General features: G+C 49.1%; 3 protein-coding genes across 3 annotated transcripts; 2 read left to right on the top strand and 1 right to left on the bottom strand.

The window, feature by feature from the left end:
• Positions 1 to 42,738: 42,738 nt before the first annotated feature.
• LOC144146251 (uncharacterized) lies at positions 42,739 to 71,293 on the bottom strand. The gene is made up of 15 exons (XM_077678214.1): positions 71,224 to 71,293; positions 70,492 to 70,622; positions 67,019 to 67,168; positions 63,213 to 63,752; positions 61,736 to 62,341; positions 57,454 to 58,015; positions 52,502 to 52,544; positions 52,308 to 52,427; positions 50,719 to 50,835; positions 49,875 to 49,955; positions 49,717 to 49,797; positions 49,337 to 49,514; positions 47,454 to 47,621; positions 45,710 to 45,844; positions 42,739 to 43,464 (listed from the first exon to the last, which is right to left on the bottom strand). The coding sequence occupies exons 1-15, from the start codon at positions 71,291 to 71,293 to the stop codon at positions 43,306 to 43,308; spliced, it is 3,141 nt and encodes a 1,046-aa protein (XP_077534340.1). The 3' UTR covers positions 42,739 to 43,305.
• A 12,674-nt stretch (positions 71,294 to 83,967) lies between these two features.
• Positions 83,968 to 112,212, top strand: LOC144147400 (neprilysin-1-like). The gene is made up of 20 exons (XM_077679525.1): positions 83,968 to 84,091; positions 85,349 to 85,414; positions 85,931 to 86,092; positions 87,125 to 87,214; positions 90,754 to 91,139; positions 92,702 to 92,791; positions 92,878 to 92,916; positions 96,625 to 96,755; positions 97,503 to 97,725; positions 98,098 to 98,208; positions 98,675 to 98,737; positions 100,054 to 100,157; positions 103,122 to 103,180; positions 104,600 to 104,666; positions 104,752 to 104,819; positions 105,020 to 105,150; positions 105,880 to 105,963; positions 107,817 to 107,921; positions 108,596 to 108,672; positions 111,915 to 112,212. Exons 1-20 carry the CDS (start codon positions 83,992 to 83,994, stop codon positions 112,012 to 112,014), a joined length of 2,256 nt encoding a protein of 751 aa, XP_077535651.1. The 5' UTR covers positions 83,968 to 83,991; the 3' UTR covers positions 112,015 to 112,212.
• A 2,711-nt stretch (positions 112,213 to 114,923) lies between these two features.
• LOC144145186 (chymotrypsin-C-like) lies at positions 114,924 to 138,628 on the top strand. Its single transcript, XM_077676707.1, has 9 exons — positions 114,924 to 115,100; positions 119,366 to 119,541; positions 121,167 to 121,407; positions 123,388 to 123,510; positions 125,084 to 125,309; positions 128,388 to 128,487; positions 130,582 to 130,738; positions 134,938 to 135,086; positions 138,404 to 138,628. The coding sequence occupies exons 1-9, from the start codon at positions 115,034 to 115,036 to the stop codon at positions 138,584 to 138,586; spliced, it is 1,422 nt and encodes a 473-aa protein (XP_077532833.1). The 5' UTR covers positions 114,924 to 115,033; the 3' UTR covers positions 138,587 to 138,628.
• Positions 138,629 to 144,179: the final 5,551 nt, after the last annotated feature.

The following is a 144,179-nucleotide window of genomic DNA, read 5'->3' as shown; positions in this document are numbered from 1 at the left end:
ATGCCACCACTTCATTGCATTTGCAGCGCACTCTCACATTTTGCGCTCCCTCACTGCAACTCATTGTTTCCTCCGGCGTTCGCATGGGCGAGTTCTTTCCGCTGTGTCGCACTAGCACCTCAATCCTCCTGGGATAAGGGATGCCGACTCGCGTACATTTATCAAGCCATGGAAAGGAAAGGCACCCGTGGAAGTAAAAAAGAATCCGTGGCACCTCTGGGTACGTAATGTTTTCCCCAATGTGCTAACATCTCATTCACTCATTCGCGAGAAGTCATACATAGAGTACAAAACAACCTCTTCAAGCTACATCTTGTTTCCGACATGTTGCAGTGCCATGGTTGTGTCAAGAGAACATATTGATCCATGAACAATATATACACAGGTTGTTGCATCAGAACAAATTTATTCCCGAAAGCAGACTTCGATCAAGCAGCGATGCAATATTAGACGTACGTAGAAATTAGGCAGTGCTTATAATGTAAAAAACAGTTACAATATACTTTTTCGTGTGTGGTACACACCTTGCGTGAACGAGCTTCCCGTTTACGTACACAATGTCCGTCGATTTCAGGAAACTAAAAAGTTCAACACAACCGACGAAGATCCTGCCGACAAGGTGCGACCTCGATCACAAAGTCCGCACCACGCCATTGGTCCCCTTCCCCACAAGGCACACTTCGGAGCACGTAGCCTTAAGGGAACACGAATCGTCGCGTTAACGCAAAATGGGGGCTTTAAAAATATTCACAATACTAAGTACGCAATCGATAATTGCTGAAGTCGTCAAACGTTGAGCTGCAGTGAATGTACGGCAAAAAAAAAAAAACACTGGCGCAGCACCACTATCTAAATACATAATGCGCAGAAAACGCTTAAAAATGAAAATAGAAAAAAAAAAACGGGGACACAGCAATGGATCAAGGAGCCGCGCTATGAGCGCGAGTCACGTTGCCGAAGTGAAACATGGCAGAAGGATGAGGGGTTGAGGCGTCGCGGAAGACCATGATTCCTATGGTGTTCATAGAGATGAACACGACGGTGACGGTGATGGATTTGAGCAGCAGGCCGTAGGCTACCTGCAAGGCAAGGAAGAAACGAAACCTAAAAAAGACGGTTTAAACGCGAAGCTTTCTCCGATACAAAGGCAAAGTCCACAATCCAACCACCCAAAGTCCAAATAAACGCCAACACTGAGCTCACCCAATGTGACGTAATGATTTTGTATCTACTAGTTTCTGATTGGGTCATCTGAATGTGGTGATTCGGTCAGCTCAGCGATGGCGTTGATTTGGGCTTCCAATTTGGTTGAGCGTGTGGCGCGATCAACGTGCCATCTGTGCGATTGTTAGAAAATGCGTTCATCATCATCGTCATCATTATCATCTTCATCATCACCACCACCATCATCGTCATCGCTGAGCTGTATGACGCTAAACTGCACTCGTCTACCAGAATAGAACCCGCTGTGCATGTAAAGACATGGCCCTGTTCATACGGTGTGGGATTAGTGGGTAAAATTCGCTTTTGTGCAGTGCGCTTGCGCGTAAAAGAGTGAGGCATGGAAAACTGTGACTTAAAGACACCCTGCAACACTTTTCTCGACTTTTTCTTTAAGTTTTTAAGGCTTGAAGACCATAGTCAACCAACGCACCCAATACTTAGTTTAGAGGGTCGCAAAGTATACCTCAGCCAAAAATTACTGCTCTGTGTCCATCAGAGAACTTGTAAACTCGCCCAAAAGATTTTTCTCCTTCCCGGTCTTGAGCTTCTTGGACGGCTCGAATTACGTCACTAAGACCATGTAGCGGCTGTTGGCCGGTTTTCCTTCAGTTGTAGCAATGAACGCTTTTCGATAGCAACTTAAAAATAAGCCACAAAAACAGAGCCCAAATGGAAGGCGCATCTAGTACGACGAGCAAATCACGCAGTGCCGCTAGGTTCTGGAGATCACTATAGCATTCGCAGTGGTTCCAGACGCGAAGGAAAAATTGAAAGCGCTCATGGAAAGTGTTGTCGGGTCCCTTTTATCTCGGACTGCCGCGACATACCGGTATAGATGCCCTCGAAAAGGCGGCTCCTCTGCCTCCTGTGGAAGCCCTGATTACTGAAGCTGCCCTCCAACACGAACAACGTCGATCTCTTACGGGTCAGGGAGCGGCGCTCGCTGCGTGGGATGCTCGAACCATGTTTGCACCACCACTGAGTCCGGCACCGCCTGCCCCCTGGAAAAGGCCACTTCTGACATCGCCACATCAGCGACCTTGCATTCCCAAAGCAAGGATGTGTCCACGCCAAAAAGCGTTTTGTCGCATCCTAGGGGCGAAGCTCCCAGATGAAACTAACATCTTTACTGATGCCGGCCTGGACCACCACCGAATGGGCCTCGCGTGGCATTGTCCACCACGACCCGAATTTGATGGTTCCTGTACGAAACATATACTTTATCCGTTTCCCACTGAAGCCGAACTGCGTGGTATTCTCCATTCACTGGACCATCTTGCCTACAACGTCTCTGCTCCACTACCTGCCCGCATTCGTATTCTCACTGACTCTAAAAATGCTATTGACGAGTTCAACAAGGCTTTCTCTGACCATCCTACTGTCCACCAGATTCAAGCGATGGTCAACATACTCGCTCAGAATGGCACTAAAACTCGCCTGGCATGGATACCAGGACACATGATACAGGGACATGGCAACCAGACCGCGCACTTTGCGGCTAGGGAGAGCCTTCTCGTAACCCCTCCGCTGGATGACCAATCCCCTGGTGCTGTCTCGCCCACCTCCTTTCGCCTGCAGCTGGACCACGCTCGCCACGCGCGCCGATGCCGCCTAGCATCAAGCACTCCGCTTGGCTACCTACACAGCGTCCCTTCCCTACCACGCCCAGCCGAAAGTTTCATTAATAAGACTCTTGCGAACGCTGCTGTCACTCCTCACATAATACAATTGGATTCACCCTGGGAAGTCACTACCCCCACGATGTCCGCACTGTTCAGCGACTTCTATCGCGGACCTAAACCATTTAATCTGGCACTGCACTGCTTTCTCAGACCATCGATATATTATCGAAAATTCACTCCCAAATGGTTGTTCACCAGCTAATCCCCCATACCATGACCCCCAATTCCTTGCCGCGCTAGGCACTTTTTCCCTTGAGAGCGGTTTGGCTCGAGTAGTGTGAGCCGGGGCCTACAACCCACTCGGTCCCTCAAATTGGACAATTAGATCCTCAATAGACAATTAGATCCTATACGGCCCTTGAAGATTCAAGAAGTGTTAATCCTCCCTCCCTGCTATTCCCATTTCTCCCCTCTGGCCAACCGGCAGTCCCTTCCCAATAAAGGACTTTACTACTACTACTCTCTCTCTCCTCACACACACACGCATGCACGCACGCACGCACGCACGCACGCGCAGAAAACGGCTCGTTCCCAAATGAAGCCAGCGGCTTGTCGACCGAACTAACGCTCGACAAACTTGGTTTAACCGCGTTCGACCACGACAGCTTTGTACCTAAATTCTGCGTCACCTCCCTGTCGTGTGTTAAAAAATTGGTCGCTCATATTCGCTGGCGTCGCTGGAAATGTCGAAAGACGAGAGTCTCCTGCTGTACTTGCCACGTAACTGCCTCGCCTGTCTCATCCGCCCCCTTCTCACACTCTTCCACTCCTCTCCCGGTCCGCCCAACACGTTTTATTTATTTGCTGCAGCAAAACCAAGCGCAGATCTACTTTTAATTAAAAGAACACTGCAAACTCGAGTTGTATATTGAGAAGGGGGAGGAAAAACTTTAATTGCAGAGCACGTCAGCGCTAAACGGGCTGGATGAGAGTGGATCCTTCTTCACAGGATTCCATATGCTGCCATCGCCACCTGGCCCCTGGTAACCAGCCGTAGCTGATCCTCCAAGGTGCGGCTGGACAGCAAGATTTCCCATCGCTCGATAGGGGTAAGGGTGGGGTTATTAGTGGAGGAGTTACGGATGGGGGGTGGGTGTTTTGGGCTGACGTCACACTCTCCTATCATGTGTCGAAGAGTACCGAGCTGCTTGCATAACGGGCAGATCTTGTCGTACTGATTTGGGAACATGCTATTCAGTAACCGAGGGTGAGGGAAAGATCCTGACTGAATCTGTCGATACAGTACTTGCTGCTCCCGCGTGAGTTCTGGGTGCGGAGCAGGAAGTTTCTGACTATCCTCTCGATAGTGCCGCGCTATCTCTCTGTAGGTCATCATAGGTTCACCTCTGGATTCCTCCTCAGCCGTTGCCCGGTACGTTAACGCGCGGGCCTGTCGGTGGGCAAACTCATTGCCCTCCACCAAGGAGTGGGCTGGAACCCATACTATTTCAACTTGGCTCTCCGGAGGCGTTTTGTCTCTCAGGATGCGAAGTACCCGCCGGGACACCCAGCCTGACTGGAAGTGCCTGTACGCCTGCTGTGAGTCGGTGGCAACCTTGGAAATTCACAGAAGGGTTAGGCCTAGGGCAATTGCTAACTCTTCCGTTTCTTCGAAATATCTGATTTGAAACGATGCGCTTGTCAGCAGCTCGCCCTATAGTTGTCACCACCGCCACTACTCTGGTCGTCCCCTAGTTTTCGGAGGCGTCCGTGACGACGACACCGTCTTCGCCCTGCAGTACCCTGTTGAGAGCACGAGGTCTAGCCTCACGCCTGCCGCCATAGTGAGCCAGCTTCATGTTCTTTTGTTCTTTGGGAGAGGCTATGCCTTGACTGCGTCTAGCCATTTGTCCGGAAGCTGTTCTCGATCGGTCAGCTCTACCACGCTCCAGCCGATACTTCCCAGAACACGGCGGCCCGCCTTAGTGTGACCCAGCCTCTGTTTATGGTTGGATAGGTGGCCCTAAACAAGCTGATCCACTGTATTGTGTAGAGCCATCTGGAGGAGCTTGACCGTCGACGCACTCATGGGAACTCCGATGGCTTGTTTCACTGCGTTGCGTATTACTGTGTCCAGCTGGCTCTTTTCTCCCTTGTTCATCAGGAGGTAAGGTGTGGCCTACGTAATTTCTGACACCACAATAGCTTGTACCAGCCTAAGGGTGTCGTTCTCCTTCAGTCCTCTTCACCTAGTTGCCGCCCGCCGAAGCATGTGCAGGATCTGTCCTGAGGAGTGCTTAAGCTTGCGCACAGACGTAGTGGCCTTGTTGTCTGCCTGGATGGTGAGCACCAGAATCTTAACACTGGGCCCTGGAACGATGTCTTCGCCCTCTAGGACCACCTTCACGTCTTCCTTCTGTGTCTTGGGCGCCCGAGGGTGGACAACCACCAGTTCAGATTTTTGAGGTGAACATCGCAATCAACACTCCTTCGCGTATTTATCAACCACATCTGCGCCTGCTTGCAGCGTCTCTTGAATCCACCGTAAGGAGCCCGCCTTCGTCGTCCAGAGCGAAATGTCGTCGGCGTAGAGCGCGTGCCCCAAACCATCGACCACTCCGAGCCCCTTGGGCAGGCCTAATAGTGCCATATTAAAGAGAAGAGGCGACAGGACGGATCCGGGTGGGGTCCCCTTACTTCCCAACACTATGGGTGGAAATGCCTCCTGCCCCACCTTGATTCGAGCGCTGCGGCATGTCAGGAAATCCCGGTCATAGTTGTATGCCCGCTCTCCGCAGCCTGTGGCCTGAAGGTTGGCTAGGATGCTAGCGTGGGAGACGTTGTCAAAAGCTCCCTTGAGGTCCAGCGCCAAGATTGTATATTGACGTTCTCCCTCAAGATACCTAACCTTAAGATGAAAAATGTTGACAAATACGGAGCATTTCTTTGAATTGATTAGATTGAAAAAGCTTCGACTGTATAAATGTCTCGCCCAAGGATTCTTTTTACTTTGGCCGGGCGGCCGAATCGAGCCTGTCCAGGCAGACAGAGACCAAAATTTTCGCGTTTGAGTAGACAATGAAAGACTACCGTCATCAAAAGGTTCGATGGTGCGCTGGTCACCCCCTTCACGGATCGGAATGTCTCATGATTTGTTTCGTTAGGCTGAGCTGTGTCACAAAACAACCGGTAACCTCGGCCACCGAGGAATCCAGACGCAGATCTAGAAAGACGAGGAGGAGGACGAGTTTGAATGGGAGTTCGATATCTCTAAGTGCGACAAGAGGCCTCCGAAGCCGTTTTAGCTGGCGATCACGTCACCCTATCGCCATACCCACCAATGTACGAACGCTTGCGCTGACGGCCGAAAGTTCCGTTGACACTTGCGGCTGGAGCGACGAAAAGCGACAGAAGCGACGCGATTTCTTCCGCTGTTGTCGCTCGGCATCGCACTGGTCGTGCTACAAGAGCGATTGATCGCGACCAATTTTTGTGGCCGCCGTCGCTGTCGACGCGGAAAAAGGATGCGAGAGCTTCTGATGTCGTATCCTGCCATAGCACATGGATACTGTGCGACGTTGAAACCAAAATTCCCGTGATGTGGCTTTCCAAGCGACACATAATAACAAGAAAAGTAAAAATAGGTCGTTGCCGTCACTCGTGTCGGGTGCAAATGTGAACTCCGAGTGTGGCGTGTCGCTCTAGTCGCATTTCTCGCTTTTGTCGCTCCCGTCGCAAGTGAGAACAAAGCCTAATCGCTTCATGCAAAATCCCACAGTTTTAAACGCTCGTGGCGTGCCTCGGGAGGCGGCCGCTCACCATGTGCCCGCCCTTGACATCGATGTACTCGCGCATGATGAGGATAGGCAACGACACGGGCAGCACCAGGTTGATCGAGGCTGCCAGGCACACGGGCACCGCGTAGAACGATACGGGGACCTTGGACGCCACCGCCTGCGTCCCCAAAGGAATACGCCACGGCGTGCATTTTTTTACTTATTCATGGGCCCTAATTTCTTCAACGGGAAAGAATAGAAGACCTCCCAAGACCATTGCGTGAATTTTGCTCAATAATACACTCTAAGGCAATCCTGTGGTTCAGCTTCACCGCAATGAACTCGAGTGACCTACCCATATCGCCAAGTTAATTTACAGCATTTATTTACACCATTCACCAAGTTCTGACAAAGTTATGAGTATGTTCTGACAAAGTTAATGCAGAATATACACAGTTCCCATAATGTCAACGAGCGCGTCGTCACAATGTATATGTCAGGAAGTAGGTAAGGAAGCACAATTTTTTTAGTGCACTCCTGTTGTGTGAAAAAGGTCCTGAATTCGACCGAAGGAATCGCGAACAGCTGTCGTCATTTGCAACGAGTCAATGCCCCTGTAAGCTACTACATTGGCAACCGAAAAGTTTTCCTATAGAAGATAACGTTCTTTCTCTCCACCGCCAGAAACACAGTCGCAGCCTTCACGCGAAAAAAAGCTAGTGCTGCTCTCAAAGAATATTCGTTGCTGAACCAAAAAATTAAACGGAGAAAAGCGCGAATGCCGGCGGATTGTTCTACACAGGGTATAACGTGGTATCCCGTGATACACTTGTGTTATCACGTTACCACTATATTTGCTTAGCTTTTATCCTGGGAAAAATAACCTCCTTCGAGGTGACGTACAGTAACTAGAACGTTGCCTATCTCCACAAATTCCGCAGAAACAAATAAGTTCTGGATTCTTCTTCCTAATCTTGAAAGCTCCTAAATTCTACCACTGCGTTGCCATCCCTTCTTTATTTAGTGCGGAGCACTTTCTCGTCCGGTAACGGGGTTTGGCGGTGCAGGCGACGGCGGCAGCGGCGGCGGCGAAGGCGATGTCCGCGTAACCGAGCGAGCAAATGAGGCACTCAAGGCTGAGAGAAGCGGGAGGAAGAGTGCTCGCCAAAGTCAGAGGGGGAGGGAGGCACGCGCTGCTATGACGTCATCTCTCTCACTGCCTTTCCCTCACACTCTCGCCGTTTTCGCCGCCGAAGGGCGCCTCCTTGCACTTTCACCAGAGGCAGCTCCTCCGTTCATAGGTCATCCGAACCACATGACATTTACGCGGGAGGTTCAAACACTATTTGTAAACATGATCGCCGCGAGATAACAGAGTAGCGCGCGCCGCCGTGCGTTCGTTATTCACACGATCACTTCCTGAGACGGAGCAGCTATATGCCGTGACAGAGAAGACTCCAGTTCGTGCTGTGCACAAATTTCGCATGCATTAGGGACTATAGTAATCGTCGGATTCTTTTTGAGATCGCGATCGCGGTAGCATTATTGTCGCGAATTTAAGTCATTCCCGGTGAGGTCCTTGAGTTGGGCTCGAACGCAACCTCATCTGAACTTCCTAACCTAAACACTCCACCGTAGCCTAAACCTAGCTTAATCTAAACGTGCAGTAAGATATAGGCGTCGGGCTCGTCTTGCTCACTCACCACCCTGATGACGACAGGTGCCAGGATGTGGGCGAGCGAGTCGCTGACCAGCATCTCGGAGAGGACGGCTGCCACGCTGACCAGGATGAGCAAGTTCGCGCTGGTCGACCGGCCCTTCCAGAACTGGTCGTTCACTTTGCCCAGAACACTCTCCACCACCCGGTACTTCTGTCCAAACATGTGTGCGCGTGCGATTATGATTCGAAACTATCGGCAGTACACTCTTGATAATCGAAGTATAACAGATAGTCTACCGGTACTAAACCATCAGGGTTACATACTCATATGTCGAACAGTTTTCTGTGAACTTGTCAAATTTGTCGATCTTTTTTTAATTGATTATGGTGTTGAACAAGCCTAAGGTACACCTGGGAAATGAGGCGCGCTAGTAGACGGCTGCGGATTTTTTTGACCACCTGGAAACGTTAGCATGCGCCGAAATTTCGACACGCGGGTGTTTTCGGGTTTTTACTCCGCGTGAAAAGCAGCCACTGCGTCCGGGATCGAACCGGCGGCCTTGGGCTCAGCAGCACGACACGCCACTGAGCCACCATGGCGGATTCTTGATCTTTTCCAGATCGCTCTCTAACAGTTTTGCGGCCATTTTAATTGACTGTGCACGACCAGGAACACGAGGCGCATCTCGCCTCCTGTAAGTAAGCTGCTATGACGAGCAAAAAAAGGTCCCGTTTTCATCATCCAGTTACGGAGACACGGACGCGATGGTTCTGCACCCCTATAGTTTGAACTCAACACGCGAAAAGCATGCTTGTCGTAACACGCACTTTTCCAGAAACGTGCCACTCATTTGATTTGTTTGTTCGCGATCTTTTGATCTTCGCCTGCAAGCAGCCTTGCCCAAAGATACAACGTGCTTCTCAAACACTTCTACTGTTCCCACATCAAAAATCTTGGCTCACGTCTAGATATATTTTACAGTGTTTACGCTGCGCATGAGTATGTCCCTATTCAACGCGAGCTCGACATGCAGGTGGCGACAGCGTCGCGCTGCTCCGCTGAGCGGCCCGTAAGAATGCACACTGTGGGCGCGCTTCGTGCCTTTTTCTCGCCGTATGTGCGCACGAAAGGTGCAAACAAGAGTGGTATGCTGTAGTTCGGTTCCTCAACGTTCAATGTATAGCATGGAAGCGACAGTCAGTTCTCGTTACTACGCCCAAAAAAAGCGACGACTCATCGGGAATCTCAGAATGGCCGTAATTGTGACAATGATCTTGTACGCTGTGGCTCGTAGCATGCTCGATCTTTCCAGACTATGGCTTTGAGCCTTCAATAAAAGCATAAATAGAAACAAATCAGGAAGCCTCGATCTCTGAAATTCGGTTTACAACGGCAATCTCAATCGCTTTCACTGGTAGCATGACGCATTCTTGCATTTGTGGGATGCCCTGAAATGGTAACACTACTTAACTGCCCCGAAATTCTTTCTAAGAGCTTACGATATTTTTTTTTGTGTGTTGAAATTTAAAGGCAACATAAAATTACTGAATTTTGATCAGCGCAGAGATATAAATGTAACTGCTCTAACGGGCCTTTTAAATGAAATTTTAGCGATTCTGAAGGAAGATTTGATGAATAACGGTTTCGGATCACTTATTTACGGCTTTCGTCGCAAGTGAACTTGCCAATTGAATTGTCAACGGACGCAGTACAATACATCTCATGTTTATCTAGGTTTTCGAAAAGTGACAAGCAGGTTTACAGTGTGGAAACCAAGCTTCTGGGACCTCACGGTGAGCACAAATTTTCTGTTACGGCTGCTCTGTTGACCATTTGCGTTCCTTTTAAAATCTAACAGGTGCCTGCAACAGCGAGATGTGTTTGCATTCTTGCGTATAAGGTCGCTTACGAACCCTAAAGAGGGTAATAAATGAAGTTGCCCTGTTGCAGATGTAGTAAAACATTTCTTTTTTATTTCTCGTTGCGAATCAGCGCAACAGGTTCCCGGTAACTACTTTGTTTTGTAAACTGAATATCGCCTTTGTCTTGGCATTTAATTCTTGAAGATTGGTTAAAAGATGAAATTCTGTGCATTTCGTTTTTTTTTTTTTTAGGGTAGGGGGTGGAGGGGGTCCTGCCAACGTTGCAAGAGCAGCGAGAAGAGAACGCATGTAACGCGAAAAGCCAAACTATGGTTATCAGTATTACTTACAATCGAAACTACACTAGGCGTCGTGTTATATGTATTTTCAAAACTGATTAACCCCCTTTGGTCCGGGATTGTCCAGCAATTGTGGCTCGCCATTTTCAAAATTGTATAGAAAGCAATCGTTGCGGGAAAAAATTAAAAAAAAAAAAAACAGCGAGTCATGGCACACACTCCTCACACATGTGGGCAACAACGTGCATTATATTACGCGTTTTCTCCTCTTTCTTTAAACTTAGGTCCACCTTAAGAGGTTAAGAGGTGACCATATTAGGCATTTGGTTATGCTGAGGGAGACACATTTCTGGACAAGGTGATTCATGTCGGATTTGAAAATGATATATATGAAAATAACACACGAAATGCCACATGACAGACGCAAACTCACAACTACTTAATTTTACCGAAAAATCCCTCCTAAATACTCTTGCGCATCCATAGACACGTATTTTAAATAATACGGAAAATTAGCAACTCGATACAGTTGAATAAATGTTCATTCCTCCTCTTCAGTATAAACAACGACTGTCCAAAAATGGTATTTATTTTAGAAAAGGTACAGGAAGGACACGATCACACAGGCGCTTGCGGGTGTAAAATACGTATCCGGTAACGTATGGGCGATAGCGCACGGGTCGTGTGCAGTGTAAATGTTTTTGTTTGCTTCTTCTTTCTATAAGGACACAGCGCAATTTTACTAGGGTGTGGAATTTGCACGCGTATGCACAGGTCTTGTCGCTTCTTACCCGTTTCGCGTACTAAACTTTTATCCTTTAAATCACAAAGCCACCTTCAAAAAGCACCCTTCGACGTTCCCGAAACGGCAGACGACTGCACTCACCAATACGAAAAGTGCATTATGTGGAAGCAATGTTTATAACATGTTTCACACTCAAGCGGTGACCAGGGCGAAGATGTTTTGTGGAATTAAACCAGCGCATTAACCCGCAACGGCCGCTGATTATTGCGTTTCTAGAGGAAATGAGCAAGCAGAGGAAACTATGTCATTGCTTACTGCCAAACGAGCACACATTTTGTTTGTTTTGTCGTGTGCAGCACGACACGAGAGCGCCATCCACACGAGGAGCGGTTCGTACCGCCGCCGCCAGGGGCCGACTGTGTTCGCGCTCGGGGCGAATAGATGCTAACTTGACTGCTCTGACTCAACAAGCAGTTGCATTAGGTACAAATTCATTGCAGTACCGGGAAAGATCCTGAACCTTCCTCGATTTCAGGACTAACATTGCCGTCAGAAAACTTACAAAGGAGCAACCGCATTCATCTCAGCTCAGTGAATGGAATAGAGTTACTCTGCGGATTCAGGAGTAGATGAAGGCCTGATTGCCGTAAAAACATAACTAAATCGTGCCAAGTGGGGACCAAAACTGCCGAAATGTGGTACTGAGAGGCGTGGCCCCAAGCCCCAATACTGCATCATGCATCGGTCCGTGTCCGTCGCGCACGTACCTCGACTGTCCGCGTGAGGGCCATGACCGAGCCCATCATGAGGATGAGGTGCCACGGCATGCGTGCGGCCACCGTGCGCCAGCTGAGCATGCGCTGTGACCAGCAGTGGCGCAGCGTCGACGCGGGCACCACGCTCATCGCCACCACGGACAGGCCGAACACGGGACCGTCCAGGAGCCTGCAGACGTCCAAATATGATCGGAGATATACGCCTCGAGCTTCGCGGTCGCTGCGCCGCCTCCCGCCGCTTCTCCGCGGCGTTGACGGGATTTGCGCTGCGTGGCTGATAGGGGCTCGTGCAGTGTTCTGGCTCTGTTTTACTTCTGTTCACCTTTCCGCCCCCCCCCCCCCCCTAAAAAAAAAAGGCGTCTATAGCAAAGAGTACGTTTAGGTCACTTAAAAAGCAGCTGCGTCTTCGTAGAGTGCGCGATCGACTGCAAGAGCTACCCGGGGACGCGGTTCTGCGCGCATCTTCGCCGCTCTTCCGTGCGTCGGCGACGGTAGCAGCATATCACCCCTGTCACCTCCAAATACGTCCGGCACAAATGAATTCTACTGTCCCCTCGTTTAGACCTGATACTGCCACAGTGGTTGGCTTCATTTTGCAGCGTAGACAACGAATGCAAGTTCGTTTCGAATATATACGCCGCAGAAAAATATGTTTCGGGGATGTTATTACCCAGTCCCGGACAATAACTTCTGCCTTTTATAAGAATATAAGTCATGCGAAAATGTTAAGTATAGTTCAAGCCTGTGCGTCGTTAAATATGTGCCCACACACGTTTTATAGCAAGAACCAAGGCAAGTAATGAAACCACGGAAAAATAAATGCTGTACAAGAGCGGAAGAAACATAATATCTCTAACGGAAATGATAAAAAAATACGGTGCAGCTTCTGACATGCCACAGACGTTCGTCGAAACTTAAGGGCTCACCGAAGTGCACTGCTATTTCGCGAGACTTTGGGGGGGGGGGGGGGGGGGGGGGGGGGTAGGGGAGGGGGACGCTGTGTACAAATGCGGAGCGTCATCAAGCTATGAACGTTTTAGTAATCACACACACAAATATCGCGCGTTCACTTTCCTTTTGTTTTTCGACTTCAACGAACAGCTGATCGTACGGCGGACGCATTTTTGGAAGTATACAGGGTAGGCAGTTCAACAAGCGATGAAAGGTGTCGTTGAAATAGTGCGGCATGTGATATGCCCTCGGATTTCAGTTTCTGCTTTATTCTGCAGGCTCCCTGTGCCATGACGATATTTCGAAGAAGCATTAGTCGCGGATGCGGATTATATTCTAAGCCCGTCTCGGAGCTGCTCGCCGAGGATATATGTAGCAGATGAATGCTTGCGGGCGCTCACATCACGACAAGACGACTCTGTCGTGTGCTGATCCCCGAGTATAATTATGCATTGCCCATCGTACTTTTGTTGAATATTCCCGAAATCAACACAGACTGGCTTGTAAATGGTGGTGATCAATATCTGAGGTGTAATATTGGTAAACGTAACTGGCGTGCTATCAGGTATGAGTGCTCCTCTGATTATGTAAGCGCACAAAACTGATTTACATCGTAGTGCATAGCCTTATCATGAACATCTGAGGAACCGGTGGTTACGGAGAAACTACTAGTAAATTCAGGGCAGAGTAACTACAATAGGCTCCATCATACGCCATCATACGCTGGCCTGTGACACACACCTGGCGCTTATACAGACCGAATATACGACACTAAGATTGCGTCAGAAACATTTACGCTCGTAAACACACCCCATTTGCGAAAAGAGTGTCTGCTCCACACAAACATTGATTTCAAACGCCCGCAAACGGTAAATCTCGGTCGTGAACGTGCCGCAAAAGCAGCAGTGACAGTGGGGAGCGGGACGCGGACTCCCGCGGCTGCTTTCGAAACGGGCCGCTAGGGGGATTTCAGTGGCGCCCCTACAGGCCGCGCTCGAGGCGTATACCATAAAGCTCGGGACTTCCAACAGCCGATGCCACGAAGGAAATGCCACGGTGAGAAAATGACAAATTCCTGACATGAACTTAGAAATGCCTTATCGCGCAGGTCGACCTCCTTCGTCGCACATCCCTGTTCCTCCCGCAGCGGCAAAAGCACTCTACGAATGCATCTCACCGGTTGGGGTCCCAAGAGCTGTACGCAGTGATAACGAGTGGGATCCCCACGATGCAGCAGAAGAGTAGGCTGTCCCTGACACTGCCAAGGAGGAGCGATGGTGTGAGAGGATTTGTTAAATAAATACAACGTTTTTATAATCACAAACAAATATAGACTTACACGGGTGCCTTGATGCTGCACCGACGAGCACGAGAGCACTTTGACATGTCCTCGTGTGTTTGTTCCTCAATTTCGTCAACGCTGAGGGGAAAAAAGAAATAAAGGCGGAATTTTTCGAAAGAGCGAAGGGGTTGTGCCAGTTTATACAGTGTCATGAATCTTGAACAGCGTGATCAGGAGTTCAATCATGATCCAATTTTTCGCTGAGGCTTTCAACAGAAGCGGGAGCATCGTTCGCCCTCGCTTTTGAGCCAGACCCAGCAGGCTTTTAGGTCCACACGAAGATTCTTGGTTCTCAGAACTTTTAAATCTGCCGAACGAATGTCGTTGTATTAAAAGAGCGAAGTACAATTATGTAGCACTTTAAACGGAGGGGCGTTTTCTGTATACACTATGCGACAGTTAAATGTTTGAGAGATGCAGAAAATATCGCATCGTACAGCCGGTTTAAAGGGATATATTACTACAAATAAAATGCATTCCTCCTTACAGACTCAAGTCGATGCTTGAGCCCGCAGAGGGTCAAACGTGGTCGGCTCACTTCCCTCTGTCTCTCTCTCCTCAAGAAAGAAAAACGTCGTGGGCAGAGACATTTCTCAAATCTGCTTCTTTAGACAGGGATGACAAAGAGTGTAAGACATCGATGCCATTACGGAACCCTGAACCTAGCTGTGGCCCAGAAGCAGGCGAATTAGAAATGTACGTACGTACGCGCCCGCATTTGAATTAACGTGATGGCAGCCTACAACCGCTGGCGCCGAACAGCTAGCTATGCCAACGCCACGGCCTTAGCGAATCGTTTGCCGAAGTGTTCATCGAAGCGGAGCTCCGGGGCCACTCACCATCTCATGAGGCTGCTGAAGTATATAACCAACCAGCACAGCCCGGAGCAGATGATCACCACGGGTATCGCAACGGCAAACCAGCTCCACCAGTCCACAGGGCACTCCTTGTCACGGCTGCAGAAACAGAAAAGAAGCCGTCACTGCCTCCACCACCAACTCGAGCAACACTATTCGCACGGCAAGTTATTAACAGGAGAGCTGTTGTAGGATGATCCTTTTTGTAAGTCTGCTGAATATTCTGCGTCACGCAGGGGTAGGAGCAGCTTCCACTAGTTGCCTCGCAAATACCGTGTCATCCTAAATTTATATCGGAGATCATCAACAGTTTGCGGAACAAAGTAACTGTGCAACTACGAAACCGCACAATGGCCTGCACCCATTTTTTGAGCTGTGGAGAAAAAGCCTGGTGGAGTAGGCAATGCTACAAATTAGCAAAGTGCCTCTTTCACGTGCCGCCAGTGCTTCATTCACGTGCAAAGCAATTGACTGCTATTTGCCCAGAAACGCAACCAAGCCGCACTAGCTGCGGAAAAGTTACTTGCGAAGCGGCCGAAGTGGCAAAAACAAACGTCTCTGGACATGTCGTGGCACGCAGAGGCTGTGCCCAGCTGAGAGAATTTGCTGCGCATGCGCGCATCAACTCTCGGCGCCTGTCGTGAACCTAATCTCAGTCGAACAGAGGTCAAGTATGTTTTCATCTGACTGCAGTTCAAATTCTCTTCTTCCGCGCGCAAAACTTATAATGGTTAAATTTGCTCCTACAGAGGTTCTTTCGCTGCGAGCAGTGAGCCAGTGCATTTTGGTAAAAGCTCGGGAGATCTCATGTTGCGGGATGGTGTGATCATGGCTGGTGTAATCCTGTTTAATGTAAAGCTGTTTAGTCTTGTCCTGAGTTGAACAGTTTTAAAGTCGCCTCTGGCTTTCCGTCGTCCAAACAGAGGCAACGCTTGCACGCGAGAATCTCGGTGGTTACGTCACCTCAACGCGGCCGCGATCGGGACCACATGAATGGCGCTTTGGCCGTGTCATTTTTCCGTCTTCCTTCGCCTAAATGTTAGCCCTAATCATTTTGGTATCGAATTGGAAAATGAACCTTCCTGTATCATGTAAGCTGGGAGGACAAAATTGTGTACACAATTAACGACGCCGAGTTAATTTATATGTTGTGTACACAATTAACGACACCGAGTTGATTTAGACTCTGCAACGTTATGTCTCGCAAGGTCATTCATCGCGTCGCAGCGACCTTGAGCCTCCGTAATGATAATGTGGCAAGTATGTCGTCCCGCCGCGTGATCCGCTGCGGAGGCAGCGCAGCTACGCTCGCTTGGAGACTCGTCTGTACTGTACCACATGACTAGACGAGGGTTCAACGGCTGCTTCGCTGACGCTTTGTGTCACATTCTCGCCATGAATGTCCGGCCGGCTGAGTTCCCGGTGCGTGCGCTCTAGCACCAAGCGACAGGTTGAATCGAATCATCAAGTAGCTTTACTTTCAGAAAACACTGTGTGGTTAGTCCTGGCAAAATTAGGCCAAGCAGACCTTTCGTGATAACTAGGTTTACAAGTGTTCAACGTGACCCATTTTTTATCCTGCTTTCTTCCCATTTCGCTGCGTACCATTGGAGCATGACGAGCAGGGCTTGTCTCGTGGGCACCGTGTTGAAGTTGATTAGGTTGCCGAAGATGGCGGTGTAGGCGACCCCGACGATGAACGCTGGCCGCACCGACGTGGTCAGTCTTCAGGAAGAGGAAAACGTGGTGAAGGACGCGCGAGAGGACGAGCCAGAGAGTTAGAGGTAGCTTTCACTTACGCTCGCACACGTGAAGACGATGTCTGTTGCTCGTAGCCATTGTCTGAAAGGAGAAAAAACCCGGCACGTTATCGCCTTACAAGAAACCAACTCATACGCTTCGCTACCTGGATATATCACCTTTCATGCTGATGGTACCCGAGTGTTACACACGCTGGTACCCAGGTCAGTCACCGCTATACAGTACCCCCTACCGATCGCAGGAGCCCCAGGCATACTCCTAGAACTACGGCCCACCAAGGGCTCAAAGACCACCTTACCCATCTTCCATCTCAACGTATACTGCAGACCCAAATGTTCCCCTAGGCCCTAAGTGACACGCTAGAAGTCGCTCGAAAGAAAGCAGGCAGGCATAAGCTTATCGTCAGTGGAGACTTCAACGCGGCGCACCCGCTTTGGGGTTACGCTTCCGCGAATCCAAGGGGCAACTACCTTCACAAGTATATAGATAAAAAAGCGTGGGCGATACTTAACGAGCTCAACATACCCACTCACACGGGCACAAGAACCTGCCGTGATACAACGCCAGAGCTTTCCTTAAGCAACAAGCAGGTGACGTGCGTATGGTGAAAATGTCATTTCAGGTCCTGAGCTGGTCCGCACAGTGAGACGTGCCTCCTTAGCAGACTGGGTTGGGTTTAGGAAAATAAGGCCATCACGGCATACAGAGGACATCCCAGATCCGATGGAGGAAGACCAGTATTCCGCGTGGATAACCCAACTTATTCAGGACCAGGCCGCTTGTACTACTAAGTATACAAGTACCGACAATCCCTGCGTAGACACACACCTTCTACACATATGGGAAGCTACACGCAGTCTTCAAAAGCTCTGGAAAAAGCAACGACACAATAGAAAACTCTGCAAGCGCATTGCGCAGCTCACTGAAAAGGCGGCAAAATACGCACGTGAACTTTGCCGTGACAGTTCTCCCTTTGTGACTCCATGGGTAATCATGTGAGCACGTCAAAAACCTTGAAAATTCTTCGCTACCTCCTGGACCCCTCTACCACAAAGACAACGACACTGAACCAACTACGGGCCCTCCTGCACGAGCACTTGACAGACACACTTCTGACGAACGTTGAGGAAAAATTATTCATACCCAATAACCACATAGACTACGATGGCGAGCCCAACCCCACACTGGATCAAGACATCCTCATCTCGGAGGTACAAGCGGCACTGCCTCGATTACGGAAAAACGGCACCGGGTCCCGATGGAGTTTCCAACAGGCTCCTAGCCAACCTCGATGACGACTCCCTCGTGTCCCTCACCGCGCTCCTCAATAGAGTGTAGCGAGAGGGAAACATTCCTGCCGAGTGGAAGCTCGCCAACGTTCACCCCATTCCAAAACCGAACAAGCCCCCCTCCAATAACAACCTCCGACCTACCTCGTTAACATCCAGTTAAATTTCGCCTCTCCATCTTCTTGGCGAACTGATGGAGACGAAATAGTGATGTTCTTTTGATGCGCGAGCCGAGAGGACGATCTCGACTCGCTCCGATGACCGACGACCGATGCTTGAAGCGGGTGAGGGATGAGGACTGCCTTCCTTGCTGGATAATATGTTTATTTACACTATTTACATTACTCCCAGTTTACATCAGGTCAGAGTGACGGCTACGTTGTCACTCTGCCAGCAGCAGCCTGTTCGGCCGAGATCTATACTGAACTAGATCCCCTCTCGACCGACCCCCTACAAAACCCAACACTCCGGTTTTGATACCAAAAACCCCGCCTCCAAGAAGGCGGCGTACAAGAAAGAGAGAAAAACCTTTCAATCAATTAATAGAAACCATTGATTGGCCACAGGAACCAGCCAATCACACATGTGTCCCCACTTGCGGTCACGTGACCCAACTCTCTCTCATACACTCAGTGCGTTTCCCACGCACGATATTACACCCGACAAGCAAATACAGGACGTCTGCATCCTAAAGTGGACACACCATTACGTTCAGCGGGCGGCCTCTGCTCAAAGGCCAAGCCGGAGGCTTACAGCGCTCTTCGCGAGGCTACCATCCCCCCGCGTCTGCCTTGCCCCCTCGTCTGCGCGTGCGTCGGGACAATGCGGGAGTCGGCGCTAATCCCCTCCCAGACCAAGGACGCCGCCGCCTGCCGTCTGTCCCCCGGGAAGCGGTGCTTCAGGCCCAAGCGATCGTCTTCGAGGCGAACGACCCGTCAACGACCAGCGCCTCCGCCGACGTCGCATATTCTCCAAACTTACACCGCGCGCCCTTTCGACATTAAGAGACACGACCATTTGGCTTTCCGTGAGCTCGTCATGGCGAATGACCCAGCCACCTCCGACGCGACAGAGGTACTCAGGCTAAGCGCCCCCGTCTTTTGACACACTAAAGGACGGGCACCAAAACATGCTCTCCGCGGCTCCGAACTTGGCGTCCGTGCGGTTACATGAAAGGGACACGGGATAGCCGCTACCAGCGGACGCGACGCCGAACAAGAGCCACCGGCGGCTTTCCTTAATTAAATGAGGAGCCCGAACTTAACACATCCTGTGTCGGAAAACTCATGGAGCATACCGTCCTCGCTCGCCTACAGCGTCACAGACGATCGGGATCTCATGCCGGCCTCTATGTTTGGCTTCAGACCTAACCTCGCCACCCAGGAAATCCTCCTCCAGATCAAAGAACAGGTCATGATCCCGGCCACCCGGCACTCCCCCACAGTGATGCTGGCATTGGACTACAAGGGAGCATTTGACAATGTGTCTCACTCAGTCATTTTGGCGCACCTGCGAGAGCTGCATTGCGGGGAACGCACGTGTGCATACGTGCGGAACTTCCTCACAAACAGGCAAGCGGTCATCCACATCGGTGAACAAAGTCCCACCCCATCAAACTGGCGAGCAGAGGCCCTCAACAAGGAGCAGTACTCTCACCAATGCTCTTTCATATCGCCCTAATCAAACTGCCACAATGCCTTGCGGCTCTTCCAAAAATTAAGCATGATATCTATGCCGACGATGTGACAATCTGGACAGGCACAGGCTCATGGGGGGACATGGGACGCCTTCAAGAAGCGGCGAATGTGGTCACTGAGTGCGCCAAATACTGCGGACCCTCTTGCGCCCCGCAAAAGAGGGAACTCCCCGTGGTCCAACCAGGGAGACCCAAACGGGACCCACCCCCACCGGTCGAAATACACCTAGGGGGTCACACTATTCGCCCCACACCTGAAATCAAGATCCTTGGAATGATCTTCCAGCGCGACAAACGAAACTCCACTCTCTTAACTCGCCTAAAACACACTACGGACAAGGTGTCTCATATGCTGCGCAGGATCATCACGAAGAGGCGCGGCTTTGGGGAGCATGCGGCGCTACGTCTCGTGCAGGCCTTCATTATTTTCCGCATCACTAACGCAGTCCCATATGCTCTGCTCAACAAGCACAAAGAAGAATGTGTGAATACAATAATCCGAAGATCATACAAACATGCACTGTGCCTTCCCCCGAACACATCCACCTCGTTTTTCCTTCAACTCGGCATCCATAATACGTCGTCGGAACTAGTTGAAGGACATCTCCTACAGCAATCCCAACGGCTCTCTCTCACCAAGGCTGGCCGCCGTGTCCTGTCAGAATTGGGAATAAATACACCAGGCTACAACGGCCCACTTCCAGAGCCCCTACCCCGACATACTCAAGAACGCATTCAAGTCCGACCGTTACCGCCTAACATGCATCCGGAATACCACAGTGGACGACGGAAGGCTCGCGCGGAGGCCATCTCACGGCAGTACAGTCAAGATGCTGATGCTGTCTTCACAGACGCGGTGGCATACCCCTCCTACCCAGCGTTCGCCCTGGCAATAAGCCCCGCCCATGGAGGACCGACTATCACTGCCTCTATAAAAACACGCTCACCAGCTGGAGCTGAACGGGCGGCAATCGCGCTTGCCATCTCCTCAACCAAGGCTACTACTGTAGTGACGGACAGCCAACAGGCCTGCCGGCACTTCCAGGCCGGAACGGTGCACGCTGCGGCCCGCGCAATACTACTACGCCAGATCGTATGGACTCCAGCAGATCGTATGGACTCCAGCAGATCGTATGGACTCCAGCCCATGTGGGAGTGAGAGGGAACGAGACGGCCCACGACCTTGCGCGAGAAATGACACGCCGCACGAGGAGTGAAGACGCCGCCTTGGAGAGATTTACTCCCAGTCTGGCATACAGAGAAATGACGCAACATCTACGCCTGGCCCGACGCACCCTCCCCCCCCCCCCTCCTTACTGACACCTATCTATAGAGCAGACTCACCACTACTGTGCCTTGCAAACAAACACCTTTCCCCACTCAAAAAGAGTCTGCCACTACCCGGAACAAATTACGTCCCCTAGCTGCCCCTTCTGTGGAGCAGACTGTGCTCTTTTCCACATGGTTGGTGAATGCCCCTTCCACCCTCTCCCCGAACAGAATCCGTACAACTCTCCCGAGCTCTGCAGGCACGCCCTGTCCAGCTCATGCCTGTCCGACCAGCTTCGGCTGGTGGAGCAGGCTGTAGCGGCTGGCAAAGGATATAGGGTTCTGGACTGAGGACGCCACCTCCTGAAGACGCCATACAAATTTACTACACAATAAAGATGTTTATCCTCCTCCTCCTACCCGTTCCACGGCGGAATATCGCTAGATGTGATGGTCACGGACGACACTTTCGCGGACAGGATTGCGTAATTAGGCTCCTCACCAGTCACGCCAGGTAGCCATAAAAAAAGTCAGGGGAGGGTTCTGTAAGGAGTGTCTTCAATAAAACTAAGCCGGGTTTGTGCGCGTATATGGCTGCGAGCGCTAGATGTCTGTGAAGACGCGTCGAATGCTGTTTTACTCTATAACTGTGCTTTCATCACCGTGTGCCGGTTTTCAAAACAATGCTGCAGGCGTAGGGAGGAGTCATTGCTGCAGATTTATGCGAAACGAGAAAGCATACGTCCCCTAACACGACACTAGCACTTGCTGTGAGCCAGTATACATTTTTAGCATAGATGGTTCTCCTTTCCTGAAACCTGAGACCTCAGGTCTATAAATTAGCAAGGCGTTGATCTCTAAAACCTTCCATGCGTTTGTGGATATTTAAGACAACTACATGACTATCTGGTATCTCTCGCAACTATGACAGCTTCTCCCCCACGGTGTAAAAACGACATGTCAGCTTGCTCTCAGAGCGGCAGTATTACAACTAGACGACATGCGTGCAAAACTGGGCCGCTCACAGTAACCTGAGGCGCCATCAGGGAACTTTGTCTCGTCCCAGGAAGCTCCTGGTTGAGGCGTGATGGACAGACGGGGATCGCCGCTGGTAGTAAAGTACGCCGGGAGCCCAGCCATTGTGAACTCAGGATATAAGGTGTCGGTGTCCAGGAAGGACGGCCTCCAATAGGGCGCGCTATCTCGACGGGGGACGAAGCCACTCTGGAGAGACGGCCTGCTCTTCTTGAGGACACCACGCAGCTCTGGCCGCGCTGGTTCGTTCTTGGGCTCCAGATTGACTTCGTTTTCGGGCTCCACCTTGACTTCAGCCTCGGGTTCCGGCTGGGACGGGGGTTTTGCGTTCTGCTGCGGCACCGGCTTGCACTCGTGGTCTGCACTGGGCGCTGGGTCGGACGCTGGCTTGGAACCGGCTTTTGAATTCGGCTTGATTTTCCCCTTCCGCCGGTCTTGCTGACGAACACGGGGATCAAGCTGATAGACGTCCTTGGCCGCGAGCACCTCGGTGTCGCTGAATGCCTGGAAAGACACCGCAGGGTAGAGAGAATGCCATGCTATGCGGGTTGCCGCCATTTGACAGTGGTGTAGCGCAGTTAGATGGACCATAAAGACGAAATGCAAGTTTAAACTTGCATTTTGTCTAAAATCGCAAGAGGAATATCGTAAAAACCTAAGAAGAAGTCCTGTCATACAATAAAAAATTTGTTGTGACAACAGAAGTCCTGTTTTTACGACAAAGCCTTCTGACGTTATGACACATTTCTGTCGTAATGACAAAGTCAATTTTCTAAACGAGAAACATTCCTGTATTCGCAACGTAAGTGCCATTTACGCTCTTCTTCAAAATGGGCAATAACATTCAAATAAAGTGCAACTACCCCTTTCTAAAAACTAAAAAAATAATCAGGCGTGAAATACCTCGAAATTGTGATGATAACCACATTACTTTACATGATGAAAATCACCAACCTTTCTCTAACAGACGGCGTTGTTCCGAATTTAATACATTTTTTTCCCTCCGTGTTTACTCGGGGCGATCAGTCCACAACACCTCATGTACCACATTACGATTTCCAGTACATGCAACCTATTCAAATTACCGCCGAAGGTATGGCATGCCTGATTACCAAGCTGAAGGAGTCCAGCTCAGCTGGCTCTGATAATATTAACTCAAAAGTATATAAAAACAATTAAATTAAAAGAAAAATTCTGTGCTATATTTTTTAAAAATCTATTGAGATCGGTAACATGCCCGATGACTGGAAAATCACCGAAGTTACCCTGTTGTTTAAATGAGAAGACAAATATGCACCACAAAATTACCGCCTAATCTCACTTACATCGATTTGCTGCAAACTTTTAAAACACGTCCTCGCTTCTCCCATTAACAACCACCTTGAGTCTAAGCAGTTATTTTACCGCAACCAACACTAGATCAGGAGAGGTTGGTCACGGGAGACGCAACTGGTAGAATTCACGACTGACCTTCATTCGAACACGAATAATCATCTTCACACAGACTTATTTTGTCTACTTTTCAAAGGCGTTTGACCGTGCGCCCATTGTAGGCTAATCTCAAAAATACCTGCTCTTCAATTAGGTTCACCAACCTTGTCCTGGCTTAGAAATTTGCTTTCCCTCCGGCAATAATTCACTGTCATCGATAATGATTCGTTGCCAATGTGTGATGTACTTCCGGAGTGCCGCAAGGCAGCGTGCTCACCCCGCTGCAATTTCATATCTATATTAATGAATTGACACATGGTGTTACATCATTCATACGAATATTTACCCACGGCTGGATAATCTACCATCCTAAGAAAGACGTTACCGATCATTACGCACTGCAGAAAATTTTTGACGTAATTATCAAATGGTGTGAAACTTGGCAAATGGTACTGAACGCATCCGAATGTAAAACCCTGTCATTCAGTCGTAAAAATGACCCCTCAATTTTTTTGTTCTGCATAATTAACGAAATGCTCTGGCATGTTGACACCAATTTCCACCGTTTGCTTTGTCGAAAAATGAATAGAATTCACTGCTTGCTAGCATTGTCGCACACATTCAGCATTCAACTTTCTAATCTGCGTTACTTGCTTTTCTTGAAACCAATAACCAATCTTAATTATTGTAACCTTTTGCTTGTGTAAAAACGATAAGTACTGCTTTGCAGTGTGTTTGCTCTGTGAATATTTGTTGCGATCTTTTCTGTATATATTTTTTTGAAGTCCGAGTGAATATATTGCTATACCCTGCATATTTGAAACAGTCTTCGTTGTTGTTATTGCTGTATGTCACTCCCCTTATGGAATGACCTGTTGGGCCATTAAGGTAAATAAAAAATAAATAAATAAATAAATAAATAAATAAATAAATAAATAAATAAATAAATAAATAAATAAATAAATAAATAAATAAATAAATAAATAAATAAATAAATAAATAAATAAATAAATAAATAAATAAATAAATAAATAAATAAATAAATAAATAAATAAATAAATAAATAAATAAATAAATAAATAAATGTTTCCACGTACAAATATTTGGGCGTACACTTCACCCAATATCTTTCATGGCCCTGTCTCATCACTAATATTTGTGCGAATGCCTCGACATCAGTTGGCTACCTACGCCGTAACCTAAATTCTTCCCGCGCTAACGTCCGCAAACTGGCTTACGAAACTTTTGTTCGCCCTCAACTCGAATTTGCCTCGCCAATCTGGTCCCCTCCACCAAAACTACTTAAATGACATGCTCGAGGCAGTTCAAAATAGGGCAGTTCGATATATTCCTCGTAACTATGATTTGTGCTGCAGCGTAAAACAACTTAAAATGGATTATTTCTTTCAATCATTAGCAACGCGCCGCAATATTTCTTCGCCTGTAAGGTACCTGTAAACAAATAAATACCGATGGAACATCAAAATCACGACAAGACAGAAATTGGGTTCCATGGAACATCAAAATCAAAACAGGAATACGACACACGAAAGAAAATAAGAATCACGACATGGCAGGAATACGACGAGACGACAGCACGAAATGCGGAAATGCGACAGACGCAGAAATTTTTCTTGTCTTTTTCGCTCATTTAAAAGATTTTGGCTGCCGATAAAAATGAAACCAATTCTTTCGAAAGCTTCAAACGAATGATATAGTTAATAAAAAGAACAGATGAAGCAATGATGACTCTGCAGACATTTTTGGGGAGTGGTCGCGATGATTTCAAAGAATCTTGTTTGTGCAATTGGCGGCCACTGACCAGACATTATCAGGAAACATGACGGAGCATTTGTAGTTTGGCCTCTAGTTCCCTTTGATCGTATCCCTTCAATGCTTAACTGCTGTAATTCAGCGACAACTATGGTTTCTTGATGGTTTCTTCTTTTGCGGCATTGCTGACGACATGGAGCGGCCGCAAAATAGGAAAGTTTTCTATATTCCCTTTGCTTTCTTGTGGTCCGTGGGGGTCAGAAAAACATCTTTCTGGCCGGAAAGAGCTGAGTGAGTTTTTAAAGGGTAGTTCTCTCAAATTTAAGAGGGTTTTAAGTTTATGCGAGACATTTCGTAATTTAGTGGTATTTCTATAACATGGACATGCCATGAGCCTTGTCTCTTCGAGAGAGCCAGGGGCTTCAGGCATTTCTGCTGCCTTTTTGTCAATCCCTCAGGCAACTGTACTCGACGTTGTGATTCAACATTTTTTTACTTAGTTGATTGGCTCCAAGCTTACCTTCAGAGCTCTTAAGGACAGCTCGCATTCCCGCAGCGGAGACGGTGCGTCCGGGCTAAGTTTGCGTTTGGCGGCGCTTTTCGCCCTGGTCTTCTTCGAGGGCAGCGACACAGCGCCGGGCCACTTCGTCTTGTGCGGCCACTTTTCCGGGATGGCGCTGCAGGAGCTCAGCTTGCGCGATGCGCACGTTGGCGTGACCTCGCCCGTCTGCAGGCCGTCAGCAGCGTAAGTCGTGGCCATCTCTTGTTCTGGCGGAGAGCTGAACGAGCTGCCCCGTCCGGGGCTCGGGGACGGGGCCGGCGGGCTGGTCGTCCCCACTGCGGCCGCAGGCGAGTCGTCGTTCTCCGGCGAGGACAGCAGGGACAGCACGCCCGGCATGGGGAAGGTGCCTTTACGCGACGTCTCGAGAGGCAATGTCGAAGGTGGGTGCGACGTGGGAGGCGGTGTGGCTGAAGGCGAAGGAGGCAGTTTGCTCTTGAGGATCGGAGCCAGCGGCTTGGCCAGCGCACTCATGGAGCGTATGCGGCGCACAGGCACGTGGGGCGGATCGCCGTCTCTGGGCCAGAAGTCGGTCGGGGCGAAGGAGGTCTTGCGAGACTTGAGTGCCTGCGTGCACGAGTGCGCTGTCTCTGTCAAGTGCACTCAACTTCCCAGCGCTGCGCGAGTCGTGCGAGATACGAGACGTTACGTCGAAGTCGTGGCCTGGCTCGGCGAACATTTGCTTTGTAAAAAAAGCCTTACAGAACGAAAAAAAGGTTGCGGCTCAGCTCCGGTAACCTTCGATACGAAAGCTTGTCTTAGTCTGGTTGAGTCCTGGTTTCCTTGGTTAAACCTTTCGTTTAGCTGTATAGTTGACCGTATCTCAACACCATGAGGTTTCGTGCAACGCTTGAGAAGGAGGCATGGCGAACGGGTCATTCATTCATGGCGAACGCACCGTTCCTCTTCGCGTGTCGCGAGACGAGTCACGTTGCCCGAAACAACCCAGCGCCGCATGCATGGGAGGCTTCGGGGGTAATTGGCTGCCGCGGTCGCAGCGGCTGTGGCGACCGCTGTCGGCGCTTACAAGCGCCAACAGCGGGCCCGGCGAATTACGCCATGCGTTTCGAGGGGTGTGTCGCCGGGGGTGTGTCTCCAGTCAAAAGATCATTGGCGCATCCTCCACGAAACCGCTGGACGAAAGTTGTAAAGATCTTTAACAACGTAATGATAGTATTTTCGTAGCTCGGAGCTGTTCGGTGCGAGATAATGAAGCGCATAGAAGCAGTTATTCCCTGTTCATCAGAGAACATAAGTCACATGAGTTAACTAAACAGGAGACAGCGCTGTTCGCGAAAACCAAATCGATAGCTCCTGTTTACTTACCCCAGACATCAACCGCTAAAGCAAGCATTCCTTTCATTGTGTTGTTCTTCGCCCACAAGAACGGCTGAACGCCAGCAAAGTACTCATACGAAGGACATCTGAGAAGCAACTCATTACAGGAACGGGATAAGGGGAACATACCGGGTAGCTGCCCGGCGGCGCAAGTGATTCGCGTCTCAGCCAGACAGGGAGCGACCGAGGTCGCTTCACCGCCACGCTTCCGGCAGACCCGTCGGAGCTGATGGGGCCGTTGGAGGCAGCGGTGGTGTCGCTGACCACGGACACGCTTCTGCCCCTCCTGCTAGTGTCGCCTGTGCTACCAGCGCGGTACCTGAGCGAGTGGAACGTGGGCAGGCTGTCTGTGCGGGCGCGGATGCTCGTGCAGAAGACAATGGAGCTGCGCTGCTGGTAGCTGCAGATGGTCTCGTTGTTGACGGTGGTGAAGAATCGCTCGATGAGGAATCTGCTGAACGTGACGATGACTGCGCTGGGCAGTACCGTGCTGAGTGCCAGCACGAGCGTCTGCAGGTACAGGAAAAGCACCTGCATCCGCAGGGCGTACCGCTGCAGCGCGTACAGGCAGAGCCGGAAGAACACGGTGGTGTCGTCGCCCACTATGGCGATGACGAACACCAGGGAGGCCACCAGAACGGGGTGCTGCAGAGATACGGTACCGAACAAAATTTTGTTAGAAAACATGCCCGCTTCTCCCATGTGCCCTCTAGGCGTTCTGCAACCTTCGCGCTGCAGTGTATTTCATAGCGACGATATATTGACCACAACTGCGGTCCTTGCTTCGTAAGTATCTTTAAATATAAATGCCCAACGGACCGCGAGAGTGAGTTAAAAATAAAAGCCCCTTTCTTAAGAGAGATGTCATTAAAACGCTAAGCGTTCTCCAGTGCAATCTTAGTCAAAGTCAACAACCAGAATCCAAACTGCTTCGACGGCAAGAATGGCGCAATCGGACAGACGTTGGCTTCATGAGGCGAGGGCCGAAAGTTCTATTCGAGCCTCGGGAAACTTTTTCTTGAGGCGCTTGATGTGCCTTCGCTTATTATCATATTCGTTTTGTGGAACCCATTGTGTCAAGTTGGCTTCTCTCCAGCGCGTTTCCGATTTTCGACGCCATTTGTGAGCATAGAACGCGCCGCTGTAAAAATTTAACCCAGGTACACCTAGTATGAAATCTGCTGATACATCGAAGCTGTGGGTCGCTTGTGTTGGCTCAAACGACGACAGGCGCTCGCCCGAGAACGGCGGTGCCGTCGCCGCGAAAATTCTACAGTTCACGCAATGAAATCGGCAGCGAAACGTCAGCGTCTCGAGGCTTTCTGGAGGGAGAGCAACCCTCCCCTGCGAGACCTCTGTGCCCTCTAACGGTGGGTCTAGGAACCGTAGGCGAGGCCGTTCCCAATGCCCATTCATAGAGGCCACCAGCGGTCCTGGGAACCTGCTCGTATACCCCTGCGTTATGCATGACCTATCAGCAGGCGGACTAAATCGCTCGACCAACAGCAGCTCCGCTATTAAAATGTTACCGTATGGAATATCGAAATGCTGGAGTCGGCAGATGTCGCCAGCTACACGTCCTTCTATAATTGAGACATTCTCGTAAACTATCGCTTGTATGTAATGAAAGCATCTAGCACGTCTTGTTTCTTTTTGTAACGCATGTGCTTAAAATCTATTAGTGTGTTTTTTTGGGACACCAGTATCCTCTGTTTACAAAAACACAAATAGTTCTGAGGCAAATACGACAGAATTTATAGTTTTTGAGCACTATAGACCTTATGCAAAAGTGCCGCCATCTACCGGAAGAAAAACAAAACGATCACGCGACGCCATGTTGGGGGATGGCGGTCGCGGGATTGCTTGGTACGCAGCGTGTGAGGGGCTTTCTCGGCTTGGCGATCCTTTTATATTCAGATTTAAGCGCAGCAAAATGAGCGACGAGTGATCTGCGGACCTTTATCTGTTGCGTACATTTGGGGGCGACTTCGTAACTACGCATTATGCATCGAAAAAGCAGTCAGGGAGGCACCGGCAGGGAAGCTGTTGAAGGCTGTCGCGTTTCTTCTGTCTCTTTTTTTTTTTGGCTTTGAGAACGCGAACATTGAAAGTACATCCTGTCCTGAGGGTAAATAGGGGAGGGGGGGCACTCGCGATAAAGCTATACGCTAAGGATCCTCTTGGACGCAGATGAAACCTGCAAAAAAAAACACACAACAAAATAAATTGAATACCTGGCCTTTTTTTAACAGCGGAGCTGTTGTAGCCGGCCGTAATGTGTAGCGCGTAACGTGTGTGGCGTGTAACGAGTTAAACATTACCAATAAATTACCAATAAATTGCCAATGAATAAATTAAATTACCAATAATTTGCCGAGCGCTGGTGAGCCCGTGCCTCGCGGCGACCCTACAACGTCCCCAGCACAGGCAAAAGCTTTAGCAAAAAAAAAAAAAGAGAGAATTACGCCCACCTCTCCTCGCGGGAACCCTGGTGTGATGCGACGCTGAGGGGCGTTCAAGCGCAACGGAGAGCATCCGTCGACTGGAAGGCCGCCGGTGAGCGGCACACTTGTTCATATGTGCAGCGCGCCCGAAGGAGAGGAAACCGCGGAGAGAGAGAGAGTACTGCACATGCGCAGCACCGCGCGCAGCGCCGCCCACCGGCGGAGTGAGAGCGCGCTGGGCCGCACACCAATGCCACCTAGAGAAGGTTTCAAGGCCGGGGGGCTTGTTCAGTGACGTAGAGCTAGTGGGCTTGCTCCGGCCGCACGCGAGCGCGGTGGACAAGCAATTGCACGAGTTTTTGCCGCAGCCGCCTGCTTCCCGCTTTATGATATACTAAACAAAAAAAAGGAAAAATCGCACAATTGAGTTTTTTTTTTTCGAGAGCAATGAAACATTGCCTCATTTATTTGTCAGTGTCTGCAGTTTCCTTTTTCTGGACTTGTTGTTTTCGTCCTACACTTTGTCATTGAGCACTCGGCAAAAATTCTTGAGTAGGATGTTGGTACTGCATCACAGCACATGCTTTAAATCAACTACACTTTTGTGTCCTTGTTCGCAGTCGTCGAAGTCAAAAGAGTCGTCGTCGGTCAGTAGCTCTGACGTTAGCTCAGTGACGAGCTGTCGCTGGTTGGGAACATTTAAGAACTCTGCTCGTTTAGAGAGCTCCTCAACGACAACATAGTTGTGGGTCACAGCGTTCACCGCTGCCATTGCAGGGTAAACAAGTCCTCCCCTGTCAATATCCTTGACATGGCTGTACATTGGATCGGTCGCTGAGCAGACCGATCCGTCTGCCCAAACGATGAGCAGACGGAACGAATTGTTCGTGGGTGGGGTAGGATGAGGCTTCCATGCATGGCTACGCAGGAATCTGTATGCATGGGCCGAAACAATAAACAGGAGGCAGCAAAACACCATTAAGTCTACTGGATAGCGCCTTCGTTCCTTTTTCACGAAGTGTAGGTTTACTTGTTCAATCAGTAGCGTCGTCCCTGGCGCTTTTTCTTCTTGTGATAATTTTTCCAGAAAAGAAATTATCGTTTCCCGGGCATCATTGTCTGAATCTTCAGAGGAGGCGTTCAGGCCACTGTCATACTGCTCGACGCCATCAAGAAACTCCAACACCACCCGTTTGCTGTTTGCCACCGCTGGGACAAGCAGGTTGCAGCCCAGTCGCCTGGCCGGTGTCTTTGTGACGTGTAGTGTAATCGTGAGGTCTGGCTTTACGACAACGGAGTACTTGATGCTGGGCGCTTCATCGTAAGTTATGTGCAGCAAAATTAGGTTCCCATTGGTTTCGATAGCATGCCAGAATTTGGACTGCATGCTACTGACACACACAATTAAATCCTGTACGCAATGAATCTTGTCTGCTTCCTCCTCATTGCGGGCAGTAAGAACGAACTGAGCGAGCGCTTTTTGCAAGGACGCAGCATCTAACCGTGTTCGTTTTGCCTCTGGGTCCTTTCGTCTCGTTTCTTCTTTGCTCATGTAGCTCGGGCATGACGGGAAAATCGTCGGCACTGCGTCTGGGCGCAGTCGTACTCGGGAAAGTGGCGCTGTAATTGTGCGTCCAGTCACTTCGTCAACATGACTGCGTTCCCGGAGAATATCGTCCGGATTGAAATGGCGCTCGCGTACCTAAAACAGTATGCACGCTACGTAAATACGAGTTACCTCTACTACAAATTAATGAACGCAACATTATAACGCTCACTACAAGTGAAATAAGCCGCAAAGGCAAAATGTGCTTACCTTCGAGTGTTTCGATAAGGATAAGTTATTCCTCGGTATGGCTCGTATCCACCGCTGTCGCGCTAGCTCATCTTTGGGGAACGCAAACACGTGCACTGTTGAACCGGAATCGTAGTCCCCATTGCAGCGGGGCACACAACATTTGCCGGGCATTTTCTCGGTGCACTTCATATCACGAAACACACTACAGCACAGTACACACAGCACACTGAATTTTCGTTGGAAAATTTGGCTCTAACGCCTCCCGAAACGAGGAAAGACGATCGGCGTACTCTGTCAGCCACCGACGCTAAGAGGGCCTGTCCGGACATGCCGCGGTCAAACTTGTTCGCCATTCAGTCACACTTCCCTCCGCGGCTGCTCAAGGTCAAACGGCGGGAAGCGTCAGCCCACTACCCCCGACAAGAGGTGACGTAGGCCCACCAGCAACCCGGCTCTAGGTGGCGTTGCGCACACCCGCAGATGTTGAGAGAGATTGTTCGCTCTCGCCTGGGCACGCGCCGGCGACAGTGCGTCTGCCGCGGCTATGACGCAACACAATCCACTTTTATCCAATCTAATCCAAATTCAAGCCAAGCCAAACCAAGCCAATCCAATCCAATGCCCCTCGCGAGAGAGTGTTCGCTATCGGAGAGGAGAGGGGTTGAGCGGAGGAGAGTGCGGACGCCGACGACGACGACGACGGACGCAAGCAGGAAGGAACGGGCCGCCGGCAAGAGATGCTCTCAGCGTCGCATCTAAAAAACTGCGAAAATCTTAAAGAGCGAGAAAATGCCGAGAGCTCGTGTGCGCGTGCCTCGCGGCAACCGCTGAGCGTCCTTTGCTCGCGCCGTGAACAAAACTGGGTGCACACTACCGCTTAGAAAATTCCTCTCGAAAAATTTGGTCTTGGGAAAATGGCTACGGTCGAACAGCAGGCCACGAGCGGTAAATGACCGATAGACGGAATTACTACGTACGTATACTTGCGCTACTCATGGCGCTACGTGAATATTGCAACTCTCGCGGATCGCTTATTTCCTGTGACGTTTGGCAAACGAAAGAATGTGTAGTACTCCCATAAGAGCCTACCGAACGTCCAGAATAAAAAGAAAACATGGGCGCGCAAAGCACGAACGGCAGACTCAAAACTCTACCCGCACGATAAAGTACGAGCCGACCGATGCAGTGCGCCTTAACTACCAGCAGGGAGGAGTGGGCAAATACAGGGCTAGAAAATAGCTCACTTTGGGACGTTTTTATTCCTGCACATATTAATCGTTTCGTGACTATGCATGCGATCTAGCTATAATATTACTGCTCGAAGGGAAGTCGACACCTGCAAGCGACTTCACGCAGGGCTCGAGTCATGCTTCCGTTGAGAAATAAAATTAAAAAAAGATGTACACACTATTTCCGTGGTTGTCCTCGTATTACCTTTGTGCACAGCAAGTTACACGGCAGTATTTGGGCATCTTGGACAACGATAAATGCCGACGTGCGCGTCGCTAACCACGGGCTATCATGTACACAGCGCTAACCGGAGTTCCGGGAATCCCCCAACTTGGCGGAAGCGCACGCGGTTCCCGCAAGAGGGCGCCAGTTTCTGCATAAGTTCTATAATCACTGTCGAAAGTCCTCGCAGTTCCACATTTCCATCGGAGCACCTTAAAAGGACACTACAGCAAGATACAAGATGCTCTATATTGATAGATTAGCTCACCGAGAATACGAATACTGGCTGCCGCTGGATGGCGCTACTGTCCATACTTGAGCCGGCGGTACCACTTTTTGAGGAAGCCCGCGAGCTAAGCACGAGCGGTTGGTTCGACGCCAACGTTAGCGGGGACTCACAATGGCAACATGTTTTTCTACAATAAAGCGTCAACGCTGATCACGGGTCGCATGGAGGAACATTTTGCTTAGGGGTGCGGAGCTGCAAAGGACGTAAGAGTTAGAGAAAGCACGACTGATTTGATCGAAACTGAAGAAAGTGCTCCGTGCGTGCTAACGTATTCGGTTTCTTCTATACCGCTATATCACTGCTGGCGCATTTTTTTTCTTCTTGCGGTTTGCATCACGTTTGGTCAGAGTTTGATTAGCAATGTCTTAGCAACAATGACGGCATAATTCGGCACCGAATCAACGCTCAAATGTTTATGGGAAGGCCAGGCTTTCGTTTGAAGCCAATTTGCTGGTTGCCTACAGTGTCCCTCCAAAGCAGCGACGGCGGCGCTGCTCATGTTCTTCCATACATAAAACAACACAGGAAACCTTTTGTGCTTCACAGAACAGAGCGTCATGTCCTGATTGACTTTTATTAGTCTGCTAATGACGGAGTGATTTCGCCTTATGCATAGATGGTTGTGAGTGAACATTTCCTTCAACTTGGATTCGCGAAACTGACTCCCTGGAACATAAGTGTTAAAAATTACCTGCCACAAAAAAAAAATTGCATGCATTCGCCATTTTTTATAGAAACATCATGAGTTTCTACCGTATACAAATGAAAAAATGTTCAGGATCCTATACGACTGCCCCTCTATGACTTTTACTGTTGCAAAGAGCTTAAAAGTTGGTAGTTTTTAAAATCTGCAGGAAAACCAAACACAGCACGAACTACGAAGGAGTTCAAAAATGCCGAAGTACGCTTTACTGTGAAGGTCACTCGATAACAGAGCGGGTAATAGCGCGCAGCACTTCTGACTGCATCGCGTATGTAATGTATCCCCGGGTTATACTATAAAGCCCCAGAAGCAATATAAGTTGTTACTCTCCTAGTAAAGAGTATCTCTTTCATTCAAGCCTCTAGACCGCAGACCGCACGGGCGTCCCAATGTTTCATTGTTTGCTTATTGCAGGAGTCCACGCCATTATCAGAGCTCAAGACTCCGCGGCCCGTTTTGGGAAGCCAATGCGTTACGCTAGCCCAAACGGCAGTTGTAAGGGTACTGCCGCATCGTAACGGCCCAGCTGCATAGCACGGCCCACAGAAAGCTCACTCACACCGAGGTATTCGGCGGCCAGCTGGTCGGCCCCGTAGACGTCGCTGAGGGGCAGGATGGCGACGGGCAGCATGGCCGCGATGGGCGGAGGCAGCAGGTAGCCCAGGAGGCCCGCCAGCGTGAGCAGGGCGCAGTAGACGACGATGCCCTCCTGCGTCGAGACCGCCCGGGAGACCAGTGATACTATAGGGCCCTTTGGACTGGGCGTCACAACGCCTCCTCCCACCACTGACACGTGGTTATTTTTACATAGCGATCTCTCGAGCATCCCCACATAAGGTGCATGGTGGCGAGGCATTGACGGGCAGTAGAGTTAGGTGTGATTTAGCGGGATAAAAGGGCGGCCATCATCGTCGACTGACTGTGCTCACTAATATATGTTTCTTTTTCTTCCCGCAGTACTGCCGTTGTCTCAGTGGTTAGTGTATACGTACTACAGGCGGTAGGCTCCGTTATTGCAGGAGATATTGCCTCTTATGGGCCTCGTTCAGTGTCCAGCCGTCGAACTTCGCACCTTTTGGCCGTAGTATCTTGAGAAAATTGCTTTCTTTAGCACCCGCTTCATTGGCTCTCATTTAAATCCCACCGGCTTTTCTAATAGATTGGGTCACTCTTTGCTCGATGTTCTAGAATGCGATGAGAAACCGGGCATTGACCATACGCGTATGGGTAAAAAATATGTCGATGCTTCGACTTCCCGCTAGCTTCGCCAAAGCTTTTGGAGGTGGATGATGTGTGAACACGCCACCCATTTCATCGGCGAGTGCACTATGTCACTGACAATAGTGCTTCTCAGAAGGTAAGGCTTTAGTCTGTTTAGTGTATTAGTAGGCACAAAAGTGACGCTATAGTTAGCAGGAGGCCTTTCTGTGTGCCGCCACTGTCCTTGCCCTTATGGCAGCCGCCCCACCAAGACGGGAATGCTGGTCTCTGCGTCCCGCTTGGCCACCGCGTAACTCCGTGGAAATGTCCACAGCGAAAGATTTCGTGCTCTTACGTTCCCCCGTCAGTGATTCGCTTCGTGCATGCAAAGTAATAATGCGAAGGGAGTTTCTTCAGCAGGTTTGCATTTACAACGTGTCGTACAAATGGCGCGACGGTTTTGATTCATCCTGAGTATGTCTGGAAGAAGAAACGCATATTTGAGCGTACGTTTCGGTAAGCAGCTACCGTACCCTCCCATGAGAGCATTATGTGGTTGAACGGCGAATTGCGTCGTACTCTCGAATCCGCAAGTTAGAGTTTCAGGTTTGTAGTATCAGGGTTTTCGGATCTCGGCGTTTCGGTGGTTTACCACCGGAGGAAGACTCCGAGGTTATAAAAGGTGACGCCATTTTGAATAAAGCTCTCTTTAAATTTACCTTCCAACGCGAGCGTTCGTTTCTCTTTTGAGCCCTTCGACGCCGTCGCCGTGACGACGCTACAAACTTCTACTCTATACAGTTGTCGCACGTAACTCAGCTTGCACATGACGTTTCGTTTGATGCTGGTTATAAAGAGTCCCATGCTTCATTGCGTAGAGACGTTACACTCTTTCTCACAATGGCTAGAACGTAAGGCAACACCGTATACACGACAAGGTCTTGAAGGAGGCCAATTCGATGCCAATGCGTGCACGAGTACCTTGTTTCGCACTAGGAAAGCCAGCAGGCAGATGGGCATTAGAAAGTCGATGCACGTGGCAAATCGGCGTTGCGGCTTGCCTGGAAGTCCCGCGTCCTGGGTCAGCGAGACGCTGTTCTTGATCAGGCCCCCTGGACGCGCGCCGATGCCAGGCACGTTTCAGTAACACCATAGAGCAAGAGGTCATGGCGAAAAAAAATTCCCAGGAGAGGCCCCAAGTGTACCATAGCGGAAAGTGTGGCGGAAGCGAAATGTTTTTGGCCGTCCCTGCACCAAGGATGTCCTTGGAACGCAGTGTTGCTTTGTTGATACGGTCTACTACCGATTTCTTTTGCATCGCCTCCCGCTTTATACACCGTTCGCGGGAACGAACGATCAGCGGCTCTTTGAAGGAAAGTAGCTGCGGGGCTGCGACTAATGTCACGGCAGCCGTTAGAATTACCTCACTAAACTTCTCACGGCAGGTTGCATAAAAGCTGCCTGCCCGAACATTTGTTGATATTACGTCCCAACATCACCTAACATAACCTCACCGAACCTAGCGTAACCTAACCAAACGCGTCATAACGTACCCAAATCTAGCCAAACTGCAACAAACCTAATCTAACCCAACGACACAGAACACAACCTATATTAAACGTAACTGAAACCATTCTAGAAGTCCCGTGCGACCATCTCAAGATTAACCAGAGTAAAAAAAGCATTAAAAAAATCACGATGAGCGAAAAATTCTGAAAACTAAAAAAAAAACAACGCAATATCGGACTCGAACCTGAGCCTTCCCGTTTAAAATCAAGTAGTATACCACAGCTCTACACGGGCACGTCTTCTTACGTCTTCTTAGGCAATATTTAATCCACAGAATTTCCTCGTAGCGTGCTTAGCCAATGAGAGGCGACGGCTGTAAGAAATTTCTGACTGTAATTCTCACGGTTGCCGGGATATTAGAGACAACTTTGCTGCGGAGAACTGCGGCGAATGCGAGCGTGGCTCATTCGCATGCCAACATTGCGGGAGCTGCGGCTTCAAAAAGTGACGTCCGGGCACCTCCTCACTATTCGTACCTCCGTGGGGCAGATATACGTCCATGTGCTAAGCCTCTGTATGTCCCGTATGTGGGAGAAGACCGAAGTGCTGCACGCATTATGAGCTGAGGGGAGACGGGGCACGGCAGTCTAAGTGAAACAACACCGCTCTGGGTTTGCTTCGAACGACCAAATGAAGCTGCTTACACCGATAGCACATCCTTAAGCGCTGTCCCATCGTATCGACAGACGCTCATCGTGCGATTTTCCAACAGCTCACCTAAGGGCTCGCTGCTCTGCGACAGCATCTTTGGGCCGACGGGGGTGGTTGTGGCGACATCGGACCCCATCGCGCTGTCCGGAATCGTCAGCACCTCAAGTCTACGCAGGCAGCACTGTTCTTGGGTCAAGGCAGGTTAGGCGGGGGTCCCGAAGAGGAATAGGTGAACGTCAAACTGCTCCGAAAGCTCGATGCGTGCGGCACGCGGGCGGCGGTGCTTTTTCTTCTCGTCATTTTGCGCGCGAATCCGTGGCTGCTGTTGTTCCGACTTTAGGTGTGGCACATTCCAATCAGGGGATCAGCCAATCAAGAGTAGACAGCGAAAATAAACAGAATTCTTATTTAATAACGAGGCGCTTACGAAAGTTAATTTAGACCGATTGGAAAGAGTTCTGCTTTCATAAACGACAGAAAAAAATTGAAAAATCAAGGTGAGAAAAACGAATGGCAATCATAAAATGAAGGTAGGGCCTATTATCCCTGCAACCGGGAGAATTACCGTCACAAATTTCTCACAGCAGTCGCCTCTCACTGGCTAGGAACGCTATATACGCGGAGATTCTATGGGATCAATATTCCCTAAAAGCCGCATTTGCAGCTGCCCCTGTAGCCATGTGGTATAGTAATTGGTTAAGGCTCAGGTTTGAATCTGCCTTGGCGATATTTTGTAAGCTTTCAGAAGTTTTCGGTCATCGTACTTTTGTTAATGCTTTGTTTTACTCTGGTTATTTTATCAAGGGTTCGGAACACAGGACTTTTAGAATGGGCTGAATTGCGTTTAATATAGGTTGTGTTTTGTCTCGTTGGGCTGGGTTAGATTGGGTTTGTTGCAGGGTCGGCGCGGCGGGGTGCGCGACGAACAGAGACACAGGCAGGGGGCGGGTTTGGCTTGAAGCATCCCCACTAGCTGTTGTGCACGCTGCTGTTGCTGAAGAATGTACTCGTAGGAGGCCATGAGCCTCGCGAGGCTGCGGGAACACCCGAAACTGTACGAACGACGATGTAACATCTGCTCACGCGCGGCCGCTGCGCTTGTTGAAGGCGGCGATAGACTGCTGCCCGTAGCCATCTTCGCGCACTCTATCTAGGCTAGTACCTAAAGGATCTGCCGCATAGCGACGCGAAACACTAGATAGAGGCGCCGAAAACGTAGTTCGAGAAGTCGAAATCACGGAGGGAAGGAGAACATGCCCTCACTGCTCGGCTGCACGAGGATCTCTCCAAGGTTCCGCTGTCTTATTCTTGGAAAAATGCTCCTCTCCGCTTTCTTTCAGCCGCCTCACGGCCGGGCTACAGCGGCGGCGTCCTCCTCTCTAGTTCGACAACGGCCGACGCTCGGGCGTTAGGGACGGCATCCCCGCAAATCCCAGGTAACGGCTGGCAGTATCTATGGTTTCACTCTCTGTAGAGCCACGTGTGTGAATTCAAGTGACGTCGCATGGGCAATTGTTGTGGGTGTCGTTCACAGCTTTGCTTTCCAACCACCTTGGAGCCAATTTGTGTTGCGGTGGCTTGTAGGCGGCCGCCAATCGCACGAACACGAACAAGTTTCTGTCGTGTCACGAAGTTGTCGCCGGAGGGTGGCTGGCTAGTCTCCACTGCGGCGCATATGTTTTCTTTATTGTTACGATTATTCGTGCGAAGTTAATGTTGAAATTGGTGTCTTGGTGTCGTCGTTACGGGGACAAAGCAGTCTTTTTTTCTTAATGTTGAGGTGACTACATGTGCCAAAAAAGTTTCGACTTCAGGCTGCGGGCATAGTTGTTGGGAGAACATCCACGCTATTAGGGGAGGCGCAAGTAGAGTCTGACAAATTAAACACGATCACTAAAATATGATCCAGGACACAAATAGCTTAATTTCTGTCCACGTAGGTCAAAGTTGGGAAGCGTGGCATTCCAGATATGCCAATAGCGCGCCGTTATTTGACATCCGTGTATTTTTCATTTTTGTGTTCCGGTTCATATTTCCGTGTTCGCATTTGATTTGTCTATGGCTCTACACATTCACAAAGTCCGTCTTTAGTCAGAGCCATGGGTTCGTCGCGCGTGCTTTTCTCGCAATACGGAGGCCTCGGATTTTAATTCCCACCTAGACACCCCAATTTTGTTTTTAAAGACGGTAGTCTTTCTTGGGCTACTTAAGCCCAGAAATTTTGGTCTGTCTGTCTGTCTGTCTGTGACTTGATTCAGGCTCCCGGCCAAAGCAAAGTAGATATTGCGCAATAGTCTTATGTACTCACAGCTAAAGGTAAACGTCTAAGCCCGGTTTATATGGTCATACTTGTCAACTTTGTTTCACCAGAACAAGACATTGCGCAAATATAAGACAGGAAAGTAGTACGCAAGGGATATTTACAGTGTTCCTTTATTAAAAAAATTCATGGATGCTTGGTTTTTCAATAGCAAATGATATTATACATCTTCTGCAGTAACCTACCGCCTGCTGTTGCCCGCGCCACTTCCAGGCGGCATACGAGAAATCACGCGACAATAGCAACGAAAGATGATGATGATGATGTCCTCAAAGATTTTGGAACGCACCCATAAGGGGGGATTGGCAAAGGCTAAATTGGTTGTTTCACTATCTGTGTTCCACCTCCTGCTTGGAACGCACGTGGAGCACGGCCACGCAGTTCTATAAACCTTGAAGTCGGCCGTCTCGATTCACGCGCGTCACCGCCGTACTGCAGCGCTGGCATCGAGGAACCCGGCCTTTAGCAGTGGAACGCGGTAAATTCAAATCGCCTTGAGCAAACCCTGGGTGTGCTTACCTTGGGATGAGCGCGACGTTACAGGGTGGTGGTAACACGCATTTATTTTATGTACAAGGGATACAAAGACGCCATGTTACGCTTTAGCGAATTTTGGTGTTTAGGGGAGAGGGATTGTGTAATGGGAGTTGGGGAAAAAGTACGATACATCCAATGGTACATCCAACTGGGTGTGGAATTAAAGGAAATGGTGAAGACCAGAGACCTCGACAAAATTTCGTAGAGCGACGAGCAGGCGCCACTCTTCGCTCTGATTGGAACTGCCTTGATAAAGCCAATCATTAAGGCTCGGTGGGATTGCCAATCCTACGGTTTTGAAGGCTTGTTCGCGACAGTCGGCAAAACGAGGACAGTCCCACAGGATGTGTGCAATGTCATTATTGGCTGAGCACCGCGAACACTCGGGGTCATCTAGGCTGCCGAATCTTGTGCCGCGAAAGTGTGGGGTTCTTGCCGATCCAGTTCTAATCCTGTGAACGATCGTGTGCCATTTCCGGGGCCAATGCTGAGGTATGACTGGACGCTTCACTCCTAGAGACGCTCGTAGTTGCAACTTCCTTTCCACCTTGCGACGGGTGTAAAATTCTGAGCTCGAAGTAGGTGAAGGTTCCTCCGCTGTGTTTTCACAGTTCTCATCCGTCTCTTCATCCTGAGATGCAGGTGATGGCACTATGACCGAAGGAAGCCCAGGCGAATGTCTATGCTCAGAAGAGACGGGGTAAGCCCGGGTGATGCCGCTTTTCCCAGTTGATGTGTCCCTTGCGGCTTGTTGCGCAAGTGCGTGAGCCTTGCCATTGCCTGAGATTCCTGCGTGAGCCGGTATCCAGAAAAAGGTCACAAGACGTCCGCGGGTCCGCAGCGTGCTGACGCGTTGCCGGATATTTAAGATGACCTCGGAGGTTTCATCTGGTCGTTTTAGACGGCGAGGACATTGATCGCGTCTGTAAGAATCACCGATTCTTTGAAACGTTCTTGCGTTTCTAGCCACTGAACATCTTTCTGAATGGCTATCACCTCGGCCATCTCAGGTGTCGTGTTGTCGAAAAGGTGTAGCTTACGCTTTTCATCGCATTCTGGACACACGAAGGCAGCACCCGCACGCAAAGTGACTGGGTCCACTGAGCCGTCGGTGAAAATTCTGAGAGCGGTGTTATACTCCTCGTCTAGCCGTTTAAGTGCCAAGGATGCTCGGGTCAGTTTCCGTTGTTCGGCCCTCCAGCCATCAGGAACAGCACGAGAGGTGAGCGGGAAAGCAAAAGGGGGCATTTCTTTGGCAAATGTCTGCAAACACTATCGTCTTTTGACTGCAAGACCGTTCAAAGCGCAAAACGTAAAACGAGGGACGACGAGAGGCACAGGGACACGCGCTCCCTGTGCCTTTTCTGCGCGTGTTTCTGTGCCTCTCGTCGTCCCTCGTTTTACGTTTTTCGCTTTGAACGGTCTTGCAATGGAATACCAACTTGCCCAGAAATCCGCCTTAATCAGTTACGTCTTTTGACGACATTTGCAACGAAAGGAGCAGATACGCGGCCATTTTTTTTAACTCGAATCTGTGCAGAGGCTTTCCAAAGTATATGCATCAATTTGAGCATTGTTGCATACGTTTATTCTTTGAGCTGTCAGCCCTTTTGTGGGCCGTCGGTCGACGACGACGACGCCGAGTTTTCGACCTCCCAAGCTGATTTCCCATTAAAACATACGATCTCCCATTCGGGCCGACATAGCCGTTGCAGGGTTCTGTAGACCCTGCAAAGGGTCTTTAGCTAGCTTTTCCGGCCATGTTTAACTTGCAAGGTAACGACATTCAAGCTATTCAACTGTGGGCACGAAACACTTCAGAACGTTTTTACCGCGGTAACCAAGCGGAAATAGCACCGGTTTTTGCAAACAATCATTTGCAAACACTTGCGTGGAATACCAGTCGAATTTTCGGACTTTTTTTCTTCAAATTGCGCGAAAAGCAGGAAGCATACTCCGGCGTTCCATGCACGCAGCCAGTGTGCTGTGACGTCATAGATGACGGGCGTAAATTAAAATTTAGTTCCTCTATATAGAGCTATCTACGTACTCATTCGACGAAACGTGCGTTCAGAGGACAGGTGCTGACTCAGTTAATTAAAAATGGGCAGTGTCCCGTTTTCGTTGTAGTGCTTTCGCTGTAGTCATAGGGAATTTCAGGTGTTATGGGAAGTGTTAGAAACATGCCACCACTTCATTGCATTTTCAGCGCACTCTCGCCTTTTGTGCCCCCTCACTGCAACTCATTGTTTCCTCCGGCGTTCGCATGGGCGAGTTCTTTCCGCTGCGTCGCACTAGCACCTCACTCCTCCTGCGGTGAGGGATGACGAATCACGTACCTTTTGTCGAGCCATGGAAGAAAAAGGCACCCATGAAAAAAAAAAAAAAGAATCCGGGGCACCTCTGGGTACATTATCTATAGAGTACAAAACAACCTCTTCAAGCTACATCTTGTTGCCGACATGTTGCAGTGCCATGGTTGTGTCAAGAGAACATATTGATCCACGAACGATACACACACAGGTTGTTGCATCAGAACAAATTTATTCGCGAAAGCAGACTTCGATCACGTAGCGACACAATGTTAGACGTACGGAGAAATTAGGCAGTGCTTACAATGTAAAAAAATACTTAAAATATGCTTTTTCTTGTGTGGTAAACACCTTGCGTGCACGAGCTTTTGGTTTACGTACACAATGTCCGTCGATTTCAGGAAACTAAAACGTTCAACACAACCGACGAAGATCCTGCCGACAAGGTGCGACCTCAATGACAAAGTCGGCACCACGCCATTGGTCCCCTTCCCCACACGGCCCACTTCGGAGCACGTAGCGTTAAGGGAATACGAATCGTCGCATTAACGCAAAATGGGTACTTTAAATAAAAAGATTCACAATATTAAGTACGCAATCGATAATTGGCGAAGTATTCGAGCGTTGAGGTGCAGTGAATGTACGGCTCAAAAAAACAAAAACAAAAACAAAAAAACATTGGCGCAGCACCACTATCTACATACATAAATGCACAGAAAACGCTTTAAAACAAAAATAAAAAAAACCGGGGACACAGCGATGGTTCAAAGAGCCGCGCTATGAGCGCGAGTCACGTTGCTCAAGTGAAATATGGCAGAAGGATGAGGGGATGAGGCGTCGCGGAAGACCATGATTCCTATGGTGTTCATAGAGATGAACACGACGGTGACGGCGACGGATTTGAGCAGCAGGCCGTAGGCTACCTGCAAGGCAAGGAAGAAACGAAACCTAAAGAAGACGGTTTAAACGCGAAGCTTTCTCCGATACAAAGGCAAAGTCCACAATCCAATCAGCCAAAGTCCAAATAAACGCCAACGCTGAGCTCACCCAATGTGAGGTAATGATTTTGTATCTACTAATTTCCGATTGCGTCATCTGAATGTGGTGATTCGGTCAGCTCAGCGATGGCGTTGATTTGGGCTTCCAATTTGGTTGAGCCTGTGGCGCGATCAACGTGCCATCTCTGCGCCTGTTAGAAAACGCTTTCACCATCATCGTCATCATTATCACCGTCTTCATCACCACCACCATCATCGCCATCGCTCAGCTGTATGACGCTAAACTGCACTCGTCTACCAGAATAGAACCCGCTGTGCATGTAAAGACATCCCCCTGTTCATACGGTGTGGGATTAGTGGGTAAAATTCGCTTTTGTGCAGTGTGCTTGCGCGTTACAGTGAGGCATAGAAAACTTTGTCTTAAGGGGCCCTGCAGCACGTTTTTCAACTATTTTTTAAATTCTTAATGCTTGCCGACCGTAGTCACCCAACACACCCAGTACTTAGATTAGGGGATCGCAAAGTATACCTCAGCCAAAAATACTGCTCTGTGCCCATCAGAGAACTTGTAAACTCGCCCAAAAGATTTTTCTCTCTTTCCCGGTCTTGACCTTCTTGGACGGCTCGAATTACGTCACTAAGGCCATGTAGCGGCTGTTGCCCGGTTTTCGTTCAGTTGCAGCAATGAAAGCTTTTCGATAGAAACTTAAAAAAAAAAGCCACATAAACAAAGCCAAAGTGGAAGTTGGTGCGACGAGCAAATCAGGCAGTGCCACTACGTTTTGGCGATCACTATAGCATTCGCACTGGTTCCAGAGGCGAAGGAAAAATTGAAAGCGCTTATGGAAAGTGTTGTCGGGTCCCTTATATAGTAGGGGTTTGTCTCCCCCTCTCTCTCTCTCTCCACACACACACACACACACACACATGCCCGCACGCACGCACAGAAAACGGCTCGTTCCCAAATGAAGCCAGCGGCGGGTCGACCGAACTATCGCTCGACAAACTTTATTTTAAGCGTTCGACCACGACAGCTTTATACCTAAATTCTGCGTCGCTCAGATCGGTCGCTCAGATCTGCTCGCGTCGCTGAAAATGTCGAAAGACGACAGTTTAATGCTGTCCCTGCCACGTAATTGCCTCGCCTGTCTCATCCGCCCCCTTCTCACGCTCTTCCGCTCCTGTCTCGGTCCACCCAACGCGTTTTGTTTATTTGCTGTAGCAAAACCAAGCGCGGATCTACTTTTAATTAAAAGAACACTGCAAACTCGAGTTGTATATTGACGTTCTCCCTCAAAGGGACTTAAAGGTGAAAAAAGTTGACAAATACGGGACATTTCTCTGGATTGGTTAGATGGAAAAAGCTTCTTTTGACTTTGGCCGGGCGGCGGAATCGAGCCTGTCCAGGCAGACAGAGAGACCAAAATGTTCGCGTTTGAGTTCACAATGAAAGACTACCGTCTTCAAACGCTTCGTTGGCCATCCACCTTCACCGATCGGAATGTCTCGATTTGTTTCGTTAGGCTGAACCGAGTCTTAAAACAGCCGGTAACCTCGGCCACCCACGAATGCAGACGCAGGTCTAGGAGGAGGAGGAGGAGGAGCCTCAATGAGACTTCGATACCTCGATGTGAGACAAGAGGGCTCCGAAGGTGTTTTAGCGGGCGATCACGCCCCTCCTTCACCGGACCCACCAACGCTTGCGCTGAGTGCCCAAAGGTCCGTTCACACTTGCGGCTGGAGGGACCAAAAGCGACAGAAGCGACGCGATTTCTTCCGCTGTTGTCGCTCGGCATCGCGCTCGTCGTGCCAAAAGAGCGATTGGTAACGACCAATTTTTGTGGCCGCCATCGCTGCCGACGCGGAAGAAAGATGCGAGAGGAGCTTCTGATGTCGTATCCTGCCATAGCGCATGGATACTGTGTGACGTCGAAACCGAAACTCCCGTGATGTGGCGTTCCAAGCGAGACAGAATAACAAGAAAAGCAAAAATAGGTCGTTGCCGTCGCTCGTGTCGCGTTCAAATGTGAGCTCTGAGTGTGGCGTGTCGCTCCAGTCGCATTGCTCGCTTTTGTCGCTCCAGTCGCAGGTGTGAACAAACCTTAATCGCTTTATGCAAAATCCCGCAGTTTTAAACGCTCGTGGCGTGCCTCGGGAGGCGGCCGCTCACCATGTGTCCGCCCTTGACATCGATGTACTCGCGCATGATGAGGATGGGCAGCGACACGGGCAGCACCAGGTTGATCGAGGCTGCCAGGCACACGGGCACCGCGTAGAACGATACGGGGACCTTGGACGCCACCGCCTGCGTCCCCAAAGGTATACGCCACGGCGTGCACTTTTTTTACTTATCCAAGGGCCCTAATTATTTCAACGAGGAAGAATAGAAGACCCCGGGGCCCATTGCGTGAATTTTTCTCAATAATACGCTCTAAGCCAATCCTGTTGTTCAGCTTCACCGTAATGCACTCGAGGGACCAATCCATGCCGCCAAGTTAATTTACACCATTTAATTTACACGATTCACCAAGTTCTGACCAAGTGCTGAGTATGTTCTGACAAAGATAATGCAGAATATACACCTTTCCCTCATTGTCAACTAACCCTACGAACGTGCGAGAGCGTCGTCACATTGTATTTGTCAGGAATTAGGTGACGAAACGCACTTGTTTGAGTGCACTCCTGTCGTGTGAAAAATTTTGTGAATTTGACCAAAAGAATCGAGAACGCCGGTCGTCATTTGCAACTCCTATCAATGCCACTGTAAGCTACTACATTGGCAACCGAAAAGTTTTCCTATAGAAGATAATAACGTTGTTTCCCCACCACAACAAACACAGTCGCAGCCTTCACGCGAAAAAAGCTAGTGCTGCTCTCAAAGAAGATTAGCTGCTCAACCAAAAAATAGAAAGGAGAAAAGCGCGAATGCCGGCTGTTTGTTCTACACAGGGTATAACGTGTTATCACGTGATACCCTTGTGGTATAACGTTACCACAATATTTGCTTAGCTTTTATCCTGGGGAAAATAGCCTTTGTCGAGGTGGCGTATAGTAACTGGAACGTCGTCGATCTCCACAAATTCCGCAGAAACAAATAAGTTCTGGATTCTTCTTCTGAATCTTTGAAACCCCTAAATGGTACCTCCGCGATCCCATCCATAGTGTGCAGCACTTTGGCGCCCAGTAACGGGGTTTGGCGGCGCAGGCAACGGCGACGGCTAAGGCGGCGGCTAAGGCGATGTCCGCGTAACTGAGCGAGCAGGCACTCAAGGCTGAGAGAAACGGGAGGAGGATTAGTGGTGAACGTGTGAGGGGGAGGGAGGCACGCGCTGCTATGACGTCACCTCTCTCACTGCCTCTCCCTCACATTCTCGCCGTGCTTCGCCACCGAGAGGCGCCCCCTACACTTTCGCCACATGCAGCTCCTCCGTTCATAGCTCATCCGAACCACATGACATTTGCGCGGGAGGTTCAAACAAGATTTGTAAAAACATGATCGCCGGCGGCGGCGACGCGCTGCGAGATAAAAGATTAGCGCGCCGCCATGCGTTCGCTAATCACGCGGTCGCTTCCTGAGACGGAGCAGCTATACGCTGGGGCCGAGAAGACGCCAGTTCGTGATGTGCACAAATTTCGCATGCATTAGGGAGTATAGTATTCGTCGGATGCTTTTTAAGATCGCGATCGTGGTAGCTTTATTTGCGCGAATTTAAGTCATTCCCTGTGAGGTCCTTGAGTTGGGCTCGAACGCAACCAAATCTTAACTTCCTAACCTAAACACTCGACCGTAACCTTTGACTGTAGGGTTTAGCGCGCCAACGCAACGCAGGCGATTAGGCTCGACCGTAACCTAAACCTAGCTTAATCTAAACGTGCAGTAAGCTATATGCGTCGGGCTCGTCTTGCTCACTCACCACCCTGATGACGACAGGTGCCAGCATGTGGGCGAGCGAGTCGCTGACCAGCATCTCGGAGAGGACGGCCGCCACGCTGACCAGGATGAACAAGTTCGCGCTGGTCGACCGGCCCTTCCAGAACTGGTCGTCCACTTTGCCCAGAACGCTCTCCACCACCCTGTACGTCTGCCCAAACACGTGCACGCGTGCGATTATGATTCGAAACTATCGGCAGTACACTCGTGAGAATCGAAGTATAACACATAGACTACCGGTACTGAACCGTCAGGGTTACATACTCGGCTGTCTAACAGTTTTTTATCAACTTGTCAAAGTTCTCGATCTTTTTTATTGATTATGATTTGGAACAAGCCTAAGGTACACCTGGGAAATGTAGCGCGTAAGTAGACGGCTGCGCATTAATTTTGACCACCTGGGGAACCTTAGAGAGAGAGAGAAACACGTTTTATTCCTGGCCAGGCTAAGTTAGTTCGGACGGTGGAGCCGCGGAAGCGCAGCCCTATAGGCCCGAGCCCTGTCGACCAGGGCGCACTGGGACTGGGCGTCCGAGCGCGCGAGGGTAGACAGCCAGGAGTCGGGGGGGTTGGGTAGGGGAAGAGGAAGCAGGGAAGGGCAGTGCCATATGGCGTGGGGGGTGTCTTCGTAGTCCCCGCAGTGTGGACAAGCGGGGGTGGGAAAGAGGGATGGCGATATGTGGGTGAGGATGGATCGAGTGGGGAGGGAATGGGTTTGGAGTTTGGATCTGTCTCCAGAGGGATGATTCAACCGGGGATAACGAGGGGTGAGGGGGTGGAAGGGTGGTGCGTGAAAGCCTGTGATGGAGGGTGATTTCGCGGAAGGTGAGCAGTGGCTCTAGGTGAGGAGGGGGATGTGAAGCGAGGAGGGGGCTCTGCTGAGGGGTCCGGTGTATCAAAGCTCGGGCCGCCTCATGTGCCTTCTCCGCGCCGCCAAAGCCCACATGGCCAGGAGTCCACAAAAGGGAGATGGTGCGGTCAGGAGGGGGATGGGAGGGGGAACCTTAGCATGCGCCGCAATTCCGACACACGGGCGTTTTCGGGTTTTTGCTCCATGTAAAAGCAGCCACTGCGTACGGAATCGAACCGGCGGCATTGGGCCCAGCAGCACGACGCGGCACTGAGCCACCGTGGCGGATTCTTGATCTTTTCCAGATTGCTCTCTAACAGTTTTGCGACCATTTTAATTGCCTATGCACGATCAGGAACATGCGGCGCTTCTCGCCTCTTGTAAGTAAGCTGCTATGACGAGCAAAAAGGTCCCGTTCATCATTCAGTTACGGAGACACGCACGTGATAGTTCTGCACCCCTATAGTTTGAACTCAACACGCGAAGAGCACGCTTATTGTAACACGAACTTTTCCAGAATCATGCCACTCATTTGATTTGTTCGCGATCTTTTGATCTTCGCCTGCAAGCAGCCTTGCTCACTGATACAACGTGGCTCTCAAACACTTCTATTCTTTCCGCCTCAAAAGTCTTGGCTCACGTCTGGATTTATTTGCAGCCTTTATGCTGCGCATCAGTATGTCACTATAGATGCTAACTTGAATGCTCTGACTCAACAAGCAGTTGCGTTAGGTACAAATTCATTGCAGTAGCGTGAAAGATCCCGAACCTTCGTCGATTTCCGGACTAAAATTGCCGTCCGAAAACTTACAAAGGAGCAAGCGCATTCATCTCAGCTTAGCGAAGGTAATACAATTACTCTGCGGATTCAGGAGTAGATGAAGGCCTGATTGCCGTAAAAACATAACTAAATCGTGCCAAGTGGGGACCAAAACTGCCGAAATGTGGTACTGAGAGGCGTGGCCCCAAGCCCCAATACTGCATCATGCATCGGTCCGTGTCCGTCGCGCACGTACCTCGACTGTCCGCGTGAGGGCCATGACCGAGCCCATCATGAGGATGAGGTGCCACGGCATGCGTGCGGCCACCGTGCGCCAGCTGAGCATGCGCTGTGACCAGCAGTGGCGCAGCGTCGACGCGGGCACCACGCTCATCGCCACCACGGACAGGCCGAACACGGGACCGTCCAGGGGCCTGCAGACGTCCAAATATTATCGGAGATATCCCATAAAGTTCGGGACTTCGAACAGCCGATGCCACGAAGGAAATGTCACGGTGGGAAAGTGACAAATTCCTGACATGAACCCAGAAACGACTTATCGCGTAGGTCGACCTGATTCGTCGTACATCCCTGTTTCTCCCGCAGTCGCAAAAGCAATCTATGAAGGCATCTCACCGGTTGGGGTCCCAAGAGCTGTACGCAGTGATAACGAGTGGGATCCCGACGATGCAGCAGAAGAGTAGGCTGTCCCTGACACTGCCAAGGAGGAGCGATGGTGTGAGATGATTTGGTCAAGGCGACCTTTTTATAAACACAAACAAATATCGACTTACACGGGTGCCTTGATGCTGCACCGACGAGCCCGAGAGCACTTTGACATGTCCTCGTGTGTTTGTTCGTCAATTTCGTCAACGCTGAGGGGGGAAAAGAAATATAGGCGGAATGTTTTGAAAGAGCAAAGCTGTTGTACCAGTTTATACAATGCCATGAATCTTGAACAGCGTGATCAGGAGTTTAATCATGAACCAATTTTTCGTTGAGGCTTTCAACAGAAGCGGGATGATCATTCGCCCTCGCTTTTGAGCCAGACCCGGCAGGCTTTTAGGTCCACACGAAGATTCTACGTTCTCAGAACATTTAAATCTGCCGAACGAATGTCGTTGTATTAAAATAGCGAAGTACAATTGTGTAGCAGTTTAAACGGAGGGGCATTTTCTGTATACACTAAGCCACAGTTATATGTTTCAGAGATGCAGAAGATATCGCATCACACTGCCTGTCTAAAGGCATATATTACGACAAATAAAAGGCATTCCTCTTTACAGACGCATGTCAATGCTTGAGCCTGCGCAGAGGGTCAAACGTGGTCGGCTCACTACTCTCTGTCTCTCTCTTCTCAAGAAAGAAAAACGTCGTGAGGAGACATTTATCAAATCTGCTTTATTAGAGAGAGGTGACAAAGAGTGTAAGACATCGATGCCATTACGGCACTTTTAACCTGGGTAAGCTGTGGCCCAAAAACAGGCGAATTAGAAATGTACGTACGAACGCGTACGCATTTGAATTAACGTGATGGCAGCGTATACAACAGCTGGCGCAGAACAGCTGTTCCAACGCCATGGCCTTAGCGAAGCGTTTGCCGAAGTTTTCATCCAAGCGGAGCTCCGCTCCACTCACCAGCTCATCAGGCTGCTGCAGTATATGACCAACCAGCACAGCCCGGAGCAGATGATCACCACGGGTATCGCAACGGCAAACCAGCTCCGCCAGTCCACAGGGCACTGCTTGTCTCGGCTGCAGAAACAGAAAAGAAGCCGTCGCTGCGTCCACCACCAATTCGAGCAACACTATTCGCACGGCAAGTTATTAACAGGAGAGCTGTTGTAGGTCGACCCTTTTCTAAGTCTGCTGAAATTTGTGCGCCACGCAGGGGTAGGAGCAGCTTCCACCAGTTGCCTCGCAGATACCGTGCCATCCTAAATTTATATCGGAGATCATCAACAGTTTGCGGTAGAAAGTAACTGTGAAACTACGTAACCGCAGAATGGCCTGCACCAATTTTCTGAGCTGTGGAGAAAAAGCCTGGTGGAGTAGGGAATCGTATACAAATTAGCAAAGTGCCTCTGTCACGTGCCACCAGTGCTTCATTCACGTGCAAAGCAATTGACTGTTAATTGCCCCGAAACCCAACCAAGCCGCACCAGCTGCGGAAAAGTTACTTGCGAAGTGACCGAAGTTGCAAAGACAAACGTCTCAGTACATGTCGTGGCACGCAGAGGCTGTTGGCAGCTGAGAGGATTTGCTGCGCATGCGCGCATCGGCTGTCGGCGCGTGCCGTGAACCTCATCTCAGTCGAACAGAGGTCAAGTGTGTTTTCATCTGACTGCAGTTCGAATTCTCTTCTTCCGCGCGCAAAACTTAGAATGGTTAAATTTGCTCCTACAGAGGTTCTTTCGCTGCGAGCAGTGGGCCAGTGCATTTTGCTAAAAGCCCAGGAGATCTCATGTTGCGGGATAGCGTGATCATGGCTGGTGTAATCCTGTTTACTGTACAGCCGTTTAATCTTGTCCTGAGTTGAACAGCTTTAAATTCTCCTCTAGCTTTCCGTCGTCCAAACAGAGGCAACGCTTGCACGCGAGAATCTCGGCAGTTACGCCACCTCAACGCGGCGCGATCGGGACCACATGAATAGCGCTTTGGCCATGTCATTTTTCCTTCTTCCTTCGCCTAAAGGTTTGCCCTAATCAATTTGGTATCGAATTGGAAAATGAACCGTCCTCTATCATGTAAGCTGGGAGGACAAAATTGTGTACACAATTAACGATGCCGAGTTACTTTAAAGCGACAGCTCTGCAACGTTATGTCTCGCAAGGTCATTCATCGCGTCGCAGCGACCTTGAGCCGCCGTAATGATAATGTGGCAAGTATGTCGTCCCGCCGTGTGATCCGCTGCAGAGGCAGCGCAGCTGCGCTCGCTTGGAGATTAGCCTGTTCTGTATCACATGACTAGAGGGTTCAAAGGCCGCTTCGCCGACGCTTTGTGTCACATTCTCGCCTCGGATATCCCGCCGGCTGAGTCCTCGGTACGTGTGCTCCAGCACCAAGCGACAGGTTGTATCAAATCATGAAGTAGCGTGACTTTCATGAAACACTGTGTGCATAGTCCTTGCAAAATTAGGCCAAGCAGGCCTTTCGTGATAACTAGGTTTACAAGTGTTCAACGTGACCCATTTTTTATCCTGCTTTCTTCCTATTCCGCTGCGTACCATTGGAGCATGACGAGCAGGGCTTGTCTCGTGGGCACCGTGTTGAAGTTGATCAGGTTGCCGAAGATGGCGGTGTAGGCGACCCCGACGATGAACGCTGGCCGCACCGACGTGGTCAGTCTTCAGGAAGAGGAAAACGTGGTGAAGGACGCGCGAGAGGACGAGCCAGAGAGTTAGAGGTAGCTTGCACTTACGCTCGCACACGTGAAGACGATGTCTGTTGCTCGTAGCCGTTGTCTGAAAGGAGAAATGTTTCACGGACACGCATTAGACGCGATGGTGCTCACGAAATTTCATTCTGATTCTGTGGGTGTACTACGAACATTTAGAGTCGAAATGGCCCGATGGACAGAATGGCAAATGATGAGGACGAAGTCTTCAAGCCTGCTGCTACTGCACTTCCATCAATCAGATTCTAGCTACGCCGAAAAGAAAGGCAATGCGAAGATTTCCTTTATATTTCTCGGCCGTCAAAAAAGGCACACGCCGAAAAAGGAATCGTTTCGAAGTTGAGGCCGAGAGGACGACCGATATGATGAAGCTTGGAAATTTGTGATGATGAAGCAAGCGACGAAACATTGGGTAGCCTCAGCATTGGGAAGGTATACACGATTGAGCTTTCCATTGGCACGTGTTTTTGTCAGCGCGCGCACGTGTGCACGTGAGCATGTGCGTGTGCGTGCGCACGTGAGAGAGGCGATGCTATAGGGGCATTGGGTGGTAGTGGTGGTGGTGAACGTTTATTGGAGCAACAGGGGAAGGGGTGTGGGAGGCCTTCTTAGTCCAGAAGGCCTCGTGACCGCGCTGACTGGAGAGCAGGCATGCAGAATGGCTCAACACCGATGAAACCCTCGGCAGCGACCACTGCATTCTTCTCACTACAATTCGGACGCATCCCCTTACCCGTCCCCATCAACAAGCGAAACTTCCGGACTGGGACAAGTTCCGTTCGGACTACACGACTTCGGCCCCCATAGCTCAACAAGGCTACGCCACTTGGTCTCAACACCTTGTGACGTCGCTTCGCCAAACTGAGCAGACGGTTCAGCTCTCAGAGGCCACGCCGGCGGTAGATAAACATCTACTGCATATCTTGGAGGCTCGGCGTAGCCTTGTCCGCCGTTGGCACCGACAGAAGAATAACCGTAAGCTCAAACTCCGCATAGCAGCCCTTACTCAGGAAGCGGCCGAGTACGCGGCCCAGATCGCTGACTCCAATTGGGTAGAACGCTGCAACAATGCCGCCAAGCATATGTCCAACCGCAGCACGTGGCGTTTCTTCGGGGCTCTCATCGACCCTAGCCAAACGCGCACAGAAACGCAAAAACATCTTCAACGCGCGCTCCACGCTTACGCGGGTGACTCAGATAAATTGGCACAGTCTCTTAGGGATAAATATATCTGTGGCCTGCAGGACTCCATCGAACCGGCGTTCTCCTATGCAGGCTCGGAGAACGCAGACTTGGATCGTTGCTTTGAACTCCACGATCTGAAGGCGGCCCTGTCGAAAATGAAGCGAGGAACGGCGCCGGGTCGGGATCAAGTGACTGTTAAGCTTCTAGCCAACCTCCCAGACCCAGCATACCTTCACCTCCTCGACTACTTCAATCAAATTTGGGAGGGGCGCGAACCGCTACCAATTGATTGGAAAACGGCTCTGGTAACTTTTATTCCTAAACCGGGCAAGTCTATCAACATCGAAAATCTACGCCCCATTTCGTTAACCTCGTGTGTGGGGAAGCTTATGGAAACAATGGTTAGGGATAGGCTTTCCGATTACCTCGAGGTCCAGCACACTTTTGCCGACACTATGCACGGCTTTCGTCCACATCGCTCTGCTCAGGACATTCTCCTACAACTCCATCGTGACGTCATTGAGCCGATCGAGCATACAAGTAACGATAAGGTAGTCCTCGCCTTAGATCTTCAGGGGGCTTTTGATAACGTTACCCACAAAATCATTCTTACCTATCTTTCCCAAACGAACTGTGGGTATAATGCTTTCAGGTACATCCGTCAGTTCCTGACTGAACGGCAGTCGTACCTCCGCATTCAAGGCAAGGAGCATGGCCCATACCCTCTGGGTACTCGAGGAACACCACAGGGAGCGGTCCTCTCTCCTCTTTTGTTCAATCTCGCCATGGCTCATCTCCCCCCACTGCTGAAGGATATCCCCGGCGTACGGCACGCTCTGTACGCCGACGATATCACGCTGTGGGCAACCCAGGGTTCCCCTGGCAGCATTGAGGCCAGCCTGCAGCATGCAGCATCGGTCGTAGATGAATACGCGCGCCGCTGCGGCCTCGAATGTTCCCCTGAAAAATCGGAGTACGTGCATCTTCGCCCCAAACCAAAAGATACGACTCAAATCGCACTTTCCTGGCGAACCGGGCCAATCCCGGAACGCGAGGAAATCCGTGTCTTGGGACTCTTCATACACAAGAGCAGGAAAGTCGACACAACCCTGCGCATGTTACGTATGGTCGCGGATCAAGTGGGCCGCATGGTCCGTCGGGTCTCAAACAAGCGGGGGGGTTTCAGAAGCCGCGATGCTTTGCGCCTCGCCAACGCTTTCGTGACCAGTCGGATCCTATATTCGACACCCTACCTACGTTTGCGCAAATGTGATGTGCACACGCTCGAAGGCATTCTCCGCAAGATATACAAGCGCGCCCTCGACCTCCCTATCTCGACGTCTAACCAGCGTCTTGCAGATTTGGGCATGACCAACACGTACGGATAACTCAAAGAGGCCCATCTCCATAACCAGTACCTGCTGCTTACCAAGTCGCACGCTGGGAGATGCCTCTTACAACGCCTCCACATCTCCTACACATATCAGGCAGAAGAGCGAACCACGATCCCAGAGGACTGGCGTGGTGCGTTGGATATCCAGCCTCTACCCCAAACCATGGCTAGAGGTACTCACGAAGGCAGGTGAACTGCGGGGGTTACAGCCTTGCAAGGACGCTATGGGTCCCGGCCTGGAGTATTCTACACGGACGCGCCTGGCCCTCACCACGGGGGGTGGTACACGGCAGCAGTAATCCATCAAAACGTGCCTGTTCAAGGGCTCACTTTTCGAGCACCGGACATTTCTCATGCGGAGGAAGTCGCCATAGCTCTCGCCGCAGCGGACCCCGCATCTCGGATCATTATTACCGATTCGCGGAGTGCGTGCCAAAATCTTACCAAAGGTCGCATCACCATTCGCGCTGCTCGAATCCTCAAGGGCTGTTATTATATGGACCGCCCAAATACACGTTCCGTTATCTGGACTCCAGCTGACGCAGGACTAGGTGGTAACGAGGCTGCCGATTCGCGGGACCCTCCTCGCCCTCCATCTCTTGACTATCCAGAACCTAACCCGGTCAGCTCATTTCGCGACATCACAGCGATGTACAAATTGAACAGGCTCCGATTTCCGCCTCCGGCGCCGGGCCTGACTAAGGCTGACGAGCGCTGGCTCTTACGGCTATACACTAACACGGTATTGTGCCCGGCGATACGTAAGCACTTCAATCCGGCCTTCTCCGGGGAATGCCCACACTGTGATCATCCGTTTGCGGATACTTTTCACATGGTGTGGGCATGCCCATCCAACCCGGCGGTCCCCCCAATCACGTCCCCTTCCCCCCCTACACGTGAGAGCTGGGAGGCTGCTCTGCTCGGCTGCTCGACCTTGGAGGGCCAACGAGCCATCGTGGCCAGGGCGCGCGCCGCCGCGGAAGCCACTGGGGTCCCGGACTAGGGACTCCTCCTAGAGTTTGAACAGGGTCGGCCCTTAAGGCCGCCCCTATCTCTCACTTGTATATAGTATTATAAATGTTTTTCACCACCAACACCACCCGGGAGACCAGGGCCTGCTGGCGGGCTGGGTCCGGGCTGGTCAGCTCAGTCTCCCACTGCTCCAGGGAGGGTGAGGGGAGGGGGTTAGGTGAGTATGGGCAGGAGAATACTAGATGGTAAGTGGTGAGAGGGGTATCGCAGTGCTGGCAGTGGAAAGGGTAAATAGTGGGGGCGATATGGTGTAGGATGGCGTGATTGAAGAATGTGCCAGTTTGTAGTCAGCGGTATGTGTAACATTCGTAGTTGGTGAGCGTGTGATAAAGAGGAGGGTATGTTCTTCGTGTGTGGGTATAGTCAGATAAAAGGGCATTAGAAGTGGTGTCGAGGGGTGTGAGTAAGTCAGGCGGGGATAACTGAGGTGTCCGGCTCGCCGGTTCCTTGTATGGGAATGCCCGGGAGTGAAGCGCTCGGGCGGCAGCATGCGCTGCTTCGTTCCCTGGGAGTCCAGCGTGACCAGGTGCCCAAATGAGTGTGATGTGCGTAAAATTACAAAACAGGGTAACCAAGAATAACCGCGCGGCGATACCTTCGCTGGATCGCTACCGCACGCATTCACATTTACCTTAACGACGTAAATTCTTTGTAAGAAATATGTTGCTGATGGACTAGGAAATATGCTTCATTATTCGCGCTGTTGCTGCCGAAAATTTACAATAAAGCTCAGCCTCCCCTTCACAGTGGGAAGAGCTACCCGTTCCACGGTGGAATATCGCGAGATGTGATGGTCACGGAAGACTCTGTCGGGGACAGGATTGCGTAATTAAGCTCCTCACCAGTCGCGCCAGGTGGCGTGAAAGAAGTGAGGGGAGGGTTCTGTAAGGAGTGCCTTTAATAAAAATAAGCCGGGTTTGTGCGCGTATATGGGTACGAACGCTAGATGTCTGTGAAGACGTGTCGAATGCTGTTTTTTTCGATAACTGTGTGCTTTCATTACCGCGTGCCGCTTTTCAAAACAGGGCTGCAGGCGTAGGGAGAAGCCATTGCTGCAGATTTATGCGAAACGAGAAAGCATACGTCCCCTAACACGACACTAGCACTTGCCGTGAACCAGTATACATTTTTAGGATATATGGTTATCCTTTCCTGAAACCTGAGAGTTCAGGTCTATAAATTAGCAAGACGTTGACCTCTAAAGCCTTGCACGCGTTGGTGGTTGTTTAAGGGAACTACATGACTATCTAGTGTCTCTAACAGCTATGGCAACTTCTGCCTCACAATTTGAAAACGACACGTCAGCTTGCTCTCAGAGCGGTAGTATTACAACTAGACGCCATGCGTGCAAAATTGGGCTGCTCACAGTAACCCAAGGCGCCATCAGGGATCTTTGTCTCGGTCCAGGAAGCTCCTGGTTGAGGCGTGATGGACAGGCGGGGATCGCCGCTGGCTGTGGAGTACGCCGGGAGCCCAGCCATTGTGAACTCAGGATATAAGGGGTCGGTGTCCAGGGAGGGCGGCCACCAAATGGGCGCGCTATCTCGACGTGGGACGAAGCCACTCTGGAGAGACGGCCTGCTTTTCTTGAGGACACCACGCAACTCTGGCCGCGCTGGCTCGTTCTTGGGCTCCAGCTTGTCCTCGTCTTGGGGCTCCAGTTGGACTTCGTTTTGGGGCTCCAGCTTGACTTCGTTTTGGGGCTCCAGCTTGACTTCACCCTTGGGTTCCGGCTGGGACTGGGGTTCCGCGTTCTGGTGCGGCGCCGGCTTGCACTCGTGGTCTGCAGGGGGCACTGGGTCGGACGCTGGCTTGGAACCGCCTTTTGAATTCGGCTTGGTCTTCCCCTTCCGCCGGTCTTGCTGACGAATACGGGGATCAAGGTGATGGACGTCCTTGGCCGTGAGCACCTCGGTGTCGCTGAATGCCTGGATAGGCACCGCAGGGAAGATAAAAAGCCATGCTATGCGGGTTGCCGCCTTTTGACAGTGGTGTGTAGCGCAGTTAGAGGGGCCATAAAGACCATAAAGACGAAATGCAAGTTTAAACTTGCATTTTTTCTAAAATCACAAGAAGAATACCGCAAAATCATAAGAATAAGTCCTGTCATACGACAGAAAATTTGTTGTGACAACAGAAGTCCTGTTGTTACGACAAAGCCTTTTGACGTTAGGACACATGTCTGTCGTAATGACAAATTCAATTTTCTCAACGACAAACATTCCTGTAGTCGCAACGTAACTGCCATTTACGCTGTTCTTCAAAATGGGCAATAACATTCAAATCATGTGCAACTACCCCTTCTAAAAACTGATAAAAAATCTGACGTGAAATACCTTGAAATTGTGATAACCACATCGCTTTACATGATGAAACTCCCCAATTTCTTTCACAGACAGTGTTGTTCCGAATGTAGACTTTTTTCCTCAGCGTTTACCCAGGGGGATTAATCCAGAACACCTAATGTACGATATTACAATCGCCAGTACATGCAACCTATTAAAATTACCGCCGAAGGTATAGCATGCCTGATAACCAAGCTGAAGGTGTCCAGGTAAGCTGGCGCTGATAATATTAACTCCAAACTATTTAAAAACGCCATTAAAGTAAAAGCAAACGTCTGTGCTATATTTTTTAAACGTCTTTTGAGATCGGTAACATACCCTATGACTGGAAAAATGCCAAAGTTACCCTGTTGTTTAAATGAGAAGACAAATATGCACCCCAAAATTACCGTCAAATCTCCCTTACATCGATTTGCTGCAAACGTTTAAAAAACGTCACCGCTTCTCCCATAAACAACCACCTCGAGTCTAACCAGTTCTTTTTCCGCAACCAACACGTGTTCAGGAAAGGTTGGTCATGTGAGACTCAACTGCGACAATTCACAACTGACCTTCATACTAACATGAATAACTATCTTCAAACAGACTGGATTTTTCTCTACTTTTCGAAGGCGTTTGACAGTGTGCCCATTGTCGCCTAATTACAAAACTATCTGCTCTTCAATTAGACTCACTAACCTTATCCTGGCTTATGAATTTGCTTTCCCTGGCAACAATTCACTGACATCGACAATGATTCGTTGCCAATGTGTGGTGTACTTCCGGAGTGCCGCAAGGCAGCGTGCTCGCTCCGGTGCTATTTCATATTTATATTAATGGCTTGACACATGGTGTTACATCATTCATACGAATACTTACCCACGGCTGCATAATCTACCATCCTAAGAAAGACGTTAGCGATCATTACACACTGCAGAAAATTATTGACGGAATTATCAAATGGTGTGAAACTTGGCAAATGGTACTTAACGCATCGGAATATAAAACCCTGTCATTCGGTCGTAAAAATGACCCCTCAAGTTTTTCGTACGGCATAAATAACGAAATGGTCTGGCATGTTGACACCAATTTTCTCCTCTTGCTTTTTCGATAATTGAGTGGAATTCACTGCTTGCTAGCATTGTCGCACACATTCAGCAGTCAACTTTCCAATCTGCGGTACTTGCTTTTCTTGAAACCAATAACCAATCTTAATCATTGTAACCTTTTGCTTTTGTGAAAACGATAAGTATTGCTTTCCCAATGTGTTTCCTCTGTGAATATTTGTGCGGTCTTTTCTGTATATTTTTTTGAAGTCCGACGGATTATTTTGCTATACCGTGCATATTTGAAACAATCTTCGTTGTTATTATTGCTGTATGTCACTCCCCTTATGAATGCCCTCTTGGGCCCTTAACGTAAATAAATAAATAAATAAATAAATAAATAAATAAATAAATAAATAAATAAATAAATAAATAAATAAATAAATAAATAAATAAATAAATAAATAAATAAATAAATAAAAAAATTAATGCTTCCACGTAAAATATTTGGGCGTACACTTCACCCAATATCTTTCATGGTCCTGTCACATCACTAATATCTGTGCGAATGCCTCGACATCAGTTGGCTACCTACACCGTAACCTACAATCTTCCCGCGCTAACGTCCGCAAACTGGCTTACGAAACTTTTGTTGCCCTCAACTCAAATTTGCCTCACCAATCCGGTCCCCTCCACCAAAACTACTTAAACGACATGCTCGAGGCAGTTCAAAATAGGGCAGTTCGATATATTCCTCGTAACTATGATTTGTGCTGCAGCGTAACACAAGTAAAAATGGATTATTTCTTTCAATCATTAGCAATGCGCCGCAATATTTCTTCGCCTGTAAGGTACCTGTAAACAAATAAATACCGATGGAACATCAAAATCACGACAAGACAGGAATTGGGTTCCATCGAACATCAAAGTCAAAACAGGAATACGACCCACGAAAGAAAATCAGAATCACGACATGGCAAGAATACGACGAGACGACAGCACGAAATGCGGAAATGCGACAGACGCAGAAATTTTTCTTGTCTTTTTCGCTCATTTAAAAGATTTTGGCTGCCGATAAAAATGAAACCAATTCTTTCGAAAGCTTCAAACGAATGATATAGTTAATAAAAAGAAGAGATGAAGCAATGATGACTCTGCAGACATTTTTGGGGAGTGGTCGCGATGATTTCAAAGAATCTTGTTTGTGCAATTGGCGGCCACTGACCAGACATTACCAGGAAACATGACGGAGCATTTGTAGTGCGGCCTCTAGTTCCATTTGATCGTATCCCTTCAATGCTTAACTGCTGCAATTCAGCGACAACTATGGTTTCTTGATGGTTTCTTCTTTTGCGGCATTGCTGACGACATGGAGCGTCCGCAAAATAGGAAAGTTTTCTATATTCCCTTCGCTTTCTTGTGGTCGGTGGGGCTCAGCAAAACATCTTTCTGGCCGGAAAGAGCTGAGTGAGTTATTAGAGGGTAGTTCTCTCAAATTTGTTTATGCGAGATATTTCGTAATTTAGTGTTATTTCTATAAAGATCTTCTATGAACATGGACATGCCATGAGCCTTGTCTCTTCGAGGGAGCCAGGGGCTTCAGGCATTTCTGCTGCCTTTTTGTCAATCGTTCAGACAACTGTACTCGTCGTTGCAATTAAACATTTTAAATGCAGAGCATTTCTTTAACTCACGATGTCACCCGTTCTAGGCGTCCGTAGTAGTCCGCATCGCTCGCAGGTGCGCCCTCTCCCCCGCTCCTCCTCTCCCGCATCACGCTACCCTCCTCGCTCTCAACAACAGGTCCGCACCCCTCCCCCTACAGTATATAAAAAAATAATACCTACCGGCGCCTGGTTTCGATCCCACGACCCTGCGGGCGGAACGCAAGGTACATGGTCCTCTACCCACTGCGCCACAAAGCCGACACAGAATGGAAGGCTACGAACGCGCCTTATATCCTTGACTCATTCAAACTACGTCAAGAAGCTGCTGATACAACGCATTCACTACCTGTGGGCGGAACGCGAGGTACATGGTGCTCTTCCCACTGCGCCACAAAACCGACACAGAATGAAAGGCTACGAACGCGCCTGATATCCTTGACTCATTCAAACTACGTCAATAAGCTGCTGATACAACGCATTCACTACCACCAACTCCCCAAACACTAAACGTTAACGCAATAAACCCACCCCCTATGCGACGCATTTACTCGAGTCCCCCTCGCGGGGAGATGGTTTCCTTTTTTGACTTTGTTGATTGACTCCAAGCTTACCTTCAGAGCTCTTAAGGACAGCTCGTATTCCCGCAGTGGAGACGGGGCGTCCGGGCTGAGTTTGCGTTTGCCGGCGCCTCTCTCCCTGGTTTTCTTCGAGGGCAGCGACACAGCGCCGGGCCACTTCGTCTTGTGCGGCCACTTTTCCGGGATGGCGCTGCAGGAGCTCAGCTTGCGCGACGCGCACATTGGCGTGACCTCGCCCGTCTGCAGGCCGTCAGTAACGTGACTCGCAAACATCTCTTGTTCTGGCGGAGAGCTGAACGAGCCACTCAGACCGGGGCTCGGGGACGGGGCCGGCGGGCTGGTCGTCCCCACTGCGGCCGCAGCCGAGTCGTCGTTCTCCGGCGAGGACAGCAGGGACAGCACGCCCGGCATGGGGAAGGTGCCTCTACGTGACGTCTCGAGGGGCAATGTCGACGGTGGGTGCGGCGTGGGAGGCGGTGTGGCTGAAGGCGAAGGAGGCAGCTTGCTCTTGAGGATCGGAGGCAGCGGCTTGGCCAGCGCACTCATAGAGCGTATGCGCCGCACAGGCACGTGGGGCGGATCGCTGTCGCTGGGCGAGAAGTCGATCGGGGCGAAGGAGGTCTTGCGAGACTTGGGCGCCTGCATGCACGAGTTCTCTGTCTGTCAAATGCAATCAACTTCCCAGTACTGCGCGAGTCGTGCGAGATACGCGATGTTACGTCGCTGTCGTGGCCTGGCTCGGCGAACATTTGCGTTGTTAAAAAAGCCTTATAGAAAGAAAAAAAATGGCTGCGGCGTAGGTCAGGTAACCTTCGATACGAAAGCTTGTCTTAGTCTGGTTGAGTCCTGGTTTCCTTGGTTAAACCTTTCGTTTAGCTGTATAGTTGACCGTATCTCAACACCATGAGGTTTCGTGCAACGCTTGAGAAGGAGGCATGGCGAACGGGTCATTCATTCATGGCGAACGCACCGTTCCTCTTCGCGTGTTGCGAGACGAGTCACGTTGCCCGAAACAACCCAGCGCCGCATGCATGGGAGGCTTCGGGGGTAATTGGCTGCCGCGGTCGCAGCGGCTGTGGCGACCGCTGTCGGCGCCCACAGGCGCCAACAACGGGCCTGGGGAATTACGCCATGCGTTTAGAGGGGTGTGTCGCCGGGGGTGTGTCTCCGGTCAAAAGATCATTGGCGCATCCTCCACGAAACCGCTGGACGAAAGTTGTAAAGATTTGCTTTAAAAACGTAATGATAGTATTTTCGTAGCTCGGAGCTGTTCGGTGCGCGATAATGAAGCGTATAGAAGCAGTTCTTCCCTGTTCGTTGGAGGACATAAGTCACATGAGCTAAACTTGCGACAGCGCTATTTGCGAAACCCAAATCGATAGCTCCTGTTTACTTACCCCAGACATCAACTGCTAAAGCATTCCTTTCATTGTGTTGTTCTCCGCCCACATGAACGGCTGAACGCCAGCAAAGTACTCATACGAAGGATATCTGAGAAGCAACTCATTACAGGAACGGGATAAGGTGAGCATACCGGGTAGTTGCCCAACGGCGCAAGTGATTCGCGTCTCAGCCAGACAGGGAGCGACCGGGGTCGCTTCACCGCCTCGCTTCCGGCAGACCCGTCGGAGCTGATGGGGCCGTTGGAGGCGGCGGTGGTGTCGCTGACCACGGACACGCTCCTGCCCCTCCTGCTAGTGTCGCCTGTGCTACCAGCGCGGTTCCTGAGCGAGTGGAACGTGGACAGGCTGTCTGTGCGGGCGCGGATGCTCGGGCAGAAGACAATGGAGCTGCGCTGTTGGTAGCTGCAGATGGTCTCGTTGTTGACGGTGGTGACGAATCGCTCGATGAAGAATCTGCTGAACGTGACGATGACTGCGCTGGGCAGTACCGTGCTTAGCGCCAGCACGAGCGTCTGCAGGTACAAGAAGAGCACCTGCATCCGCAGGGCGTGCCGCTGCAGCGCGTACAGGCAGAGCCGAAAGAACACGGTGGTGTCGTCGGCCACTATGGCGATGATGAACACCAGGGAGGCCACCAGAACGGGGTGCTGCGGAGATACGGTACCGAACAAAATGTTGTTAGAAAACATGCCCGCTTCTCCCATGTGCCCTCTAGGCGTTCTGCAACCTTCGCTCTGCAGTGTATTTCATAGCGACGATATATTGACCACAACTGCGGTCCTTGCTTCGTAAGTATCCTTAAATATGAATGCCCAACGGACCGCGAGAGAGAGTTAAAAATCAAAGCCCCTTTCTTAAGAGAGCGGTCATTAAAAACGCGAAACTTTCTCCTGTGCACTTGAAATCTAAGTCAAAGTCAACGACCAGAATCCAAACTGCTTCGACTGTCGGAATGGGGCAATCGGATAGAGGTTGGCTTCATGAGGCGAGGGCCGAAAGTTCTATTCGAGCCTCGGGAAACGTTTTTTAAGTGCGAATGCACTTTATAAGCGACCCTGAATTCCGGCGACCGCCGTCCGTCCACATAGCAACAGCTGCGGGTGCGCGCGCTCCTCGTCTTCCTTGGCAACGGGGGGAGATGGGCGCGCGCTGCCTGGCCGCTGACATGGCACATACCCACGTGGGGGATTGGCCAGGAATCTCCTCGTCTTCCTTGGCAACGGGGGGAGATGGGCGCGCGCTGCCTGGCCGCTGACATGGCACATACCCACGTGGGGGATTGGCCAGGAATCGGGCGTGAGAAGGGCTAATGCACCCGCTTAAAGGAGTACTGACACGAAATTTCAAAGCTGAGATCCGCTCTAGCAATCAAGTACAACGACAACACAAATAGGTGTCTGTGCATGGCACATACCCACGTGGGGTATTGGCCAGGAATCGGGCGAGAAAAGGGCTAATGCACCCGCTTAAAGGAGTACTGACACGAAATTTCAAAGCTGAGATCCGCTCTAGCAATCAAGTACAACGACAACACAAATAGGTGTCTGTGAATAAATGCATCTTTCTTTCTTTGTAGTTGTGTGTGTGTGTGTGTGATCTCTCTTTCGCGAACATTACCGAACCGCGCAAATTCAACTCGTGCATTCGCACTTTCACATTCTTCCCCTCGGGGAAATGCGGGGAAATTTTTTCTTGGGGCGCTTGGTGTGCCTTCGCTTATCATCATATTCGTTTTGTGGAACCCATTGTGTCAAGTTGGCTTCTCTCCAGCGCGTTTCCGATTTTCGACGCCATTAGTGAGCACAGAAAGCTTCGCTGTAAAAATTAAACCCAGGCACACCTGGTATGAAACCTGCTGATACAGCGGAGCTGTGGTTCGCTTGTGTGGGCTCAAACGACGACAGGCGCTCGCCCGAGAACGGCGGCGCCGTTGCCGTGCAAATTCTACAGCTCACGGAATGAAATCAGCAGCGAAACGTCAGCGTCCGGAGGCTCCCTGGAGGGAGAGCAACCCTCCCCTGCGAGACCTCTGTGCCCTCTAACGATGGGTCTAGGAACCGCAGGCGAGACCGTTCACATGCCCATTCATAGACGCCACCAGCGGTCTCGGGAACCTGCTCGTATACCCCTGCGTGATGCATGACCTACAGCAGACGGACTTCATCGCTCGAACAACAGCAGCTCCGCTATTAAAATGTTGCCGTATGGAATATCGAAATGCTGGAGTCGGCTGACGTTGCCAGCTACACGCCCTTCTAAAATTCAGGCAGTCTCGTACACTATGGGTTGTACGTTAAGGAAACCATCTAGCACGTCTTGATTCTCTTTGTAACGCATGTGCTTAAAACCGTTAGTTTGTTTTTTGGGAGACCAGTCTGCTTTATCTACAAAAACACAAATAGGTCTGAGGCAAATACGACAGAATCTCATTGTCGAAAGTCCTCGGAGTTCCAGATGTCCATCGGAGCACCCTAAAGGAACACTACTGCAAAATACAAGATGCTCTAAATCGATAGATTAGCTCACCGAGAATACGAATATACAAAACGTTCTTAAAATAAGTAACAAATACAGAAAACGTTACGACAGCTGCGGTAACCACTGGCTAAACCGCGAAACTTTAACCGGAAGTGATTAAAACGTCTGGCGTGAGAGACGTCTTTCCTGGCTGCCGCTGGATGGCGCTACTAGTCCATACTTGAACCGGCGGTACCGCTGTTTGAGGAAGCGTGCGAGCTAAGCACGAGCGGTTGGTTCGACGCCAACGTTCGCGGAGACTCGAAATGGCAACATGTTTTTCTACAATAAAGCGTCAACGCTGATGACGGGTCGCATGAAGGAATATTTTGCTTAGCGGTGCGGAGCTGCAAAGGACGTAAGAGTTCGGGAAAGCACGACTGATTTGATCGAAACTGAAGAAAGCGCTCCGTGCGTGCTTGCTAACGTATTCGGTTGCTTCTATACCACTATATCACCGCTGCCGCATTTTCTTCTTCTCGCTGTTTGCATCACGTTTGGTCAGAGTTTGATTAGCAATGTCTTAGCAACAATGACGGCATAATTCGGCACCGAATCAACGCTCAAATGTTTATGGGAAGGCCAGGCTTTCGTTTGAAATCAACTTGCTGGTTGCCTACAGTGTGCCTCCAAAGCAGCGACGGCGGCGCTGCTCAATTTCTTCCATACATAAAACCAACACAGGAAACTTTTTGTGCCTCACGGAACAGAGCGTGATGTCCTGATGGACTTTTATTAGTCTGCGAATGACGGAGTGATTTTGCCTTATGCATAGATGGTTGTGAGTGAACATTACCTTCAAATGCGAAAATAACCTGCTGGAACATAAGCGGCAAAAGTTACCTTTTACTGAACAAAGTTGTATTTGTCATCTTTTACCGAAACATGAGTTTCTAGCGTATATAAATGGGTAAATGTACAGGATCCTATGCAACTGCCTCGTTGTGACTTTTACGGCTGTCCACAGCTTAAAAGTTGGTACTTATATGGATGTGCCTGAAGTCAGACCTAACAGAGCTCGAAAATGCCAAACTACGCTTTACTGCGAAGGTAACTCGATCATAGCGCGGGCAATAGCACGCAGCTCTTCTGAGTGCGTCGCTTTTGCTAGGTATCGCCGGGTTATACTACACCGCCCCGGAAGCAATGAAAGTTGTTACTCTCCTAGTATACATTATTTCTTACGTTCATGCCTCTAGACCGCAAACCGCAAGTGCCTGCCAATGTTGTATTGTATGTTTATTGCAGGAGTCCACGCCATTATCAGAGCTGGAGATTCCGCGGCCCATTTTGGGAAGGCAATGCGTTACGCTAGCCCAAACGGCAGCTGTAAGGGTACTGCCGCATCGGAACGGCACAGCTGCATACCACGGCACACAGAGAGGCTCTCACTCACGCCGAGGTATTCGGCGGCCAGCTGGTCGGCTCCGTAGACGTCGCTGAGGGGCAGGATGGCGACGGGCAGCATGGCCGCGATGGGCGGCGGCAGCAGGTAGCCCAGGAGGCCCGCCAGGGTGAGCAGGGCGCAGTAGACGCTGATGCCCTCCTGCGTCGAGACCGCGGCCGCCCGGGAGACCAGTGAAGCTCGGGCCCTTTGGACTGGGCAGCACAACGCCTGCTCCCACCGCTGACACGTGGTTATTTTGAAGACGATAGTCTTTCTCGGGCTACTTAAAGGAGCCATGAAGAGAAAACACAAGTTTGGTTCATTCGAAAGATTGCCTCGTTAGAACCATAACGACACCACTTATAACGCAAACTTCGCTCAAATAAGCTACATAATTAGGAAAAACGGGAATGGTCATGCGACCCACCAGCTCATTTCCCGCAACAGAACCTATGCCGTCACATGGGCTAAGCTCTGCGATTGGCGGAGGCCGGCAAAAGCAAACGCATGTTAGGCAGGGCTTAAAGTTTGCATAGCGAGCTAAATGCCGGTGAAACATACTGCACATTCTTTTTATGACAAAGAACGGTGGAGTAAACGGTTGAAGTTCCGAACGAACACGCAAGCGTGTGCGCCAATGCGCACGAAACAACCGCCTGGCCGAGCTCGACATCTCGCCGTCGCGCAGACGAATTTTCGGGTTCGAGGCGCTCTGACCTTGGAGGAAAAATGCCGTAAACACCGCGCATTGACGCTCGTATCTTTCTGGTCGAAGCAGAGAGCTCGCGCGAACGGCTTTCCATACACGACACCGGCCAACTGGCATAAGCGATACTGCTACTGAAGTTGAAAATACGGCACATACGTACCAGTCTGTATTCGTCCGTGGCGACGGCGCTGACGAGGCAGCGGTGCCGACGGCAGGGCGTTCGTCTGTTGTGGCTATCGCGGAATGGTCGCTTTCCCGTCCACCGCGTATCCCACAACTCTTGCCGCTCGTGCACTTAGAAGCGCTGAGCGTTCAAGTGGTGTGAGGTTGTTAAATGCAAGCCCGAGCTCCTCGGCGAGAGTTTTGTTCTCCGGATCAGGCGATTCCATGACTAGGGCTGCGGGTGCACTAGGTTTTACTAGCATTTTTAAAATGGCCGCCGTCTCGGTCGACTCCCGCGTGTGGGTGCTATATGGAGTCGACATACTAAGTATCTGTTTCATGGACCGGCCCGTGTGACACCATTGCTCACGTCACCAAATGTGCAATTTGAGCGGGAGATTTAAAATTTTGGCTTAAATTGCCTTATTTCTCAGTGAATAAAGCATCATTTGCTTCCGGGAAAGCGCTTGGGGTACTATGAAACACCTAATCTTTCGAATAAAACAAACTTTTGTTTTCTCTTCATGGCTCCTTTAAACCCAGAAATTTTGGTCTGTCTGTATGTCTGTCTGTTCGTCTGTCTGCCTTTAACTCAATTCAGCCACTCGGCCAAAGTAAAATGCATAGTGCGCAATAGTCCTATATACTGACAGCCACATGTAAACGTCTAAGCCCGGTTTATATGTTCATACTTGTCAACTTTGTTGAACAAGAGCAAGACATTACGCAAATATAAGACAGGAAATTAGTACACAAGGGATATTTACATAGTTCCTTTATTAAAAAATTCATGGATGCTCGCTTTTTCGATAGCAAATGATATTCTACATCTACTGCCGAAAACCGCCGCCTCCTGGCGGCATATGAAAAATCACGCGGCAACAGCAACGAAAGGTTCCACTAGCTAGGTTCAACGTTCTGCTTGGAACGCACGTGGAGCACGGCCACGCGGCTCTATAAACCTTCTAGTCGGCCGCCTCCATTCACGCGCGTCTCCGCCGTACTGCAGCGCTTGCATCGAGAAACCCGGCCTGTAGCAGTGGAACGCGGTAAATTCAAATCGCCTTGCGCAAACCTTTAATGTGCTTACCTTGGAATGAGCGCGACGGCACAGGAACTGCATGAGAGGTGAGCGGGAAAGCAAAGGGGGGCATTTCCTTGGCAAATGTTTACATAGACTATCGTCTTTTGATGACATTTGCGACGAAAGGAGCAGATACACGGCGAATTTTTTTACATAGCGATCTCTCGAGCATCGCCACATAAGGTGCTGAATGGTGGCGAGACATTGACGGTCAGTAGAGTTAAGTGTAATGTAGCGGGATAAAAGGGCGGCCATCATCGTCGACTAACTGTGCTCACAAATATGTTTCTTTTTCTTCCCACATTGTTGCCGTTGTCCCAGTGGTTGGCGTATACGTACTACAGGCGGTAGGCTCCGTTATTGCAGGAGATATTGCCTCTTATGGGCCTCGTTCGGTGTCCAGCCGTCGAACTTCGCACCTTTTGGCCGTAGTATCTTGAGAAAATTGCTTTCTTTAGCACCTACTTCATGGGCTCTCATTTAGCTCCCACCGGCATTTCTAAAACATTGGGCCACTCTTTGCTCGATGTTTTAGAGTGGGTTGAGAAACCGGGTATTGACCATACGCGTATGGGTAAAAAAATATGTCGTTGCTTCGACTGCTCGCTAGCTTCGCCAAAGCTTTTGGAGATAGATGATCTGTGAACACTCCACCCATTTCATCGGTAAGTGCACTATGTCACTGACAATATTGCTTCTCAAAAGATTAGGCTTTAGTCTGTTTAGTGTATGCGTATGCACAAAAGTGAAGCTATAGTTAGCAGGAGGCCATTCTGTGTGCCGCCGCTGTCCTTGCCATTATGGCACCCGCCCCACCAAGACGGGAATGCTGGTCTCTGCGTCCCGCTTGGCCACCGCGTAACTCCGCGAAGATGTCCACAGCGAAAGATTTCGTGCTCTTACGTTCCCCCGCCACTTATTCGCTTCGTGCGTGCAGAGTAATAATGCGAAGGGAGTTTCTTCATCAGGTTTGCATTTACAACGTGCCGTACAAATGACGCAATGGTTTTGATTCATCCTGAGTAGGTAAGGAAGAAGTAACGCATTATTTGAGCGTACGTTTCGGTAAGTAGCTACCATACACTCCCATAAGCGCATTATCTGGTTGCACGGCGAATCGCGTCGCCCTCCCGAATCCGCAAGTTAGAATTTCAGGTTTGTAGTATCAGAGTTTTCGGATCTCGGCGTTTCGGTGGTTCACCATTAGGGGGCTACTCCAAGGTTATAAAAGGTGACGCTATTGTGAATAAATTTCTCTTTGAATTTACCCTCCAATGCGCGCGTACGCCTCTGTTGAGCCCTTCGGGGCCGTCGCCGTCGCGGCGCTACGAGCTTCTACTCTAATACAATGGTCGCAGGTAACTCTGCTTGCACATGACGGTTTGATGCTGGTTATAAAGAGCCCCATCCATCGTAGTGTAATGTTGTTACACTGTGTTTCTCGCAAGGGCTAGAACTTAAGGCAACACCGTATACACGGCAAGGTCTTCAAGGAGGCCAATTCGATGCCAATGCGTGCATGAGTACCTTGTTTCCAAATAGGAAAGGCAGCAGGCAGATGGGCATGAGAAACTCGATGCACGTGGCAAATCGGCGTTGCGGCTTGCCGGGAAGTCCTGCGTCCTGGGTCAGCGAGACGGTGTTCTTGATCAGGCCCCCTGGACGCGCGCCGATGCCAGGCACGTTTCAGTAACATCATAAAGCAACAGGTCATGGCGGAAAAAATACTAAGGAGAGGCCCCAAGTGTACCATAGTGGAAAGGGTGGCGCTAGCGAAATCTTTTTGGCCGTACCCTGCACCAAGGATGTCCCTGAAACGCAGTGTTGCTTGGGTGATACGGTCGACTACCGATAGATTTTGCATCGCCACCCGCTTCATACGCCGTTGGCGTGAGCGATCAGCTGCTCGTTGAAGGAAAGTAGCTGCGGAGAAGCGAGCGTGGCTGATTCGCATGCCAACATTGCGGGAGCTGCGACTACAAAAAGTGACGTCCGGGCACCTCCTCAGTATTCGTACCTCCGTCGGGCAGATATACCTCCATATGCTAAGCCTCTGTATGTCCCGTGTGTGGGAGAAGGCCGAAGGGCTGCACGAATTATGAGCAGAGGGGAGACAGGGGCACGGCAGTCTAGGTGAAACAACACCGCTCTGGGTTTGCTTCGAACGACCAAACGAAGCTGCTTCCACCGATAGCACATCCTTAAGCGCTGCCCCATCGTATCGACAAACGCTCATCGTGCGATTTTCCAACAGCTCACCTGAGGGCTTGCTGCTCTGCTGCAGCACCTGAGGGATGACGGGGGTGGTTGTGGCGTCTTCAGACCCCATCGCGCTGCATGGAAGCGTCCGCACCACACTTCTACGCAGGCGGCACAGTTCTTGGGTCAAGGGAGGTTAGGCGGGGGTCCCGAAGAGGAATAGTTGATCTGCTTGCTGCTCCGAAGGCTCGATGCGTGCGGCACGCGGCGATTCTTTTTCTTCTTGACTTTTGCGCGGGAATCTATGACCCAAAAAGTAGCGCTTACCCACTTAGGGGATTGGCCAAGAAGAGTTATTTTGTTTCATGGTAATCAATCAGATCATGCAAAATAGTGGAGCAGAAGGAACAATTTAGTCTAAGTTCAAAAGATATAAAAAACGGGAAAAAAAGCAACACAGAGAAGAGTAGGAAAACTCGGTGGAAGTCAGCCTAATCGGAATAGTTTTAGCAGGGCAGACGAGCCGTCTCCGAAACGAAGAAGGGGATGGCTTTGCGCACGTCCGTGGCTGCGCGTGAACAGATCCTTCTTTTCCTCCGTTAGCATATAGGTCCCACGGCCGGGTCTTGAGAAGGTGCTAATGAGTTAAAAATGAGTAGTACTTTGAATTGGGAAGCAATGATAGGTAGAAAAAACATATACACCCGCAGATTCCGGCATTACTGAGGACGTTGGAAGGGTTTACTCAGTTCAAGTTGGGGTTCCGTGAGCAGAGGCCGCAACTGAGCGACTGTGCTGTGTAGCCCCATATCCATCCTGATATATTACTTTCACCTGCCTGGGGTCTTCAGAGCATGTGCTGAAAGATCATGCGCGTGGCGATATGCAGGGTTAGGGGGGGGGGGGGTATTCTACACATCGCCTTATAGCGTTATAAATAAGAACGTACCCTGATGCAGCGTGCATTGGTATACAGACGCTGCTGCAGCATTCTTCAAGCAATCAATGAATCAATCGGAGTATAAGCACTACAGGAACGTAAATCACAATAAATATGTGCCCGTACTCAGGATTCTGTATGCGGATTCTGACGCTTAGCGAAGTGTTACACTCGCACAAAGTTGCACAGGCCCAAAATTCCCATCGAGAACGCTTTTAAATGCGGAGAATTTCTTAGGCTCTGCGATGTCACTCGTCGATGTTGTCGGCGCTGTCCACACGCTCACTGCGCATGCGCGTCGCGTCGAGGCGCAGGTGCGCGTCTCTCTCCCGTACCCTCCTCGCTCTCAACAACAGCTGCGGTGGTGCGGGGGGAGCGCGTCTGTGCGCGCATGCGTCGTAGCAGAGTCCTTCAATTCTTTAATGGTCACGAAACTGCTCCGTAACTCAATGGGAGAGAGAGAGAGAAACATCTTTAATGAACAAGTGAGGTCAGCCAGGCGGGGCGCCCGACTTGCTACACCAAATGGGGGTGAAGGTGTGATGAAGATTAATGAAAACTCTCACTTACACATGAATACTCAAACACACAAACTCACACAAAAAGCACACACATAATCAGGCGATATAGTCATTTGTCTGAGAGTTCATAGCTCACTGATAAGTCCAGTGCTCCGGAGGAACGTTAGGAGCACTGTTGTTGCGCGACTTGCCATGCCGGTTGTAAGCCAGGGCCCAAGGAGGTGACTCGAAGATATCTGGGCGGACGCGGGAAGGCCCAGAGAAAGCTTTGCCGTGGTACGCTCAAGTTCGTAGCGAGGACATGCGCAGAGAACGTGTTTCAGGTCCTCGCGAACTGCACAGGTAGGGCACAGAGGTGAGGAAACTCGACGTAGTTTAAAAAGGAAATGCTTAGTGTACGCCACATTCAGTCTTATTCGATGCAGGACAGCTTCATCTCGCTTGCACAGACCACTTGGCATCCGAAATCGACACTCTGGGTCTATTGTGTGCAACGGATAGTAGGTATTATTTGGGTCTGTCCACAGCAATCGCTGAGAACTCTTGGCAAGCGATGACGCCAGAGTCGCTCCGTCTCGCCTTGTGAAGGGCACTGGCGTAATAATTGGGCTGGAATGCGCTGATGCAGCAGCTCTGTCGGCTTCGTCGTTGCCAGCCACACCGCAGTGAGATGGAAGCCACTGCAGAACAACGATGTGGCGGTTGTTTATTGCCTGCGTGTGCAGGCCATTAATTTCTTGAGCAAGCTGCTCTTGTGGCAGCACCATGAGGTGCTGAAGGGCTGCTCGAGAGTCGGTGAAGATTGCCCATGCCTGAACTGGAGCAGTTAAAATGTATTCCAATGCAGCACGTAGGGCCGTAAGTTCAGTAACCATCGACGAAGTTTTGTGACCTAGTTTTGCGGTAATTTTTGTGTGGGTTGATGGGATCCATATTCCGATGGCAGATGACGTATCCATCACTGATCCATCTGTGAAAATGTGAGTGTAATTTTGGTAGGTAGTAGCAATGTGCTCCAATGAAAAGAATTTAAGAGCAGGCAGAGGCAACTTAGCTTTGCTCTGGATGCCGGGAACGGTTAATGTTATTTTCCAGGAGGCAAATCTCCATGGTGGCTGGGTATGCTCTGGTGGGCTCTGATACACTGCTGCCAAAAAGGTTGCCATTGAATTAATCGCCCTTTGAAGCCTTGCGCGCAAAATCCGCCGGTTGCTTCCTGAGCACCAAATGCATATATCATCAGCATAAAGAGAAATTTGAACGGATGGTGGCAAGCACTGCTCGATTCCAATTAGGGAAATGTTAAACAACGTCGGGCTTAAAATTCCTCCCTGGGGGACACCTCGACGCACAGTGTGAAGTCCAGTGTCACCATCCTTAGTAGACATGTACAGTGACCTGTCGGATAAATAATTGCAGAGCCAGGCATACATTCGGCCTTGAACTCCGACGGACTTCAAGGCTATCTGGATAGCTTCGTGCGACACAGAATCAAACGCTGCTTTAACATCGACAAACACTGCAATGGTGATGCGACTCAAGGCTTTGGCTCGCTTGACATGACTCACGAGGGCGAGGACATTGTCAATGCTGCTCCTGCCTTTTCTGAAACCAGACATCTGCTGAGGATATATTTGTCTGTTCGTCAAGTCCCAATTGAGGCGTAGGAGCACCATTTTCTCCATAAGTTTACCGACACAACTCAGTAGAGTAATCGGTCTGTAAGAGTTGATGTCCGTGTGTACCTTTCCGGGTTTCAGAACAGGTACAACAAGACCCAATTTCCAGCTAGCCTCTAAACAACCAGACTCCCAGGAACGATTGAAAATGGCAAGTAGGAATGTTTTGGCCTTGTTGCCCAGGTGATACAGTGCTGCGTATGTAATGCCGTCAGGGCCAGGAGCCGAATCTCGGTTAACCGACCTAAGCGCAGCTAACAGTTCGGCCATTGTGAATGGAACGTCTGTGCTAGCAGCATTAGATGGTGAGGTGTCGATGCAGCGTGGACGAAGTGCTGAAGCGGTTGTTGGTGCGGAAGTGATTTTGACGCAAAATTCTTCCGCTACATTCACAACACTAACACGCCGCTTGAGGGCTATAGACTCAAAGGGACGCCGCTGTATCGGCTCAGTGCGAAGGGTTCGGATCAGGCTCCATATTCGAGAAAGAGGCTTACGAGGGTCCAGTTTGGAGCAGAATTTCTGCCATTCTCGTTTGGCCAATTTTTGTAGGTGTCTTTGAATTTGTTTCTGCACACGCCTGGAAGCGCGCATGTCTTCTGATGTCTTCGTTTTCCGAGCACGTCGTTCTGCTCTACGACGTAAGGCGCGGAGTTTTTCGTACTCAGCGTCGGCCACAGAGTGTGGTTTCGGCAGCTGTAGAACTTTGGTAGAGGCACTCCGAACACGTCTCATCTCGCATATGAGATTTTCGTACGACGTGAGAGATGGTTCCGATTCATCAATAGCAGCAGCATACATCCCCCAATTAATGCAGCTGACTTCGCGCCTTCGATGGCAACCAGAGACACCATCGAGACAAATGTACGTAGGTACATGATCACTCCCATGTGCCTCCACATCTACGTGCCAATGCGCCGCGGGCAGCAACTGGAGCGAAACAAAGGAGAGATCGAGAGGACTTGATGTTTTGTCGCGATAGAAGGTGTGGTCACCGGTGTTAATTACCGCCAGTCCATTCTGATTACAAAGGTCAAGAAGGCGCCTTCCTCTCACTGATATTTTAAGGCTTCCCCAAGATGGATGGTGCGCGTTGAAATCCCCAGTCAGAATATGGGGGGCGGAGTAGCCTGAATGATGTCGTGGAGGCGGTAAGTGTCGAAGCCTGCTCGAGGGGGAACGTATGCAGCAATTACGGTGAATGAAAGGCAAGCGGTGTTCACAGTCACTGCCAAGTACTCATTTGAAGCATCTGGAGGCAGATTATGCTGTAAGAAGGTCAGGTCGTTTCTTACGGCGAGTAGAACTCTTGTGAGTGCCGCACCAGTTGATGATCGAAATACGGTGTAGCCGGAAAGCCGAATGTCTTCAAGCAGCCGTGATTCAGAAATTGCAATCACTGGGAAGCGGTGCTTATATACGAAGTGACGGAAGTCTGGAAGGCGCTGGCGGAGTCCGCAAGCGTTCCACTGGAGAATGGTGGCCTTTTTTCGTATATCTTGCATTCTACCGCCACTGGGACAGAAGTGGAGCGGCAAAGTCCAGGATTCTCAAGATGGCCTGAGCGATAGGGAAGGACGAAAAGGGGGTCAGAAAGGCACGCAGTGTGTCCACAAGTGAGGATAGAACTGAACACAGATTTCCTCAATGGGAGAGCTTCATATGCTGCGTTTGGCCGCCGCGCGGTGGCGCCACCCTCTCACTGAGGTCACCCATCGGGCGGCGTTGCGCTGGCTCGAACGGCGGAGCCGCGGCGAGTTGTGTTTGTTTTGTGCGGGGAAAAAAATGTAACGTGCATCTCGCGCTCCTGTGATGCGACTTAAGTAGTGCAACGACGATGCCTAACATGTGTTGCGTCCCGGGATGTCGTTTATTGTACAACGATACCACAGAAAATGTTTCCTTGTTCTGTTGACCGAGCGACGGGGAGCTGCGAGAGAAATGGAGGCGCGCCATTCTAAGGCAAGAAACGGGAGATTTCAGCTTCGATTATAAGTGTGTGACAGTGCGTGGAAATGAACTGTGTGTGAGAATGGAAAAAGCAATGTACCCTTTTGAGAGAGAGAGAGAGAGAGAGAGATCAAACTTTATTTAAAGCGGCCCATGTCCGGGCTGCCGAAAATGTGGTTCTGGTGGGCCTGGAAGACGTTCAGGTGGGAATTCCGCAGGTGTCAGGGCCCCGCACGTGGGCAATGTGCCGGGCGAGGCGAGGCCAAAGGATGGGGCGAAGATCAGGCGGAAGAGCGGCCCAGTTTTCCCATGAGTATGGAATGTGGGATGGTAAAAGGTGTGGATGAAGAAAGTGAGGTGATCGCCTGGCGCGAGGACAAGTCCAGTAAGTGTGTTTAACGTCGGGATAGGCACTACACACCTGACAGTTGCGCGTGCCATCTCGGGTCATTATATATATAGTGAAGAACTAGGTCACAAGGGAGGGGGAGAGTCTGAGCCTGGCGGATGTAAGTGCCTTCGCGGCGTGTGAGGTCAGAAGTGTGAGGAGGAAGATTGCGGCGGGAACTGCAAAGGTCCTACAGCTGTTGCCTCCGGGCCTTGCGATGTGCGGCGCGTTCTTCCTTAGGGCTGTAGTCCTGGGGCTAGGGTTGAGGGTCGCTCGGGTTTCGATTCGCACAAGCAAGGGCATGAGCCCTTTCTTTCCCTACTATTCCCTGGTGTCCGGGGACCCATTCTAGAAATATGTGCAGGTGACTGCGGGCTGCCATGTAGCATGTCAGCTCGTGATGAATGTGCGCAGGTAAAGAGTTAGTTGCGAATTCTCTGAGGGCGCCTTGACTATCCGTGCGGATGGTAATTTGGTCAGTTGAATGGGTTTGCAGCATGGTCGAATCGGCAATGGCTTGAATTTCAGCAGCTGTAGAAGAAGGTACATTACAGTGTTGACGGATGGTTTCTTCACGTGGACCTACCGTGACAGTTGTGGCCATGTTGTCGGTAAACGTGGCGTCTGTGTAATATGTGTCATGTGATGGGCTGGAAAGATGGAGGGCTCTACTTCGGCGCCTGCCGGAGTCTGAAGACGGGTCCATGTGGCGTGGGATGGGCTTGACCATTATTCTAGGAATTGTGTCCCATGGTGGAGGTTCTTTTGGTAGAGGAGGTAAGTGAGATGTCGCAAACCCTATATCAGCCAGGATGGTGCGACCTTGGGTTGACGTCGTGAGCCTGTGCTCTTGGGCAGGGATGTGCGCGGCTACTTTCTCCTCAAGAGTATTGTGGAGGGCCGTGTCGTCTAAAAGATAGTTGGGGGCGTACATGGGCACCCCGAGCTCAGTTCGTAAGCATTTCCGGACGGCGATCTCCAATTTATTGTTTTGAGTTTTCGTGAGTTTAAGGTAGGGAAGGGCGTACAAAACTCTGGAAAAGATAGTTGCTTCTACTATCTTGCGAAGCTCGTGTTCCTTGAGGCCTGTGGTGTGGCGGGTGACTCGACGAAGCATGTTATTGATTAGATTGATCTGATTGGTAATACTTTTGGTCGCATCGTGGACCTAGAATTGTACAAGGCTAACTTAAAGCCGGATTTTTGTCATATCAGTGAGGTTGTAGCGGTGCTTCATTACCTGTTTGTAAACTTGTATTACCTTGCGCTCAGGCTCGCGTGTAAAAAAGCTTCGGTACGTCCTTGTGCTTTTACTTTTCATATTTCCGCAAATTATCCCTTAGGGTTCGTCTTGTTTGTTTTGTAACCGCGCGTGGCCGATTCCGGTTTCTTATCTGGCGCTTCAACCGGAGCGCCCGTTTGCTCTTTTTGTCGTACGTCCCGTCTGGCAATATTGTTTGATGTGAAAAGGGTGCCACCTTGTCGCCAACTTGATTTTTTGTTTCTTCGACAATGTTCTCGATCCCATTTCCATGGATCTGAAATTATTAACATTCCGAGAGTAATGCATGCATAGCAAACGCCGCGCAACTCACTTTATTGACGTTCATCTGTGCACGTCACACTGCGGACTGCTTCTTCGACGTTTGTGTTTCATTCTAGTCTTCTGTAGAACAGGAGCTCGCTAGCTCGCTGCGTTCAGAAAAGCTTTGCGTCGTTCTTGTCTACGTGGCAATATTCTGTTTCCTCCGTGTGCTCCACATCGCAGCGCGAAAAAATAAATTTTTGTACGCTGGACCACGCTCTTTTGTCTCCCTTCGTAACGTTGAATTTTTGTTGCGTGCGATAAAACCAGTTTATTGTTCTTTTTTCGCTTCCTGTTTTTGCAAGGATTGCAAAGCGTGGAAGCGGAAAAACACATGGTGCAACATATATCTCTTCGTGTTTTGATCCTTTGCGTTTCTGCAGCGTTTTTATATGTTCTCAAGTATGTACCCACTCATTGAAACGACAATACTATTGGGCTATCTCTTTTAGTGTTCTGTGCAATCCAAAGCAATCAACGGATTCATTAAGCGTAGTCTGAACGACGCGTACTTGGTTTCTTTCAGTTTTTTTTATTGTATTATCGATAGGCCCGCAGCAGTCCGTGACTACGCAGCTACCGTATGTGTGGTATTTACAACTTTGCTTTAAGAAAAGAAGAAATAGAGATTTAAAAATCCGAAAACACGACGGCGCAGCGCTTGTGCCAGAGCACGCAGAAGCCGTTGCCGTTCGCGACCGAAGTCTACGGTAATTTACTACGAAAAATAAAACCCCATTGAAGGCAGGTGATGACTGGACTATTCATCGCTAACCACTACGAAAAAAAACACACTTAATCAGCGCGCAGGCACCAAATGCAGCGAGCGTTTGTACGCCAAGAGCAGGCCAATACGCCGCGAAAGCGGCGGCTGGATGACCTTCGTGCGGCGGTGGCGCCTGTAGTGGCGCGCGCGGTCCCTATATGAAACGAGCGCCGAAGTTTCGTGACCAGTAAAGCATTGAAGGACTCTGGTCGTAGCTACCCGTGCGCTGCGTCGCGCTCAACAGTAACGGCGGCAGGGCGTGTACACGTGATAACGGCGTGGTGGGTGCGTGGAAAGTTCGCGCGCTTGTGTACGGAAGTGTGCGCATGCGCGTCTCTCCCCCGTACTCCTCTCCCTCGAACGCGGGCGGTGTGTATATAAGCGGCGGAGCGCGCGTTCGGAATTCAGTCAAGGGCGTCTTTGCTTGGCTTTCGCTTGACTTGACGCTTTGCTTGACGGCACCAAGCAATAAAGACAGACTTTAACTTTACACTCCTTGCCTTCGCTTCTCCTTCATTCAATAAATAAGAATAATAAAGACGAAATAACAATTAAGCATTCCCAAACCATACCCAATTACGCAACATTCACGCGATACCCCCACCACTCTGCGACGCATTTACTCGAGTTCCCCCGTGGGAAGATGCGGGCGGGTTTTTTTAAGCATGTAGCTTTCTTATGATATTCTGTTTGGCGCAACCAAATAGACTAATCAAAAAATTTATGATGCACTCGACGAGCTTGCGCGTGACCCGCGTTCTCAAAGGGAACCATCCCCGCAACTTTTTTTTTCACAGCAAAGATTTACTACTTTCGTCCAGCGATTTCTCGGCGGATGCGCAAGGTGACCTTGTGATCGGAGACATACCCGCGGCGACACACCCCTCGAAGCGCATCGCGTGATTCGTCGGGACCGCTGTCGGCGCTGCGGCGGCGGCCACCGCCACTGCGGCCGAGGTAGCCGACCACTCCCATGCATGCGGCGCTGGGTCGTTTCGGGCTACGTGACTCGTCTCGCGCCCGGCGAAGAGGAACGGTTCGTTCGCCATGAATGAACGCCGCGTTCGCCCGGCCTCCTTCTGTGAGCGTTGCACGGAACCGAACAGCTTTGAGGCGTGGTCGGCAATAAAGCTAAATCAAAGTTTAACAAATCGAAACCAAGATTCAACCAGACTAAGTCAAGCTTTTGCTTTGCATATCCAATGTTAGCTGAGCTAAAACGCAGCCATTGTTTTTTTCATTTCGCTCTGATTACGACCACAGTTAGGCTGAGTTAGCTTAGCCCTGGTCTGTTTCTTTATTAGCGCGGGTTATTGCATACTCTTTATGCATTTTCAGCCTCAGTCGATCTGAGCTTAATTTTTTCTCGAAGTGCTACCGGCGCACCAAAATGGCTCGTGCATGCCGCCTTCGGACGAAGAAGACGTCGAAAAGCAGCTCTAGTTCTACGGTCGCTCTCCGTGAGGCGCGCCCATTGTCCCGCCCCGACACAGAGCTCAGCCAGCGCCTGGACCTTCCATGGCTGCCAAGTCACCGACGAATATCCATACTCCCCGAGGTAATAGGCGAAATTGCTGATACTGGGATGATAACTTTTCTGGAACTGCCTATTGTGCCGGCAGCCGGCAGAGCAGGCTACGCGAAGCATTGCCGCCATTGTGCTACCATTGACTGACGGCTACCCTGTGTCCATTCTGCCGGAACTTTTTCAGAGCAACCTGTGCAACTGGCGACGGCAATTTCGCGAGACCGGTTGTGTGGTTTCACGTTCGCTTGCGTGGAATTCTAATCAGATCGCCACATCCACTTCCGAAGTGGGTGTGGTCGATATTAAGCCGGCATATCGGTGCCTGCCGCCGGCACTTTTGTCCGTAGGGATACTTTGCGGGCAATCGGTATTTTACTACCGTCCGCGCAGCGCCACGCTCCCAATCCGGACAACGCGATGCTCAGAGGCAGAAATGCCTTCACAATGAAGCAAGCCCGCTCAACCAATCAGGAGGCAGTTCCATCGAAGTACCCCTACGGACTAAAGTGCCGGCTGCCGGCAACATACTCACTTTCAATTTTATTCCACTAGCTTCTGTACTGCGCCGTGCAAACCTGCTGTCCGTGCGAAGCTCATATCCAACCTGCAGTTTCTATAAGGCGTGTTTCGGGAAGCCGATTCCATGGACAGATTTCGGAACGCTGCAGCTGCAGTAGGGCTAGCACCACCGCTATCTATTCCGAAACTAAATGAAACGGGGATCAGGAGGTCTTCTCGGGTGAGCGAGGAGGCCTAACCAAGGGTGAAAAGCATGAGCGGGAAAGGACGCGTCTGTGCACGCGTCTCCGGCTCCGAAAACCGGTTTGGCTTCCGGACGATCCCCGGGATGGCCGCTAACGCGTGTATCCAACCTGCTAGATATTTTAACAACGGAGTAGAAGCCGTAAGTTTGGTGTTGCAGGAAAAAATACCAAGAAAATACGAACGCGCTTGAGCGCATGCCCCGCGGTGACGGCCCAGCGTCCCCGGCTCGCGCAGTGGCTATAGCAAAAAAAAAAAAGAAAGAACTCCAGCGCTAATGCTAAAGATTTTCGAAAAGACATCCTGCTTGGGAGAGGTCACCGTGGCCGCCGTATTCTCAGGACCCATTATGGATAATTGGAGATATGGCTACAAGTATTCCAATCCTTCCCGAGACGACTTGCAGATCCCGGCACCACTTACTCGAGCCAATGATGAAGAGCTGGCGGGAGTCTAAAATGCTGAGGATGACTACGCATGCACCACTCACCGCGAAGAAGACGACGGCCTCCTAGATGCTAATGACGACTATTACTAACACCGCAACTATGTTAATAAACAATAATACTGAAACTTAACTACACATTCCCGGCAATGCTCACCTACAACAGCTCCACTATTCAAGTCTTGCGCATGAGTGACATTACCCCAGAATTTTTTGCCGCGACGCGTCGGAAACCAGGTCGCTTGGACGTACATGTGTCTTTACGCTTCGTCTGTACCGCCCCCATCAGGCGCCCCACCGGCGAGCTTGGCCGAGCGGCCACCGGGAGGGGCCAACCCCACCATGTGGCCACGCGGGTCCGTCGAGCGGCTGTCCACCGGCCGTGCGCCAAGCCGCTCCCCCGGCACGCCGCGGCCAACCCGTCGGGCACTGCGTCGCTCTCTGAGCCGCGAGCGGCTGCCCAAGCGTTCCCCGAGACGGCGCGTGCGCTCGCTGTCGCGGCGGGCCCGGTTCCCCTCCGTCGAGGCCGTCTGCATCCCGGACTCCCAGGACGACGACGAGGACGACCGTGAGCCACAGCCGTGGGAGAGCTTCGCCGCTTACGACTTGGCCCGCCAGACCATCGACATCACCATCTTTCGCCAGACACACGACCTCGGTGCGTTGCTGCTTATTCAACCTCGCTAGAGATCGCTCAGGGCGAGAAAAAACTTTGTGGCAGGTCAAGCTAATGCGAAGCTAGAAAAAGAAATCATGAACCATTCGACCCTGAAGGTTGATGACCGGCAAAGCATTTTAGCAAATGACATAAAGGTGCGCGTTCACTGCAACCACGTTTAAAGGAACCCCGCAACACTTTTTATACGCGCGTTCACTCTCTCCTTCGCGTCTGGAAAGACTGCGAAACCTGTAGTTATCGCGAGCACGGAGCGGCACTGCGTGATTTGCTCGTCGCACCAGATACACGTTCCGTTTCTGCTTTGTTTTTGTGGCTTTATTTTTGAAGTTGCTATCGGAAAGCCTTCATTGTTACAACTGAAGGAAAACAGGCCAACAGCCGCTACATGGTCTCAGTGACGTAATTCGAGCCGTCGAAGAACGTCAAGACCGGGAAAGAGGGAAACATCTTTTGAGCGAGTTTTCAAGTTATTTGATGGACATAGAGCAGTAATTTTTGGCTGGGGTACTTCGCGACCCCCTAATCTACGTCCTCGGAGTGTTGGGTGACTACATTCTGCAAGCGTTTAAGATTTCAAAAAGAAGTTGAAAAAGTGTTGCAGGGTCCCTTTAACCACGGCAGATTTATACCGAGCTTCTGTAGCTCGGTTCTCACGCCAAGAGGGCGCAGTGAACGCGCACACGATTGCACCGCAATGTAAAACAAAGGCGCTGCTCGATGCAGTCTCCGCTCGAAGGGGCGAACGCGCAGTTAACTTGGATTCGCCCAACGCCTATCATTTTCTGATATCACGCGCCCTACCATTCGATCGAGCGAGCTGTAAGGCGTTTTCACTGCGCAACCACATGAGGAAACTGGCTTGACCTTGGCTGACCTTGAAAGCGAGATTGACACTGCGAAGGGCGAGCCGTATTCTTGCTTTGGCCAGGAGTAATACGGTTTGTTTAAAACAAAAAAAAAATTACAGCGAAACACCTCAGCTGAGAGGATAGCACACCTTAACAGTTTCGTAAGTTTTTAAGCAATAAATGGAAATTACGACGGCAAATGAATTAATCTAACTCGGGGACATCGAATCACGAGTCCAATCGAATAACGAGTTCAAAGCTGAGTACAATTTGTTAATAGGTGACATTCAATATAAACTGCAAGTGCACGAATAACAAAATGCCTCGTAAAGTCAACAGTACCAATTTTGTTGCCTTTGCTTTATAGTTTTTTTCTAACCAGTCATATCTCTGAGAAAGTTCATATACAAAAGCTTGTTAATAACGTTCTCTTCATTGCTTTCGTTCTTTCCTTACTTTCTCCACATTTAGACTCCGAAACGGTTTCGCCCTACTCTATATCAACCGAGTAAGTATATTGGTAACAAACACGTATTTGTTATCAAGAGCAGTTATAATTGTTGTAAACAACTACGCTGCATTAGCTACTTAACCGCTGCACCGCAGCACAAGTTACCCGACTGCATGCCTTACTGCTAGCATCAATTTTTCCGCTTTGTAAAAAGTGCGCATGCGCTAATTATCGGCTGCAACCACCGCGCGGCGGCGCTTGCAGCGGATTCTGGGAGCGGCGAACTATGTTCGAGCAGTGGCTGCTGGTCCTGTGCGCTTCAGTGGTGCTGATGACCTGTGTGACGCTCACCTACACCTTCTACTACTCGCGCGAATACAGCAAGAGTAAGTGCACCATCTTCAAAGGTCTCCGTTCGACACATATGAGTGCACCCTAATAATGCAGGATACATTTTATGGCGCAGCAGATATCATTGTATGTGACGGAACAAACAGAGAGATGGGCAGCGGAGCTGAATATGGCATCAAGAACGGTCCCCTGCACTTCGCCGCTGCATTGGCAAACTGGCCGAAAATCCGGCGTGCGAGTGACCAGAACGGAAGCTGTGATGCTTAGCGTTTTTCGCACTTGTGCTATTGCCACAGTGGTTGCTTGCGGCAAATATATTACGTGGCGGCACGGCAAATGCGGCACGAACCATTGTGTTGTTCCTACGTTACGAAAAGTGCTGTGCAATCTGCTTCCTTTCTCTCAGTCCCAAGTTAAGACCGTACAAGTCCTGTTTACACGCGTTTACTCAACACGTGACCCCATTCATGCAGCAGAAACTTTGTGAACGGGATTTTCTTGTTTCACTAGCAAGAATTTAGCATGTGTCTCTTGTCAAAGCTTAGACATTAAGATAAATATGAACAAATGTGAAATTGGGCAGGACCTTCGAACAGGGAACCATGGGAAACCATTTACCATTGGCAACGAACCGGTAAACGGAGTAGAGTGCGTACCCGAAAAGCGAAAAAGAGATTGAACGAAACGTTAGGGCGGGATATTGCACCGTATTGCAAAAAGGTTGAAGGGCAGCTAAACTAGCACTGGTTGATCAGGATAGCACAATATTTGATTAGTTTGCAGTAAGTAGCAGGACCTGCGTCGCGAAGCGAACACCTAGCCAACGTTAACAATAGTATGGTCTATCCCTTTACTTGTACTCATTGGCTGGCTTTTCTGCATGGCCTTAACTGCTGGTTGTCAAGCTCAGCTGTCCGTGCGTCAGGCCTTGAATGAAGGATAAAAAAGTATTCAAACGTGATTTCAAATCTCGTAGAAAATATGTATGTATGCATGTACGTGTATACTCCTGCAGGGGTGGGAAGCAGAAGTTTCTACACCATTTAGCTGTACTACACGTCTACGAAGTGCTGGCTTGCTAGCCTTTCCGGTATTTCATGGTAACGCTCTACATTCAAAATGATCGTGTTGCATAAAAGTTTGTTTTACACTGAATATTCAATTCAAATTGAGTACCCTACCTCGTAATGCCTGTTTCAATCACTTGTGCCGTACGACAAACATAACGCCATGTATGCAAGCGATTACGGAGTTCCCACAACTCTAACACAACATACTTTTCTACGCTCCAGCTGAACGGCTGAAACAGGTTGGCATCGAATACTACGACTGCCAGACGCCAGTGTGCACCGCAGCAGGTACGAATAGAACAAAAAGATCCCTTCAGACATTCACTCGATTTGAACTGAATTGACACAATGTTCTTCACTGACTCTTCTTCGTTTAAGGCTTCATATATTTGCAGACGCTACGGCGTACTTTTCTACCTGTTTTCTTTGCTTCGTCTTGGCCCTTCTTAATTTTTGCGTTAATCATCATCTTCTGCGCCAGATTCGTCGCTCGCTTTAAACATTCAGCACGAGCTGGTTGTCTGCTTCGTGTCAACTGACACTTCTTGGCAACAGATTTTAAAAAAGAACTCCTACTCGTACCCATGCTGAGACGGCTCGTTTGGATCTCCTGTGGTTAGTTCGAATGCTTTGCTGAGACGGCTCGTTTGGATCTCCTGTGGTTAAGTCGAATGCTTTGTTTTTTACCCAAGGGTGATTAGTTCCCTCCGGTAACTCGTGTGGGCATGCTCCATCGTGTGCTTCAAGCGAGAGTGCGCACTGTTCACCGCATATATGTGACCCGGTGGTTGGTGGCCCTTTCAGCGATCGAGCTCAAGGATACGCTGAATCTGAACAAGAACCCGTGCAAAAACTTCTACGAGTACGTCTGCAGCCTCTGGCCGAACCGCTACCAGATACCCGACGACATGGGCTGCTACTCCGTCCAGGACAACGTGCGCGAAGAAGTGCGCCAGAGGATCTTCGGTGAGGCGCTGCTGCGCGCGTGCTCTCCCACACATATACACCGCGGTCATGGAATGAAGCAGATGTAAACGTTGGTTCGTCATAAAAGCTTCTTTTAGGGGCAAAGCACCTTAAGGCCGAGGCTTGTCCGGTGTCCGTGCTCACGGCACAGCCCGTGTAAATCGAAACATAGGTTCACAAAAGGTTAACAAGAACAAAATAAATGGTTTACAAAAGGTTAGAGAGAGATAGGGGGGGGGGGGGGGGGAGAGCTCCTGAGAGCCGTGCTGCGCATGCGCGAAGAGCATTGGATAGGAATGGATAGAATTGTATTCGGATTGGATTGGATTGGATTGACATGGATTGGATTGGATTAGAACAAATTGAATTGAATTGTATTGGATTGGAAATCGTTTAAGCTGCAATAAGAACTCTCACGGGTGATTTACGGTAAGAACGATCCCCAGTGCTTCACCCACTCGTCATGATTCACTTCGTGGAGGTGCGTGAATTTTTTGACAGTAATATTCAACCCCAACGATAGGATATACTCACCCTGTTAATTACTAGCCCGTAGCCAGTACACAAATCCCGAAATAAGGGCTGATTGCAATAAGCACAACCCTTTTTCTTGTCTTGTCTGGCTCGACATAATTGACGTTCTAGTTGGATAATGACGCCTAACCAGAAATGTGTTACATCGTGCTTAATGCGCGCTTGCAGTGTATCGAGTGTAATGGTTTGCTTTCGGAAAGCCAAGCCTAACCTCGCTGATTTCTGGCCCTACTTCGCGACGTAATACAGCGAACATGCTTTGTGGTAAACCGAAATGTGCATAACGTAATGCTAAGAGCTGCCTCGAAAGGCTATTCAGATCGTTTTTATTGTAACAGTAGTTCCGTTTGATCACGTTCTATCGTTTGTGGTGTCTTACGAATTCAACTACTCGAACGTTGTTCTTCCGTTTAAAGCGGGTGTTCGAAATATACGACTACTGTCGCAATTCTTCATTTACGTCGTTTGAAAGTTTTGTTTTCCCGCGCGCGTTTTCAGCTGCACTTCGCAAGGGGCCAATGGACGTAGACCAGCGGTTCGGGGACGAGATAACAGCGATGCGCTTGATCGACAGCTGTCGCGACCTGCGTAAGTGCCGTCTAGGTTATTCTTTCGTGCAATGTCTTCTTCCTAGCACGTGCGAGTGCACTACCAGTCGTTCCTGTCAGCTGTACTCAGCGAAGGGCATCCTGTCGTTGCTGATCGGCATTTAACTGCGTTATGATGTTGACGGCTGGTGCGTTGTGCGAAGGTGGAAGTAGCATGAACAGTACATCCACCATCTTTATACATTTTTGCAGTTCTGTAAAGTCACGTTATGAGCTATCCTTCTGCTTTTTTAGAACCTTAGTATGCGTTCGTGTTTCTGTGTGTGTGCTTTTCGTGTGTTTGGGTATTCATGTGTGAGTGAGTCTTTTCATCCCGCCTTCACCTCATTTGGTGTAGCAAATCGGTCGCCCAGCCTGGCTGACCTCACTTGCCCATTAAATGTTTCTCTCTCTGTGTGTGTGTCTCTCCCCTTTAGCTTTTGCCTCTCCACCTCCAGTTTTTCCGTGGACGCGCGCCCGCACTTTGTACTCATTCACATCATAGTGAAACAAGACCAGGTTTCCTACATTGCACCGAATTGCAATTCTTAGTGCATATGTAGTCGGACGAGGAGGAGGAGGATGAATAAACGTTTATTGATTCCTGTAAAAGGAAAATTGAGCGGTGGATGATCTTCATTGTAGTAGCGTTGATCATACAGGGTGGGTGGCGTCCCTAGTCCATGATGCCATGGCCCCCAGCTGCTTGTCTGGCCCGGATCACAAGGTCGCGCTGGTCTTCCAGGACCTCACTGGACAGCAGGGCCTCCCACTGCTCCGTCGATGGCGTCAGGACCTCCGGCAGTTCCTTCACACCCTTGCCCTTCCACACCATGCGGTAGGGAGCGTTGGGGGTGCCGCAGAATTTGCGGTCGTAACTGTACAGACTGCGTGCGGGAAAGAGATAATCTGGAGTCTTCTTAACTGCGTCGCTTCTTCTTTGGTGAGTTGTGGATGAGGAGGTGGATATTTCCGTCTGCCCAGTCTGTAATAATCCAATATGTCCCTCGTGCGTCGTGGGATAGGTGGGAACTGCGAAGGGGGAGTGGCTTGAGCTTCTGTGATGGTGGTGAGGGCAATGGTGGTTGCCCGGTGGGAGTAACCTCGGGAAGCGGCATCAGCCACCATATCACCCTCTAGAAACTCGTGCCCTGGTGTCTTCTTTTTGATCCTTTAGCTTCAGGAGTATATTAAGCGTCGCTGTGGATATACGGCCTTTTTTAAAATTCGTGCAGGCTTCTTGGGAGTCCGTAATTATAATCATACGAGCTTGACTTTTCGTGAACGTAGTTGCAAAAGCAATCGCTGCCTCATTAGTGGAGTCAATGTTTTCAGTCGCGATAGTTGCCAAGCTTAGCTCATTTCCTTTGATGTTGGCATACCTCGGCAAAACTGGGCACCACTCACTCACACTCACACAGAAAAATATATTTTTTCTCATGCACTCACTCACTCTCCCGTTTACCAGTCGCGCTCACCACTCGCACCCACTCGCGCTCACGCTGACCACTCGCTGTGACCACTCGCACTCACTTGCGCTCAGCTCACCGCTCGTCGTCACCACTCGCACGCACTCGCGCTCGCACTCGCCACTCGTCGCCTCCTCTCGCACGCGAGTGTGTACAGCAGACCCTCCATGAGTCATGAAACCTAACAGTATTAGTGAATTACGGCGTCAGATGACCATCCAAATCATATTCGTAAATCAACACGCCACCAAAGATGTAATTTCTAGAGTGCTCCAGAGCAGGAACTCAGTGACGACATATTTCCGAAGCAAAAGCAATCCCGCCATTAACAACCATCACAGCAAGCGGCTACGGCGAGTACAAGCGCAATAGTGGCGTTCCCGTCGCAAACGGCGCGAGTGGAGCGAGTTATTTCGCGAGTGGTGAGCGGGGCTCGCCACGAGTGGCGCTCGCACTCGTGAATGGTGAGCTGGGCTCACGGCGCGTGGGGCTCGCACTCACACTCGCCAGTCCAAAACTCACCACTCACTCATGAGTGGGGAGTGGGGGGCGTGTGAGTGCACTCGTGAGTGAGCTGCCGACCTATGAATGTTGGTCATGATTATCACGTGTGCTGCACGGTTGGCGCTTGAATATTCCGCGGCGTCGACGTACCTCGTTCCGCTATTATTACCATAGGCTTTTTTTCTGTGGCTTTACACCTTGGCATTTCTCCTTTCTTTGTGATAAAGAAGGTGTATGTTGAGCGGAATATTGGCAACGCTGATTGGGATGCACCCTTTTGGGGCTTGAAAATCCCGCTTCGGCGCATATCCTAAAAGGCGTAAGGAAGCGCGACCGGTTTCTGTTAGTTTCAGGCGTTCAATTTGGCTCCACGAGTTCTCCTCGCGTGTTATGTACCCCTAGTTGGAGTAGCTTCTCCGCCAAAGTGTTCGCAGGTAGACCCAGTGCCAATTTGTTGAGTTTCCCTTTTTCGGCGTTTTTAGCCCTGCATACAGGGTACAGTAGGCAGTCCTGCTTATAATTAATGCTTGTATTAATCGTATTGCATCTTCTTCCTTGAGCCCGTGCTTCTTGCTCGCAACCCTCTCGGCCAGGTGGGTTACCAGGGTGATGGTGCTTTGGAGTTTCTGGAGTGTAGCAGCTCCTGCTCCGTCCTTTTGTAGAGTGAGGCCTAATACTCGTAGAGTGTCGACCTTTGGCGTAGTGATGCCATGAAGCTTCAACTCCGGTTCCAGTGCTTCCGGTGGGCGTCAGCCTCTTAATTGAGCTGAATTGTAGCAAATTTTGTTTTTCGGGTCTAGTCACTCTGCAGTTTCATTGCCAAATTTTGAGTTTGGGAAATGTTCGCAATGGGGGCTTTGCGGTACATGAGGGGCTACTCGTCATATATATTCGAAGATTTCCTCCATTGGAGTTTCCCTCCCAGGATAATTCTTGGCTTTCTTGCGACCTTTGTCCTTTTCCTCTATAGCCGTCACCCTTTTGTCGAGGTCTTTCATTTCGTTCAGTATGCTCTTGTTTGTTTCATGAACTTGCTGCTGCGTCTTGTGGGTGTCCTGGATCTGCTCCTGAATCTGTCGAAAAAGTTGTAACACTGTTCGTTGGAATTCCGCCTGATAGTATTTAATTTGGCCACATTATGTTTGATTAGAAGGGTTTCTTTATGTTGAATTGCTTGTTGTTGTCTGATATGCATTATTTCCTGCGTCATGCTTGAGTTTTGTTTGACCAATTCGTTGATCACACGCGTGTTTTCTTCGACGTTGCGCCTCAGGGCTTCAAAGCAAAGCAAAAACGCCCGTGTGTACGAGATTTCGGCGCACGTTAAAGATCCCAAGGTGGTCAAAATTAATCCGCAGCCCTCCACTACAGCGCGCCTCATCGTCTGCGTTGCGTCTGTGCGTTAAACCCTTACAATGAATCATGTTTGTATGTATGTACGCATGAATGTATGAATGAATGAATGAACGATCACAGTGGTCTCCTAACAGCATCCCGACGACAGCAAAACTCGAGACGCGTTGGCGAGAGACCAAAGCCCACCTCCTCCTCTTCTTCCCGGACGCAGGCGTCCGGCAGGACGACGGCCTGGCGCCCCTGACGCGCGTCATGCGCGCCCTGTCGCTGAGCGAGTGGCCGTACGAGCTGGGCGAGCGCCTCCCGCGCGCCCGCTCCGTGGTGCAGCGGCTCAGCGTCGATTACGGCCTGCCCTTCTTCGTGTCGCTGAGCGTCGAGCCGGACCCGCGCGAGCCGCGTGCCAACCTGCTCGTGGTGGACGTTCCCGAGCCGCTGCTGCACTCCAGCTTCGTGCTGCTGCGCGACTCGGACGAGCACCGGGCGCTGCTCAGGGCGCACGCCTCCTACATACGGCGCGCCATGGCGCTCATGGGCGCGCTGGAGATGGCCCCCACCGTCACCACCGACGTGCACGACTACGAGTTCGCCCTGGCCGAGGTGCGCTCGCGCATGCGCATGGCATGTGTCGCCCAACGGATTATTGACCGAACCGCGCAGCAAAGAGAGCTCAGTACTCTGTCCATTTCATGTCCGTTTCAAATTATCCATTCATAGCGAGCCCTGGTTGGCTGAAAATAGACGACCCGAATGCGACGCAGGACAATCAAGATGGAGCGTCGGTTTTTGTGCATGTCATTGGTCAACGGTATCGCAAGTGCAACATACGTCACTATTTAAACGGACGCGAAATGCCCATTTTTAAAACGGACAGAACTCGCAATTTGGCCCCTGCGCCAATTGCTTCAGAGCAAGACCACGGTCGCATAGATAACCCTGTATTGTCCTTGGCATAAATCTATGCACGTTGACTAACAACTGCAACATCAACTAGGTAACTACACGCTACGTACCCACACGTAAACTGCACATATATGTATACCTATAGCTTGCATTACAAAGACGAAATTCTAAAGTGCTTGCCATACGGGGAAGCAAGGTATCATATAAACGCAAGCCAATGCTTAATCCGCTAACCGTTGTCGTACAGCCGCGGAAAAGCACTCACCAAGCGATATAGCCCCAAACTTGCCGGATTGTGGGATGTGTTAGCGGATTTAGCTAATATTTTCTGTAATACGGCCAATAGCCCCGAAATATAGTTGCCACGCATCCGCGAGTTATATCACTCCGTGCATTGAACGATCAGTTTGCTCGAAAACCTGTGCTTTAAGCCTGCGGCGGGTACATTGTACATAGCGCACTCAACTGGGACCAAAGGAGGAAGGAGGAGGAAGTGATTGTTGGGGATGAGGGAAGGGGAGATAGGGGCCGATAACTGTCTGGCGTTACGCCGGCACCTCAACCAGCCGAACGGAAGCGAGAAGGGGGACAGAACAAAAGTAGAGAAGAGGGACGGTAGGAAAGAGGAGAGTATTTCTGGTGTACTAAATAAAAATAATAATAATAAAAACAATAAAAAAAACCGACACACCCAGCACAGACCACAGCCGGGCTCTAGGGCATTCTGGTAGCGGCAATAATTGTAATAACGGGACCAAAGCAGTACCCGAACAAATGTCGTGGAGGGCAAGCAGGCTCACTTAGTGAGCACATTCGGTTCTAGTCTCACGCCCAGTCACGTTAGAACGTCGCCGCCATGCTGGCAGCGCTTTGCAACCACAGCCAACTTGATCTAGAGGTGTTTGGAAGTTACATGGAAGGATATTACGGCATTCACATTGTAATAGGATGCTTCAAACTCTCATTAAACCTGCTCTCACAGTGTAAAAAGTTATGCTTAGATATTGTGGACATATACCTAAGGTAGTACCGTATTCGGATTTAAGAAGCCTTGCCTAATACCTATGTCGATGTGTCGAGACGGCTAATGTTTACCAATGGTTTGGCCGCCGGAACTGTATGGCAAACAACTGTCCAAAATAATGGCCCGAGTAGAGGGCTCTACACTGCAAACGTTCTCGAAGTTACCCACAGTCAGGAAAGCTGAATTGCGTACATTGCATGATGTACCAAAGAACTGTTTGTTCGTTTTTTTAAAGCTTTGCAACTACCGAACACTACGGGAGCTGACAGAATTTACCAGCGACAATATCGTGAGCCTGGATAAGCTTCGGTCGGACACGGCATGGGTACGCTTCTGTTGGCATATATTCGTTCACTTCGGTTTCAAACTTGCTTTTCACTGGGCTTAATAGCAAATATTGTCTTCTTCCAGGGTGAGGATGCGAACACTACCCCGGCAGAGCCGACGAAGGTAACATGTTCTGTTTAAATGCCATTAATAAATTGTCTTTGCGGTGTTTAATCCAATTAAAAACCTGCCTGAGCACTTATCATAGCAAGCGATAATTTTACAGGAATATTTTGCGAGAAGGACTGGTTGCGCTGTTCGTTAAAAGTTGAGGAGCATCGAATCTCAGATACCCCAATACAGTAGACTGACTGAACTTCAAGGTACCGAAAATATTAGTTTTATTTAGCAGAAGTTCCGTTTACTGCGAGGGATGGGCAAAAGTGCAAACTTGATTGATTGATTGATTGATTGATTGATTGATTGATTGATTGATTGATTGATTGATTGATTGATTGATTGATTGATTGATTGATTGATTGATTGATTGATTGATTGATTGATTGATTGATTGATTGATTGATTGATTTAACGCACCGACGCAAGGCAGGCGATGAGGCGCGCCGTAGTGGAGGGCTCTGGATTAATTTTGACCTCCTGGAGATCTTTAACGTGCGCCGAAATGTCGTACACACGGGCGTTATTGCTTTTCGCCTCCATCAGAAAAGCGGCCGCCGCGGCCGGGAATCGAACCCGCGACTTCGTGCTCAGCAGCGCAACGCCTTAGCCACTGACCCACCGCGGCGGGTAAAAGTGCAAATTCATGTGTGTACACACTCTTAATACGATTTTATTGAACAATAAGCACTAGAAGATTAATGTAGCTGACAGTTTTTCAGAAAGCAATAAAACTAGCTACAAGAGGCTTAGGCCCAGCATTCATAAAGTTTATTTGGAAACAGTCACCGTGCTCTAAAAATACATGAATTTGTTTAAGACCTTACAACTGCATCGCGAGGATCAGGATCTTCAATGGCTGATGCTCATGGCAATGGGCTTGACAAGAAGTTCCATTTGCGGTTCCGTTTACGCGATGACGCGGAAATTTTAGTTCCGATTACTGAAAGTATTTTTACGTTATCTGAATACAAAACCAACCAACCAACACGCTACTTTTCCGTTTAAGCGGCAGTTCCACTAAAGCGATTTTCGCTTATCGAGATTCTATTGCACTACGTTGCAAGCGTCGCCCCCCGTTAGCGTCAAAATATATTCACGCGATTTTTTTCTGAAGCTACGTATCAGGCGCCTGTAGGCTTAAAAAATGCGAAGAGAATACCACTGCCTCTACAATTATAGCAAGCGTCGGAATTACTTCATTTGATGCCACCATACACGAGCTCCAATTCAACGCGACAGGGACTATACAGACTACGCAACACCCGAATGCATGCAGCTTACATTTAGTGAGCTCTCGTTATACAGAATCATTTTATTAGAAATCTGGCTTCGTTGGAAGTGTTACGTTGTCCATTGCAGCACACATAAAGCAAATCATCCCCGCTTTAATGAAGAATCACCTCATAAGATCCTCTTTTCAAAACTGGAGCACTACGGTGTACGTGGACGCGCCCTCAAGCTTATCACATTATACCTCAGTTCCCACTCCCAATGCGTCGCTTAAAGGAGCCATGAAGACAAAATACAAGTTTCGAACGATTTCGTGTTTTATAGTGCCCCGAGCGCTTGTCCGAATGCAAACGGTGCTTTATTCACTAAAAAATTAATTAATGTAAGTTAAAAGTTTTATTTTCCCGCTAAATCGTGCGTTTTCGTGGTCTACAATGACATCACAGGAACCGACCGCTCTGCTAGGGTGGACCCTAGCTCTGCAGCCGATTGGGAAGCCTTGTTTACCGTTAGTGAACTTAGAAGGCGCCAGCATACCGTGGCAAGCCGTTTTCTGCCTTTGGATTATTTTGACCGTATTTGTACCTGGCTTGTTTTTGTTCAGGGAGAAAATAATGGTTTTGTGAAACGTAGTGCCCGCTCGAAAAATATGGTCACGTAAGACACCGTTGCTTGCGTCAATCGGCCAGTGTCGCCTGAGATAACCCCAAAGCCCGGCAATCCTGTGCAGCTAAACCAAGCATAGTGCGCGCAGTGCCAACAGCAGGGCGCATCGGGACTTATATGTTTACGTGCGATTCCGTACCTTCCACTGTTTGTCCCACCATTCTTACAGCTTTAAAAGGAATGTGTCCGAAGTTTAAGCGCAAATAGCTCGTTCAGCAAGCTTATAAGTTCTGCCTCATTTGCGTTTGCTTTTGCGGCCCTCCGCCAATCGCAGAGCTGGCTGGTATGACATCATAGGTTCTGTTGCGAGAAACGAGCAAGTGGGTAGCATGGCTATTCCTTTTTTTCAGCTTATTTGAGCGAAGTTTACGTTAAAAGTGGTGTCAGTATGATTCTAACAAGGCAATCTTTTTGAATGAACTAAACTTGTGTTTTCTCTTCATGACTCCTTTAAACCACTATGCCTATAATATTTTATAGATTAGAAATTGTGTTCCCTCAGGGCAGCCTTCTAGGACCATTCTTTTTAACGTTTGCGTTAATGATATTTGCAACACAAACAAGGCAGTAAAATATATAATTTATGCGGACGACACCAGCCTATTCCTCTGTTCACATGACATTGCCGGATTAATACGCGCTGCTTATAGGGCATTGTCATCAGTAACAGAATGGCATGTCTGCAATTCGCTAAAAATAAGCGGAAAACTGAGGCTGTAGTGTTTTATCCAGAGTAAAAACATGTTCTGACCCACCCCCTCTTTTTAAAAAGAATACTACCATTGAATGTGTAGATAATTTTACGTCACTTGACATAGGATTTACTGCTGCCATGTCATGGAAAGCTCATGTAAGCAAAATCTGTTTCACACTTTGAAGGTTTAACGGGGTTGATTTGGTGTAACGAAAGTATGTTACGTGCAAAAACGAAGGCTTTTTTATTCACCTGTGAGTTACTATTTCTTAGCGAGGTGGAAGACAACTGTAACAGATATTCAAAAACTTGTAAATCTCAAGAAGAAACTGCTTTGTGCGGTTGTAAATGTATCTTATGAGTCCCCAACCTCCTCTTTGTATCCGCAGGAAAAAGCAGTACTAATTGATCGCATGTTCCACTACAGATTTGCTTTCTTCTATAAGAAAGCAGAAAACCAAAAGGACCCCTTTTCGAATGTTTTAATGCTTATACAATATCAGTATCAGTACACAATTAGCAGAACAGCTACATTTGTCTTAAGACGAACGTGATAATTACCACGGCATTGAACAAATTATGGCAACAGTACGCTAACGCACATTTTTCCAACCTGCCTCTACACGCAATTATATTAAAAGCTGACCCGCATGTCATTCACTGCACTTCGCAATACATTTATAGCCTACAGTGTAAATATATTTGTCTATAAAATTGAGTGTCATTGTGTTGTGTGGAAAATACCTTGTATTTACTGTTATGCTTGCATGTATTTTGTTCCTCACATGTACATCTTGGTTGAAAACAGACGCTTCGATTCTGTATGTATTTCATCGTGCTGTTTTTCTTAAATCTAAAGAATGAGGATGTTTTTTTTCTCAATTGCATAGTGTTGCTGCGAATGGACCTGTATGGGCGTCGAGGTTCGTCAAACAGTCGTTAGTGATTGCTTTTTTCTTGCTATCTTCAGTGTTTTTGTCTGTAAAAAAACTAGAATAAAGCAATTTTCTCTTCCCGAGGACTTCATTGTTATAAGGGTTCACAATGTCATTAGAGGCCGCTAGGGAAAGTGCATTGCGCCCAATTCTCTCAGAACAAGATCCCTTGCTTGCTGACTGCAGGAGCTCCTGGCGAGCATCGTGCGCGAGATTTACCAGCGCGGGGGCGTGCCGATGCGGTTCGACGAGGAAATTCTCATCTGGAACGTCAGTACCTTCTCGGTGCTCGACAAGTTCCTCGCCTCTGAAAACAGGTACCGTGTGACATCCTCACTTGCCCAGGTGGACGTTTTGGCAAATGAGTCTCATTCTTGGTTTAAATTGAAAAGTTTCTTGGAATATCTTAATGCCCCGGCATGAAAAATCTTTCTTCGCGGCAGAAGTGCCGAAAGGGGCTAAGACACACACGCACACACGCGTGCAGACATGCTCAAGCACGCACTGCATCCCCAATACGCTGCACTGAAAACGTCTTCCGCCGAGTTCGCAGTTTCTTTCCGGCCTTGCCACACCATCCCGACGGCACGAGCTGCTTTCTTGCCTTATATAAATTGACCGCAAGCTGGCGTTATGCTATGGCACGAGGCCAAGGTTTGTTCCGTCGGTCCCGCTACTTCCGCAGTCGTGTTGTGTCCACTGCAGCTCTTTACGAGCTCGGCTCCATGCCATGTTTGACAAGACACGAACCTAACGAGACCGATGTTTTCGCCACTCCATCTTCAATCCCCTAATACGCCTCAATAACGCTTTAAGTTTTGCATTGTAAGTATAAGAGCGGGCGTGTGGTGCCTCCTGGGATTCTTGAAGAGTACGCATGTGGAAGAACTTTTTCTTTACTTAGGATTGATACATGTATCACGTTCTGAGGTTAGGCGTATACAATCTCAACTCGTATTGTCAATAGGTTTTGTTTACTCTTCATTGTTAAGGTCGCTACACGTTTCAAAGATAACCCGGACGTTACAAAATTACAAGCCCTGTCGGGACACGTGGTGGCGCAGGCGCATGCTGCTCAACTACCTCGGGTGGCGCGTCGTGGCCTTGCTCGGGCCCAAGACCACTCCTGAGATGATGAACGCGCGGCACACGTTCTACATGGCCAAGTTCGGTGCCGAGGACCAGCCGCAGCTGTCCAGCTTCTGCTTCGAACAGGCGGCGCGCCTCCTGCCCGTGGCCGTGGGACGCATGGCCTACCGCGGCACCGGCGACTCGGGACAGGCACAGGCAAGGAGCGCGGACACCCCCGACAACCGCACCTGTGTTGTTAAAAAAGGGAGTCGAAAGGGAGCCGCTGCTGCGATGACTCTCTTTGATGATTCCAAGACTCTCGTTTGCACTCCACGACTCTCTTTGTCACAGTCTATGATTAGCATGACTCTGTTAAGACTTCCACTTCTCAACGGGGCCACGTGTCAGTAGCCTTTGTAGCATATATTTATCTCTTAATCCCTTTTCAGAGCGCAGTTTGGGCTTGTTGGTACGACATTGCGAAAATTACAATCAGTCATTCACCCTTTCCGACACGCCGTAACCCAAGATTCGGGTAAACTAAGACAGTCTACGTGACTTTCAAGCCTGGTCACGTTCACTGCGCAGCGTCTCGTGGCACGGATGGTGGACGAAATCAAAGCCGCTCTGCTTCTGCTACTTAAGAGGAGCGACGTGAGCTGGCTGAACAAGGAGTCCAAGGAAGTCGCCATCAATAAGGCAAGTGCGCCGCAATCACACCTTGTTCAATCCAATATACTGCAAGTCAGAATCTTGAAAGGCCTTCAGCTGAGGGAGGTCATCAATCATACACTTTTGTAGCGACAGCTCTACTGTGCCATGTCTCCCGAGGTCATTCATTGCATCGCATAGACGTTGACACACAGGCGCGTGAGTGTGGAAGTTGTGACGTCACGCTAGGTGATCCGATGCGGAAAGGCGCTCGGAGTCACGCCGTTGCGGTACCGCGTGACTAAGCTGTAGGGTTTAACGGCTGCTCCGCCAGCGCTTGGTCGCCCAGTCTCGCTATGGATGGCGCACCGGCTGGGCTGTCTATGCGTGCGCTCCAGGGCGAGCGACAACGCGCAAAGGGAAATGGCATAGTACACGGTGCGTAGACAGAGAGAGAGAGAGAGAGAGAGTCATTATATTTTACGATGACGTCGCTTATGCAATAATGTTTCAGATCAGACGGCTCAGGCTGATCCAGCAACCCATTAACAGCACGGTCATGGACTGGGAACCTCCGGTGAGCGCTTTCAGATGAGTTGTTACGCGATTTAAGTCTGATTATGCATCACCAACAGGCCCAAACCATGACTCTTTCATACCTGTGCTACACGAGCGTTTGGAAGGACATTTCAGTCGAATGGCCTTCGAAATTTCAACTGTCATTCGAACTGGAAGGAGTTCTGTCGATCTACACGACCATTCTCAAAGGCAGTTGAAAGTTTCCGCGTTCGCCCGCCATGTTTTGGTGTCGCCACTGCTGGCATGTTTCGTTCTTGGCGAAAATTTAATTTTAGAGTTAAAATGGGCAAAAAAGTAATTATTAGTGATCAAATCGATAATGACCTACAAGCGCGCACAAAACATGCACTAGCCAGCCAGTTTCTTTTTGTCTTTTTTCACACCGCCGGTGTTGAATGTACCACGTTACAGCGTAATCGTAGAGCGAGTGACAGAGAACGAAAACAAGTGAAAAATTATGAAGATCTTGCATTTCAAACACCAAGTTTTACTCGTAAATAATTGTTTTGTTATTACGGCTTGCAGAAACTGAGCCCAAGGGTACGACCGTTCGTGTTTCAAAGAGACTCTCAAAGATCAGTTGTCGGGCTCCTTTGACTCAAATGCCATTTTAACCAAATGCCTTTGAAAAACATCGTGTAGCAGCTCAAAGGTGTCATTTGAGTCAAATGACATTCGACTCGAAGGCCTTCAAAACGCTCATGTAGCAGGGGTATTAGACTCCGACGAATTGGGCACGTGACCTTTTCGCGAGCTCGGCGCAAATGCATCCATCCACTAAGCTGCTGCAGAGCAGTGCAGTAATTCTCGAGAATATGTGTTTGCAGGGCATTTCGGCCAATCTGCCATAAATAACGGCCTGACGTCACGACTTGATGTAAATCCATGATCACACTTCAGGTATCGTGAGAAGCATCGAGGAGGGACGTTCAGAAACATCAATATCTCCCGCGGTATTTTCACATGCACAGCAGCGCTTGGGCCACCGCGTGCGTCGTGAAAAGCAAAAATTGAGAAATGTGTTTCACGGCGAGAATATCCGCCACGTTTTGTGTTATCAAGAAAGACAATGGCGCCTGAGCACAATTACTTACTTAATTATTATTAGAAATTTTTGCACTCTCGACATCAGCAGGGAAGGTATAATATGCGGCGCGGTGCACGTATGCGTCCTTTAAAAACCGTCTGGGCTGTGCATTGAACTGGATTTGTTGCCAGTTTGCGGAATCGCTAATGGTGTAGGTAGTCCAGGAGTTGCCTTAATCGAAGTGATTGAAGGCTGAGCTCCCCTTCCCCTCTCTTTTTTCTCTCCAGGAGCTGCGCCCCGAAGCGAGCTTCGGAACGAACATCGCCCTCCTGCTCTCGGCCAGGGCGGAGCAAAACTGGATGCGCCTGGCGCAACACAACTACCTCGACAGGTACGCTAACGCCAGAGTTACTTGATATGAGTAACTTGATATAGGAGTTGCGCAACTCCCCCATAGGCCCCGTGCATAAAAAAGTGGCCCGACTATTGCTCCCTTTTTTGCATTTTCCCTTACAGGGGCGCCATCTATAAGTGATAAAATAAACTATACAACGCGGTTCGCCACTTGCCGACCTGGGCGAAAAATGGTATTTGAGGGCTTGCGTAAATTTGTTTTGCCGAAGCCCAACGTATACAACCACGCAAGCGTTTTATGAGCGGTTGAACCAAGAGTAGTAAAAAAATGCGACCATGTGTTCAGTGAGATGCGTTGTCACCTGCGCATCGTCGTCTGCTGCACGTCATCTGCCGTCTTCCGGGGGAAAATAAAGTTAAAAATTAGCTTCGAAGGCTTTACGCAAGCTTTAAAGGATTATTTAGCGCCACTTGATCAGCTACTGGATTAGTTTTGGCATTCATTGTTATGTCGGTCGAGAGAGAACTGCAAATTTAGTACTTGAGGTCTTCGGGTCGGACCTGTGTTGTGCCGGAGTGCTCCCGCAAGCTCCAATCGGTCGAGACAGTTGCGCAGACGCAAAAACTATCGCAACAAAAAACCGCGCTCAAATAAACAACGAATAAGTTATCAAAGTACAAGAATAAAAAATTATGCCCCTTTAAAATAAAGTTTAACGTTGAATTGCCAGTTTGAATAATTACTGTGTTTTTTATAGTGCGTGTGGTGGCCCCGGTGGCGCCACCGTACGTACGATCCAAAGCAGGGGGGTATTTTGAGGCGGAGTTTCGCAACTGCCTACATCGAAGAGCTCTGCGCTAATGCTATGCCGAGAGGCGTCTGCGTTGAAGGTATGAAAACAGGGAAATGTTGCAGCCCATAGAGATGCACACAGGAGAAGACAGGTGCAAGAAAACGCTCTCAGGATTGTAGGTAGGCCATTACACTCCATGAAGAAAAAAACCAAACCGCCCGCCGCGGTGGCTCAGTGGCTAAGGCGTTGCGCTGCTGAGCACTAGGTCGCCGGGATCGATTCCAGGCCGCGGCGGCCGCTTTTCCGATGGAGGCGAAAAGCAAAAATTACGCCCATCTTCCCGCGAGGGAACCCTGGTGTGATGCGACGCATCGGGGGGTTCAATTGGCGTTTCCATTGAGTTGATTCTCTAAATCGGGGGAGACGTGTTGTGAACGCGTATGATGCATTCCATCACATGCGGGTGTTCTCATACGCGGGAAGATGGGCGTAATTTTACTTTTCATGAAAGGACCGCCGCTTCTACCACGTCTTCATCGGAAGAATCAAGTCAAGCACACAGTCGTAAAGCACAGTGACGCGAAGTCGAACGAGAGCGAGCGCTGACTGAACCGCCGCAGCGCGATACCCGTTTTATATTCACAGCGCCTCAAGGAGAGGAGACAACGGATGAGAGTCGCGCATGCGCACGCTTGCGCGACGGGAGCGGAGCGAAGCGCGCGCACACAGCTGTTGTTTATGATAATGAGGCGGAGTGAGAGCGTTGCGCGCACAGCTGTCGGAGAGAAGACGGGAGGAGAGTCGCGCATGCGCAGCTGGCGTGCGGACGCCGGACAATGCCGACGCAGGAGGGACATGCATCAGAGCAAGAGATGCATCGCATCTAAAAACGCCCGTGTGTACGATATTTCGGCGCACGTTAAAGATCCCCAGGGGGTCAAAATTACTCCGGTGCCCTCAACTACGGCGTGACTTATCGCCTGCGTTGCGTTGCTGCGTTAAACTCTACAACCAATCAGTCAAACCAAACCATAGCGACGCGACATGAAGGACATTTAGAAAACATCCACCCCGTAATAGAGGGTGATTTTATGCACCCGTATCAAACCACATTATGCAAAAAATGCAAAAGTAAAAAACAGCACCACCGCAACTTTTTCGGCCGCGAACTACTCGTGCTTAGTGAGAAAAAAAATCGGCGTATACACTCTGAACGATTTGTTTGCGACAGATGCCGGTTCCTTGCTCCCCAGAAAACGCATGCAATTCACGAAATACGCGTTCTGTTTCGCGTCTGGCATGCCAAACAAATCACAGATTATTCTGGCGATTTGAAGATGTTGAAATTTCGCTGCCTCTTTGTCATAATTCATGTATGTCTATTGAATCTGTGTATCATCTGTTTTAGTGCCTTTTCACTAGTACCTCTTTTTTATTAACACAACATGGTTTCAAAAATGACAGTAAGCCTTTTGTGGCGTAAGCTACACTGGCCGAGGTTGGGCGGTTTCGCGTGTGCCGTGAAGGGCCATTATGCGCAAGCGCGAGGAGCATTGGATTGGTTTGGTTTGGATCGGATTGGATTGGTTTGGATTGGATTTGATTTGATCTGATTTGGAGTGGATTGGATTTGATTTGATTTGATTTGATTTCATTTGGATTGGATTGGATTGGATTAAATTGGATTGTGTTGGATTGAAATCCAATCCAATTGGGGTACGGGTGTGTAGAGAATTGGGTCTGCTCATTCCCCGGTCTGCGCATTCCAGAGGAGCGACGTCTAGCAGCGGCAGACGCACTGGCGCCGGCGCGTGCCTAGCTTTGCGCCTGCGTTGCGCAGTAGTCAAGTCTGACGCTGCGCCGTGCCGCTTGATAGCCGTTTCGCGTGGCTCCTGGAGAGCCATGCTGCGCATGGTCGAGGAGCAGTAACTGTTCTGGACTGGACCGGACTGGACTGGACTGGACTGCACTGGACTGGACTGGACTGGACTGGACTGGACTGGACTGGACTGTACTGTACTGTACTGGACTGGACTGGATTGAATTGGATTGGATTGGATTAGATTGGATTGGATTAGATTGGAAATCGTTTTAGCAGCAGTAAGCATGATAATCAGCTAATCCTAGACAACCAGGAAACCTCTTAGCTCACGCTAGGTATATCCTGGCATAGCGGAGCTAAGCCACTGCTAATTTTTTTATTTCAGCACACCGGTTCCTCAGTTGCGTATGAGCATTTCATACGACGTCTACCGAAACGCCATAGGTGAGTTATTTCTCAACCTCATTGCGAACTGAATTAATATATCACTAACACAAGCGGTAACTATACTGGTTAAAAAATGCTCGTGTTACATTCTCGTGTTAAGTAGGGAGATTTTGGTGGCGCCATTTACCCAAAGGAGGGTATTTCAAAGAGCGGAAAAGCAAACTAATGTTAACCATCGCCTCCTGTATTTTACAATGCCAAACGTATCGCGCGCTTCCCTGTGGGAGTGAGTGGTACGCTTGCAGTGGCCACATGTCGTAAGGTGCGGCCCCGATCTGAACCGGGATCACCGAACCGTAACTGAATTTGAGAGAGGCTTGTGCCTGGTTGCCAAGGCAACCAACGTTTGAGGTCGCCAGGTAACGGCACTCTCACCAGCGTTAGAAAAATCAGAGCCGCGGCGGAGCACGTTTTGTCAACGTTGCTCGTTACTTGTCCCAGTATACTTGTCCCAGTTACTTGTCCCAGTATAAACTAGGTACTTATTGCATTTTACGCGGGAACGAGGGATTCGAGCCCTCGGGACCGCCCGCGGTCCGGCCGGCCTGAGTGGAGGTCGGGGGGACACCGCGCCTTGACGACAGGCATAGAATAGTCGGGCTGTGGGCGATCCTGCGTGGTCCGCCTGCAGCCTCCGTAGGATTTTTGATCCAATAAAGTCGATTTCTCTCTCTCTCTCTCTCTCTCTGGCCATGCATAACCTAGTAAAAAGTAACGCGCGACAATGTGTACCAGCTGAGCATTCAGCGCGACATAGACACATTCAACACGCACATATCACACTTATACAACCATAAACTGAGCAAGAAAACAAAAGAAATGGATGAGGAGAGCGAGTACAACTTCTTTAAGTTAGAAATTAATCTGCTCTTCTTGCTTTTATAGCCAGCATTGGAAAGTCTTTGATAGAGTTGGTGGGCTTGTCACAAAAAAAAATCAAATATTTTAGCGATAACTTTAGAATTATGTATTTTAATGTGAGCATATACAAGTCAGCATGCGGATTTGCAAAAACGTTTTTAATGATTTGCAAAAACGTTTAATCGTGATTTTGGGTGGGAAAAGTGCTGTAGTTATTACGTTCAATAATGCATGGAATTTTGTTAGTGTCAGTGAATCTTAGTATCAAACAATCAGCAGTTACTAAGTGCACGGTCTACACAAGTAACGATTCCACACTTAGTCGCAGTTCCTACGTATCATTCTGGGGGTAAGGAGTTAGTAAATACAGCCGTTACTACCCTTTTACGAGCTTTTTTGTTAACAGCGTGGCATCGCCTAGCTAAGCCACTGCTAATTTTTTTTAACACGTTACGCGTTACACCCTACACATTACGGCCAGCTACCCAGCTACAATAGCTCCCCTGTTTAAAAAAAAAAGTGTACTTGACCCCATGTGCTGTTGCCTGATTGCAGTGGTACCAGCAATACTGACGGGACCCGGTCTCTCGTCGCCCGGAATACTGGCCGTCGACCTGAGCCCGTGAGTTTCGAGCGCTAAGCGTCGCTATGCAAGCAGGCACAGAAAGAGAGAGAAAAAAAAAAACATACTCTGCGTTCTTTCGCAGTTCCATCAACTTCGGCGCCTTCGGTTACCTAGCTGCCCATGAAATGCTGCGGAGCATAATGTTCAGCGGTAAGTGCTCAAACATTGAAATAAAGTAATTTGCTCTGGTAGAGGTCTAAACGTTCATTATCGCATTTTTATTGTGCAGTTTGGCGCGCCTTCATAGCGTGCGTCTATATGAGCCAACTTGTGAGCGTCTTAACAGCGGAAATATAAACGTATTTACTGGACTGATAAATCAGGCCAACTGATTGCGTTGCTGTTTTCAGGCAGCGTCATCGACGCGGAGGGGAACTTGCACAACTGGCAGTTCGGGGACACCTCTGCCAAGTTCCGCATACTGGTCAACTGTTTCGAGTCCATGCTTCGGCGAACCATCCCAAACGAGCTCATGAAAAGGGTGCGAAGAACAGGCTGTCTCGCTTTCTCATGAGCAGCTTTCCCGCTCGTGGCAGTCCTTTCACCAGTCTGTAGTTATTTAGCGATATGTAAAATATTTTCGTGCAGCTGATGTTGGGAGTGAGAACTTGCTTTGTGCACAGTTTCAAGTCTAGGACGTTGCGCGGCTAAGCTCCAGAGCCATGGAAGCTGTCCCATACAAATGCATGGAAAGTAATATTTGACAGCTTATTGCAGAAAAAATATTCAGAATCCTGGAAAGTTATTTTAGAGTTTTCATCTCCGCGTTGACTTCTTGCGTTATGACAAGTGCACTTTCCTGCGCTCAGAAGTTTGAGCGAGAAAGCTGGGGAGGATTTCGCTTGATGCCATTGAAGCATGTGCCACCTGTATCCTATGTGCTTAGGCCACCTGTATCTTATGCCATGTTCAGGCTACCGACACAAAAGCCGTATCGTGAGCTATGGACTTAAATAAACGGCTTGTCACGCAGTTCCGTTGGCTGAGCGGTGACCTGACGTCATTCATTAAAGATATTGCGACAGTTGCTGCAACAGTCTGAACCCGGCCTTACTTGCTCGTCCAAATATTCTTTGCCGGCAACGCGACACGTCACCTGCAACTAGTTACGGGCCATCCGATTATGACGCATTGGGGGACTGAGGGAACATGTGCAAGTTATATATTTACATGCTTATTTGGATTGTCCTTTTTTCCGTCCTTGTTGCAGGTGCGTTCCAGCAGCGTAGCACTGTCGCAGATGCTCAGCCGAGAGCTCGTCATTGGCTCAACCGCACTTCCGGCTGTTTTCAAGGTCATCCTTATGTCTGATTGGAAATGTATCGATCGCTCTTGGTGTCAAATTCAGGCACTGTAGCAAAACTGGTCGTAAGCCAATGTGCATAAATACTTTACAACCACCTAGATTTAAGCAGCCACCTTCCAAGCCTCCTTGTATACCAAGCTCAGCGCAATTCATTGCTTTCGCGATAACAGAAGCCTCTAGCGCAATATTGTGGTAGCAACCAAAAGTCTGGAGTGGCAATCGGCCCGTGCATTATACGGCCGCTTATCATTGCACCGTTGCCTTATCGTCAGGTTGCTCATTTACGATTGCTTGAGTACACAGAACGCTGATGTCGGATCTGTCGGAAAGCTTATGTCGGACCTGCCTGCATCGCGTTATTATGTTTAACCTAGTGTGAAACCAGGTACGTATCGGGTTCATGGAAATGCATGTTACGAGACCAGAAGAGTGTTTTCTTTACAGTATAGAGATCAACGAACTCAACACGCGTGCAGAGCCCACAATCCAGGTGTAGTTTCCGAGGGCCTTGCTCTTTTGTTTTAAAAGCGCTATTCCAGAGCCGAAAGAGATCATCAGACAAAGAGAAAACATGACAAATTTAATTTAAATAAAAGCGGTGGAGCGGTAAACTTTATAAATAAGAATGCTCGCCCTTCCCAGTATCGTATCCTCGTGCTCTCCCTGGTAGGAACAGCCACGCATAGCTAACGGCAGGCGCAAAATTCGGGCGAGTTCGATGGAACACTTACCGAAAAAGTTTGTCGCAATATAAAAGATGCAAAACATTCAAAATCGATGGCTAGCTAGTCTTCCTGCGTAGGCGCCTATCGGGTGTCGCTTACAAAACGCAGCGTGCATAAAATATACGTGCCAATGGGCTGAGTTCTGTGCGAATCAATTAAAAAGAAGACTTATTGCCTCGATTAACGTATGACACAGCGCACTCGTAACTGGAAGAAATTAACAGTTCATCAACGGAAGCACAGTACCCATCCGCGCCGTTGCGTGGGAAAGGAGGTGGCTGGTGATGGGTCGAGGAAAGGTCCGCTCTCCGGACCGCTCTCTCCGGGATCTCGCCAGTGTTTTTCCCCTGCCTCAGAAAGGACATTTCTGTCCCACAATGACTCGCTAACGGTACGCGATCTATAGCAGACGCTCTGAAGGGGCACCGAGTAAGGTAATATTCCACCGCTGCGAGTGTTTCCAAGGTTGTGCACATGTACACCTAACATTACAATTGGCGTCCTTCTTGTTAGCCGCATTGCAATGTCCAACCCATGCATGTTAAATGAATCCATGCTCATGAGCATGCACAAACGAAAAGGTGCTGCCTCAATTGCGCCAGAATTTTTAACCCGTGGCGTTAAGGACCCCGTCTCGCAGAAAGGCCGGCGTCGTCGTAGGCGGCACTGACCGTGAGCGAAAAATCTGGGAGAGCGAAAAGCCCCACAGCGCCCCCTTGCGGCGGCCGCGGAAACTCCCGGGACTGAAAGGCGCTGCGCAACAGGTGGCGTGCGAGCAGGGGCGGAAAGTTTTCACCGCTCGCGGGCACGGGGGAGATTCAAGAGCAGGACAAGCGAATGGCAATACGATACGAACAGATCAGACAAGGGCATCGCGTTTTACGCGTAAAGGCGAAGCATAAGCGTCCTCTAATTTTTTCTCCTTGTTTGCATCGCAGAAGATAGTTATGAAAATATAACAAACAAATAAATTACAATATTTCATATAGCGCACTCGTATTATCCTTACCAGGAGGAACTTAACCTCACCCAGCGCTAACCCCCAATCCTCACTCAATCAACTTATCCTTGCCAAATCTGACCTCGTCTGGTGCGTCCTTTGTTCTTGGTGTGCAGGCGTACCGCACCTTCATGGCCCGCTACGAGGGCGAATCGGAGTACAGCTCGCTGCCCAGGGTTCGCTTCTCGCAGAACCAGCTCTTCTTCCTCTATTTCGCCAAGGTAATCGCAATGATCGAGCCAACATTACTATTCAATGGAGCAGAATCGGCGTGTGGAGTAGCCTAATTCCAATGATCGAAATGACGACATAAGACAGGTGCCAGTGGAGAGCCTGAGCGTACAAATGAACGGGTGCATGGTTCAGCATTGAATACAATCCTTGTGCAGCCATTTTCGTAGGACCAAGCAAGAAGCGTGCCCTTTGGGATGATAACAATGAACACGTATTGTTTTAGTAAGCGCGCGATGGTTATTTTAAACCTAAATGGCCTCGTACAATAACTGCATTCAGTTTCAGCCTTGACGCCATTTGTAAGCCTGCTGTTTAAAGATTTGAATTGTGCGGGAGTGCTCTTTTTCTGATTACACTTTAGTGAGCGCCTTGCCATATGCTCATGCTTTGTAAAAATGCGCGCTAATATACCGTTCTCGATCTATTTATGAAAGCAAACAAAAAAACCTGGGAAACGTCTTCTGCGATTTCGAAGTATGAGCTGCCCGTATGTATGAATGATATCGCATCAGAAATGTTTTGTTCAGTTAAAAGTATCCGCCACAGCCATAGGTCCGTCGCAATTTGCAATTTATGCCGGACTAAATGCCATTTTGGTAATACAGCACCACCGGCATAAGCCCTCCCTGTGGAATTGTAATCTTCTGTATATTTTCTGCAGAGCTGGTGCCACACGCGGCGTCGGGTCTACGAAGCTTACTACATCGAGGACACCAATCAACCTCCTCCTGACCTGAGGTAAGCTGCACCTTAAATGTCCCGCCTAATAACGAGAAACATTACCTTGCGTCGTAATCTGGGGCCAGGCATACATTCATTTCTCGCGACACCATTTTTCCTGCTGTGGGCATTTAGTGAACTTGTAAATCGCAGCTAAATGCGATTCAAGTACAAACACGAATCAAACAGTTGTCTAACAGCTTTCGAATACGCTGTTTATAGTAGTGCTGTATTGCCCAATGCCGGAAATGTAGCACTTGAGAGTTGAAATTTTCGGTAACCTCAAAACACAACAACGATTAATGATGTTAGCTGTGCTTCTGCATTAAATTGGAGCGAATTGGCTAAAGGAGAGGCAAGACAACAAATAAAGAAACCACCCTAACGGAGAAACAAAGAGTGAAGGTTAACTGAAGCACGTAATTAAGGTATTTAAAAAACAGAAGATGTATCGATCTCCCGCAGCATTGCATGGGGGTACAAATGCAGACACTTTTCTTCGATCTGTGAGGTTGAAGGAAGTGCGTGCTAGGCTTGACTAGCGTGCAGGTGCTATTGACAATACAATGATACGCCTATTCGTTGAGTAGATAGCATCAGTTGTGGAGTAATTTATCTTTGAAGCTTCCTCGTAGCTTTGAAACTTTTTGATTATAAAAAGCCCGTTCCCACGCTTGCCATTCGAGCGCAAAAGCGAGCAAAATCGACTGCCTCCGTCGCTTGGCGTCGCTCAACACGACCCGTACAAGGCGACTGTAGTATATGGGGATTGGTCGCTAGCCTCTCCAGTCGCCGCCGCTACTGATGAAGCGGAACAGGAAGGCTGACGTGACATTATTTTGAAAAGTCACATCCTCGAAGTGCCCGGCGTAGGGCGTTTCCAAACACTTTGGTTTGGTACGTTTGGTTTCTTTTTTTTTATTTTTTCGTCAGCGACAACTATTGCGACGGCATATTACCGGTTCAGTCATACGTTCCTTCAACTCTGGCATGACCAACGTTAGGTACGATCACGCACTGCCTGCTCTTTTACCAAGCACGCAGTCGCCACGGCTCATGGCTACCACACAACAGGGAGCACTTCGGCTACTTTGTAGCTCGTAGACGTGTTAATGCATAGTGAAGAAACAAATCCCCAAAACCAATTAATAACCCCGCACAACATGGGGCCTCCTCGATTATCAGTCCCGGATCGTTAGCCGACTGCCCGAGACGCGATCCGGAACTCGATTTTCACATGTATTCCTATGGGGCTCCCTGTCCGAGCAGTCATCGGACTGCGCGCGGGCAGTCGAGGACTGGTAAATCGAGGAGGCCCATTGATTCCCAGGCACAGTTTCCGCTCTAGTATGCTTACTAAGAAGCTCTAGGATTGAAGTGAAATAAAAGGCAGGGCAGCGAGCAAGGGGGGACAGGCATGCACGCATGGATGTCTCAACACCAGATGAGCAACGTCTGATGTCGCAGCGATGCATTTTGCCACGTGCTCGCATGCCCCGCTTATTTTGCTGCCGGGTGCACATGGCATATAAACGCGATTTCGGCGTTCTCCCCCCCCCCCCTTTTATTAACACGAAAGTGTTTTATTCCGGGATACACACATCTCACTGGCGTTATATCCGTCACGGAACTGACGCCAGTACAACGAAGCACGCGGCCTGTAAAGGGTGCCCCCCTGCACACAGGGTCCTCTTGCGGGGAAGCAACCTTTAGTACTAAAGAGTACGTTATACTTAAGTTGTTCGTTTTCTGGTTTTATATTTTTAACACGAAAGTGTTTTATGCCTGGATACACCAAGATTTCACTGACGTCATATCCGTCACGGAAATGACGCAAGTTCACCTTTGCCGAAGCGACCCGCCAGCAGGACGTCGCTCACCAAGCACACCCACAAGACTGCCGCCGACCCGCAAATCATGCTCAGCTGCAGATTTCGCTGCACATTTTACTTCCCTGTTTTACCGATTCCTATGACAGAGGATTCATCTTTGTTTTTCTCTTGCCTGCGTAGAGGCTGACGAAACGTCCGTCGCAGGCGGCGTTTGACGCCGTCAAAACTAAAGTCCCTTCATTGACTTTTTACCGATGAAGGGGAGAACACGTTCAGGGAAGCAGACGCTTTTGGAAGGGCCTGACGTAAAGGCTGCGGGGAAATTTCTGTTGCCGTCATGCTTCGGCATTTGTTCAAATGACGGGTGACGGGAGCGAGTGCGTTCCAAGGGGATTTCAGGAATACCTGACATTCGAGGGAGCAGCTTCCTCTGCTACGGTGCTTTGTGACCACTCCGGTTCTGCCATTGGAATTCAACATAAATTATTACCTGCTGATGAGGAAGATAGTCATGCTATATACATGTTCAGTCGCCTGCCAGTCGCATACAATCATTTACCATATGCTGTTTCGTCCGGCGAGTGTTTGTGACCTCTGATTTCACAACGCTGTGCTTAGCGTGCATTCTCCGTTTTACCGTTAGGTAATCCCAACTTGAACGAAGCATGTGTGTTTTTGTAGCGTGAGCTACACTGACCGAGGTTGAGCAGTTTCGCGTGGCTCCTGGGAGCCGTGCTGCGCATGCGGGAGGAGCAGTGACGTCACACGGCGCACAGCCGCGGCCGCCGCGCGTGCCTCGCCGGTCTGCGCATTCCGGAGGAGTAACGCCATAACCGCGGCAGACGCACTGGCGCCGGTGCGTGCCCAGCTGTGCGCCTCCGTTGCGCAGTAGCCAAGTCTGACGCTGCGCCGGAGCCGCTTGATAGCGCCTCTCATATTGTGCGAATGCGCAGAGGTATCAGTGGGGGTATACATAAAACGGGGCGTTTGCCAGTGTGGTATAGCCATGGAGAAGGAGAGCGATATTGCTGCTCAGCGGCGCAGAAGAGTGGAGAAGCTTAACTCATCGGATCCCGACGTAGTTTCCTATCAAGTAGCGGTTGAGCGCAGTCAGAATGAACAGAAGAAGGCTAAACGTGCTGCGGAGACACCGGAGCAAAGGGAGGAACGTCAAGCAAAGCGGCGTCGCCAGGAGTCTGAGCGGCGCTAATCTTAGACAACCAGGAAAGCTAAGAATAACCAGCTGAACCTTAGCTCACGCCATGTATATCCTGGCATAGCCGAGCTAAGCCACAGCTAATTTTTTCTCGGCGTCTGTGTTACGATATCTCTAAAATATGTATAAATTTTGCGAACTGCGCTTTTAGTTTATCTCAGGCATACTTGTTCGCGCACTGCAATATGTGATTATTATGTCTTCTTACACAGGGTAAACCACATCCTGATGGATTTCGAGAAATTCGGCAAGACCTTCGACTGCCAACTCGGGGACATCATGACTCCCCACTTCAAGTGCAGCACGTGGTAGCACAAAGCTGCCGATTCTATACGCCTCGGCTCCCAGGCATCACTTCGAAGTGCGCCGCCATGCTCCAGTTTTCAAGCGAAGATGTAGTTTTGAATTCGCAGTTTCTGCACGGTAGTTGCTTATTTTGGATGCGTAAGTTTGCATATTGACACATATAATCCTGAGAAACTCGTCTCTTTTAATGCGTGATATTGAACTCTGATGTGCATCGTAAAGGTGGACGTCGACACCTTGCAATAGAATATAAAAGAGTGGTCGCTTCTGAATAAATCAAGATATCGGCGTCAACTACGTCTGTTGACCTTGACCGACTTATTTGTTGCTTGAGTGTTCCCTTGGCGTTCTGTTTTAACAGTGCAGCTGCCGTAGGTGGAGCCTCTTCGTAAGGCTGCTGTAGGTCCTGCGTCACGCAGGGGTAAGGCAGGCCTCGAAGAAACCTGTTTCCAGACCCACTGATAGAGGGCGAAGTGGTCTCGCCGCCGCCGGCCTCGCAGAAACCGGTTCCCAGACCCATCCATAGAGGGCGCAGTGGTCTTGCAGGTGATGGTTCCACTTTCTCCCGCTAGGGGAGGGGGAGGGAGCCTCCCGTCCCGGACGTTTAGCTGCCGGTTCCTTTGCTGGAGCCATAGAATTTGCTCGCGACGGCGCTGCCGTTCTTGGCCGAAAGCCCATTGACGTTCTAACCGAAGCAAGAGAACCACAGCTCTACTGTTTCGGCATATTTGACACTGGGTGGAGCCGGGTTTAATCTTTTTAAAGCTATCTTTTAAATTACGAAGCCGTTTAAGAGTTCGGACGTCACGGGGATCTCAACATCCAGGGTAATGTTGGTGGCACTGCCAGCCGAATTGAAACAGACTATGAAGAAAGGGTGATTAGGTAACTTTACATAAGACATTATTTTTAATTTTTACAAACTCCCACGTGGCCCTTCAATGTCTTCGGTCTTTTCCAAATGAACAGCTAGACTGTGACATTAGGTTTTTACAGTACCGATTAGTGCTCACCATTTCGTCGAACTCCAATGGATACCGGCACACTGTGGTGTGCCGGGCAAATCTACAGCAGACGCTACAGCTTGCGAAGCTCACGATCTCCAAGTTCCTGTTGCGGCTATAGCGTTAGGCGGGAAAGATGCGGCCGCACTTCCGTCTCGTGTTGCTCGGCAGATGCAGCTTTCCATATGGGCTGATCCGTCACGTCGCTATGCACCGCTATACTCAGTTGACCCAGACTGTTCTTTCACGTTTCCACCTGGTCTCAAGAAATACGACATACGACGTAGCTGTAATACATCCCATACGCCTGAATGTCGCCTACACGCGCCTTTTAGGAGCGAAGCCCCTTAGAGGCTCGGGCTATCGGCGTCTCATCTCGTCGTCGTCTCATGTCGTCGTAGCATCACGTAGTCACGGTACTAAAACACCGGGACACTCGTTTTCCAGCGCCTCACGCTAGAAATTTCATCTCGGTGCGAAAACGCACTGTAAAGGAACACACTGAAGCACTCATTTTCCAACGCCACGCTCTAGAACGCTTCGTGCTTCAAAGACACGAGACTTACACAAAGCTGTATACCTCTACCCGCCAACGGTTTCGTATCCGTGGGAAAAAACGCCAAGCTGCTAAAAATACACACACTGCATACTTCGCCTCTGCCCAGTTTTCACGTTAGCGGAGATGGCCCGTGATTTTTTCGTTTCAAGCTTCGGCAGACCAGTGTCAAGACTGTAAATGTCTTGAAGATATATTGCATGTAATATGTGTGTGTAAACGATATGACGCACCCAGACTCCACTTGAATCAACTTCGGGCAAGCTACCCACATCGTGTCTCACGTTGCATGATGTGATTGGGCCCTGGTCATGCGCAAAAATCCTCCGCAGTCCAGACCTAGTCCGCATTCTTTAACAGTGCTGAAGATTAGTGCTACGTGTGCTACAGGACCGCGTTCCTCTGCTTTCAACTCTCAAACTCTGAGGGATGTCAAAGTGAACATTTCGTGTGTGTGGTCAGCATGCCTACTACGCTAGCGCTGATGATGCCGTGCTCGCGTGTGGTTGCTCTGCGGTTTCATAACTTTGCTCAGATTGAAAGCAAACGTTTTTTTCGAATTTATTTTACCATTTCTTCTTTTTTTACGCCGAACTACTGAACTCTGTCTCCAGACCTCAACTGGGATCATTCTTTTATTTTTCCTTCCTTTCTTTTTTTCTTTCCATTTTTCTTTCGTTCTTTTTTTCTTGTCTTCATTTATTGTTTTCTTTACTTTATTTTTCACTCGTATCATTTTTCAACTGATGTAGCATATTCGGCTTTCTGCTGGACAGACCCTGTGACGATCATTAAATTACATTTTCTGTCTGTCTGTCTCTCTCTGCCTCTCTCATACTCTCTCTCGCTCTCATACTTTCTCTCTCTAGATAATCTGGATATTCTTGCAGGCGCTTTACTATCGTACATGCCTATGCAACTGGATGATGTAGAACTTCAAATAGCGCAACAGGGGAAAACGGCAGACAGGAAACACGAAAAGAGCTGTCCGTTCCTGTTCCTGCCTAACCGCCGTCTTTTTTCCTGTTGCGCTGTTTCAAATTCTACATCATGGATATCAACCAACAAATTAACATTCCAGCCCAGTTCAACATTTCACTGCCGATGCAACTCTTCTCGCGTAATCATACTGACGTCACAACCATTATCAACAGACAGTTGACATTGATATCTACGGGTATCGCTTACCCGGTGCCCTACTTACCTTGAAGAGATAAATGTTTCACGGGATAGGCTGCAGGGCAATGGGCAGTGTGAATAGACATTCTGTTCCTTTCGCGTTGAAATAAACGCCACGCCAACCGCAGCCACTCATTGTTCAGTGGTTATCTTGCTCGGTGGAGGGGACTGCCAGGTGATATCCCGTGGCATCCATTAGCGGTATCTCGCTTCGATTCTGCTTATCAGACGCCTTGCTTTAGAGGAATAGCGGGGGTTTGAACGGTAGAGTACAGTTCGTGAGACCATGTCCGTACATCACGTACGCGCGGGAACGATGATGGTTCTTCTATTTTTTGTACAAGCCGCAATCGGTAAGTCAACGAATAGTGTTTACTTTAACTTTCCATATCAGCAGCACGATCACAAGTGTAGTTATTTGAAAACTTTGACAAAAACTTTTCACGGTGGAAAATGTGATTCTATATGTTTCGTGTGTAGGGTGTGGATGTGTGGGGATGTTACAAAAGGATAGCGCAACTGTCGTTAGTGTTGATTTCACGGCCGTTAGCTTTAAGTGAAGCAACCTAATTACAATTCAATAGGAGCAATTCAAGTATAGATTTGCGCTAATGGCCCTGGCTTTTATTATTTGTGAAGGGGCGTTATGTCGTTGCGCTTTCTGTAATTTCTGTATAGGGAAAACGAGGAGTCGGTATTCAGATACTTTCAAACTTTTAGCCCTCACTATAGAGTTTTCCCAGCTGCTGAATTCACAACCGGCTAGCTTACACTGCAGTGCCAGTACTGTGTTGCTGATTACCCTGTATGACGACAAGGCCGTTGAAATATGTATACGCTATTTGCGTATGTACGGTACAGTTATACTGCGGTACATTATTGTACCACTAAGCGCTTTATTTCCACGATATACCACAATTGCTGGGCATGCGCATGCCTTCTTCCTCTTACTTTGCCACATGAGGAGCTGTGTGTGGTATTGTAAATTTGTGCTCTCTTTCACAGACAAAATCGAATTACAACACTTTCATAACGGAGGAAGCTCAAAGCGGAGAGGAATTTCATTCGTACAACTTTTAAAAGTACACCTCACAGGCCAGAATATCTACCACAAATTTGGGAATTTTGAAATTCATCTTTGTATGTTTGTCTATTTCAAAATCATTCGACAGGGAACTAAGCAGTTCGCGTTTGGCCATTAAATGTCACAGGTGCCTTGAAGTGTTGAAAATGCTTCTCAATTTAGGTCTGGATGTGCTTGTCTTAGCATACCATCCCTGAAGCGCTTTCGGCCGGTGCGGCTAGTCGATCCAATAGGGCGTCCGTTTATGTTCATGCCTTTAAAGCACTGTACACATGACGTCCTTATTTGCTTATGGCGATTATGTGGGACTCACCTCTCTTTATGCATTTCTAGGTCATTAGGCGCCGTAGTTTGGCAGCATATCTTATTACTTCGTTTTGTTGTACCATTCAGTACTGCGTACGAACGTTCAAAAGTGTTGGATCTGGACCCGTACAGGATCATGATGCCAGTGTGTAATTCGCGATACGTTAAAGTCGTGGACGCTTGTATTCATTTGCGGTCGTCATTTTAGTGCAATGCCATTCACAGAACACCCTTGGTTAGTTGCGTCAGGTAAACATGAAGATAGCGCAAACGCCCAAGGCGAAAAATGTGTGAGACAACTCTGAGGACACTTGAGCTATACTTGACTTTCGATCCCACATTTGTAGCCGGAATGAGCGATCTAGGGCTGGGAGCTCAGTTTGGTTGGCTGGTTGGTGCCAAAACAATGACTTATACCCACTCAGGGGGATTGGCCAGAAAATGGACGCTAACTGAGGGAAAAAACTGGGTTCGAGATTAAAAGAAATATAATTAATGCACTTTAAGCACTCGTTTAAGAAAAAAAAAGTGTATATAAAGGGGAATAAAAAAGATAATAAGTAGACTGCCAGAAAACGAGGTACGGCATCAGAGAGGACACACCAACTATAAAATCAACTCTAATGAATAAGGAAAGAATAGAAAGAAGGAGAGTCATGAAAAGTACGTGAAGAAATAAAGCAAGAAGATACGGCAGGGAAGGAGAGGCAGTGAGCGGAAGGCAGTGAGTACAGGCGCTGACATGTTTTATAGAGCAGCCCGCCATCTTGATCTAGCGGCTAGCACGGTAGACGGCGAGATTCAGAAATTAATGAGTGTACAGCGCGGCAAAGATCCCCGCGGCAAAAACTCAGAACTTTCGCCCCGAATGATAATATTAGAGGAGCAGACGTCGGGTGGGCCAATTGATTAAAAGTGTTTGGCCTTCTACATATTTACTCTTCTTCCTCACGTCAAATTATGATATAGTCCGAGGTCCTGCTTAGAGTTTATCTGATCTCAAGATGACAGCAGTCTGCTGCAAGAATAAATTACATGTCACGACGAGTCGTTAAAGTCAAAGATATTCCGTGGATATTATTGGAATGTAAAAATTGTTTTTTTTGCGTTATGAATTAAATTAGTAGAACCTTAATCACATTGGGCGCCCGATTTTGACATGCAGCTTGGGCTGGCTGTCCTATTTGCCGTAGCCGTTTCGCGTTAAATACTCGTCACCAAGGTTATGGACACCGGACAGAGGGTGCAATTTTATATTTGTCCCTGCTCTATCCAGTTTTCCAGCATGACGAAACCCTGCAACGTTCACTTATTTTCTGCAGAAACACTCCATTTGCCTTCTTGCAACTTCATAATTAAGTTCAAGATCTTTCGTCGGCACGGTGTATAGAATTCATCACAATTAACTGAATGATTAGAAAATAAAAAACATCGCGATAAATTTGTCCAGTTTTATAACCGTCATGGACCAGCACATCTTTCATTCTTGCTTCAAAATGTAGTTTTTCAATATTTCAGGCTTGCACCAAACTACGTACTACGGACACAATAACACAATACACCGGGTGCTTCACCGAACAAACTGAAATATTTAAGTATAATTACATCGAGCTAGGACAAAGGCGGTATTAAAATTAATCATTAAAATATTTTAATTTCGGTTTCAACCCAATTATTTTAATCTATATGGCTCCTATTTTCAGACGTCCACTACTGTATTCATAAGCAAATAATAACTTTACTTGCTCAACGTTACTTTCATAATAGACCTCTAACTCGTAGGTGAACCGTCCAGTGTACCGTAACGCGCCCATAGAGAGTTTTAGCATAGCGGCTAGCGGAGGCTCACGCTACGGCGGGACCCTACTGCGCATGCGCGCGTGGGGAGGGTGAGGAGGTTGAGGAGGATGAGGAGGAATGCGCCGGCATGGCGAAGGCTGGCTCGCGGAAGTAATCCCCCCTACCGGAACGAATTTGCGCCTGCCCAGTTGGGCCCCGCTACCCGCCGCCGTAGCGTGAGCGGACGGATCCCGCCATGCTAAAACTCTGTAATGCGCAGCTAAGTTTACGTACAAAAATTCGGAAGAAATAATTCGACGCCGATTCTGCCACGCTGATGTCAAAGGCATAAATACCTGGCAGAAGACATTTTTTTTGACGTACGCAGCTCAGCTATGGCATTAAAAACCCTTGTGCTGCATAAACTTGCTTATCTAGCTCCTGCGAGCATTAAAACTAAAGAGGGTAACATTGAGAGCCTATTTCTGTTTTGAGCCCGATTGTATTGAGCCCGATTTGCTGATGACGTTGCCTTGCTAAGTAACTCGGGGGACGAATTGCAAAGCATGCTTTCCGCACTGGGCGAACAGAGTAGAACCGTAGGCCTGAAAATTAATATGCAGAAAACTAAAGTAATGATCAATAACCTCGGGACAGCACAGCAGTTTGAGATAGGTGGCGAGGCAGTGGAAGTGGTAAGCGAATATATCTACTTAGGCCAAGTTGTGACCCCAGATCCCAACCATGACGCAGAGATAATTAGAAGGATCAGAATGGGGTGGGGTGCATATGGCAGGCATTCTCAGATAATGAACAGCAGCCTACCATTTTCGCTGAAGAAGAAAGTGTATGACAGCTGCATCTTACCGGTACTCACCTACGGGGCAGAAACTTGGAGGCTCACTAAGAGGTTTCAACTTAAATTGAGAACGACTAAGCGGGCAATGGAGCGGAAAATGAGAGGTGTAACATTAAGGGACAAGAAGAGAGCGGAGTGGGTCAGGGAGCAAACTGGTGTTAAAGACATATTAGTAGAAATTAAGAAGAAGAAATGGACGTGGGCAGGGCATGTAATGCGAAGGCAAGATAACCGCTGGTCATTAAGGGTAACAGAGTGGATCCCTAGAGAAGGCAAGCGTTGCAGGGGGCGGCAGAAAGTTATATGGGCAGATGAGATCAAGAAGTTTGCGGGGATAAATTGGTCACAGTTGGCACAGGACCGAGGTAATTTGAGAATAATGGGAGAGGCCTTTGCCCTGCAGTGGGCGTAGATAGGCTGGTGGTGATGATGATGATGATGATGATGGTATCGCGCACGCAAATTTTAAAGCGACTTTTAGCGCGAAAAAGGCGCGCGTTAGAATAGTTGAAATGCGGTACCAAGGGACATGGGAAAACCAGGCATATGTGCAGCACGAGGTAGGCCTAAATGCAGGATTTGTTTTTTAGTTGCAGCACGGTCAGTGTCCGACGACCTTCCAGTGCACACGATAGAAGATGGAAAGAGTATCCAAGTCCTTCATGCCACCGAGGGATACGTAATTAGTCCAGGATTCAACAACGGCACAGGCTACCCGGTGGATGTTTATGGCAGTGTGACGCTTACAGCAGCGGCCCCAAACAAAGTAAGGCAGAGCTTCGGTTTTGCTAGATGTTGATGAATCGCACGGTTTCACAAGATTGTGGCTCTTGCCTATATATGGTGAGCATTCTGTTCTGATCCAACGATGGCAAAAGTAGCTGCAAAAAAAAAAAAAAAAATCTGGTATGCATGCTTAAGAAAATTTTTGTGCCTACATGCCTTGGATAAAATTATAGGTGGTTGCGATAACGCACGCTTCATATTTAAGTGTCTTCATTGTTAGCGCTGTCTCTGTTCTCTTATTTTTCTTGGTTCCCTTCGCTTGAAAGGTTCTCTGAACTTTTTCATCAATAAAAATGTTTGTTCCTCCTCCCCAAACTGAAGAAAAAAAAACAGTTCTAGGGTCGAGCTTCAAGTATGAGCTTGACAATGATACAACACAAACAAAAGAACAAAAAAAGGAAGATAAAAATGCTAAAAAAAAGTGATTTCAACAAAGTCTCTCAATTACAACGAGGTAAGAAGAAAAAGTGGAAGAAGAGTGACTGCGAGAACATAATGCGCATATTGAGCGTCCGCTTGCCTTCCAGTTTCTGTCATCTACGATATAAGTTACCATAAATTATCACTGAATGCTTGTAATTCTCTTTACATTTATTAGCCGACATCGTAAGAGTTTTTATTGCTTGTAACCTTGTTTTGCAACCTTCACCACGTATGTGCACTCGTTGTGCAGATAAGCGGTGCACTGATTATACCAGTGGGTTGTGCCATGATTATATCAGCGCGGACAAGATGAACGTCCGATGTAACATCCTTCGCCGTGAAGGAAAATACGCGCAACAAATTTAATACTGCCGAGTCAAAAGTGCAATGAAAAATGGATCGCTATATAAGAGAAGCGCGCATAATAAGCATAGAAAGTATACATGCAAGAAACGAATAAAAAAATTCAGCTTTACTGATAAATTTTGATATTAAGTGGACTTCAGAGGAGTTGCCGGAGTGCAGGCCCTAGCCCCTATTTCAACTCTGACACCCGTAACTAAGGGTGTCGAAGCGTTTTTGTAACAGCGAAAAATCGCTCTAAATTCGACTCAGAGAAACGGAAAAGATGCAATCTGGCATGCTTGAAGCCTTTCTCCAAACCTTGCTTATTCCATGAACTGTACACAATTGCACGGATTCTTGGGCAAGTTGGTGTGGCGATCTTGATGAATTCATAGCGCAAAAAGGACGAGGACAGAGAGAGAACACACAACACAGCGATAACTTCCAACTGTGTTGTGTGTTCTTAGCGCTGTGTTGTGTGTTCTCTCTCTGTCCTCGTCCTTTTTGCGCTGTGAATTCATCAAGATGTACACAATTGAACATTGTCCTATACTGTCAAGAACACTCATTTGGAATTGTTCCTCTAGACACTTTTCTCTGCAATGCCACGTGTTTTTTTTTAACACCTGTATTTGGTCGTAACTGGAGCTTCCAATGATTAAGATGCTAAAATATCAGGGCCCTGGGACTTCACTAACGCAAAAGTAAACGTAACCGAGGGCTTATCCGAGTTGCACAGGGCCGTATTGTGTCTGGCGCAGGAGCGCTGACAAAGCTTTTGACCCAGCGCTGACATGTGTCCTATATTTTCCATCCGCCGGTAAACGCCATGGTCAGTACGTTGTGCTGTACTTCGAACACGTTGACCTGGACGCGCACAACTACTGCGGCGGAGACAGATTGGAGGTGTGGGACAAGATCATCGTGAGCGAACGCAAGGCTCTGGTCACCTGCGGCTCGCACCGGCCCAGGCCGTGGCGGTCGTTTCGAAACACCGCCAAGATTGTCTTCAAGAGCGACTTCATGCTCGCCGGAGGAGGGTTCAGAATCCGATACAGGGCCACGGCCGATGTGGACGGTGAGTAGCGCTCCATCACGAAACATTAGCTCTGTAGTTGGAGAAACCTTGCCAGCTCCAGACGCGCGGCATTCTTCTACACTTGGTCCTGGTAAACGCGCTTTTATAAAGGGTACATTTCACATGAAGTAATTTTTAGTATAAATGATCGAGAGAACTTTTTTATCAACTTTATTGTATTTAGCCTTTAAGAGTTGCCGTCTATATGGTTACGCCGGATGGCTTTCATTGACCTGGAATCTGGCAGAACCATTCTTTAAAGGAGCCATGAAGACAGAATACAAGTTTGGTTTATTAGAAAGACTGCTTAGTCCCGACAACAATGATAGCAATATCATAGCAAACTTTGAAAATATAACGGAGAAAATAAAGAAAAGGTGTGAAGCAGTGGCGACTCCCTATCCAATTTCCCGCAACTTTTCTATGACGTCACAGAACCTTGTTTGTCAGATTGGCAGCCGCCTAGCTAACTGACCAGTCGCCAAGACACATGACTGGACGTCTGTAATGGGGCCTCTAGTTATATTTGACCGCATCACTTGAATGGTAACGTGCAGTTAACGCACTGAAAATTATGTTTTATTGTTGGCCCGTATGACGTCATTCTTGCCCATAACACGTCACTGTGGCGCAAAATTTGAAAGTTTTTCAATACTTCTTGCATTTTTTTCGTTAAAAAACATCTTTTGTGGCTGTAATGGAGGTGAGTGAGATACTGAATCCTAATTCTTTCAAATTAGACGAAGTTGTATTTTGTTTTCATGGCCCCTTTAAACTGGATTGAGAGTCCTCGGTGCTAAACTTCAAGAGGACTCTGGAACAACTTTGATTAATTAGTCGCGAAATAGTGTGATCTCTGATAACGCTGGACGTGTGTTAGGAACGAAGCAATTGGGGCCACATCCGGAGCTCCCAATTACGGAATGTTGAATTAACTGCTCATTGCTTTAGGGTATACCAACGGGGCATATAGACGAATTCCCCAAAACGGGTGTCCTTGAAAATATATATAAAACCAGAATGGATGTATAATTTTTTAACACGTTAAAAAAATTCTTTGTGAATGTGACTGTGGATATTTAAACCACCCAGTGAATGTTTATTTCAAGGCGTAGACATTTAAAGGAGCCACAAAACGGCGGTGCCTGAAAGCTCAACTTATTTCCTTTGTACCTGGAAGTACTGTGAGAGCTACGGCGAGAATAAGAGGGAAGCACTTCGAGACTGGCTCAGTGCTGCGAATACCTCGTCCATAATTTGTTTAAATATTTGCCTCCCTTTGCCTTTCTATCACTGTGCTATCTATTGCTGCGACTGAAGCGAAGCCGCCAGCGATGCAATCTGGGATGATACAGTGACAACACGGGGTGTTCGGATATCGGAGAGGCTCAGGAAGAAAACAGAAACTAAACTCAGTTCCACCCAGTGTGGATTCTGTGAAACAGCGGATCTGTGGTTCTTTTGTGTCGCTGACTCGACGTCGACGCGCAGATTCTCCGGCTCGCGCCGAGGAATCGGCAGCTAGACGTCAGTGTCGGGAGGCTCCTTCCCCTCTCCCTCCCCTAGGGGAGCGGAGAGCAACCCGCCCATACGAGATCACTGCCCCCTCTATCGGTGGCTCTGGGAACTGGTTTGTGTCCGGCAATTTGCCTTTCAAGTGGTACCTCTTCGGTCCATGCTGAGGAAGTATTGCCACTACGATTCAAAAAATAGAGCGCGACTTGGACAACGACGGTAAAGAAGGACGACGGGACAAGCGCTCCTTCTTTACCGTAGTTGTCCAAGTCGCTCTCTATTTTTTTAATCATAATGCACCAACTTGCCCAACAGATTTGCTTAATGAAGTATTGCCAGATATTGTACTGTACTCGCAAAGTGTAGACAAACGTGGTCGCACTTGTAGCTTACTTCAGCATTTGCTGTGGGTCTCTGTATTTTATTTTCGCCTCCTACACTCACCCCATTTCTCTGTGGCTGCAGACCTTTGTGACATGAAGACCGAGTTCCAGTGCACAAACCGCCAATGCATTTCCTTTCGGGGAGTTTGTGACGGAGTCATAGACTGTGCGGACGCCTCGGATGAAAAGCTCTGCGTTGACGCCGGTAAGTTGGCGAGGGCTATCAAATCACCCCAAGAAATGTTTAACCGACGCACGCGCACAAATAACTGCATGCGTGATGTCTATGTATAAGTAGGGGCAGTTCGAGTTCCAAACGCTGCATTCCTCGTTTTGCTTACTGAGCTCTGCGCCACCCGTTTAGCACCAGCCAATTGTCTCTTCTTGTGGGATAAGCCAAGCACTCTGGCGCTCACTGCACTTCAGACAGCTCTTGATGCTTCGTGCGGATAAATATTGAGCATCTCCCGGGGCAACTTTTCTATAGCGTTTGTATACTTGCGATAGCTCATTTTCAAACAAATATACAGAGTAAGTCACTGTGCAACACAGCACAGACCATAACGCTTTTATCTGTAAGTAATACCTCCTGAAAACCCGTGAAAATGTTTGTGTGTGTGCGTGCGTCTGTGTGTGCGTGCAACTGTGTGTGTGTGTGAGCTCTGCTACACGGAGGCTACGGTATTCGCAGGGAGAGAGAGAGAAAATGTTTATTGAAAAGGAGAAGAGGTCGGCCTGAGAAATTGATCTTGGGCCTGCTACTTCCCTCTGGGGGGAGGATACTGGGGACAGAAAGAGAAAGGAATGAATATGGAAGGTATGGGAAATGACAATGGAAGCGACAAATGAACTATGTACAAGCAGTAAAACCAATAAACGTCTCACGTACAACGGGGCGCTGAATCAGATGACTACAGGTCACTTTTCAGCACATGACTATCATCCATGAAAAAAAAAAGAGACTTGAATTAAGCTATATATAAGAACAAGAGCAGCGTAGGTTACACAACAGTCTACAAACGGCAGAATTCGGTAATTTAATGAGTGAATGACGCATTGCAGAAGATGACAAAACCAGCGAAACCCAATCCAAGCAGGCTCGAATAGAACGATTACCGCAACCAAGACGTGTTATCTCCGTCTGGGTCCGAGAATTGGCGGTAGCTACGCGTCAGCTAAAGAATGAGCTCAACGTTGTTTAACTGCTTGGCTGTCCACGTGTCGTCTTTACGAGCTCTTTTCGTGGTATCTAGCAAGAAAGGAGTTTCCACTTTGATACCGTGACCCGTCCAGAGTCACGGTATCTAGCCACCGTAGTCACGGCGTACTTATCCAAACCGGGGCTTCGAAAAGATCACCGCTTGCTCTGGTCGGGATCGAACCTGGGTCCTTCGCTCTACGCAGCTGATGTGTGTTTCATTGCGCCACAGAGGCACACGTTACTGATATGCAAATTATGGGGGGTGATCTTTGCGTTGCGCCGTTGCCACTGAGGCTGCTGTGGCTGGGCAGCGAAAAAATACACAATAATACAAAATAAGAAAAACTTCATGAATTAACTCATGAATTACCCCACATTAATGAACACTCAGTCCAGTATCTATTTATAGGCATTTTCAGGGGCTGTGGCACTCTCTCTCGGCTACTTTCGGTATCAACGCCATGCTGATGCTGAAACTAGTCAAGAGAGGGCGGCACGGCCCCTCTGGCGAACAAGCTCCGCACTTCCACAGCTTTCACGTTCGGTGGAACGGCTTTAATTTTGTTTTATTCCGCAGCCGCCAAGGCTCTAAAGAACATACCGGACGTCCCGTGCGGCGCGCCCGTCTTCCGTCCCAGGACGGAGTCTGAAGACCGTATGGTGGGCGGCCAGGAGGCCGTGCCGCACTCGTGGCCCTGGCAGGTGAGCCTGTCGGAGGCCGGCTACGAAGTGATGGGCCACTTCTGCGGGGGCACCCTCATCGCCAGCCAGTGGGTCCTCACGGCCGCCCACTGCCTCCGGGAGTGAGTGGCTGCGGCACGTCCGCGCTTTTCTCCTCGTGTTAATCACCCCCACGAAATAATTGTGCACGATATACTTGCACTGCGTACTTAGGCGGTACATTTTATTTTTTTTCAAGTTTTAGTGGGGCCATGAAGACAATATACACGTTCGGCTCATTGAAGAGACTGCTCTGTCTCGATTACAACAACATCGCTTGATTTATTTATTGATTGATTGATTGATTGATTGATTGATTGATTGATTGATTGATTGATTGATTGATTGATTGATTGATTGATTGATTGATTGATTGATTGATTGATTGATTGATTGATTGATTGATTTTGGGGTTTGACGCGCCGAACCTACATCCGGGCTATGAAGCACGCCGTAGTGGGGGGCTCTGGAATAATTATGACCACCTGGGGTTCTTTAAAGTGCGCCTGAATCTAGACACGGGTGTTTTCGCTTTTCGCCTTCGTCAGAAAAGCAGCCACCGCGGCCGGGATTGAACATGCGTCATTGGGCTCCAATTTTATCGAAAACTTGAGGCAAATAGTCAAGGTGTTAAAGAAACCTAGTCAACAGCGGTGGCCCCAGTGCCACTTTCTGGCGATTTTTTATGACGTCTCACAATCTTGTTTGTGCGACTGGCTGCAACCGGCCTAAGCCACCGCCAAGAAACGTGACTTGGCGATTGAAGGGGGACCTCCAGTTCCGTTTGACCGTATCACTTGAAGAAGGTTTTAGTAGGCGCCTGTAACACGTCCCTCCTACCCATATTACGCAGCTATGGCGCCGAATTGGAAATATTTTCAATATTTTTTTCTAGTTTTAGGCTACAAAAGCGTCTATCGTGGCGGGAATAGAGATGAGTGAGCTAGCGAAGTTTAATTCTTTTATAATGAACGCAGACTTATTTTCATATTTTCATTTTTTCATTTTATTTCCTTAAAGACCCCCGAGGGGTTATTACATAAGGGTGGGTACCAAAAGTAACAAACATAGAAGCCAATGATTTAACAGAGAAAACACTTATTTATGCTTTCTATGAAGGATGATGGGCAGGTTATGGTTGCGATTTCGCTGGGAAGGCCGTTCCAATCCGGTGTTGTACGAGGAAAAAACGAAGCAGAGAAAGTAGAGGTCCGGGTGCGTGGCCGAGCGACTTGAAGCGAATGGCTCGTTCGGTGAGATATGCGTGTTCCGGGAATGATATAAGGTGGGGCATGCAAACGACTACGAAACATTTTGTGGAACAAACAAAGAAAGGCTGGCAATACGACGGCGACCCGCCGCGGTGGCTCAGTGGCTAAGGCGTTGCGCTGCTGAGCACAAGGTCGCGGGTTCGATTCCCGGCCGCGGCGGCCGCTTTTCTGATGGAGGCGAAAAGCAAAAACGCCCGTGTGTACGAGATTTCGGCGCACGATAAAGATCCCCAGGTGGTCAAAATTAATCCGGAGCCCTCCACTACGGCGCGCCTCATCGCCTGCGTTGCGTCGGCGCGTTAACCCCACAATCAATCAAATCAAAGCAATACGACGGCGAAGTGCTAGATCAGTTAAACGAGATTCTGCTTTCAAACTAGTGGAAGAGTACGACGGCCCTGGCAGGCGGGCCTGTGGCCCTCGCAGGTGACAGGCCCGATTTTCTCTTCCGGGCCCCTTTATATGGCCCAGGGAGTGCAAAAAAGCCGGCGTCGGCGTTGTCCGGTGTCTGTAACACCCCCTTAAGGCCCGTTGACGGCGACGCGTTCCAAAGCGCGGGCCTGTAATGTACAAGCGCGCTATATAGCCAACGTGCTATATAGCGCTCTATTGCAGACGGAGTGAGGCGGTTGTCACCCTTGGTTGCACACGCCACTGAACCGCAGTCGAAGTAATCAGTGATGTTCCGTGCAGGGAACTTTTCTCGTGTCGCGGAATATTCGGCTGTAATTTCGGCCGAAAGCGAGAGAAGGAAATCTCGAATAAATGCGGATGATTGTGAGAGCTCGTCGAATGAAAACGAAAATTATGTCAGTAAACCGGACTTCGCATCGATCATTCATAACACGAAATTTTCAGGGCGTGCTATGAATAAGTGTTGTCAGCAGAAATCATCAATTAGCCAAAGATATCTTGATCTTTTTTCGTACGGGCACTTTCAACTGAGAGCGTTAGCATGGAAAGTAGGCACGCTGGTTGGTACAAGACGTGAAATGCATGCATAATATCTCATCAATGCCCTGCTAAAATTTCGCCAACTGCTGCTGGCGTCGGAGGTAAAAAGTCGTTCGCGCTAAAAGTCTCAACGGCGTTTGCTTCTGCAATGCTACCTAGAGTAAACATAGGTGGCGCTGACCAACGCCACCTACCCAAAATGTTACCAAAAACTCTACTTGAAACCGAACAGGAATCGACGTAAAAGATCGATCAGCTCCAATAAAAGCCTGCAGGGAAACGTGTAGGGTTTCTTCAGAAACCCGCGGGGGGAAAAGGCTAAAAATAGGAAATTGCTGCGCCTAGACACGGGAATTTTTCTCCGCAGTATGGGGACATCGCTGGAAGTTAGGGAGTCGAGGAACGCGGCCAAGTGAGCGAAGAGCGGACATTATTCGCAGCGCGAAACTCGAACGAGCACTCAGTCCGACGTTTAATTCGAAAATAAAGCTTTCGTGTTCACAACTCATTCAACTGCTTTATTGTGGGCTCATAGTTTGTTTTCGGCCGTCAAACGTCGACATCTGAGCTATAAAATTGCTTGTAATTGTGATCTACACGGTTTGCCGCATCGGGCGCTAATGTCAGGCTTTGCAGCGTTATCTTGCTGTTGAATTGCCCCTCTGCAGTTCAAAAAGCCTTCAAGTAAATTTGTAACAAGTACGCCCACCCGCACAGGTAAAAAACAGACAAGTTGTCTTAAAAATTTTTTTTCACCGCTGCTAACGTATCAGTGTACCAAACGTGCATGTTAATTCATATTTTTATGCACACCGTCTGGCTGTGTACAACGGCAATTATAGCATTGTTTATTTTTTTATATGGGGGGGGGGGGGGGTGGCTTAGGTGTCAAAATAAACTGTCCCCAATTCCGCCTATAATAACAATTTCTTGCAGCCGGACTCCGAAGGAGCTTGTCATATTGATTGGCGCGCACGATCTCCTGAACGTCAGTGACGTGGTTACCCGCCGGGTGGAGACATTTGTGATTCACGATGTAAGTATAAGTTAACACAGTTAACACAAATATACCCGAACGACGTTTTCTAAGGCGTTCTCTAAAATTTTCTAAAGATTCCTTCGTTGTTGTTCGTTTTTTTTTTTTCTTCCTTGCCTTTCTCAGGACACTCTCAAAATTCCCTGTAGGGCGTCTTTACCACAATGCTCCAGAATGACCAATCGAAGTGGCATGGTGTGGAAATCCGATGGATGACAAAGCCCAACATTTCGTTCGACTAAGAAATGTCTGCGAGCAGAGTCAACACGCAAAGCGTGCAAGGCGTTTTGTGTTGCGCAATGTCCCAGCGCAGATGCCGGTCCTTGTTTCACTCAGAGTGAAAGCTGGGCCACGTCATTCACTGAATTCGCCCACTAGGCCACTACAATTGATCATTCTGTACCACTGCGGTGAAAATCCCCCCGGAGACTTCTTAGAGCATACGTGCTATAAATAATCTAGGTTCGCAGGTTAAAGGAGCCACTAAATAAGCTTTTATTTAGTGAATCTAGCCTAACGTAGCGCTCTTCGGCATGCTCGCAGGGAAAAACAAATGCAGAAATATCAGCATGACCCGACTTAACTCTCGACGTTGCGCATCCTTCTTAGCCACATAATTATGCAGTAAAACTTGTAATACAGTAAACGCTCGTTAATTCGAACTCGATTAATTCGAACTTCCGGTTAATTCGAACTGTCGCCCTGGTCCCGGCACATCCCTGGGGGAAAATGGGGGAATGGGGGGAAAACTCCGGATAATTCGAACACGCCGGTATCCAGAACGGTGGTTTCGATCACTCCTCGCAGAAGAAGTCGGCCCAGAGTGATTACAGCGTGTTTCAAATCCAAACCAAAATAATTTACCAGGGATGCAAAGCAACGAAACAGAAAAACAACAGCGTGGCGCGCGCGCTAGGCTCCTGCAACACCTTATCTCGGCTCTACAGACGGCGCCGCGCCACCAGCGCCAGTGCTCCGGCATATGCCATTATTATTTTCAGAAAATTATTTACAAAATCACCCGCCACAAACGTGCAGTAGCACCTAATTCGCAATAACGAGTCCAGAGGTGGCTTCTTCGAGTTCTGCCCGCGCACTGTCGCGCGATTTTCATTCATTCTAGCGCCCGCCCGCTAATTCGAACTCCGCTTAATTCGAACAATTTTATGGTCCCCTTCGAGTTCGAATTAACGATCTTTTACTGTAATTCCTGTTCCGGTCCCAGCTGTTTTATTTATTTGTGGTTATTTACTTATTTCGCTTTCCGGATTGTATTATCTCAAGCTGTCTTCGAAATTGCTCACAAATAAAAATAGCGGGGTAATTAGGGTAGCGCTCTGGCTGCAGCACGGGTTCACGCGACGTAGCGAAAATTATCGGCACTAAGTTAAGCGGAGCGCTATTTTCGGTTGGTAGACACTGCTTCACACCTAAAGCTAAAATATCTTTTATGGAGTGGCAAACACATACGCCTTTCCCTGCCACTTCGGGAAATCCACCGCCACCGATCACACGACCCATCGTTTGCCATGCAACCAGTTTCTGAAGCAACGCCGGCAGTGACCGCATTGCAGAAAGTTGCGTCGTAAGGTGACGTCACAAATGACGTCACCACATTTGATGCCATCACCTTTTAGTGCACGAAAGTGGCTATACGCACCCACTGAGCGACAGCGAAATGTTGAAGGGTTCGCAAGGGAAGCTTGACTTAAAATACACCAGCCTGGGGTTAAAATTGGAGCGGAGGCCTGCGTCCTGCGGTGTGCCTAAACGTGATGATGATGGTGGTGGTTATAATGTATTCTCGCCTCGCTGCTTCAAAGGCGTGCTTTACCATCACGTTCACACCGCGTATTTATAGAAAAGTGCGTAGCTGGCGTGAGGGAGACGAGGTGAAACGACCCGTTGACGGCGTGCTAAATAATTTCATGAGGTAGCCCGACAATGTCCGGTGTGTGATGAGGGTTTGGCCATACATGTAATGAAAGGGCAGCCCAGTGAATTGACACTTTTGTTCATAGCTGGCAGCGGATCAACAAATAGGAGCGATTTTTTTTTTATTTCTTCGGCTCGTCGTTTCTTTCTTTTTTTCAGAAATATGGCCGCTTGAACACGAACCACGACATTGCCCTGGTGAAGCTCGATATGCCGGTAAACTTTACAGAAAGTGTGAGACCTGCTTGCCTGCCCGCGGATGACGACTTGCTGCAGAACGGAAGATGCTTCGCCACTGGATGGGGAGAGACAAGAGGTGACGTTGCGACGCGTTTTCTGACGAGCGTGTAAACGAATGCTGTACGGACGATGTAGTGATGGCTGGGACGATTATTGCTCACTGCCGCTCCGCGTTTGAGGCAGTTTCAGCCACGAGCGGCTTTATAGGTAGCGACCTGCTAATAGCAGTCGCCGACAATAAGAGCTATAGCGTGGGGGGAAAATTCGGCTGTATAGGGACGGCGCGGTACGTCAGGTGGTGCTAAATTTAATCCCCAACCTCAGTAGCCACGCTTCGCTCGTACGGCGACCTGCGACTGCTGGCACAAAATGTAGCGGTAGCAGTACCAATCAATACCGACGGTTCCCGTAAGTACGCATTCTAGCGGTCACCACCTAGAGCATACTGGCCCGTGCGGACCTGATTGTCAGCTATGCAAGAGTCAACGTTCCCAAATAAACCACACTGGTATTATAGCTGCCTGCTGGACTGGCATTATAATCTTTGAACATTTCCGTTCATTCAAACATTCAGAACCACCGACTTTTGCTTTACGTTGAGGAGCTTTCTTTTTGCGTAAAGCTCTCTCCCCCTCTCCTTGTGGCTTTTACTCTCCCCTCTATGCTTTTCACTCTCCCTCTACATTGCTCTCCGGTACTGTGTTGTGTGCAGGCGAGATTCCTGACGATCTCAATAATATCCACCAGTGCGCCTCCCTTCTCTTCATACCGAATAGCTTCCTCCTCCTTCGAAGATGTGGCACGAAACGACACCAAAAGAGACCACCCTAAACGCCCCCTCCCCCCCCCCAAAAAAAAAAAAAACGACAACAAGAAAACAGGAATATATGCTAGGTCTCATGAACAAACGTTAAATTCGACAAGCAGGTTTCACTTAGGCCAGCCTGCAACACTCCCGATTAAAGCTTTCGCCCTTTCCTTCCGGCCGATAAGAACTTCTAAAGCTGTGTAGTAATCGCCAGCACAGAGCTGCCCTGATTTATTTGTTTGTGGGAGCAGATACGTCCTCCAGTTGCTGTGTTGCTTTTTTTCCGAATGCTTTAAAAGGACACTGAAGGGATTTGTAAGCATTGCGGGATTACTAGCGCAAATTGTAGTCCGGAGTCCATAGGCCAGGTTTCGACCACTCTGAGCGCGTTTACGCGAATTTATTTAGTAGAGAAATCAATTCGAAAATGCTCTCTTCCTCTCTGCACCCTCGCCCATTTTCTGTGGCATTTTCGTGTGACGTCAGGAGGAGATGACTTGGCAATTGGCTGCGCTACTGCACGGCTCGCTGACCTTCCGACAGAGTCAGTCGGCCCAGCGTTTAGTCCGCCGGCAGCCGACGGGTCGTCGCAATTCGCTCGCTCAGTTGAAATTGCGAATGGAAGAATGTGCCTTTCTTGACTTTGTTAGTTTGTACACTGTATCAAGCTCAGAGTCCGGGTCGCTCCACACAAGCACTGCACAAGTGCGCATGCGACGCTTCGCTGACTGGTACGCTACTAGGAAAATCTGAGGCCACTTGAAGGCGGGAGAAGAGTCAGCGAAGTCAATATAGTTATCAAAGAAATAAAATCAACCTAAACTTCTACCTTACAGCGCAAAACTAGGGAGCAGGAAGCACTTTTTTGCGCTGGGTGAACAAGCACAGCGGTCAGCAGTACAACCATACATCTCCGAACGTTTTTCCGTCTAAGAAATGCAATTGCTAGACGTGAGATATTGTGGAAGGTTGGGGGACACTTTCTGCACGAGCGCTATACCACAAATAGTCACATAAGGTACTAGGAATGGTATAACTAAATAAAAGTGTAAACTGGTTGTACATTATATACCTTACATATCCAACCTCGCCAGCGCTGGCTCGTGGCTGAGCGGTCTGAACGCTAGGATTATTGTTTTGAAAGTCGATTCCCCGAGCGTACATTATTATTTTTTTGTAAGTTGATTTTTTCGTTTGCAGCCGATGTTTTCTAAACTGAGTTCACCATTTTTGGGCTGTAACGTTCACTGTTCCACGAGCGAGTTCGCAGAACGCGTTCAGACTGACACTGACGCGCTAGCGAGTTCTCGTTGGCGTGCTGTTGCCATAAGCACCGACGGCCTGCGGGCAGTGGGCACAGGCCAGAATCAGCAGACCCTTGGCCTGGTGCGAACACGCTTTTAAATGCAGAGCTTTTCTTTAACTCACATGTAGCGTCCGCCGTGCGTCCGCAACAGCTCAGCGCGCAGGCGCGCCCTCTCCCCCACTCCTCCTCTCCCGCATCACGCTACCCTTCTCGCTCTCAACAACAGGTCCGCACCCCTCCCCCTACACTATATAAAAAAAATAATACTTACCGGCGCCTGGTTTCGTTCCCACGACCCTGCGGGCGGAACGCAAGGTACATGGTGCTCTACCCACTGCGCCACAAAGCCGACACAGAATGGAAGGCTACGAACGCGCCTTATATTCTTGACTCATTCAAACTACGTCAAGAAGCTGCTGATACAACGCATTCTCTACCTGTGGGCGGAACGCGAGGTACATGGTGCTCTTCCCACTGCGCCACAAAACCGACACAGAATGAAAGGCTACGAACGCGCCTTATGTCCTTGACTCATTCAAACTACGTCAAGAAGCTGCTGATACAACGCATTCACTACCACCAACTCCCCAAACACTAAACGCTAACGCAATACACCCACCCCCTATGCGACGCATTTAACTCGAGTCCCCCTCGCGGGGAGATGGGGCCTTTTTTACGATACAGGCATGAGTGAGGCAAGCTCCGAATATGCGGGAAAAGCGCATGGCATTTGAGCGTCAGCGGTGACGCGGAGGGCGTTCACCCACTGCCATGATTTGAAGCGCAACAAAAGCATACGGTCGAACAACAGAGTAGACGAGACAGGCGCTATATCGTCTACTGTCTCCTGTCTCGTCTACTCTGTTGTTCGTCCGTGTGCTTTTGTTGCGCTTCTAATCATGGCACATGTGCAGCTTTCCCGCTCATGGCAGTCCTTTCAACAGTGATTACTCTGCAATTGTTTAGCGAAATGAAAAGTTCCTCTGCACAGCTAATATTTGGGTTGAATACTTGCTTTGTGCACAGTTTCAAGTCGCGCACGTTGCGCGACTGGGTTCCTGAGCCATGGGAACTATCCCATAGAAATGCATGGGGAGTTAGATTTGACAGCGAATTACACAAACAAATAGTCAGAAACCTGAAATATACTTTTAGCGTTTTAATCTTCACGTTGGCTTCTAGCTTTATGCCAAATATCATTTTCCTACAGTGGTTTTGCTAGGTTCCCGAGAGGTTGTAATTTTGAGCGAGAAAGCTGGGTATGATCTATTCACCAACTAGCCCAGCAAGAAGTTCTTCTCATCCACTGCGTAGGCCTCGGTTAGTGATTGCTACGATTCCAATCCGTCCTGGGAGTCTTATCTTAGGCATTTTACAGCCGACATGACAGAAGCGCGGTACGACGATTACTGAGATATCAAGAATGCCCATCCAACGATGCCGTCGGATGTCAAGCACGTTGTTTTACAGAACCGAAACCGAAACTTGTTTGAATGTTAACCTTGGACATCGTCCAATCAAAGTGCATCTCCTCCCGTCGTAACAGCCTTTAGTTGGTGTGGATGCCACGGACCGCGCATGGTAGTTTATCTTCTTTGCCGCTTTATAAAATAATTAACGATTTATCAACCGAATAAACGATGAAAAGTGTGGTACTTTGAGCCAGTCTACGCAGTGCAAGCAAAATCAGCAGCCCGACAAATTCACTTCAGTGTCCATTTAAAAGGGGCTGTTCAGTTCATTGCGGCATCTGAAAGGAAGCCGGCCAATGCCTGCCACACAGCTCGAGTGACGTCACTCAAGCGCGCAGCCAATGTCTATGAAATAATGGGGGCCAGTTGGTTGCTTGAACTTGTTTAAAAACAACGCAGTAATGACGGCTTTAGTCCAGTCCTTACTGCCGAGATCGAGAAAAAGAAAACAATCTGAGCAGGCATAGAGCCGCAACATTCGGTAGAGGTACTCTTTGAGCACCCAATCTAAGTACCGGGTGTGGTTGCGGACTACGTTCTTAAAGCAGTCCAGATTATGAATAAAAAAAGAGTTGAAAAAAGGGTTGGAGGCCCCCAAAATAACGCGATATAAACCAAATGACGCGCGCCTGTCTACCCAGAGCCCACTTGCATAAGATCTTCACCATAATTTTGCGTGTCTTTTACAGGGACGGGAAGCTTCGCGAAACTCAAGCAGGTTGAGATGGCCGAGTTGTCCTTCGAAGGCTGCAAGAAAACTCGCTGGATTTTCAGAGACTTGGAAGAGCAGCACACTTTCTGCGCCGGAGACAAGCATGGCGAGAACGGCGTTTGCCACGTGAGCTCGCTTTTTAAATACTTTCTTGGGCTACTTAAATCCGCGAAATTCGGTTTGTCTGTATGTCTGTCTATAGATGCAAAAAAAACTGTGGTTGATTCCTCTGTCGTAAAAATGGGTAAAAGACGAAAGTGAAATGTGCAGCGAAATCTGCAGCGGGGCATGATTTGCGGGTCGGCGGCTGTCTTGTGGGTGCGCTTGGCGAGCGACGTCTTGCTGGCGGGTCGCTTCGGCAAAGGTGTACTGGCGTCATTTTCGTGACGGATGTGACGTCAGTGAAATCGTGGTGTATCCCGGCATAAAACACGTTCGTGTTGAGATATAAAACTCGAAAACCAACAACCCTAAGTATAACGTACTCTTTAGTACTAAAGGTTGCTTCCCTGCAAGAAGACCCTGTGTGCAGGGGTGCACCCTTTACAGGCCGCTTGCTTCGTTGTACTGGAGTCATTTGCGTGACGGATATGACGTCACTTAATGTTTCTGTATCCCGCAATAACACGCCTTCGTGTTAAAATTTTCCAAACTATCAAATCTGGAAACGCCTCATAATTGCCAATATTGGGCCTCTTCGATTTACCAGTCCTGGACGGTCCGCGGCAGTCCGAGGACTGCCTTCGGACCGGAAGTCTCATAGGAATACATGGGAAAATCGAGCGCTTGATCGCGTCCCGGGCAGTCCGCGGACGATCCGGGACTGATAATCGAGGAAGCCCAATGTTCAGCAAAAAAGAATACATTAGGCGTATTTGAGGCAAAAAATCATTGCATAACTGGTATTTGCTGTGTTCTTTCAAATTAAAATACGTGGCTGATTGATTTTCGCAATGCGTGATAAAAAAGTAAAGTATGCGTCGAAAAAACACGTTTTGACCCAAAATGAAAAGAGAGCATGTGACGACGTTGGACCTCGTGACGGCGTTCCAAGGTCCACAGCAACGAAAGGTTCCATTAGACGGCGCGCGCTAGCAGTGGAACGCGGGAAATTTAAATAGACTAGCAAACTTCCTCCGTGTTTATCGTGGGAGGAGCCAGGCGGGAGGGGGAAGATCTTGAGAGGGGGACGGAGAGGAGAAGAGAGGCGTTCCCGTGGCAGGGGCGGCAGAAGGCGAAGTTAGCAGCGAAGTGAGAGATACGCGACTATTGTTTAACACGAATGTGTTTTGTTCCCGGACAAACGAAAAATTTTGTTGACGTCATATCCGCCACGGAAGTGACGTCAGCACAACGAAGAAAGCTGCCTGTAAAGGGTGCACCCCTGCGCACAGTGTCTTCTTGCGGGGAAGCAACCTTTAGTACTAAGAGTCCGTTATACTTAGGGTTGTTCACTTTCGGGTTTGATATTTTAACACGTACGTGTTTTATGCCGCGGTACCCCAAGATTTCACTGACGTCATATCCGTCAAGGAAATGACGCCAGTACACCTTTGCCGAAGCGACCCGCCAGCAAAACGTCGCTCGCCAAGCACAGCCACAAGACAGCCGCCGACCTGCAGATCATGCTCAGCTGCAGATTTCGCTGCACATTTCACTTTCGTGTTTTACTGATTCTTATGACACGGGAATCAACCACAGCTTTTTAGTTATAGGAGTGTATAGCGTCGGGGAGTATAGGCGGACATTATCCACAAGGCTGCCTTACATCAACTGTTATGAACTTGTTTGCTACGCTGTCAATAACAACTTGTACAAAGTTAGCGAGTTTTGCTAGCGTTTCGCTGAGTCATGCCGCTAGGTAATTAAGTGCGACAAATTATGTCCATAAAGCGATCCATTCACATTGCGAGGAAGTGAAAGCAGTCGCGGTTTTTTGTTATTAAAAGTGGAAATTGAGCTAAGTTCACGCGCACAATAAGAGCCTCTGAAACAAAAAAGAAACTTCTCAATATGTCACTGTTGTGGCGCCCGTGATTCATCAGACTATTAGATGGTAGTTCAGTACATATCCAGTAGTGCATATAAAATTTAAAGCGACTTCACAAATCTGTCTCATTCCCCCAAATTTCAGTATAAGGTTGCGGGCCAGCTAAAGCGGTAACGGTGAGGAGGAAGCTAAATTCCCCTTCAGCCTCTCCACCTATTCCATTGTAGTTTCACACAGACATCGAGTGGTGTAGTCGTAGCTCTTAGGGTTATACCTTCTCAGATCACCGATGTGTTGCCATCCGATTTCGTATGAAAAGTAAGCGCAAGATAAGGGGGGATTATGTGTCAGCTACACGCACTATACAACAAAGCCTAAAAACGATGCGTTTATACTTCTCTTCATCTTACGATGATTCCCTATGCGTGCTCATACTGAAATACAGTAATAACTCGTTAACTCGAACTCGCATATCTCGAAAAATCGGCTAACTCGAAACTTCCCGCGGCACCGAAACATTTTCTATACGTCCCCTGTATTTGTTGACCTTTATTTTAAAATATTTTTGGACCAAACTGCGGATATCTCGAAATCTTGACTGAGAGTGGAACGATAATTTTGCCGCCACGGACTGTTTCGCGAGATTCGCGCGATGCTGCCGCGCCTAAGTCCGTCGATTTTTTGCTCGTTTAGCCGCGCCTACCACAAAGCCGATGTTTTCCCCGAACGTGAAATATGAGCCTAAAGGCATATCAACTTCGTCAAGCAACCCAGTGGCACGTCATGTGATGGTAGAGACATGCACAGAGGTACAGTGTACTGGAAGATAGAGGTGTGTCGTGCGGGGGAAAATGCAATGGGTCCCTATTGCGATGAAAAAAAAATGTATGGAGCACAGACGTTCGCCAAGCAACTCCTAATGCAGCCAGCGCCCCCTATAATTTTTAAACCAAACTCAACAGTTGATTGAAGGGTTTTATGAACTTTTATGCCATTAAATAAAGGAATAAGACTATTTGAGGCAGTGCCACAAAACCCAGCCGGTGAACGTCTCTTGTGTGTTTTTTTTCTTTCAAACCTTTATGAAAAGCAAAATTAGAAACTGCTGTTGAAGAGCTGGTAAGTAGTAGTGCCCTTTTGGCAAAGAACTCGGTATTTCATGCCGATTCGCGCAATTTTGCTTATCTCGAAAATACGCTGATCTCGAAATATGTCCCGGTTTTTACTACTTCGAGTTAACGAGGCATTACTGTATAAGTTCCAAGTCATGTATACAGAAGTAGCAAGAAACGTTGTGCCATGGAACGCTAGAACCACAACTAGGCCCTTTTTTGTTGCCATTTTCAAAACGGCAAGAAAGAGTGTTCGCATGATAACACGAATAACTGCCTGCTAGTCGCGAGAGAGCTTCCACTGCAGCACTGTTGAAACGGTTTTGAATAATCCCGCGCAGGGTGACAGCGGTGGGCCGCTGTTCTGCTCCAAGGACGGCGCATCGTGGGCGGTGCAGGGCGTCGCCAACCTCATTATGAAGAGTACCGACTTAGGCACCGTGTGCGGACTGGGCAGCGACGCCTTCTGGAACAGAGTCAGCGCCAGCATGCCCTGGATCAGACGAACCATGCGATCTGTGTAAAGTAACCGCCAATAAATGGTCTCTCTCGTTTGCCTGCTCAGAGCTGTTGTGAGCATCTCCGAAGCGGCTCCGCATTTCATTTGTGGGAGCAGCCCCGCCTTGGTTTCGCCCACCCGTCCGGAAATTGCTCAATCGTATTGCTTTTGCAGCAGGGAGCAGTCCAGGACCACCGAAACTGCTCTCGCTGTTCTGGCACAGCAACTAGTAGACGACAGAACAGTTTGGAGCTGCTTCGTCACGTGACCCATTACGTCACTTCCTGCGCAAAAGCTGCTTCGCAGCTGCTGAGAACTGCACCCAACTGGCAAATCAAAGCAGCATAAAATATACAACCTGGCTTACTTTGAAGGAACTGGCTTTTGGAACTCACTCCAACTCTATTTCGTTCTCTAGAGGCTCTTTTTTAATAGATATAAACAATAGGAAATATTTTCTTTCTGAACATTCTCCTCGCATCGACTGTTCGGATAAGGCCATCAGCTTTGAGCTACCTTGCCCCTAGAATGTGGCCGAGGAAGTGCATTGTCGCCTATATGCAAGCGAGTTCATTCGACTCTCCCCGCGAGCTGTGACGAATTCCTACTTTCTACTTCACGACCTGTTCCAGACGGAGACCGCTTCCTTGCCCAACTAACTGAAGTTCTACTCACCCGATACATTTCCGCGTACCTTAGTGCATGATCAAAACAACCGCACTGCGACGAATCCAGCCGAACCAGAAGAAGAGGCCGTTGCCCTCACACTCGCACAACCAGGAGTGAAGACCGTGGTCACAGATTCCAAGACTACCTACGCAAACTACTGCAAGGGGAAGATTTGTCCCGCGGCACTAACGATTTTCGCCAAACCCAAATCACCAGGACGAGCCGTCGAGCTCGTGTGGGTCCCGGCTCACTCGCAGGTGGAAGGCAACGCACTCGCCGACCACTATGCCCGAGAACTGTCAATTCGGGCTGAGGATGAGCCAGAGCTACCGCACCCCGTGACAAAGGCATCACTGAAATGTACAAAAGCGGCAGATGTATGTTTCCTCGTCCGCGACCGCAACTTAGCCGAAGACATCAAACGATCGTGCGACGCACGCAAGCGGGCTGATTAGCGGATCCCGTGCTCTTGCCCAAGATGTTCCCAGCAGAGCATGACACTTCATGCCCGTTTTGCAGACGATCCGAAGGCACTCTAGCACACATCCTGGCCGAGTGCACTGAGCTCAAAAACCCCCCACCCTCCCCAACTCCAACCCCATAGGCCTAGAACGATGGCAGTCCTTGTTGTCCAGCCCCGACCTACCGACACAGCTCGGACTGGTGGCTAGGGCCAGCTGCTGGACACGTATGGGACCTGAGAGGAAGGTTCCATCTCGTCTGGTGCTTGCGTGCACTAACCTTTACTAAGGGTTCAATAAAAGTTGATTCTCTCTCTCGCTGTCCCTTTCCTGAATTTGAGCGCTTCTTCGCAAATTATTCCCGGTGGCATGACCATCGCGACAGCTCACCACTTGCACAAGTGCGAAATTTTGAAAAAAAGCTTTCAAATTTCGCGTTACCCGACATCCGCAGTGACGTGACAGGGGGGAATACTGAAAAGAGTTATCAGGGTACTAACCATGCGTTAGCACTCAATTGGTCCTACGATCGAACGAAACTAAAGGCGCCGCTACAGTCCCAGTCATTTTTTCTTGGCACTGGCTTTGGTTTGCAGCCGCCAATTGCGCGAGCAAGCTTATGTGACGTCGTAAGGTCCCGACGAGAAAGTGGTAGGCCAATCGCCACTCCTTGGGCTGTTTTTTTAACGACGAAGGTCTTTCTTGGGGTACTTTTCGCGAAAATATTGGTCGGTCTTTCTGTCTGACTGTCTGTCCGTCAGTCTGTCCCTCGATTGAGTTACCCGGTGGCAAGTTAAAATCAATTATTGAGGAATACGTTTGTATAAGAAAAACATATTCAATCCTATAAATTTAGAAATATGAACATACGCTCTATTTTTGTCAACAGGGTTCAACAAAACGACGATACTAGGCTTATTCGACGAAAAACGTCAGCACATAACCGGTGTTTGCCGTGTTCATTTAGTTAAAGTAGATGTGTGCTCGACTTTTGCAAGAGCAGATTAAAAAAACGCTTTTAAAAAAATGTTTAGCCACGAAATACGAGTGTGGGAATCTAAGTCCAAGGGACAAAGACCTCCGTGCAGATGAGAGCTACCTTGTAGATCGCAATGGCTTTAATGACGACTTTTTCAAGAAGGAGCTCGAGCGAGCCGCCCGCGTGATTATCGGCACCGATGACGATGATGTTGATGATGTTATCGGTGCATCAGCGGTGATGACTCGTAAAGTTTCTATAACGAGTAAGGTTAATGCCCGAGTCTCGCGCTCCTAGCTCGAGCCCTAAGTCTCAATAGTCCCAACAGATGGCGCAGCAGTGCGAACGCGGCAAAATTGAACTCTGCAAATTTCCCATGGGCGGGCCGAGGCAGGAGCCGAGCAGTGTGAGGGGTTTGTGGATGAGACAGAAGAGGCATATATGTGACAGGGTATCTGGATTACTCGTTTGAAGTTTGCGTTCAGCTTGCTAGTATTTTTAGCAGGGAAACAATTTTTTTAAATAAACCGAACCTATACTTTGTCTTCACGACCAGTGAAGCCAATATATTCACAAAAATACAGAAGCACAGACGGAAATAGACCTTAAAGGGGCCCTGAAAGGCGTTTTGAGTATACTAAATGAACTTGCGCAATCGTTAGATTGGGTCGTCAACGTCATCTGTGCCAAGTATTACTCTTTTACGCGCAGCGGAAAGCTCACACTTTTGTTGCAAAGTTTGTCGCTTTTTTCTAATCCTTCCCTTCGTGTTTTTGGACGCCGCCATCTTCACATGTCTACGTCATCGATTCCCAGATGTTCGTCATGAGCTAGACATCCTGCTATTGGGCGACTTTTTCACGCACTTCCGGCAAAGAGATGAGTCTTCTGCTCAGCGTCGTCTCGCCGGCTGATCGGCCAGCGTAGTGCCGGAGTGCTTGGACATTTTACGACAAACGAAACAAGTGTGAACAAACGTTTAACCGTTTGTATTAAATGCAGCACGGCCATAACACGACATGGATATTCTCTTACCTGAGTACGTTCCATAAATAAAGCGTTGAAGCACCGTGGCACTTCTTTCGTGCAATCGCAGAGAACGCCCTGAGCCGAATGCCCAGGTTGGACGCACACATTTTATTTAACTTCAAAACAATCCAGAGATGCGTTTCGAACGAACCCAACGTCACAACATGTGTTGCAAGTCTGAACCGCGATTGACAGACGATGGGTTTCCTCTTCCTGCCCGTCGTAAATTCGGCACTCACCTCGCGCGCGGTTTTCGGGGACGAACAGCAAGTCACTTAACTCTGGCGCACAAGCAGAGATGGCTTTTAGCCACGCACACTGCACATACGCCATGCGAGGTTCAGTCGTACGTCGCTCGAGAAAGATAATCCAGACCATGGGACGCACTATACACCCGCAGAAGCACAACGTCGCATTCAATCGCGAAACAAAGGCGTCCACAACACACACACCATCGCCTCCTGTAATGCCAAACGCATCTCGCACTCCCCCTTGGGAGTTAGTGGCACGCCTGCAGTGCCCACATGTCGCGAGGTGGGGCCCCGAGCTGAACCGGGATCACGGAACAGTAACGGACTTCTAGAGCGGTTTGTGCCTTGTTGCCAAGGCAACCGATGTTTGAGATTGTCAAAGAAATGGCGCTCGCTCCAGCGCTAGAAAGCTCAGAGCCGGGGCGGAGCATGTTTTGCCAACGTTGCCGCTCTCCACCACGCGTCGCCCCAAGCTGAACTGGCCACATCTGATACGGCGCTTTTTGGATAAACAGTGCGCGGTGCATCAAAGAGAACGAGCGCACGATCCTCCCCGTGCGGCTGCGAGTTCGCCGCCGATAAAAAGACACGTGCCGCCGATAGCAACTGCAGCAACGTACATCACGAAAGGGCAAGGCCAGGCCGCCGCACACATGCGGCCAGATTTTTCGTTCGCTTTTCCAGCCTTGAGCGGAGTGCGGGATTCATGGTGTCAACAAAGCTTGCCCGTAGCAGACGGCGGCAGTCTGAGCAGCGCAATAGCGGAAGTACGTCACAGCTGAGGAGCGCAGCATTATTGGAGGGAAGGCTCGCACGCTGTCAACAGCGGAGAGTAAGTTGATAGGAGGAGGAAACGCGGCGCGACGATAATGCGCGGTTTTTGATTTATGATTTCTCAGCTAATAGTCATCGCTTTAACAAAATTCTTGCGGGAGGAGATTGCTAATACATTGCTTTATTTGGTCACATGTACATCCATGCATCGGCGGAAGGTATTTCAGGACCCCTTTAACAGATGCTCGGTAAGGCCAGCCCTTCTGATGAAGGGTGCCCTACTTTAAGTCATGTCACGGAGTGATTTGGAAAATGTATAATGATGTCAAGACCTGTCTGTGCCTGTAAAACAGATGGTAAGGTATGTTTGGTCGCTGTGATTGAACCGATGCGAACTCAATCTACAGAGAACGGCAATCGACGGCTAAGCATATGCGAACTCAATCTATAGAGAATTCGACGGCAATCGACGGCTAAGTATAAAGGCGGGGAAGATTGCTGTGAGCCTCGGCATGAAACGTATGTTGTGGTTACTTCTGGTAATACTTTACTCTAGAAAAAAAATTCTGGTCGCAGGATGTAATTCGTTGGTTGAAGCTTTGCGCGTATCGAACAAAAGCAACAGATCGGGAACTTTCGTGTTGCGTTCTGCTTCGCGCTCGTCTTACAAGCGTCGGAAACGGGTCTTCTAATGTTTATGCATTCTTACAACGCTTCTTCATTTCGCGAAGAGTGCGAATGACGATTCAATGTCTCAAATTCGCCAATTGCGCTTTATGTGTGCAGATACAAGGCGTTACACTTCTGTTTATACGAATAGGTTTTGCTGGTGCACTCGCGGACGACTTTTACGCTTTCTTTAGGATTCTTTAGACGGGTCTATCGCGCTGTATACTTTATACGCATCTTTCTAGCGCCATCTTCCTTGTCCTATGAATTTTTCATGTTTTATGTTGTCCCAAAGTATCACAGAAGGTACGCTAGACACTTTGGGTGTACTTTGGACACTTTGGAGGTACGCTAGAACTTTGATGGTAAGGCAAACTGAAGCGGGGGGCAGAGGAATAGTCAGGTCAGTATTTACTCTGGCAGAAGCAAAGTGGTAACCGAAACCAAAGAAAATAACTATCTAACAGCTCATTTCAACTCATGGGTATAAAGCAGACGAGAAATAAAGTGAAAAATACTTTTCGCAAGCAGACTTTCGTGCCGTATGCGTGCCACATATGTCTTTCAAGGGACATAATACTCCGGCGTTGCGTTCTACTCTTTTTGCATTTTGTTTCCTGAGACGGGAATGAGCTATGCATAGGGCGCCGTCGTTTGATTGTATGCCGCGAAGCTTCTAGAATATCTGGAAGGTAACGGTGCATATACTTTATCTGTGTGATGGGATTTATGCCGTCTTTGTTTCTGAGTGAACAAAGCCAGGCGATATGGTACTACTCATGGCTG

Source organism: Haemaphysalis longicornis, unplaced genomic scaffold (assembly GCF_048455015.1).
Source record: "Haemaphysalis longicornis isolate Haplotype H1 unplaced genomic scaffold, Haemaphysalis longicornis Haplotype H1 scaffold_7, whole genome shotgun sequence".
In the NCBI taxonomy this organism is placed as follows: domain Eukaryota; kingdom Metazoa; phylum Arthropoda; class Arachnida; order Ixodida; family Ixodidae; genus Haemaphysalis; species Haemaphysalis longicornis.
The sequence above is the reverse complement of the archived record's forward strand: the minus strand, read 5'-3'. Positions and strand labels throughout refer to the sequence as shown.

Excerpts from the sequence above, each read along its gene's own strand:
- LOC144146251 (XM_077678214.1), bottom strand. The coding sequence starts at position 71,293 with ATGGGGTCTGAAGACGCCACAACCACCCCCGTCATCCCTCAGGTGCTG. Across the intron at positions 67,169-70,491 it reads CTTTCCTATTTGGAAACAAG|GAGGGCATCAGCGTCTACTG; the intron begins GTACTCATGCAC and ends GTCTCGACGCAG. Across the intron at positions 63,753-67,018 it reads TGGCCGCCGAATACCTCGGC|CACCCCGTTCTGGTGGCCTC; the intron begins GTGAGTGAGAGC and ends GTATCTCCGCAG.
- LOC144147400 (XM_077679525.1), top strand. The coding sequence starts at position 83,992 with ATGTTCGAGCAGTGGCTGCTGGTCCTGTGCGCTTCAGTGGTGCTGATG. Across the intron at positions 98,209-98,674 it reads AGGAAGTCGCCATCAATAAG|ATCAGACGGCTCAGGCTGAT; the intron begins GCAAGTGCGCCG and ends ATAATGTTTCAG. Across the intron at positions 103,181-104,599 it reads CGTCTACCGAAACGCCATAG|TGGTACCAGCAATACTGACG; the intron begins GTGAGTTATTTC and ends GCCTGATTGCAG.
- LOC144145186 (XM_077676707.1), top strand. The coding sequence starts at position 115,034 with ATGTCCGTACATCACGTACGCGCGGGAACGATGATGGTTCTTCTATTT. Across the intron at positions 115,101-119,365 it reads TTTTGTACAAGCCGCAATCG|TTGCAGCACGGTCAGTGTCC; the intron begins GTAAGTCAACGA and ends TTTGTTTTTTAG. Across the intron at positions 135,087-138,403 it reads GCGAGAACGGCGTTTGCCAC|GGTGACAGCGGTGGGCCGCT; the intron begins GTGAGCTCGCTT and ends AATCCCGCGCAG.